The 128,820-nt window shown below is 45.1% G+C and overlaps 3 long non-coding RNA genes across 4 annotated transcripts; all 3 read left to right on the top strand.

Annotated features, from left to right (window-relative positions):
* Positions 1–20,495: 20,495 nt before the first annotated feature.
* LOC116797802 lies at positions 20,496–69,924 on the top strand. Its single transcript, XR_004360753.1, has 6 exons — positions 20,496–20,574; positions 20,798–20,902; positions 31,705–31,817; positions 52,374–52,434; positions 63,349–63,380; positions 69,445–69,924. It is a non-coding gene; the product is annotated as an uncharacterized LOC116797802 (long non-coding RNA).
* Positions 69,925–71,565: 1,641 nt separating this feature from the next.
* LOC116797724 lies at positions 71,566–95,612 on the top strand. Of its 2 annotated transcripts, none has more exons than XR_004360734.1 (5): positions 71,566–71,770; positions 91,667–91,814; positions 92,651–92,751; positions 92,855–92,947; positions 93,984–95,612. It is a non-coding gene; the product is annotated as an uncharacterized LOC116797724 (long non-coding RNA). The 2 variants fall into 2 exon arrangements; XR_004360733.1 differs by lacking the exon at positions 71,566–71,770 and adding an exon at positions 82,343–82,417.
* A 43-nt stretch (positions 95,613–95,655) lies between these two features.
* LOC116797723 lies at positions 95,656–108,218 on the top strand. The gene is made up of 2 exons (XR_004360732.1): positions 95,656–99,192; positions 106,746–108,218. It is a non-coding gene; the product is annotated as an uncharacterized LOC116797723 (long non-coding RNA).
* Positions 108,219–128,820: the final 20,602 nt, after the last annotated feature.

Below are 128,820 nucleotides of genomic sequence, written 5' to 3'. Positions count from 1 at the left end.
GGGGCTGGAGCAGCAGGAGCAGCTGGGGGAGCTGGGGGGGCTCATCCTGGAGAAAAGGAGGCTCAGGGGGGACCTTCTGGCTCTGCAACCCCCTGACAGGAGGGGGGAGCTGGTGGGGGGTCGGGCTCTGCTCCCAGGGAGCAAAGGACAGGAGGAGAGGGAACGGCCTCAAGCTGTGCCAGGGGAGGGTCAAGTTGGACATCAGCAGGAATTTCCTCATGGAAAGGGTTTTTGAGCGCTGGAAGGGGCTGCCCAGGGAGGTTTGGATTCCCCACCCCTGGAGGTGTCCAAGGAATGCCTGGACATGGCACTCAGAGCTCTGGGCTGGGGGATAAGGTGGGGATGGGTCCCAGGGGGGACTCGATGATCCCAGAGGGCTTTTCCATCCTTAATGATCCTATAATTCTCTTATGCACCACCTGAGTGCCCAAATCACAGAGGAATTGGATCTGTCTTGGCTCTTAGGCTTTGAACCTTCAGCTCAGGGTGTAAAGAACAGCTGGTTTAACTTTGCAGGTCCTGGGAGCAGCCCTGGCATAGCTGGACAAGGTAGCTGGGACAAACTGCCAGGTTAAAAAGCCCTGGGCTGCACACTTGCAGATAAAGAGCTTATAAACTATTAATATAATTTTATTTCTGTGACATTACAGCCTGATTTTAAGAGGAGGTGACTTTAGATGCCTTCATGAACTAACCCACCATAAAGGTGAGCAGTAATTGTGATGCTAACTGGTTTTATTACAAGAGAAGTAGAAGCAACAAACCTAATTCTCATCTCTCACTGCTTTGTCTCTCATTGTAACATCATTTCAATTCAGTGGGATGCTCCACTACAGGCTCTAAAACAAGGATATTAGAGTGGTTGCACAGAAATATATGATGTTATGGAAAATTATGGAACTACTGTAAGCTGTGGATCTGTCCTTGATGGATTTCAGTGAAGTCCCAAGCTTGGGGTGTTTGCTTGGATCTGATTTTGGCTTTAGGAAAAGTCTGACAGACACAGGCAACAAGTGCAAAGCAGAAACAAAGATTAGGAAATTTGTGTCAGGCTCTCTGTCAGGTACAATTTAAGCTGTGGTGTTTAAATAGAATTGAGTAGTTTGTGGCAAAAATTCCCCACTGGAATGCTGTGCTGGATCCTCAGCCAGGATGGCATAGCTGGAATTGTGGCTGAACAGGGCTGACCATGTGGCTTGTGGGGTCATTGCTGCCAACAGGACTGTTCAGAATAAAAGAACATGATTTAACATCTTTTATATCAGTCAAATCCAGGCAATATTTACTAAAAACATATTTCCCTCTTAAGACCCTTAGTTTCACTTCATGGAAGCTGATTGCAACAGGCTGGTGGGATTCTTTCAGGGAGCTCCAATGGATTTTGGATCAAACTCTTCCTAACATGTGGATCATCCTTTATTGACTTTTTTACAGTGGGGTTTTTCACCCCTCTAAACAAGAAGCTGCTGCAAATCAGCCCCCAAAGGGTACAGCAGACAAAAGTGAGCTCCCTGTGGCAGCCCCATTATTTTAAAATGCACTAAACTCTTTGGAATTCTTCTCGGTGAAGTGATCCTGCATTTTGCACTGCTCTTATTCTGTGAGCCTGGTTCAAGCTATGCCAGCAAAGTCACTGTCAGGTCAAAAACTTTCATTTCCTACTGGGTGTTCCTAGAGAGTTGAGTCACATTTTGGTGCAAGACTTCACAGGAGGAGACTCAGGAACACCTCATCCTGTCCCCTGAGTTCATCTGGTCCAGACAGATGGTGGTTAATTCACTTAACACTTCACTGAAATGATGAAGGACTTTCTTATGATTTTATTTCATTTACAGAGAGATCTCAGTGCAGACAATCCTCTGAGCTCTGGGATGGGGCTGATTTGAGCAAAAGCCTTTGAGTACCACAAATATCCTTCCTTCCCCTTTTACAGTTTCTTTTAATGCTCCTCAGGTCCCCTTTGGTTCAGTATCTTCCATATTCTTTAGAATTAAGAATTAGCCTGGCTGATGTGTTTCCCTGTTCCAGTGGCACTGGAGGCAGATTAGTGCAGCCTGTTGGAAAAGTTGGAGAAGGAACACAAAAGCAGAATTTGCTTTTCATCACCTTGCATATCTCCTCCTTTGGCTCTGATAAGCAAGTCATCTACAACCATAACAGCAGATAAGGATACAACCTAGAATATAATTTATATTCTCATTATAGTCCTTATTTAAAAAATGCAGATTATGACAAAGGGCCCTAACTAACTGAAAATTATGCTATTTTGCAATCACTTGATATTCTTGAATAGGATAGAAATGTGCTTGTTATTCCTTGACCATGGTCTCAGCATCAGTCCAGGACCTTTGCTCTTGTTGACAAGGGCTGGGATTGAAGCAGCTGAGATCTGGATGTGGTGGCACTGCTGTGGCTCTTCTTTGTGGCCACAGGTGAATTCCTGACAGCAGCAGTTTGAAAAAGAGATTTAGGAACCTACACCTGCTTCAGCTCAGGAGATGGCATTAATTTGAGGCAATTAATTCCCATGGCTTTCAAAGTTTTTTACTCTCTGTTGATACAGAGCTTAATAATTTACCACCCTGTTGTGCTTGGTGTCTTCTACCTGTGTAGTAATAGAAATAATAAGCCCTGGCTAGTTCTGGAGTGGGTCACAGGGACTGGGTGATAATTTTGCAGGTTGTATTCATTTCCTGGGCTGTGTTTTGTTCAGGCAGAGATGAAAGGTTTCCATGTCCCAGATCCTGGGTGTCTGCTCAGCCCTTCTGCCCTGTTGTCCTGTTTTAATTTGGCTTGCAGCTCCTCCTAATCAGCTCTTCTCCATCCCCAGTGGACTGGGCTGGCAATAAACTGAATTTTATGCCAGCCTCAGGTGCCCAGTGTTTGTAGGTTCATGGACAGTGGCTCAAAATGGCACAAGAAACTCCTGCTGGACCCAGTGATCACTGCAGGATCCCGGGGGTGCTTTAATTTTGACTTTGTTCCAGGAACAGAACTATCACTGGAGATTCTAAGGACAAAAAAAATCACAGAAATCCCCCTGCACAACGAGTCTGTGACAAGGGAAAGACCCATATCCCACTCACTGCCCATTTTGGGCTCAGGTACCTTCAGCTGCAGGAGGTGGAAAGAGCTGGGCAAACAAGCCCTGGAGTAATTTTTTCCTCTGCTTAAAAGGCAGAGAGAGGGGTTATTCATCCTGATATAACTCCAAGTTGTGTCTATTTGCACACATTAAGTGGCTTTGTTTGCTGTGGTTGTTATTTTGGGCTTTCTATACACACACAATGGTAATTTATATCTAAATGGGAGGCACAACAGTGTCTGTGGGAATGAGCAGACCGTGGATCCTGCAGGGTGAGAGCAGCCTCACCATTTGTAGCCCTGACTCCTGCCACATGAAGGGCCCTTACCAGCACTCCTGTGTGCTGGGGATGGTGGAATTGGGCCCACAATATTATGGCACAAAATAGAAAACACACGACCCTGCACCAGCTGTAATGGCATAATAGGATAAGTGCGAGGGAGAAGCAGCAGGATATAATAGGTACTCAGCTGCCTCCGAGATGGGGCCTCTGTATTTACCTGGATAGGAGAAAGCTGGAAAACTAGGGCAGCATAAGAACACAGTGACAGTGTAAGTGCTCCAGGAGGTGGCTTGTGGGTGAATTGAAAATGCAGCAATATGGGATGTTATATAATAAATAATAACAATAATATCTGTGCTCAGGTCCCGTTCAGCCTGAAATGCTTCACCAGCTGCTCTGCAGAGCTCACGGGAGTGTTGGGGCCTCTTTGGGGTTGGATTTCCTAATTCCTTCTCTTCTCCTGCTCTGTAAAAGCCTCTGGGTGGTGTTTTTGTGCTTTATTATGTCTGGAGTGTAGGGGAGCTTTCATCTCCCAGAAATGTGTATGAATGATCAACACCAGCCATCACTTGTGATGTTTCCCATCCCTGGAAGTGTCCAGGTTGGATGTTGGAGCTAGTGGAAGGTGTCCCTGCCTGGGGCAGTTGATGATCTTTAAGGTTCCTTCCAACCCAAACCATTGTGGGATTCTTTGAGTGGAACTGATGGGGAACCAGGAAATCAAACGGGGGAAATCCCAACACTCCTTTGAATCCCAACACTCCTTTGAATCCCAACACTCCTTTGAATCCCAATACTCCTTTCCTTCTCCTCCTGACAGCAGAGCTCCATCCCACGCACTCTGGCTCCCACAGGAGGGGCTTTTGCTGCAGGTTGCAGAAATCTGGATTATTTTGTGATGGTGGCAGGCTTTGGTGTTGAAGTGTATAATCTTTCAGGCCAAGACATGACTTTCTGGCACTCATTAACATATTTAAGCTGTGCTTTCTATGCCCCTCTTTGATGTAGGCTCACGGCTTTGTGGCTTATCTGTGTTCCTAATTTCACTTTTAACTTATTTGCTGACTTGGGTGAAGATCCTCCTGCTTAAGTGATGAGTCATTTTTTTTTTTTTTTTACTTGCAGGAAAAATTTGCATTTATTTTTTCCACAGAGGCACTTAGGAACAGGTTAAATGAACCATTTAGATGATTGAGAGAGAGAGATGCCAGGGAAAGTGGTAATGTGTGCCATGGTGCTATTCTGTTACTCTTTGATTCAGATTGCTGCTATTCAGTTAATTCCTTAGATGTGGATTGCTGAGTAGTGCCTCCCTCTACATTCCCTCCCTTCCCTGGATTTCTTGGGCTGAATTGGTTGGAATTCATTGATGTGTTTTAACTGCAGGTTTCCCCTACGGTGCTGTGCCATCTAACAATAAAATTCACATTATAGTTCCAGGAATTGTCAAGGTGGACTGAACTGTTGACAGTGTACAGAAAGATGCACGTAGGAATCCTTAGGAATAAAAGATGAGGTGTCAAAAAGTAGACAATGAAACTTTCAAATGTATTTTTTGTAATCTTTCTCAACTGGAGCAAGTGGGTTTAGAAGGAATAGTTAAAAAAACAACATAGTACGAAATACAATAAATTTTAGGATTTTTAGAACACTTTCAAGGGGCATTCAATCTTTCCACAGCTTTGTGAGATTTATTAAGGGAAAACCAATTTGGATTTCTTTTTTTTTTTTCAATATTCCAAGATGGAATCCTTGTGCTGAATTACAGGTGGTCACAACAGGTCACCAAGGGAGGAGCTGAGGGACGTAATCTGACTTGGAATACAAAGTAAGGAGGGGATATTTGCTTTTAGTGTTAGTTAGGACATCACCTGAGAATTTAGAATGACAAGCTGAAATAACTGAGCCATTTTGATGGTGTAAAATCATCTCCATGCCCAGGCTGATGTGGAGAGAGAGAGAAGGACCTGAGGTATCAGTTAACAGGAGTTTGATGCTTTCTTGAGCTGTAGGTAACTCCCAGCAAATGATGTGTCACTAATTGGGTTAAACCATATCATAATTCCTCTCACGTAAATGCAGGCTCTTGCCTGGCCTATATTACTGGAATATCAGGGTCTGTCCTATTTTCCTCATGGAAAAGCATCCCAAAGGTGGGATGCAGAGGTGCTGTCCTGCCTCACAAAGGGGAAACTGAGGCACGACCTCACCAAGGTGAAGCAGAGCATGGGGGCATTTTAGGGGCTTGAATGAGGACCCTTCCAAATTTAAGGCTCAGATTTTAGGCTCAGATTTTAGGCTCTGACCTTCCTGGGGGCACAGTTTGCAACACCTGTGCCGTGGCTGGTTACTGGTGGATGATGTGGGTGGGGATGTGTGGCTTGCCTGCGTGAGAACACGCGTCTGAATAAATGCACAGGCAGCGTTTGGGAGCAGCCAGGAATCCACTTGAACGAGAGGGGGTGGTTTGGAAGTGGGGCTTGTTATTAAACAGCCTCTTTTGCGTGGGCACCGTCTGTGTGTGTGTGTGTGTTTCTAAAAAACCCAGGGTCTCCTCGCTCTCCTGCCGTCCCAGGTCTCTAAAAAAAGCCGGGATAACAAACATCCCGATTCAAACCTGCCTTGAAAAGACGTCTCCCCGCACTGTGGGAACCTCAGCCTGCCGGGGCCGCCGTGTCACATGATGGGCTTCAATCAGCTTGAGCCCGTTTTAACTGCATTTGCACTGATTTGCTCCATCTCGAGTTATTTAGCATTATTGATTCCTCTTGACTTCCCGGGTGCATTAGTTGCCGTTGACCCTGGCATCTCGCTGCAGCAGACTGGCCCGTCATGTGATACCGTCTGGCTTTGTCCTTGTTCCCAGTCAATTCCTGTTTTACTCAGCAGATGTCTTTTGTTCCCGACAAAGATTGCTCATCCCATTGTCCCGGGGGTGCCCCGTCCAGCCCGGGGTCCAGCCCGGGCTCCCGGGTCCCAGCCCTTCCCAGCCAGACTCTCCCCCTCCTTCCCCCAGACTCTGAACACCAGAAGGAGCCTGGTTTGCTTTTCCTTTTTTTTTTTTTTTTTTTTTTCCTCCCCAGGGGTCTGGCTGGATTATTTCTGGAGCTGGTTTCTTTCTTCTGTGAAAGTAAACCAGGGAAAATAGGTTTAATTTTTCTTGGTAGGGTTTCTTGGGAAGCACCTGGGCCCCACCTTGACTAAATCAGCATCCATCCCTCCTTGGTTTTGATTTAAATCTGGCCCCCAATATCTAAAGAAATTGTTTGGGTTTGGTTCTTTTTTTTTTCTTTTTCATTGCATGGACCTACTAGAAGAGATGGGGGAAAAAGTTATGGATTATGATAGGGATTTGTGTAGCAACCTACAGGATTTGGGGGCCTGATCCACTCCTCTCTTGTGCCAGAATCTGATAAATTCACCATTCCTGCTCTTCAGATCCCAAAAGATAAATCCCTGTAAACCAAAGCAGAGCTCTCTCTGTCAGTAGGACTGCAGTGCTTCGGGGGCCTTTAGGGCATGGAGGTATCTTGTGGGTTCACTGCTCTAGGGAGCATTTTGGGATGCTGGAAAAGCAGGGATCTGGCAACTGCACAGTGTCCTGGAATGTCTGAGTGAGGAAAATGTGGATGGGGCAGGTGATGGGCAGCAGAGAGGGAGTGAGACCCATCCAGCTCACTGCCTAAAGGGTGTCTGGTGAGCAGGAAAAGCAGCAGGAAAAGCTGATAAACTCTCAGTGCTCTCCTGATGACTCCAGAGTTCAAGGTTTTCCCTTGTAATCCAAGATTTTAGCTCTAGTGGTTCAATTTTAAGTTTTCTCTTCTTGTGGGGTATGTGAAGTCTGGGCCAGTCCAGGGCTTGGGTTCTCCCCCACTTCAGGCAGGGCTGATAAACCCTCTGCTCAGTCTCTCTGTGTGCTGAACTGCATTTTCTCTCCCAAAAGTGAAGGAGAAGATGCCTGGATGTGCTCTGTGCCCCAGCTCCCTGCAGCCAGGCTGTTTGTCAGCATTGTGCCACTTCACTGCAACTTGATGTGTGGAACCTGACTCAGGTCCATAAAAGCTGCTCAGAGCCCCATTATTTTCCATTATTGTTCCTTTTTGTACCATTATTACTTTTTCTCAGGAACTAAATATTTTTCCTTTTTAATTTAGTGTGGTTTGACTTAAACCCACACTTTTCCTACTAAACCCACCATAAATTACTCTGTTACCACCTCACCTCACTGACTGCAGCTTTGTTCACATGGCTCAGGGATTCTTGGAAAGGGGGGGGGGGGATATTTTATTTCTGTCACCAGCGGGAATTAGAGTGGAGAAAGGGCAAATTTAAATTCATAAAAAGACCCGTGAAAGGAAAACTGCTTCTGGTGGCAAAACTCACCTTTTGGTCAGTCCTGTATGTGATCCCCCTCTTCTGGTTGTCTGTGGAATTGGATATGGAGGGAAGTGGAGAGTAGCACAGACAATGGGATTTGGGCAAATTGGATCGTTTTCCTTACGCTGGTGAAAGACCTTTGGAATTACAGATCAAAATGGAATTTTGCTGTGGATTGGGTTCACCCTGGAGTGACTCTTTTGCTGGTGTTGATGTGCTCCGGGTAGGAGCTGCCTGGGGTCTGGGTGGAGCTCAGCTCAGCTCTATTTGTCCTGATTATTTTTGGTGTGTCACACAGGAATGGCACTGGGGGAGACTGGTTTTCCCTTGTCTGGCACCTGGTGCCCGTGAGAGGTCAAGGTGTGAAATGCTGCCCTTGTGGTTTGGTGCTGCTTTCATTTTTTTTTTCTCTGTCTACATAAAAATCCTGGCGGGAAGGAGGCAGTTTGGAGCATCCTCAGGAGGGGTTGTGTGAGGCAGGGGTAGACAACAGGCAGAACAAAAATCACATCAGGTGCCTGATCTGTCTGCCATGGATGGTCCTGAGGGTTAACAGCAAATTCCTCATGGAATGTGGGGTGAGGAAGGGAAGTGGGAGACCAGGTTTGGAACCTCTGGGCTGGAAGCATTGCAGTGTTTTTCTGGGTATAGGTACCATGATTTTATTTGGCTCAAAGCAGAGGTAGGGGTAAGCAGCCACATTTACATCCACATCCCATTTTATATCCATATTCCAGCTTCATCTGCCAGAAACTGAATCAAATCATAAAGGTCATTGAGGTACAAACGTGTTCCCACCTAATTGTCCAACATCTGCCATCTTGCTCCGTGGTATCCCCCTTCCTTTCTGCAGCACTAATCACATTGGAGTTCATAACCTCTGCCCAGACACTTTAAAAGAGGCAGGAAAATATTCTGGGGAAGGTATTGAATTACAAACTGGGTTTGGATGGAAGGAGAGAGCTAAAAGGGAAGAGAGATGACACAGTGCTCCCCCTTCCCAGCTTAAGGAAGCAGCATTCCCTCACTGGTACCCATCCTTTCCAGGGAGAGCAATGAGCCGAACAGTTTTCTCTCTTCTTTTGTCCCTCCTGGGCTCAATTTGCTGTAATTCCTGGCTGCACATGGCACAAATGACTGAACGTGGATGTTGAACCCACTGTAGTGTATAAAACGAGTCAGAGAATCTTCCTGGAGCCTGGAATCTTCTAGAACTGAAAAATATCCTCTCTTTCCCAGGGCAGGAGAAAATCCTGACCCTGAAATGGAGCCTTATGATAGAAGGAGGTTTCTTCTGGCTCTGTCTGTGTGCTCCTGTCACATGTGGAAGTGTCAGACAGAAGTTGGTTTCACAGTTGTGTCAACTGGGGGAGACACATTTTCCTTAATGGAGCGGGAGATGATTTTTGAGAGATGTAAATGCCAAAGCATCCAGAACTCTGCAGGGTAACTTCGTCCCTTGTGTCCAACAAAAGTGCCCTGTTGGCCCTGGGTGGGAGGAATTGGCCGTGGGCTACAGGTTGATGAATGTTTTGGGCTCAGAGTGGGGAGATGATGTCATGAGCGGGTTTCAAGTCACCTCTGGGCTTCTCCTTCTCCCTTTCCTCTTGCTGCCTGCAATCTAAATATTGAAATCTGGGCAGTGCAGCGAGGCCTCTGGGCAATGCCACAATGCCAGGAGTGTTTATATTCAAAACATAATATTATCACAGAATCTCAGACTGATTTGGGTTGGGAGGGACCTTAAAGCCCATCCAGTCCCACCCTCTACCCTGGGCAGGGACACCTTGAGACCCTCAGTGCTGAACCTGCTGTTCTTAAACCAGGTGCCCCTTTACCTTGGGAAGGGGAGAGTCAAAAAGCTGCAGGAGCTGCCTGCTGGAAACCCTGGGCTCTGCCCTAATGGATCAGTCTCCCTCGCTGCCAGAAAGTTCCCAAGGAGTACTAAATCCCCTCTGGGTCTGCCCTGAGTGCAGAATTGATCCGGCTGCAGGAGCCAGGGGGAATCAATCCAGCTCGGTCTGGGTGTGCCCTGCACATCCATTGGCTCCCTGGCCCTGCCTCCTCCTGCTCTGGCCTGTGCATGCCACAGCAAAAATTGATTTTTGCATGAAACCAAAAGGTGGACCGTGGCATCAGGCAGCTCAGAGCCATCTGTCTTGTCAGGGCTCCTGTCGGAGGGACGGTTATTTGGAGTAATCCACTAATGAAGAGCAGCCAAAGATGTTTCCCTGTGTGCCAGAGAAACTGTCCTCTGTGTTTTTCCCCCCCAAAAAACCCTCTTTCCCCACAGGTTCTCTTCCCCTGAGGTCAGCACAGGCAGCACATCCAGTTGCACGTGTGTTTTCTTGCTGAATCATTCCCAAAAAAATCATTCCCAAGCACCTGCAACATCCCCCCCCCACACACACACAGGAGGAATTGCAGCTTCCCAGAGCCAGGGATGCCACCAGAGATGTCCTTTAAACTCACCCAGTCCAATAATCCACTGGAAGAAAGCAACAGATGCTGAGTCATCACCCAGCACTTTTGTACCACTGTGTCCACCCAAAAAATCTGGGAATGGGTTGGCTTTCCTTAGCTGGGGAAGGAGGGGAGGACAGGAGGGTATCCAAAATCCAGGGGCAGAGTTTAAGTAGTTTTGGTAACCTCTGCAGTGTGTTTTTCAGCACTGGTATGTCTTTGAGTGTGTGTATATATATATATATATATATATATATATATATATATATATATATATGTATATATTTAGTTTTATATTTTTCCCCTTGTATTTTTCGTGTTAATCTGACTCAGTTCCTGGTTTTTGCTTGTCTTGGGTTTTATTTTTACACCCTGCTGCAGTCTGCAGGCAGGTTCTCAGCTCAGAGGGCACGTCAGAATCGTGCCACATAAACTGCCCTGAAGTCAAAAGAAAAAAAGAGAGAAATTACATTATATCCTCCTTTACTTCACAAATGTTCGCTATACCTCGAAAAAATCAGGGGTTTTTTTTGGAAGAGATTCAACCCCCAGCCTGAAAACTGCATCTCCCCTTTTTTATTCCAATATTGCCTCACTGGAAGAGCCTCTGTTTGGAGCAGAGATTACAAAGCCCCACAAACCCTCTTCCACCCCCGAAGACTCACCCAACCCAAACTAATACTTTAATGACTCCTTTTCCTCCCAAGGAAGCAAATTCAGGCACACACACACACACACACACACACATGAACAACAACAAAAAAATGCTATTTTTTTTTCTTTTTTTTTTTTTTTAAAAAAAAAAAAAGCTGGAGGCTGAGGAGGGACCTCGTCTGGTCAATGAAAGAAAGAGACGGATGTCTGGTGCCATGGCAATGGAGCAGGGATTACTTTGCACTGGAAAATAGGTTCTTTTTTTTTTTTTTCCCCTCTTTTTTTTTTTTTCTATTCCAGTTTTTTTTTTTTTTTTCTCTCAGGCAGCTCAAGAGTTGTCACCGAGTCTGAGAGGCCCATTTAGAGGAAAACGAGCCTCTGAGGAGAATTGAATGCTTGCTTTTCAGCGGCTGCTGCTTGAACAGTCTGCTTTGCTTTTGGGGCAAGGCAGGATGCAAACACCCAGATTTGTTTACAGCTTTCCCAATCCCTGCGTGTGTGTGGATACACAGCCATAAAAATAAGAGGGGCTTGGGCTGCTAGGAACATAGATTAGTCACAAAACGAAGCAAATATTTAATTGATAAAGCTCTTTAACCTGAGCTGATGTATTGGATGTGATTCTGTGGGAATTTATCACTTCACTGTGTCTGTTTTGGGGTGTATTTTGCATTTTATTGCCATTAGGCTGGATTTTGACCGAGATTAATTAATTCAATTTAATGCAGGTCGAGACATTTTTGTGACAGAAGGTATTTTTTGTGGAAAAGGCTGATTTGTGGAGATTTTTTTGCTGTGAGCAGTTTGGGTTTTGTGCTTATTCCTTCCTACCCCCAATTCTGAATATTGGAGGCGAGGGGGGGTTTTTGTGTGTTTTTTTCTGTTTGGTTTTTTTTTTTCTTTTCTTTGTTTGTTTGGTTTGGTTTTGTTGGTTTTTTTGTTGGTTGGGTTGTTTTTTTGTTTTGGGGGGCAGGCTGTGTTTTGGTGTGGTTGTTTCATTTGGTTTTGTTTTGTTTTCAAAACAAGCTACAAAGTTTCAAACTGAAGCCAATATTTTGCTCAAGCCCACCTTGTTTTAAAAACTCATCTCATTTCTATAAATGTTTAACAGAGAAATTGGCCAATGGAAACATTCTGGAGCGATGCTCTTTTTCAAGTGATTTTGTTGGGGTTTTTTTAACTGCCTTTTGAATTTCTGACCTTTTTATGTATTTTGGATTATTTTATTTTATTTTATTTTTATTTTTGATGCCTCTTGGGCTGAAGGAAAGGCTTCTTGCAAATGTCTACCAGCCAAGGGGTGAAGGTGTTCTCTGATCTCTGAATCACCCACCCACCAGCCTCCAGACAAGGGGGTACCAAGCAGACTATTTAAAACAGGTAAAAGGGAATAAAAGACCTTTATGTGACTTTTCTGAGCTGCTTGAGGGGTTCCCAGGTCACACTTGGGATCCCCTTAATGGCTTTTGCCTCTCTGCTGAATTCCTCTCAATTTACCACCCCAGAGAAGGAGGATGTTCCTTCCCCATCCCATGGGAAACACAACCCTGGAGTTCATTCCACTGCAACCTGTTCTGAGCCTTCCCCCGTGGATTTTGAGGGATTTGGGTTGATTTCTACCATTTTAAGGCCTAGGCAATGTATTAATTCTGCAGTCTGGGTCATTCAGACACCCATTTCACTGCCACCAACAGTGGCACAAGTTGCAAAATATTTACTTTCTGCTGACATTCTTTTTTTACCACAGTAAAACTGCCTTAATATATGAGCCAAAATAGGGGTTTGAGACATGTTAATCTTATTCTACACATGCCCTGCCTTTTGCAAGCAGGGCCACACTGAAGCCTTGAAATGCCACTGGAATATTTTGTGCTCTCTGTCCTTTCTGGGCTGGGTAGATGTTATAAGCTCTGTTGTTGTAAATGTGTCTCCTTTCTCCTGTCTGGAATGAAAAATAGCTCCTCTCTTTGATCTTCCCCTCATTTGCTAAAAAGTAACCAAAAATAATCCCCCCCCCCCTTTTTTTTTTGTTGGGGGGAGGTGGGGAAATGTGCCAGGATTCAACAACAACAAAAAAAGAAAAATTGTGACCCTCCTTTTCAGTGCTTACTAACTGTGAAACATAAAATCCCTGTCCAGGTAAAAAATTTGAGTTGTCATAGCAACAGCAGGATGGCTATTTATTTTTGGATTTCCATTTTCACTGATTTATTTAACACATTGACAATCCATTTATAATGAAGAGGAATTCAAGAGGGTTTTTGTTTCTGGCTGGGTTTATACTGAGCCAAGCTTGGGTTACTTTTCACCAGAGAAAATAAGCAAAGATAAAAGAGGTAAATAAAAAGGAAACCTTGTGGCTTTCTGGGGGTTTTCTTGTAGGCAAATACGGGTGCTGGGTGGTGCAGGGGAGAGGGAAACTGTGACTGACTTGTTTATTTTATGTCTTTTAGAAGAACCTTAGGGCTGTAAAGCAGAACAAGGGTTTAAGTCCAGCTGTGAGGTGCAGGAGCCCCAGATGCTCACCTCCACCTGCCCTTGCCTGCATGCACACACTGCCAGGAACAGGGCAGCAGAGCCACTGCAAGGGGCTCCACTGCTCCATTTCCTTGCAGAAGTCAGGGAATGCCTCAAAGCCGTGGAAAAAAATCCGTATTTCTCATTTTGGCAGCGACCTCTCAGTGCTCAGTGCAGTTCTGAGGCTCAGGTTTGTCTGCTCTCCCCAGTGTTTGTGTCCAACCAACCTCTGATCCAGGGCTTGGAAGGACCCACAGAGCAGCCTGGAGTTTGGAGAGCCCAACTGGCCTTTAATTTTGGGGTGTTTGTGCTGAAATGGGCTGTGCTCTGTGCTCAGGAGTGGATTGTTTGCAAGCCCAGGGGTGGCAGGAGCCCCTCGACCACTCTGAAAGGTTTTGAGGGGGATGATTGAACCCATCCCTGGATGCACAGCCAGCTTTGGAGCCAAGCAAACAGGCACCCACAGAATCAGGGATTTTCAGAGCTTACAGCAGTGTCAGTGCACTTGGGCAACAGTGAAATGCCCCCAAATTCCTATAAATTATGAATTCCTCTGTATCTCCCTCCATGGAGATTTAATTCCAGTGGATGCCTTTGAAATCCCACCCATTTCACCTGCCAGAGGAGCGAAATCAAGCTACAACATTTGGTGACTCTTGAAAGCATCTGAAGACTGGGAAGTTTGGGGCAGGTTTTTGGAAGCAGAGCAGTGAAATCCGAGTGGAATCACCCGGGGAGAGCAAACCCAGCAGATTTTCTGCTGCAGAACCTGGCTGGGAGCACACAGTCCCTGCCTGGGTTTTCTCCCAGCCTGTCTCTCTCTCTCTCTCTCTCTGCATTTGCTCTGCAGGTTGGTTCCTCCCTGGGATTTGTTTCCTCTGATGGATTTGGGCGACTGAGATTGATGGCTTTAAAAAAAAGGGACTGGTATTGATGACACATTTGTAAAGCTCAGTGAAAATTGTGAGCCTGGCAAGAGACTGGGGGAGGGAAACCTTCAACCATTTTCTTCTGCTGTTGCTGTTTGGGGCATCAGTGTGGGCTGGTTCCAAGCCAGGAGGGGCAGCAGCTGAGCAGAGGAAGTGTTGCACTTTCTGGCCAAACCTGTGAATTTGTGAAGCCTGGGCTTGGTTTTGGATCAGGAAAAGGTAAGGTTTGACCTGTGTGTCAGGAAAAAAAAAAAATCAAGTGCTATTTCTGGCTGGGATCTGGAGCCTGCAGAGGGGAGAGTCGTGTCCAGCAGTCACTGGTGCTTCCCCCGTTTATCCTGGTGGAGCATCAGGCTGTCCTTGGGGCTGAGAGTGGGGGAAGGGTGGGAAAACCCAAGAAATCAACTTCCAGACATAAATACAATATGGACAAGTCATAAACATTATTAAAGCAAGTCTATCCCTGCAGGGCAGGTTTTTGCTCATAATGCTTTCCTGATTGCGCTTCCGCAGAGCTGGGGGAGTGAATAGTGGGCTGATTATCCATGGCCCAGGATCTACATGAGTGCAAAACTGTTCCCTTTGTATGTGAGCAGAGAACTTTGCATATTCACTGCCAGGGAATGGCCATCCTGCTTCTTATTCCCTCTTCAGATTCACAGTGGGCCTGATCCCAAACACGGCCACGTCAATGGGGTTCTTTGTCTGGGCCCTCCTTGTGTCCCACATTACCATTGCAAAACCTGCCCTGTTTGTCATCTTAAATATACAGGCCATAAATGGGCCTGGCAGTGACATGGGGTGTGATCACACCCCAGACTGATTCACCAAACCCTTTGGTAGGTCAAGGGATAGGCAAAGGCAGAATACAAGGGGGGAAAAAAAAACCCCAACAGTTAAAAAAATGACTCTGCGACTGATTAACGGAATTGTCTCTAATTGTTGTTGCTTAAAAAGATCAAAACCCTTGAGAGAAATCCAAGTCTTTTTCCATGGTGCTTTCTTGGAGCCTGACTCCAGTTGTCCAGCTCATCTGGAGCATCATGGAATGTCCTGAGTTGGAAGGGACCCCCAAGCATCCCAGTGGCTTTGTTACAGGGGAGAGCCCAAATGGGCTCCGTGGGCAAGAGTCAGAAGGAATCTCATGTTGTAGAAAGATTGATGTTGGCAAGAATATCCCATAAAAGGCCACTTATGCCCGACACAGTCAGAGTAGCAAAGACTTTTTAAGCAGATGCAAAAGGTGCAGCAGTTTCATTATTCAATTATGACAGAGCTTTTTCCCAACAACTTAACGAACGTTCATTTGCAATGTGTTAAACCACTTTTTCTGTTAAATGTAAAAGATCAGTGCTAGGAGCTATACATTGTGCAAGATAATTGCACCATGTAATTCTGGTGCTTCAACAATTTATACTGAAATATTGATGGATATGTTCCAACATTCTTCTTCTCTTTTTATTTTTTTTTTCCCCCACAAGCATATTTCATAATCTTTTAAATATCTCTCCCCTGAAAACTTTAATGTAAAGCACAAATCCCCTTATGTAATAGAAGTTTAATGCATCTGGATATTGCTAACCAAACAAAAGCTTTTCAGGCCCACTTCTACTTTCAGAAATAAAAGATGCTGTTAACAGAAGGTATTGTGAATATGAATTTATGAGGAATGTGCCATAGCAGAAGGGCATGACTAAGGAAAAGTTAAAGGCTCCCCTTTAATATTAGAAATATGAAGTATTTTTTTTTTCTGATTTCTTATGGGCATAGCTAAGAATAAAAAAAATTTTTCAAATTTTTCAAATAGGAATTTAATGTTAAGTGACACTTTGCATAATCTGCTTAGGAGAGGCACTCTGGAGTTGTACTGTCTGTGGTTCCAGCATTGACCCAAGACTTGTAAATTGAAATAGAAATGCAGGGAGGTTAAACAGAGCAATGAGGAGCATCTCAGAGAAGGAACCTTGCTCATAAACTGTGGTTGGAACAGTTGGTTCAAGGGGTTTGTATGTTTCCTGTAAAAATAGAGCTTGAATCAAGCAAGTAATAGTCATTAGTAAGTAGTCAGGATGAAGCATTTGGTTGTGAAATTATACAAACTGTGCAGAAATCTCTTGGGTTTGCTCTAGGAGGAAAGGCTTGGAAGGTTCCTGGGTGCTGAGAGCTCTGCCTCAGGCTGGGGGGAGAACTGGCACAGAAAAGCTGAGGGGGTTACCTGTGGCACTGCCCTTGGTTCCTGCATGTGAACAAAACATAAACTGCAGAGAAAGACCTGGGAATTCCAGTAAGTGATCCTGGAATTTGCTCCAGTGTCCTGTTTAATTGTGACCCTACCAGTTTGTGCTGCTGTGGGTTTGTTACTCCCCAGAGCACATCGTGCCACGGGCTTCTCTGTTTACCTGCAGAGTTCTCTCTCCTACCTTTGACAGTTTTATCTCTCTTTTGTTGCATCTTTCTTACTCTGTATCTCTGCCCTATCCCTGGAAATGTCCAAGGCCAGGCTGGATGGGGCTCTGAGCAACCTGGGCTAGTGGAAGGTGTCCCTGCCCATGGCAGGGGGTGGAACTGGATGGGCTTTAAGGTCCCTCCCAACCCAAACCACGCTGGATTCTATGAAAATGCCACATTTAAGCTCAGATCTGTTTTCTGACCCAGACTTGGACTGGAGCCTTTCCCATCCCAGGTGAGAACTTGCCCCCTTGGGCCAGCAGCTTCTCTGTTTGAGGAATATCACTTAAGGTCCCTTCCAACCCAAACCATTCTGTGATTCTGTGGTTCCTGCATCTTGCCCCATCTGCTGAAGATTTAAGCAAGGCTTGTACAGGCAACAATTCTGAACCCTGCCAGTTGTCCCCAGCCCTGTCCTGGGAAGTCCCCTGGCTGGCAATGAGCCATAGATCAGCCTTGCCTCCCCTCAGCCCTTGGCTCCCTCACCCAGCCCATGAGATGGATGCTCACTGTGAGAATGGTGTTGACATTGGCTCACCAGGGACTGGCATGGGACCATCATTTCATGTCCTATAGGTCCCCAGGAAGAACCAGATGCTAATGAGTGCCAGGCCATTAGAGGCCTGGCTTGCACTCCAGCTCCAGTGTCCTAAACTCCCTGTCCTGAGCCCATTCTCCATTGTAGCTGCTGGGGATTGCTGCAGCCTGCCCTGTCAGCAGAGATGTTGCACAACCAGCCAGTGACCACCCAGGGCTATTCTCTTTAGGCTGGATGCCATCTTTTCTGGGCAAGTGTACAGATCATGTCTTGAACTGTGCCAGACACGCTGTTTGTGGTTCCTTTCTGCTCATGAGCCTGGCTGAACAAAAAAGGATATATATATATATATATATATATATATATATATATTTATATCTGTCCCAGTGGTGTTCATGTCCAATCTGACACCCGGTAGATGGCCCTTGGGGATTCTAACGAGGCACCCACTGCTGTACAGCGTGTTTTGGCAACCAGGAGGGCTGGCAAATCCCATGCCTGTCTTTCTTCTGCAAGTCTTCATGTTTCTTTTTGGCACATCCGTGCAACGAAGATCAAGACGCAAGTACTGCCAAAGCTTCTTGTAGAATAGATGACATTTATATTGTTATGCAGTTTGCTGATCTAAACATACCATTGCCTTGCCTTGATAGCCCAGGGCAAGTGCTAATCAGCTTGTTTTGTGGGCACCATGCCATCTGAAAGGGGGGACACAAATAGAGACAGTATGTGCATCATCCACCAGCGTTGCAAGAACACGACTCCCAGCTGAGAGTATCGAAATGTGTCGGTCCCCTGAGCATGTTGGCATGGAAAAGAGAAGTGACAGCGTTAAATGGAAGGGATTTGGAACAAATCAAGGTTATATTCCTTAGCTGCCTCAAGTTTTCACTTATATAGGTCACGTTGTCAGCCGGTGTAAACAGGCAGGGCTGTGCTGAAAGCAGGGGGGTCACCAAATCTGAGCTGCTGAGCATCTGACCCCCTGTGGCTGCTCCCCACGAGGAGCTTCCCTTCTCATTTTGTGCTCTGGGGCATCATGAAAGGAGGTTTAGTCTCAAAGGTAACATGTAAGTTGAGTTTGGGCTCCTGTGTTGTCTTCACAGCTCCGTCGCTCACACTCGGTGCTGGGCAGTTTGCCCTCTGTGTGCCCAGTGTCGCCTCAGGTATGGAACAGGACTTTGATTTAATTACTATTTTAGTTCTAAGGGCTTTAATCAAGGTTTTCTGGAATGGCAGGCGTGGTGGAATAGTTCACTTGGAGCGCTGCAGTGGATGGAGGGATGGATGTGGCTCTTAGACAAAGATGTCCATGGGACACAAGGAGAGGGGCTCGTGTTTTGTGCCAAGGAGTTTATGTTAAAAAACAAGAAATGTTCTGGAGGAAAATTATTGTTTAGGGAATACTGATTTGCATGAATGAGTGTTTTCACTTCAGCTGATAGTTAAAAATGGATACTTAAGCCACAGTTTAGTGTCCCAAGGAGGAGCAGTCGGGGTTGGGATCAGGGTGGGAAGGCTCCCAAAGAGGGTGTTGTGGTGGGCACCTCCTCTGAACCACCTGGCTGAGAGGAAGAGCTGAATGAAGCTGCCTTCAACAACTGGAAAAAAAAAATCTTCTGTCACTACAACAAGGGAAATTGTGATTAGAGGAGAAACCCCAAAGTGGGAGAGTGGTGCAGCCCTGGAGCAGGTGCCCAGCGTGGCTGTGGGATCTCCATTCCTGAGGATTTCCAGAGCTCCTGTGGCCACCAGCAGATTCCACTTTGAGGTTGTGGCCATGTCTGGAGTAGAAGGATGACTCAGGTGACTTCCAGCCATCTTTGACACGCTCTCCACGAAATACTATTTTCCTACAAACCTCTATGACTCTCGTGAGTGTTCCCTGAATTAGCCCAGACGAGGTGCAGCCTCTCCATCCTCATCCTCACTCCCAGGGGCACCTGAAGTGCCCTCAGTGCCATCTCCCAACCTTTGGGTGTTTTATGCACGTCCCTTCCCCCTTTCTGTGCTTTATTTCTCCCTCAGAGTGGATTTTTATGGCCATGCTTTAGGAAAACACGCTCTGGGGGTATCACATACAAACAATTACACTTGAAAACCCCTGAAGATGGACTGAAAGTGGATACTTGCATGGAATAACAGGGGACTTTGGATGCACAAGTAGAACTCTAATAGCTGGCTTGAGTTCATTGGGTAATCTGGCCCTTATCCCAGCCTTTTTGAAAGATAATCATCGTTCCAAGAGAGGTTTTCATTGACTGTAGCATACACTTTATATTTCACTGTGTAATGGAACCTTCCATACACTCAAGGAAAACAATTTACAGAGCTAATTGCTGAACTCTGCAGATATAATCCTTTAAATGGGTTATGCTAGATAAGAGTTTATGTTAAAAAAGAAGAAATGTTCTAGAGGAAAATTATTGTTTAGGGAACATTGATTTGCATGAATTAATGTTTTCACTTCGGCTGATAGTTAAAAATGGATGCTTAAGCTAAGCCACATTTTAGTGTAACATAAATGCTTCATTAGTTATGGTGTGAGCTGAAATCCATTGTTTGTTTGCTTTTTTATGTCTCCAAACTTCAGCTGGCGTCGGGTCAAACCGTGCCAAAGATTCCATTTTTTTAATTAAAAAAAGAAAAAAAAAAGCCAAAAAGCCCTGCACGGACTCTGAGATGGGAGGATGCCTTGGAGTTCTCATTGTTCCTCACTGATTTAGTTTAGACAATCCTCTCCACCCTCCTGTCTCAGCCTACTTCTCAGGGAAATTAGGGGTGGTGTTAATGATCTCACCTGACACAGTTGTCTCTGGAATTAACTGATGAATATTTGCACAGTACAATATTTGTACAGAGGTGGTGCATCCCTCGTGCTGCAGGAGCAGCCATCTGTCACACACACACACATCTCTCACATTTAAGGGCTGCAATGAACATTTTTGGGGCTTGGCAAGTCAAGGAAGTTTTGCAGAACTCAGAGAATTAATTTTTTTGTTGTTGTTGCTGTTTTTATCACTTATATTTTAATTCAGATTATAACCCAGGTCTGTACCTGCTGATAGTTGCTGTGGCTTTATTGCCCACACACTCTGGGGTTATGGCACAAATACATAAGAGTTCAGCACTGTACAGAAGGTGTTAATAATGAACTGGACAGAATGTTTGAGTTTAATTTAAATCCATTTTCTCCCCTGTAGCTGAGTGTTGGTGACAGACTGGGAGAGAAGGAGTAAAGCACAGCATTGTGTTTTACAGCAGCCCAGTGGAACAAAGGGTATGTATGTTTGTTTTCCGTGGTCCTCTTTAATTATCCTGTAATTTCTGTGTTGTGTTACCTCGATTGTGTTTAGAGGAAGTTCATATACATCCAAAGAGGAAGGGATTAAGGAGGACACTCAAGTTGAGGCTTTCAGAGAGCTGGGCTCTCCAGCACTCCGTGACTCAGTAAAATGTGCAGGTCACATCTCATTCCACTGTGAATTTCCCTTTTTTTCCAGGATCTGTGGTGAAATTCCTCCTGTGAGCTGCACAACAAAAGCTGCCATCCCCATTCCAGGTGCTCCTTCCCACTGGCAAACAGCCTAAGGAGGAGTTGTTTATAGGTGAGATGTTCCCTCCAGTCAACTGGAGGAATGAGCTTTTTGTTCCTTTCTATTAGAAGAGTCTTGCCAGTTGTGAATCGAACAGATAATTAAGAGCTCAGAAACTTTTTAACCCGTGGATGTATTTGTACTATATTTATACAAAAGTACTGTAAAAGCACAATATTTATACAGAAGACTGGGATATATTGCACAAATCCATTGTTGTTATGTGCTTACAGCAACAGATTTTTAACATGGAATTGGGTGGGTGGAACTGGCTGATCTTTAAGGACCCTTCCAACCCAAATCATTCTGTGATTCTATGAAATTCCTGGGTGCAAAAATGCATATTAACCAGAAAACGAGTTTCACTGAGATCATTAAAAACTCTCTTTTTTTTCTCAATTTCTTTTTTTTCTTTTTTTCCCCCCACCCAGAAAATCGGCCTGATTTTTGAAGTCCTTAATTAAGGATGGAAATTTAGTGTTAGGCAGATGCTGTCATTTTTTTTTTTTCTTCCCCTACCCCTCCAGCAAAAACCCATGTGCAGTGTGCTGCCTGGGGCTCAGACACTGGAGGATGGGATGAGCAGCATCTGCAAAACCTGCAGGGTCCTGCAGTCAGATGAGTCATGTGTTGCACGGGCAAAGTTTAATCCCAGAGAAGAAGTTCCAACACAGGAAGAACCCCCTGAAAACAACAGGAATTGGTACAGTATTTGGGCAGTAAACACAGGTTAGAACAGTCTGGGTATTTGCTTTAATCCTCTCTGGTTCTATTTTGAATTGCTGTGTTCCTACTTGCTAAACCACTTTCCTTTTTCACTCTGTTTTACTGTGACAGAAGGAGGAGGGGATATTTTGGAAGCTGGAAAAGTGCCACTGATTTTTTTTTGCAGGTTTCTTGAGCTGAGCATTGCCACTCTGGAAGTGCTGGGAGCCCCTTCTTCCAGGGTTCCCCATAGAATTCCCCACCCTCCCACGAGGCAGGACGTGCCCCAGGGTACAGGACTCGCCTCCCTGAATGTTTGAGGGGATGAGGGAGTTTGGATTGATGGGCTCCCAGCAGCACAGAGCCAGGGAGCCCAAATATTGCCAAAAGATCAGGAGCTGAGTGTGAACAGGATGGAAAATTCCTCTGCAGTGTGGATTGATGGAGTTCAGCATCGGGGCAAGCAAAGGTCGAGCAGAAAGGTCCAACTTGGCACAAGGCCACTCCCCATGAAGGGCTTGGCTTTGTGTTTGGGCTGGGTTGGTGCTTGTGCCAGTCCTTGCCTTGAAAATGCCTGATAATCCACATTTTAGTGGGGGATGTTGCCCAGCAGCTCATGGTGGGGAAGAGCTGGAGGGGTGAGTTGGATGGAGCTTTGAGCGACCTGGTCTAGTGGAAGGTGTCCCTGCCCAGGGCAGGGGGGTTTAAACAAAATGCTCTTTAAACAAAATGCTCTCCCTTCCAACCCAACCCATTCTGGCACTCTTTGATTTATGAGGCTTTATTTTTTTATATATTTTTAATTATTTTTTTCTGTTTCCTCTCGGCATAATGAAATATTCCAGGGGTGTTGCTCATGTTCTGCCATAGGTTTGGGTGTGGTTTAGCAGACATTCCAGGTAGTCAACCTCAAACCATGTCCCATAGTGAAGCCTCTTTTAGAGAGCAATAAACAAATCTCACTTCTACTTCTTCATTTTTTTTTTTTTCCCCCCTTTTCCCTTGAGCCAAAATTTAGGAAAGTCATTTAGTGTCACCTAGGTGGCTTTTAATAGAGGCTTGGAACAAGAAGGAAAAAACCCCTCTTGTGCCCACTTGTTTCTTAGGTCACGTTGCCCACAGCTCGTCTCACCACTCCCTGAGAAAGTTTGTCTAAGTCCTAAAATAATTCCACGCTGCTGGCCCACAAATATTCCCATTTGGTCATCTTTATATAGAGTAATTACTGTTTAACATGGCACCACAGCTGGGCCAGGGCTTATTTTGGGTTAGGAGATATAAAAAGCTGTTTGTAATAAATAAATAAAATTACTGGGTTTGTTGCTCTGTCATTCTAAACAAATGAGTCCAGAGACTTGTTAGTTTGCTTATTCTTTTCTGCTTGTTTTGCTTTAAGAGTCAGCATTTGTGAGAGGCTTTGGTGCCAAAGGTATCCATCCTGGCTAATTCAGACAAGCCTGCACTTCAGTGACCAAAACTCTAATTTTTGGGTGTTGTGGTGACACTGAGGGAGCTCTGTGGGGTGGCACATGCCCAGGGAAGGGGGTCAAGGCTTAACCAGTGGATACAAATTCATTTTCCTGAGCAGGTGATGGGTGGGAAGAGGCACCTTGAGGGAAAGGTCTTGGCTCTGTGCTGTCCTCCAAACAGGTATTTGAATTTCTGTGCTGGGCACAGAGCAAGCAGCTCATTCCCACATGTCATTAGCATTTTTTTCAGGCCATGCTGACTCCAACATCAAAGTTCTTTCTAATTTTAATAACTTCAATATATATATATATATATATATTTATCCACATGTATTTTATATTTGTTCATATATGGATATATGTGTGTGTGCAGCCAGAGAAAAGGAAAACAGGGCCATGTATATCCATGTGGCATTTTTTATCTGCCCCTAAAATACAGGTGTCTCTGGGGGAAACAAGTTGTGAAGCTGTTTATTGTCCAAGGGTTCAGGAAGTTGAGGGGATTATATTCACTTACGCTGCTTCCCAGGCTGGGCTGATCATTTCACCTCAAAAATCAGCATCAAAGTCTATCTCACAGAAGACCCCAGTATTTTTAGTAGTCATAGGAAGGAATGTTGTCCACTGGGACAGAGGCTGTGGGTCAGGACTCAGGCTTTGGTTGTCTTCTGGTGCTTATTTTATGGTCTAGGACAATTCTTAACACTTTTCTGTGCCTCTGTTTAATAAGAAAATGGGACCAGTAACAGGGAGTTACCTTGCAGAGAACTATTTAAAGGGGAAATTGAAGTTTGGAGACTTTTACCAGCCTTTGGCATCAGAGAAATAGAGTAGTTATGTGATGTATTCCCGTGCTTTGGCTTTATTAATGATCTGAACACCTGGAGAATCATCATATTATCAATATCCATCCTATTATTCCTTGTATTCCTATATATCTTACTGCTGTTGCTCCAGGTGCTCCACAGCAGCTCTGACTTTCTGTGGGATATTTCCTACATGTTCCTGGTAAGGATCTAATTATTTCTTCCAAATCTTGTAGGTCCAGGTAAATCTCGTGGTGTAGGAACTAACAGGGAGGAGAAAAGTTTGATGCCAGGGATCAGACTTTGATCTTTCAGGGATTGGATCTTTCCCACTGCTGGTTGCTTCTTGAATAAGTCTGAAAGAGCTTTCATTTTATTTAAAAGGCTTTTATTGATCAAAAAGGCTCTGTCTTCTTGAGTGGCTGAAGCAGGTTTAACTCACGGTAGAAGTTCTTATTCGAGTTTGTTTTTATCATCTTGGTTGATGCACAATTTCATGGGTTTTTTTTTTAAAGGTAACTGGGAAAGATTCACATGGTTAGAGACAGAAAAAAAAATAAGTGTAGGTTTCCTTCCAGTCCATTAATTTTCTTTCATGGAGCTCTGTACCAGTTTGAGAGCACAATTGGGAGGAATCAAAACACAGACATCTAGACCGTTACGTCAGATCAAAAAGGGAACAGATTTGTTTTGAAACTGGGTCTGATGCATTTGTCCGAAGCCATGAACGTTTCTGAGACCTCAGAGCATTCTTGCTGTTCTGCCTCAGGATGAAACTTAGATCATGTGAACTGGGGAGAGAGATCCCAAAATATTTGAAGCCATTTAAGTGACTGTAGCCCTAATTCAAAGTCCTTTGCCGAGTGAGGCCAAGCAGGGATTTGAACCTGATTTTTATGCAGGCTCTTTTCATTCTCTTTCCTCCTTTTAACATCTTATATTAAAGAAACCATCCCCATGGATTCCATAAAAACGGATTTATCCAGGTCAGACACGAATTTTTTATAAGTGACCCACTGTTTTGTGTCCAACCAACCCCCAGCCCTGAAATAAATAAATAGATTAGGGGTAGGGAATTGGAAAGTCCCATAAAACAATTTTTTTTTCTGTGTTGCCTAATAATTTGTATTATTTTACAACAGTTTAAGTTGTTTAAGTTACAAGTCTTTCTAACTGAACCTCTGTGCAGTGTGAAGGACAGAGAGCAGGGTGGGAAGATGTAGAGTTTGGGGGATAGCATCCATCCAGTGGATGGCTTTGCTGGGTTCATTGACCTCTTGTAGCCTGTCCCCATGGCTTTTAGGACCAGGCTGCAAACTGGACTGAGCTCCTTGTGCTGCCAATCACTCACTGTCCTGGACAGAAAAGGAAACAGCAGCTCTGCTTCCGTGCTCCGGATGCTGAGTCACCTGCGTGGTGGCAGAAAATAGCCCAGGGGCTGCTGTTTGCCCAGAGTGCCTTGGGGAGGTTTCATCAGCTCTGCTGGGCTTGGGCAAGTCAAACTGCAGAGCTTTCAGCCCTGGGGCCAGTCTGTGGTTACTCACACCCCGCTCGGTGCCCCGGTGCCCGAGGTGCCCGTCAGCGATGAGTAACTTCTTGTTCACAGTTTGTTTGAAAGCCAGTGGCAATATTTGGATGGTTTGAGGTGCTGTTCCATTGGTGCACAGTGTCAGTTCAAGCCTGTTTTGCTGGAAATGTGTTCCAGCTCGTCTGTCTCTTCTCTGTGCCTGCTCCCAAAGCCTGAGCTGGTCCGTGGTGGGGGTGATGAGCTGTCCCACTGCTGTGTTCACTGCCCACTACCAGGGTTTCACCAGATGAAGGAACCACTGTTCCCAAATTTCTGTGACCACTGTCACCAGCCATCCTGGTTCAAGCCAGGGCCACTTTCTCTGGCTTTATGGAGCATTTCTGTGCTCTCTGCCTGCCCTAGAAGGTTCCAGGTGCCTTCAGACCAAGAAACCCTTTAGAGAGGCATCACTTCTGGTGCTGTGGTACTTCTTATTGTCAGAGCTGCCCTAGCGAGCACCGAGCTGGGGACACCAGTTCAAGCAGGCTACTGGAAAGGAGATTTCTCCATGCACCTGATAGCTCAGACAGGATGCTGCTGGTCCTTGGGTCGTGCTCCTGCAGCACTGTGTTACCAGCCTGCCATCCAACCTCCCCTCCACGGCTACAGCTCATCCCTGCTGCTCCGAACGCAGAGACAGAGGCAGCCAGGGACTGAATGCAAATGCAGCACCACACAGCCCTGCTCCTTCCCTCAAACTATTGATTACGTGTCTGGCTTGCTCTCCCCTGGTAATAGGCCATAGGCAGGAGGCAGCAGGGCGAGGAGGAGGAGGAGGAGGAAAACCTGTCGTGGTGGTTCGATGCGGCCGTTGAGCCAATGGGAGGAGAAAGGCTGTGGATTGGGCTGGCAGAGAGCACGGGTGGGGGGACTGGCTTAGCAACAGCAGGGAGCAGCTCTGCCCCCTCCCACCCTGCAACCAGGCTGGAAAGTTCCTGATGATGTCCCTTAATGTATTTGTCTCGCCCATGCCAAGCTCGTACGTGACCGGTGTGACTTTGCCGCGTGCGCCGGTTTATCCCTCCCCTCCGTGATCCTTTGGAAAGGGTAGAAGGGAACCTTTTCTTTATCTGTCCTACTAAAACCAACTAGTGAGCTCAAGGTAAAGGGATCAGCTGCTTGATTCAATGCTGTGCGAGCCCTGAGAACAAAAGTGAGGTTTGTGTTGTGTTTTCGTGGTTGGTATTTTCCTCTCGATGTCTTTCCAAGGCTGTCTGAGGTTCAAACAGAGAGTTTCTTGCCAGTCTGTTGTGGCAGTGGGAGCTGGGCACCTTGACTGTGTTCTCATCTCTGCCAGGTGAATCCCTACCCTTTAAAATCCGGATCACTTCGCTGGGCTCTCGGGTTTGGAGGAAAAGCTTTCTGAGTTGAGCTCTCCCTGCGACCCATGGGCTGAGAAAAGCCAGTCCAAGACACCCTTGTGCTTTGCACCTTATCTGCCTTACAGCAGGAAGTGCTCTTTCTGTCTCCCTGCCTCTCTCCTGCTCCATCCATCACTGCCTTAACCAACCAGAAATGAAAATGGCAGTTTAAATTCGTCCAAACCTTTCCAACATTTACTGGAACCGAACACCGGCTCTTCCAGCGCCTCCCTTGCAAACGACCTTCTCTGTCCTCCCCTCACCTGCTGCCTCCTCCTGCTCCTGAGCATCCCCATGTTTATCTCAGTGTTTGCATGCTGATAACAGACATAGATTTCTGTGAGTCCTGCACCTGCCCAGACGGCGGGGACAATAATAGCAGCACCGTCGGGACCAATATATATTGGTCTTAGGAGTGTGTCCAATAATGTCTGGGTCAGGGAGCCTTTAGCTGCAGTGTCAGGGAATTTAGTCAGCTGTCATCGCTTCTTAATTAAAAATAGCTGAGACTCACTTACATTCCTCTGCTGTGTGTTAGCTCATTTGTCATCTTGTCCTCTGCTCTCCTGCAAACCCCCTGGACACCTTCAGAACCAGGCAGAGGGTGGAAATTCCTGCAGCAGGTAAGAAGACGAGGAGCAGAGAGTGGATAAGCAGAGCCACAAGCTGCTCTTTGGGTCAGGAGTTCAGCAGGATCCTCATCCCCCTTTAGGATACATAATCCTTCAGTATGAAATGTTCTGTATGTATTTTATATATATATATATATATAAACCCAGGCTGTGCACAGGCATGAGTCAGGGAATAAATCAAACAGTAACTGTCCTGGGGTTACAGGCAACTTTCCTTGTGGACAAACCAACTTACATTTTTCCATCTTGAGTTTCCAGCATCTTCCTCTGGCCCCGGTGCTCCCAAAGGCAGAATGCTTTTTCAGTCAGACCTTCTCTATGTACATGAGTGATTGGATTCCTAATTCCATGCTAAATGGAATTTAGTGGTATCTGTGATTGCTATCACCTTCCAGTAGGTTTCACTAATTTATTTGTGCTATTCCTAAGGGGACAGGGAGATGGGAGGTTACACAGAGGTTCAGGAGCTGCAGAGGGAAATAAATCACATGCTGTAATATCATTGCTGAAAGAAAATGCACCCCCCTCCCCCTGCCAAAAAAAAAAAAAAAAAGGGATTTATTGTGATTCTCGCTAATGCTCAGAGTCAAGGGACAGTTTTGGCATAGTGAGAATTTTTCTGGCTTCCTTTTTGCAAGTAAATCAGAGGTGGAAGAGCATTAGACTGACTAACTTCCTGAAGTGGAAGTTGCATCCGGATTTCCATATTTAATTGGCTGGGCCTGACCTGTCTTCCATGAGTTTTGCTCGTCCATTTTCGAACCTGTTTATGTATTTAGTCTCCACAGCCTTGGGTGGTGATGAATCCCACCATTAAACCACATATTGTTTGAAAAGCTCCATCCAGGATGTCCTGTACAACACCGTGAACCTGTGCAGGGAGGGAAGGGATGGCTCTTGCCAGGGCTGTGGATCAGCTCAGCCCAAATTGGTGAGAATTCCTCCTGACACCACTCAGGAAGGGGAGCAGCACCAAAACTCCAGTGCTTCACCACCCAGCTTGGGCTGGGTGACCAACTGGGACCAGTGTGAGCTCCCACACAGGAGCACTCCCACTACTAAATGGGGATTTTTCTGGCCATACAGTTATTTCCCTCAGGAATGTGTTCCTGCTGACCTGACTGAAGATCCAGTGATACTTATTGAGGTTCTAAAAAATGTTTTATTTCCTGTAGAGGGAAAATTCACATGCAGCTCATGGGATAGACCTGCTTTAATCTCATATATTATCTTCAATCTGGTTATTTTTTTTTTTTCCTGAGTCCAGTTCAAGAAAGTTGTGGAACAGTTTAGAGGGATAAACAGGGAAGTGAACTGATTTGTCTCGATATTGTTGGGGGATTTTGTGTTATTCTGAGGTGTACTAGAACAGGAAATCAGAAGCAACAGATAAAAGTTCCTCTGAACCCCAAGGCATCAAACTAAGGACAGAGCCCCACGTTAGCTGAGACATTTTCACTGCAGAACTTTTTTTTTTTTAAACTAATTAAGCTCTGATGACTTCAGCTGTATTTTCAGCCTCTGATTAAGGCCATGATACTAATTAAACTCTTGAATTATTAAAAATGCAAATAGTCAGACCTGTGTGCAACAGCAGGCTTGCTTTTCCACGCTCCAGGACAGCAGTGGGAATATTTGACAGAGTCCCTTGTGGTCACAAGTTTTTCTTTTCCCTTTTTTTTTTTTTTTTTTTTTTTTAAATGGCTGCTCTCCACTTGATGAAGAACTGAAAAAAAAAAAGCCAGCTGCTGGGGTGTAAATGTCTCAGCTGCCTTGCAGCTACACGAGGCAGTTTGATTAGAACACAGCAAAGTTTTGGAAGGAGCTGAGGGTTTCTTGCCATCCCCCCAGTGGCATTTTGGCTGGCTGGGCTGTTGGGATTGAAATACCATCCAGTCCTTAGAGGGTGAGTTTGCTTTCAGCAGCCCAGCTCTCGGAGCTGCCTTTCAGCTCCCCACTTTGTTGTCACAGTTCAAGATGTGAGCCACGATGAATTATTTAACCCTCCAGTTGTCCTCTCAGATCCTGCCTCTGGCATCCCCTGTGACACACAGGCACTTCCAGAGAGGTGTCCCCCCCACCCCAGGAGGGCTGAGTGTGGCCTTTCCCTCAGCCCAGGTGAGTTTTGGTCGTGGCAAATTGATCAGGAGGGGATCTGAAGGACTTTTTGATCTCTTGGCTGTCGACATCTGAGCAGGCACCAAGCCCCTCTTCTGAGCAACAGCCACTCTTGTGCACAAACACATCTTCTGAGGGAGCAGTTTGCAAGCAGAAGCAGGGCTCATCCCCAGAAGTACAATTAGCTGGTCTGTACCTACACTGCAGTTCTGTGGGTTGGGTAAGAATTGCCCCCCCAGCCTCACCACTGTCCCCACGTGCTTGGATCAGGGCAGTTTCTGGGGTTATCATAAAGGGTTTGCACAGCTCCAGTGACACCCTGAGTGCCATTTCTGCACCTCTGCTCTCCCCTGGGCAGTGTTCTGGGTGCGCAGCCCTCCTGGTTGAGGCAGTGGCCCTTGGGGCTCGTGTCTGTCCCCCCTTGTAGCCCTTTTGCCATTCTGGAGGCTCTGCTGGATCTGGCAGCGTGTGCAGCCAGTGCCAGCTGGGACATTAGAGGGATGTGCCAGGAGGCAATCTAGTTATAACTCGCCCAGAGGGAAGTTTCTTCCTCGTGCTGAGTTAGTTCATCAGACAGACATAAATAAAAGAAGGTGCACGAGGCACTATTCAAATGCAGCAAGTGCACGTCCTATTTAATAACCTGGAACCCTCGCTGGTGTGAAGTGACAACAATTTATTGGAGTCACTTATCAGATAAAAACATGTCCCAGTCACTTATCAGATAAAAACATGACCCAGTGTGTGCAGTTGAGCCCAGGCAATGGCAGGTGTGATGGTAAAGATATGTCTTTTTTTTTTTTGCTTCCCCTCTCGACTGTCCTTCTGGTGTGTTACAACAAAGAAATAAGTGGGCATTACTTTACCTATGACAACTGATGTTTTTTTCATCCTCCTGCTCTAATGGGCTGCAGGTGTTTCACAGCCAGCCCAGACTAATCAGGACAGACACTCTGGCCACGAGCCAAAATTATAAAACTGTCCAGGGAGAGAAGAGAAGAAAAGAAAAGACAAGGGCTGGGGTGAGGGGGTGGGAAAGGAAAAAAAAAAAACCAGAAATAAGGGAGTCACTCCATGCTGAGACTTTGCACTTTTGTGTCTCCTGAAGTGAATGCATCAGTCAGGAATCAAAGGTTTGAAAAGTCATTCAGCCCCTCCAAGTGAGAAGGGGAACCATCTGCCCTCCAGGATGGAGCTTCTCCTCCCAGTGGCACCAGAGCAGACCTGGAGGATCTCCATCCACCAGAGTTACACCCAGCTCACCCAGGATCTCACATCCTGGCCTGGTGGGGGCATCTTCTGCCAGAATAATATTTGGGATCCAGCCCTGGAGTGTTGTGCCACCACAGTGACACAGGCTCCTCTGTTCCAAGAATCACTGGGGGGTTGTCCAGTGTTAATTAATTAATCCTTTCTCGGCAAAATTTGAGCTCGGTGGAAACTGCAAAGACAAGGCAACTCCTTCAGAGCTGCAGCCCCTCACCCTCTGAGATTTTACAGTGTGTGCTGCCCTCAAGTCCTGCCACAAACCCCTCATGTTTCCTGGAAGTTGGAGCAGCGATGGGAAGTCAGAGGGAAGGAAGGATGTGCCGTGTGAGAATGGAAGACATCCCCGTGTCCTCACGGCTTTGCAGATGGTGCTGCTTGGGCAGGCTGGGTTGGGCTGCAGGATTTTTGGGTGTGAGCCAAAGAGCAGCCAGGATAAGGGAGCACAAGGGAAAAGCTGGCTCTGAGCATTTGGCTTGACTTGCCCTGAGGCATTTTAGCTGATGGGCAGAGATGAACCCTCCCAGGTGCCTCTCAGGGGTGATTCTGTGAGTGCCTTGGGGATGTCCCTCACCTTGAGCTTCCCCAAGCAGGTACCTAAAGGTGAGATGTGTCCAAGCCTAAAGGCTTGTATGTCCATGGCAGCACTCTGGTTTTGGGCTCCAAATATCAGACTAATGAACACATTCTGAGGTAAATTTACTTCACTGGATTCAATATGACAGATCCCAACCACAAGCATCTTATCCAGATTTGTTTGGAGCCAGGATTTGTCCAGGCCAAATGTTTTGTTCTGTTTGTTTATCTAAGACATGAGTTTGGATGCTTAGCAAGGAAAAAAAAACCCTCAGCAAACTATAACTGATGGAAGTTAATTATTTTCATTTCAGATCTCCTTCTGGCAGCTGGATGAGAAGGGAATGCCACAGCAAAGGAGGGATTACCAAGTTGTATCCAGAGGGAACAGCAGTGCTGTTTGTTACACATATCACCACTGCAACAGGTCAGTGCCTTCTCCCTGGAGTCACTGTCAGGGCTCTGTGAGGAGCATCAGACCCTGCAGATGCTTTTAAAGGTGATCAAAATGGCACAATTGGAATTCAGAAAGGAATGACACAGTTGTAAGGCTTAAGTAATTTTAAAAAAAGTGGTATCAGATCAATTTTTTTCTTACAGGGAGATGAAAAGGAGTTTCAGAAAGTGCTTTGTAATCAGGCAGGCTGAGTCAGTTTGGAATTTTCTGGGTTTTTTGCATGGCCTTTGGGGTTTTGCATTTTACAGTTTGCTTGGAAAAGTCTGTGAGTTCTGGGTTGTTGTTTGCAAAGTGCTGAGAACGCCGTGACATCTCTGAAAATACAAACAGCAACAGTGGCAGTGAACAGCAGCTTATCAAAACGTTTTGTGATGGCTCAGAAATCCATGGATTGTTTTTCGCTCTGGTTCACCTCTTGAAGAGTCCTGTGCTTGGATTTCTGACTTGGGATGACAGTAAAGCACAGAAGGGTCTCTGTGTGGGATGTCCTGATTTAGGAGCTGTGGTGGAGACGGGACAGAAAACCACATGAATGTTGGGTGACAGGGACATGACTTCATTTTCTTTTCTCCTTAAGCTTATCTGAGGGGAGGAAACTGTAGAGCTTATCTTTTCCTGAGTGGAAGAACTGATCTCAAGTGCATGTGTTTAAAGCTGCAGCAGCATGAGCCAGGTTAACTTAACTAAACCACAAAATCTGACTGAGCCTAATTAGAACCCAGGATGACTCCCAGCACTTAAAGGTTTCTTTCAAGGTTATGATGAGCTGACAAAACATATTAGTGAGAGGTGGAATTGGTATGAGCCATGTTTGGCATTTTACTGCTTAGTGGCAGCAACAAGAGGTCCTGTGCAGGGGTCAGAACCCTGTGTGTGTGAGCCTGGGTTGATTCACTCACCTAATTTTGGTGTTAACACAAGAACCTGAGTCAGTGGCACTCAGAGTTGATGGAATGGATTGAATTTAGAGGGTGGGGAGGCTCTGGCACAGGTTGCCCAGAGAAGCTGTGGCTGCCCCATCCCTGGAAGTGTCCAAGGCCAGGATGGACAGGGCTTGGAGCAACCTGGGCTAGTGGAAGGTGTCCCTGCCCATGGCAGGGGGCTTGGAAAAAGATGATCTTTAAGGTTCCTACCAACCCAAACCCCTTTAGGATTCTGTGATCCTACATGATCTGCCATGGAGCCCAAGCAAACTGTGCTCTCAACAAGGGCTCTCAGTGAATTGCCTGCTCCTCTCTGAGAGGAATGCAAGCCCAGGGGAGGTGTCCACTCAGCCCTGTGAGACAATGCACGGCCTAAGTGCACTGCAAAGGAGATCAGCAGGTTCTCAGAAATGATTTGCAGAGGAGAGGCATTGCAGTCTGCCAGCTCTTCGGTGCTGCTGGGTCATTTGTGAGCACAGCTGAAGATTTAAAGAGCTGAAGGAGGGCACTGGAGTAGTTTTATACATTTATTTCCCAGGATTTGTTTTGCTTTGAGGCAGTGCTCTTATTACCACCAGCCTGGATCCCTGTGCTATCCATCCTGCACCAGCCTGGATCCCTCTTTTATCTACCCTGCACTATCCTGAATCCCTGTGCTATCTATCCTGCACCAGCCTGGATCCCTCTTTTATCTATCCTGCACTATCCTGAATCCCTGTGCTATCTATCCTGCACCAGCCTGGATCCCTGTGCTATCTGTCCTGCACTATCCTGGGTCCCTGTGATATCCATCCTGCACTGGTCTAGACCCCTCCTTTATCCATCCTGAACTGGTCTGGGTCCCTGTGCTGTCCATCCTGCACTATCCTGGATCCCTGTGCTGTCCATCCTGCACTATCCTGGATCCCTGTGCTGTCCATCCTGCACTATCCTGGATCCCTGTGCTGTCCGTCCCGCCCCAGGGCAGGCAGTGCACTGTGTGTTTGTGGGCTGGAGCCATCAGTGCTGGAGCAGGGCCGTGGAGCTGCTGTGCCTGAGCAGAGCCAGGCTGGTGAGGAGCAGAGCTGATTGCTGCTGGCTGGCAGTGGGACCCATTCCCTGCCAACTCCAGGCCTCTCCTTCCCGTGCCAGCAGGTGCTTTGCCGATCCGAGCGCTGCCAAGCTTCCTCCTGCTGTTCTCCTGAGTTCCAACATTTCATCTTTGCTCGTGCTGCTGTTTACAATCCCTCTGCCCTGTCTGTTCAGAGACTCATTTGCTGTTGTCCCGGTGCCAGGGTTTTCCATCCAGGGCGATGGAGCCGGGCTGACACTCGCTGGCTCCACCGCCTGGCCCCGAGCACTGGGCTCAGCCACCCCTAACAGGTCCCCTTGCTTTCCCTCCAAGAACATGATTAGAGGTTTGAGGCTGAGCAGACAGCTGGTACACGCTCTCCCAGGGCAGCCTCTGTGTCTGGGCCTCCGTTGTTTCTGTCCAAATCATGTCTGATTCCTTTCCAAAAGCGTTTCAGTCTGTGAAACCAGACCAGGTGCCTCTGGTCGTACTCATTCCTGAAATACCAGCTAGGAACAAAAAGCATTTTGGATTGGTCTTAAAATAGGTAGGAAGTTCATTTCAAACTGGCTTTTTTTTTTTTTTTTCTCACTTAAAGCATTTGATTCTTTCCTTATGCTTTCTGGATAGAAAAGTGACCTTGCTCAGATCAATCCCTGGTCTGAGACCTGAATTACTGCATCCCCTTTTACTGGAGCTTCAGAATTGCTCTGTGCCCCACTGCAGCCTCTGAAACCTCACCTCTGTACACATTCTTTGCACCTTGACCCCTCGGGTGCTTTACACAGAGTAAAACTCCCAGCAGGTCAGATGGGAGGTTTTGCTGCAATGTGCTTTCCCATTCCACTCAATTAATTTGCCAAAACAGTAGAAAAAAAAAGCAAAATAGACCTTACCAGCCAAGCCTGGTGGAAGTGTTTAAAAGCTCTGGTGTTCTCTGAGCTTTGGTTTCGTTCTGCATCTGTGGTGTTCCTGCATCCCTGTTCACTGCCAAGCCAAGTGCTTTGTCCTCCAGACTGTCCTTCATCCAAACAGCATGAGCAGTGCCCCTGGCACCAGGGCTGCTGCAGGGCTCCTGATGCTGCCAAGGAGCCCAGGCCTTGATTTTTGGAGGGGAGATCTGCCAACCTTCTGTGCCGGGGCCTTTGCAAACTTCCCCGGCGCATCTGTTTTATTTCTGCTCGTGGGTTGCACTGAATAGTCCTTTTGTGTGCTCCGTCTGACGACTCAAACTGGCTCTGAAGAAGCCAGAGATAAATATGACAGCTCCTGTTATGGAGTATCCCCTGGACACTGTGGCCTGACCTGTACCCAGTGTGTGTCAGTAATGATGTTTATATTGCTGTGTCAACTGCAGTTCTTATCGCGTAACCAGAGCCAGACCAAATGAACGGGGAAAGCTTTTCTGTCCCTCTGCTGCTGGGGTCAGCTGCAGGGACACAGATGGGACAAGCACTTTGCCACGGAGCTGTTTACCCCAGCGAGTGCCACGATGTTCCCTGATTCATTTGAGGGGAAAATAATGGTGTGTGAGTTGACAGGAGAGCAGCACGAGGGCGGGCTGACGAGCACTGCCGCGGGTGGGCGGTGGCCGTGTCGTTGCACCTCCGAGCAGCGGGTCTTTGATGCCTGAAAAAGGGTTCCCATCAGTCAGTCTTATCTCCAGAGCGCGGATATTTCGGAAAATGGGGACCCATTTCGTCTGTACTTAAGCACAGGCACCAGGAAGGAGTGTTTATGCCCCCAGGACTCGCAGTTCAGTTGCTGGAGTGTCACCAGTTCAAGGCGTCACCCCGTGAGAGGCACTGGGAGCTCGGCTCTGCCCGCGCTGGCTCTGGACAGTGTTTGACTAGACTGCTTTTATCTCTCCAGTCTGTCTGTGGGAGTTGAATCTCTGTGCAGAGACTGCATTGCTTGGCATCTAATCTGCACTGGTTGACTCAGTCAGGCTCAGAAGGCAAGGGGGGGAGGGAGATAAGTAGGAGGGAGAAAGGTGGGAGTGGAAAATAACATATTTGAGGGGACAGCAGGAAGCCTGGGCTCACTCGCATCTTGGGAATTGCTCAGGACGTGACCAAGTGAGTGTTTCCTGATCCCCTTTTTCATTTTTTCCCCTCCTTTTTTCCCTCCTCCCCCCACTGAAGACCAGGAAGAAAGGCTGCCTAGCAGGGCACAGCTGGGGGAATCCCAACAGGGTGATGCCCTTAGCAAGTGTCACTAGAAAGCCAAGTGTCCCAGCTGGGTGGAACCTGGATCCACCAAGATACCTCAGCTGCAAAGATTTCCTTTATATTCTTTTCTATGGTACCTGGATTTCCACTGACCATCACCTGTGCAATCCAGTCCTTGCCTACACCTTGAGAGGAGATCTCTGCACGGAGGATATTTTCATGTGCTTGCTGTGTGCTTTTTCTGTGGAAAAGTGAATCCAAATGGAGACTAAATGAGTCTCCTCAGTGAAGGAAAGAAAGCAAGGGAGATTTCTAACAGATAAAAGACATTATTGCTTTTGGATAAGAGGGATGGGAGTTGTTATTTGAGAGGAGAGGTGGAGCAGGACAGGAAGGAGAGGTTTACAGCCCTGTGTCCTTTCAAGTACTTCAGGACAGTCCAACATAAAAGTTGCCACGTGAACATCAGACACTGCTGTCTATTAAAGTTGGGGACCTGCTCCCACTTTTAAAGATCAATAATCCCACATTCTCTGTACAGTCAGAGCTGGGATCACAGGATGCTCCTGGCATGTTCCATGTACTTCAGGGATTGATGATGTCTCTTCTTTGTCTGCCCTAATTAAATCCATAAATGGCCTTCGTAGTCACCTGTGTAGCAGGTGACAAGTTGAGCTGCTTGAGGTCACTGGAGAGGGCACCCTGGCAGCCTTTGAAAAAGAAAAGGGTTTTGATCCAGAATAGTCATGGTGTCCCAGTTTCCTGGTCCCTCGGGCCAGCTTGTTCCTAGAACAGGGCTCTGAAAGCAGAGAGAAAAGAATTGTCTTCTCCCAGGGATGATCTAAGAAATCTGGTATTTCTGTTGTCTCAGAGCTTTGCTGTTTACTCCAGCTGCCACCTGTTTTGTTTCTTCAGTGCCTCTCATTAGCATATTAGTAATGCCATGACAATTAGGTGAGCAGATCATGTGTGAGTTATGATTTCTAGTTGTCCTGAAGCAGCTCTGGGTGCTGAGGCACTGATGGGAGCTGTTGGGGGAGGGTGCTTTGTTTGTCCAGGTGAAATCCTTTCCAGAGGAAAGAAATTTTTGATTCAGATCCTCCTGGCTCCTGTGGTGGTTTGAAATCCAGAGCAGCTCCAAAAGAATTCAAATTTCACATGCAATACGTGTTTCACATCAACTCAGCCTGAGCCTGAGAGTGACACAGCCTCATTCTCAGGGATGAAAACAAATGCAAATCCATGTGCTGTGGTTTGTTCTGCTGGATTAGCCCATTTTTTCCCCCCCCAAATTGTTGCAGGGGCATTTGCAGGTGTTTTCTCTGTGGTTGTCCTGGCATGCAGGTGTTTGGAAGAGCAGCAGAGGGAAGGGCACTGCCATTAACAGGGTTTTTTTCCCAAGGATAAAGGTGTCTGTGCAGAAACCTGACCCTTTGGAATACATGTCCTTCCTTCCCTGGGACCCTCCAAGACATCCTTCCTACAACCTTTTACCTTCTCATAGCACTTGAGGGTTATCAAAATAAAATAAAACAGCACTAGTAGGATGGGCTTTTTAATTTTACTTCATTTTATTTGCTCAGAGGTATAAAAATAGTATCTTTTAACCTGTCAGTGTGCATTTATAACACATCTGAGGTTTGAAAGAGGCTGTCCAAAATGAAACCCAAGAGTAATAAGAGTGTGTTAGCAGAGCCAGTAGGCATTGAATAGTCTCTGTGGTGGTAGAAAAGCCTTAGGCTTCAACTGATTGCTAATTATGTGGCTTTATTCCTTTTTAAGAAAATACCATGCAAGGTTTGTGAAGGAGGTGAAGTGTGTTAATCTGTGGAGAGTTACCAGTTTTGGGGTTGGTGGTTTGTTCTTTTTTTTGGTTTTTTTTTTTTTTTTCCCCCTCCCCTTGTTTTTTTTTTTATTCCCATGCCTCAATTTGTTTTTCCAGGCTGGGCTCTGGTTTGAAAACGAAGCCACATTCCCAAGTCCTGCCATCCATCTCTTAAGAGTGTGGAGGGCACGAGTTATTCCACCTTAAAAAGAAAAAGAGGGTGGGGAAAAAAAAAAAAGGAGAAAAAAAAGAAAAAGGGGGGGAAAAAGAAAAGGGGGAAAAAAAGAAAAGGGGGAAAAAAGAAAAGGGGGAAAAAATAGAAAAAGGGGGAAAAAAAGAAAAAGGGGGTGAAAAAAGGGCAAAAAGGGGAAAAAAAAAAGGCAAACCCCACGCTGTGCAGAGAGGGAGAGAGTTACAGCAAGTGGGCCCCCTGCTTTTCTCCGAGGGGGAATGTAAGCAGATCCTTGCAGAAACTGCTTCACTCAGCAGTTTTCAGCTTGTTTTAATTGGCCTGGCCTGAAAGAATTCTGAATGCTGTACCTGTGCCAAGGCAAATGCAAATGTTTCCCCGAGCCCAGGCGCTCGCAGGGCCTGTCCCCCCGCGCTGGGAGCAGCGGGGATGGGGTGGGAAGCAGGGGAGGCCTCGGTCTAACCCAGCTCAGGAAACAAAAGGGCTTTGGAAAAACGAAGTAGGAGCGAGGCAGAGCAGGGCAAAATGTACCTGCTGGAGCTCCTGCAAGCCCAGGAGCTTTCTGGGCTTTCTTTTTTTCTCCCGGCACTGGGCTCTGGGAGCCTTGGCCGCTCTCGTCCCGGCTGGTTTGAGCTGTGGAGTTGTTATTTCCTGCAGAAGGTTTCCCTGTGCTCCAAGGGCTGCCATGGATGTGCAGCCCCTGGGTGTTGGGCACCACAGGGTGTCCTTGGAAAACTGGGATTCCAGGCTGATCCCAGGGTGAGCTGGGAGGTACCGGTTCCCGTCTCACTGGATTTGGTTGTAACTCACCCCGGGTTGGTTTGTGGTGTGTTTGTAGGTGCCCAGGTCTGGATCCTCCCCATGGATCACCATATCCCATTTTTATGCAGTTCACTCCCTTGAGGTGCTGGACCTGCACAGAACTGTCCTTCATGAAATCATGGAATGGTTTGGGTTGGAAGGGACCTTAAGGATCATCTTGTTCCAAGTCCCCTGCCGTGGGCAGGGGCACCTTCCACTAGCCCAGGTTGCTCCAACCTGCCCTTGGACACTTCCAGGGATGGAGCAGCCACAGCTTCTCTGGGCAACCTGTGCCACCCCAAAACTCTTTTTTTTTTGTGTGTGTGCATCTCCCTGAAGTAGCTACAGGAACACAAAAAAAACCCCAACAAACACCAACCCAAACCAAAACAACAACTCCTTTGAAACTCCTGATTCTCCCGTGTTTCCTGTGTGTTTACACTCCCCACGTGGGCCTGGGTACCAACATTCCTCGTGGACTGAAGTTCCCCATGTGCTGGGCATCCCTCAGTGTGGCCATTCCAAGTGCAGATAACTCCACAGCGCACATATTGCAAATTATAACCCCACAAAAGCCTGTTCTTAGGCATCCATAAAACATACCTCCTCCTAAAGGACACATCTTAAAGTCCTGGAAAGAAAGAATAAGGAAAATTACCTGGCTCAGCTTATTTTTCTGCCTCATGTCAAATTACAGCCCAGCTGTGAATTGGGAAAAGAATTAATTTTCAATAACTGGTTGATCAATTCTTTTCTGTCTTTGCAACTCCCTATGCAGTAATGAATATGCATTCTCTGCATTTTCCAGATAAATATCCAGCATCTTAGGGTATTTAAAATTAGATCTGTATACATTTACCGAGCAATGATTATTCTGAATTTCATCCGAGGCAATTAAAAAAGCATCACGATGACATTTAAGGTGATATTTTTCTCCCCTATGTTAAATAATTATAAATAATAATAATGATTAAACAAATTATTCTGTTCCTCCCAGTCTGGATCAACCTTTAGGTTAATAATCTAAATCATTAAAATTCATCTGTCTCTCACAGGATTGAGTAGTTTAAAAAAAAAAAAATAAAAAAATTGGAGGAACCTTTCTGCATAAGGGTGATTGATAATTACCAAAGCAAAGATGTTTTGTGGGTGAAAAAATGTAAAGGCTCAGCAGATTGATTGGGTTAGATATTGGTCAGGTTGAGGCACAGTTTTATCAGCTGACATCCTGTTTGTAGGATGATGCAGAGGTCAAGTCCAAGCCTGGTTTTTACTAGGCTGGCTCTCAGGATTTCGTGGGTCACAGCTACAGACTCACTGTGTGACCTTGGGTCACTGATGGCCATTTTTTCAGATTATTATTTAATTACAGTGGGAGTTAGGCCCTTATATATATTTATATATAATTTTTATTTATTTTTCCATAAACTGCCTCTGTGAATGAGATTTCTCTTGACTCCTAAAATCCAGTTCTCTTGACCAAGGTGGTGTCTGTCATTTCCCTCTCATTTGAGGTTGGTGGATTTACCCCCAGAGCTGCCTGTATCTCTTTATTTATGACCTAAAGCACCAAAACAATTAGTTGAGAGTGGAAACCCAACTTTTAGAGGGTCACAGCTAAAAGATGAATAGGATTCAATTTGTCTCTCAGCCTCTTTTCCCATGGACATTGCAACGATAATGTGGAAAAACCCCCAGATCCTGTTTATCTTCCAGAGCAATCCAAGGTGACCACCTGAAAGGTATTTGGGCTCTTTTGGGCTTTACACCTTCCTGGATAATTAGAGACTTGCCTGGCCACAAGATGCCAAGGAAGAATGGATTTCCAATGTGGGAAGGAAGGATGAGGCTTTCCCTGTGGGCTTTATTGGATTGTGAATTGCTCCACCTATTTGCAGAGTTTCTCAGAAGTAATCTGTGTTCATCCATCTTCCCCCCTCCCTCTGGGCTATTAAATCTCTCCCCACTCTGCTCCAACCAAGCCTTCAGGTTGTCTTTATAAATTGCCTATTTTTTTTTGTTTGTTTGTTTGTTGAATGTGACTGTGGTTTGCAGGAAAACAACCCCTGCAAAGGGCTTGGGACCAAGTGGATTCCCTATATCCAGAATATAGATTAAGGATATAGAACAGGGATATATGAACACCCCCTTCGAAGGAATTTAGACCAAGAGATTCCCTTTATCCAGAATATAGACTAAGGACATGGAATAAGGGCATATAAACAGCCCCTTTGAAGGAACTGGGACCAAATAGGTTCCCTATATACAGAATATAGACTAAGGATATATAAACAACCCTTTCCAAGGAATGGGGACCAAATCCATTCCCTATATACAGAATATAGACTAAGGATATGGAACAGGGATATATAAACACCCCCTTCAAAGGAATTGGGACCAAGTGGATTCCCTATATCTGGAATATAGATTAAGGATATAGAATAAGGATATATGAACACCCCCTTTGAAGGAATTGGGACCAAATAGGTTCCCTATATACAGAATATAGGCTAAGGATATATAAGCAACCCTTTCCAAGGAATGGGGACCAAATCCATTGCCTATATAGAGAATATGGACTAAAGATATAGAATAAGAATATATGAGCACCCCCTTCATAGGAATTGGGACCAATGGATTCCCTATATACAGAATACAGACTAAGGATATGGAACAGGGATATATAAACACCCTCTTCAAAGGAATTGGGACCAATGTGTTCCCTATATACAGAATATGGACTAAAGATAGAAAATAAGGATATATGAGCACCCCCTTCCTAGGAATTGGGACCAAGTAGATTTCCTATATACAGAATATGGACTAAGGATATAGAATAAGGATATAGAGAATATAAAGCAGACCCCTTTAAAATGTGGAGCTGTGGGTTTACAGCTGACTTCCCTGAACACTCCGTGTCTCACAACAGGCTCTGCCTGCTGATAACTCCCCTCTGTCTCTCTCTCTCTCTCACTCTTTTCCTTTTTTCCCCCCTTTTAAATACATTTTTCTATTCTCACCTTACATCTCCTCCCACTTCCCCTGCCTCCCCTGTCTCCTCCTCATCCCGGGTGTCCTGAACACCGCAGCGCCGCTATTCCAGCTCCCCCTGGAAATCCAGGGAGCCGCCCCATTCCAGCCCCAGCCTCCAGCCCCTGCTGCTGCAGCCGGGCTGAGGTTCCCTTGAGAACAGCCTTGCTCAGGAAATGTAGCTATTTCCGCTCTGGCTGCAGCCAGGAAATGAGGAGGAGGCAGCAGGGAAGAGATTTTTTTCTTTCTTTTTTTTTTTCTTTTTTTTTTTTTTTTTTTTTTTTTTATTTGACAGGATTTTTTTTTTCCCCCTTACTTTGGAGCAAGGAATGCTCAGCCTGGCTGGTCCCGGTTTGTTGAAACCCAAGGGGGGTGGTGTCTGATTTTGGGGTTGTGTTAGACCCAGGCTGAGATCAAGATTTGGGATTTGAAAGGCAGGAGTGAATGATCCAAAGATTTGAAGCCAAAATGGCAAACCTGACCTCATAAAGGGTCTCTGCTTTCTGTTGCTGTCGTGCTCATTTGCCTGTTTGATTTTAGCTTGCTTGGGGTTTTTTTCGGTTGGTTTCTGTTTGGTTGTTTACTTTGACAGAAAATTAAATCATTTGAATTAAAATTAAATCATTCTAATTCCACTCAGAATCCAGAGAAATTCCCATGTAGAAATTCCCATCCTCTTCCCCTGCAATGAAAAGGGTTTCAGCTCCCACCCTCTGATATTGGCCCACTTTTACCTTAATTTTAAATAGACTTTCTTCAAGTTAATCTCATGGGATTGTAAAGCAGTCAAGGGTGCTTTAGTTTTAATGGAAGATGTGTGGCTAATCCCCCAGATTGTTTTAAAAATCTCATTCTTATTAGTGGGAATATCCTGTAAATTCCTACTACAAGTAGTGCTTAAAACACTGAAAGTATTTCCAATGAAAACAGAAAACAGTAATGGTAATAATATAGTGGCATTTTAGAAATATGTTGGTTTTAGAGTTAAACAGAAAATAATTTTTTTAAAGCATTTCAAATTTGGCTGTTTTAAGAAACAGACCCATACTTTGAAATTCTCTGGTGGAAGGTTTTCCTCTACCTGTCCCTCTCCTCCTTCAGAAAAAAAAATACATTTGAACAGAATTTGCCACTTCACCAAAATACTGTCTGTTTAAAAAAAGTGATATGTATTCACTAGAGAGGGATTTAAAGGTTTCTCTATCAATATTGGATTTTTCTTTAATACATGAAAACATAATAGTAAAGCTGTGGTCAAAGCTATATAGGAGTAAATCCTGCTGATAATAATGGAGTTATTCACTCAAAGCCAAAAAGTTATTTTTAATGAGAGAGAAAACACTTGTTCAGAAATTTTTGAATGCATAGTTTTACAGGACTTAAAGTATATGTATATATAATATATACAAATATGTATAATGCAGATATGTTGTCTGTGTAGCCCCTGGTGCCACAGCTGTGGTGTTTAGGGGGTAGAGATGTGTTTGAAACTCCAGCATTGGGATCCAAATGGGATTTGGTGCCTTTTTGTGCTGGGGAGGTGCAGATACTTGGTGTTTTTCCTGCATCCCAGGGAGTTTGCTCCACATCTGGGATGCTCTGGCATTGCCTGCCATGCTGGTGCTTCCCTGGAAGGGACCCCAAAGATCATCTTTGAGCAGCAAGTCCACATTTAGGTTGGCAAAGCAAGCTGGGTGTCCTCAAAGAGCAGCAAAGCCTGCGGGTTGTAGGTCTGGAACAGACAAAAAGGAGGGAGAAAAGAGGGAGGGGAGTGACTTGTAGTCATCCAGAAGAAAAAAAAACCAGGCAGAGATAAATGTTGTGATCCGTGGTGCAAATCCCTGAGCACCCTGTGCCTCCCAAGCCTCGTCCCAGCTCTGTGTGTGACTGTCCCACCGGGCTCAGTTGTGGCTAAGGAAACACAAATATTGTTCCTCGCACGTGGAGAGTTGCTCATGGACTAATCAGCTGAAGAGCAGCCACATCCATCTCAGCCCTATTAACTTCATCACACAATTCATCACTCAAGTGGGGGGACTGAAGGCTCAATTAGGCACTTGTGATTTTGGCTGGTGCCTGCACGAGAGTGTCCCGTTGCAGGGTTTTGTTTGGTTTTTGGTTTTATACAGTAAAGCCCAAATAACATTTGCTCATGAGACAGAGCAGGGACAGGCTGCCAGAAATAGAGGCTTCTGACAATTATACAGGATGTTGCTGTGGTGTTATCATATGATTCATCCACTATGAGCATGAACAATTGTTAACCTCAAGACACTCTCACTTTCACGCCCTCTGACACACATACCACTGAGGACAAATATCCTCAGAGATGAGTAAAACATTAGCACTGGGGTTTTTAACTCCTAAAAGGTCACTTTGTCTCGGCTCCATATGTTAAGTTTTAAGTTTGCTGTCCAGGCCTTGAGCGTGGGGAGTATCAGGAGGATTTTTTGTGAGCGAGATGACGTCTTTGCTCAGTAAATCCTGTCTTGGATGCTGATCACAGTAATGGCTGTGGACAGAGACCCAAGGCCCATGGTGGAAACCACTGCAATCCATTACAAAGAGAATAAATTTGGCCCAGATGTTCTGATACAACTGAGCTGAACGCAGGAGGGAGTTGCAGTGAGGAATGGATCCAGTAAAGCTGGGAGAAACATGGCCAGAGGTATTAAGGCCCTTGCAAGGGCACAGTTCTTGTGAAAAAACTTCTGTGCAGGCTTTGCTTGGCAGGAATAAATTGGCAGAGCAAGAGCAGCTTGGATCAGGTGGGCTTGGAGCCTTGTGGTGTCAAATTTGCACATCCTGAATGTCCCCTACCATGGAGAACAGCTGGATAATGGATGAGCTCCTGGGCAACCCCTTTTGTTATCCTGTGTCCCACCATCGGTGGTTGAGGGCCACCACTGGGCGTGCATTTTGCAATTCTATTCGTCGAATTGAATTTAATTTGCTTCTGGGCCCCCCTCCCCTTCCCTTTCAGGGCCGGGCTCGGGCACCCGCTGTTGGTCACCCATCCGACCCGTGGCGGCTCTTTTTGCCTTGCGAGCTCGCAGCACTAGATGGCAGTGTAATGGCAAAAAACCTGCCCTGCCGGGGAGGAAAAGGCAAATTTCACCTCCGAAAAAACGGGCGGATGAAATTTGAAATTTGAACGCAAACCAAGCAGACCTTCAAAACGCCTCTTCGGCCTCCCAAAATTCCCGCAGCGCTCTCTGCAAAGAACTAGGACAAGGTCTTCACTGATGACCCAATGGCACAGGAGCGACGCCAATTTATGCCACCCACAGATTTGGCCCACAGAGCATCCCAGTATCACTGCCATGCTTGTACATGATATTAGGTCAGGATATTTGGGCGAGGTTTAAAATGCAGAAGCAGCAAAAACAAACAAACATGATATTTTCCTTCAAAACTGAGCTCTCCTCCCTCTCTCAGTTTTTTCGCTTCCCTCGCAGGATCATGTCTTGAGTTGCTCTGCAGCCCCAGACTTTTGTGGTGCAATAAATTAAGCTCCGGGTCATCTCCTTCCAGATGTTTTGGAATAAAAAGGCTCTGCGGCCTCTGTGGGCCCAGAGGGGGGTTGAAGTGGTGCACAGGTCTGGGTTTCTGTAGGGAGAATTCCATCCTACGAGCCCATGGGATCGAAGCTCGCACAGGGGACGTGTGTTCATGTATGTTTTCTTAGGCCTGGACTAGTGCCCTCATTTATGACAAAGGCTTTAAAAAAGGAGGAAAATGTCACAGTATAGAAAAAATAAACAGGGTAAAAATAAATGGCAGAAAGACAGTCTTCACCACTCTAAACATGGTCCCTTTTGGACGTCACCAAGACAGCTGTTGGCCGAGAGTGAGATCTGAAGGTCTTTGTTAGGAAACGTTATTGCTGAGATTTTCACTGTTTGGATTTCCTGTTTTTCCTCACTTCTGAACCCTTTAACTTTTGTAATCTAAGCAGGGTCAGGTCTGGTCATCCGTGGGGAAACAGCCTGACTGTGAACAACAAGGCTTGTGCTGCGAGAGCAGCGCTGGGCAGGCGGGAGGGGAACTGGGCAGGCTGGGGAGGTGCTGGAGGCAGCCAGGACCCTCAGCAGGGTCTGCCCTGACCTCCTGGGCAATGCTGGTCAAAGGACTTCCCTGTCTGAACTGCATCTGTCTAGAGAAAAAAAATAGTCTAGCCTTGATTTGGAGACATTGAGTGATGGAAACCCACCCACTGTCCTTCAGAAGCGCTTCCAGGGGCTGATAAAAATGAGTGTCTTGCTTTTGGTCAAAAGCTGCTTAGTTTTAATTTCCTTGTCATTGTATGTGGTTATACCTCTCTCTGTAGGCAGAAAAGCCTCCCAGGAGAATTTTTACAGAAGTCTTTGATGCCTAGATATGCTATGCTCCAAAAGATGCTCCAAGAGCCATCATCTTTCAGATAAGATGGGAAAGTCAAGTTAGAACCATTTGATCTCTCTCAAAAAACATACTTTTTAAAAGAATGTGTCAAAATCCATTCTGGGTTGACTGTCCAGAAAGTCCCCTTTCAGTATCAGTGTCATAAATGTTTTTAGCAGGCCTGGTCTGGAGTGGGGATCTCCCTGCATGGGCCTTTGTGTGAATATTGGGATTCTTTTCCCAATAATCTTCATCCTAGAAGGGATGAAATGAAAGCAGTGTAAAGGTGCATGAATGAAAATAGAGAGAGAGAGAGGTTGAAAAGTCCCACCCACTTTATGGCAAGTCATGTAACTATACCAGCATAGCTGAAGGGATTATAATCCCATTGTGGAAGGTGCTGTTAATGTTGTTGTGTAATATTATTTGTCACTGTGTGGTATTTAAGAGTTATTCCAAAGTGATTAAGACTGTACAAGGTGGCTGTGTACCAGGTGAGCCTGGGAGTAAATCAGTGCTGTCTGTCACGGTGTGCTGAGCTCATTTTTCACTCTGCACATGTTTTTGGTGTAAATTAAAATTAGTTCTGTCACTCCATCCCTGGAGTATGACCAGGAATTCTGCTCAGCACCATCTCTGCCAGCATCCCTCTTTTCCTTCCCACCATTCAGTTTCTTACTCCAAGCACTGATTTTGACGAGGGAATAGGTTGGATCTGCTCTGCAAGGCAACCTTCCCCAGGCTAAAATGTTTCCTTCCCTTCCTAATTATTCATGGCTTTTCTCAGGGTTAACATGGCACAGATCTTGTGTGTGTTGTTGATTCTTTGGTGATAGCGAAATCTTTCCAGCTGCCACTGTAATGAAGTCCAACTCTTTGGAAGGACAGCTGGGAAGACTTTTACAGGGTTGGATTTATCCCAGAACCTCCACCAAATGTCTTGGGTTTCACCTTGAGATTCACAGCAATAAGTGATGCCATACAGGTGTGTTTAGGGCTTCCCTTCTCATTTATGGTGCTGCCTTGAAGGAAGGCAGAGAAACCACCGGGGTTGGATCAGTTCACGTGTTTGTAAGAGGAGAACTGGGTTGCTGGATGGAGAGTATGGAGCTCCAGGCATGTTGTCAGGTCTCTGAAGGTGCCAGGGCAAATCGAACTAAGATGTGGAGCAAGAGGACAGTGCCTGGGACAGCGGGAACTCCTCCAGAGCAGGTGGAACTGGGCAGCAGCTCCAGCTCAACCACTCGCTGACCTCCCAGCAGCGTTTGCTGCAGCAGGAAGTTGTGATTTACAAGGACAACGGGCCAGCAGGAAATTCCGACCTCCGCCCCCCGGAGAAAGGGGGAAGCGGGAGAAGCTCCGTGACTCAGAGCCCGGCTGAGTCACGGCAGAGGCGGTCCTGGGGTGATGCTCGGGTCCCACCAGCCCCGTCCTGACCCTCCCCTGCTCAGCATCCCCTCTCCTGCAGCGAGAATTAACTCGCCCCGCAGTTATTTGAGGGGGGGAAACGAGCAGCAAAAAGACCCGATTTGGTTAAAGCCATCCTTTAATACGCGAATAAACAACTTATGGCAGGTGCCTGGCAGCCCGTGATAATTAACGGAGTATTTATTGGGATCAGAAAAATACACTTAGTTGAACAAGTCTCATCTGTCTTTGGCTCACCGCAGACTCGGGGTCATTTGCTGTCTGGCTGCAGATAATAAATCAAAGGGCTGAAGAAACTGCAGGAGAGAGGGCATGAACTGCCCGAACATTTAGCTGATTGTCGCAAGCCCCGGCCCAGCCAGAGGGAAACTTTCCCAGCGCATTTTCACTTATCTGCGAGCCAGTTATTCCCTGTAGGCAGCCGAGTTGTCTGAGTAAATAGAGGTCACTTTACCTTGACTAAACAATGACTTTGCTATAGTCGGTGCCAGCTTTGTAGCAGCCACAGAATGTGCTTTAAAGGCTCGCTGGGGGCAGGCTGGCAGGGCGAGCGAACCAGCCAGTCTGGTCTACTTTGGGCAGGATTTAGGATGCTTAGTTGGATGATGCCGTGGTCGGATCAGCTGATCCCGTGCTTTGAGTGGGGATATAGTATGCAAACGACAGACGTGTCTAAGGAGGAAGCAGCCAGGAGCTGGGGGAGTGGAGAAGGGATGACTTTCCTCTGATGTCAAAAATCCCATCATTCAGTGCTCGCAGTGAAAAAGGCGAGAGGAGAAGAATGTGGAGACAGAGAGAGAGGGAGAAGAAATGAAGGGAAAGGACACGCTCATTTTTCTCCCGAATTCTGTAGGCTCACACTGCCCACCCCGATAGGATGGAGAAATAAGCCTGATCCTGAGTGCCAAGTTCTGCACAGCCTTCCAAGCCCCAGGGATTGTTCCCAACCCCATCCCGATCTGGACTTGGTTAGTACTGTCTTGATGTGAATAATCAGGTAGATAAAGATTGTCAAGAAACTTGCAGCAGTTTCCACAGGGCTCTCTTCGGCTTATCTTTTATTTCTGGCAGTTTTAATTTGCTGATCATTGTCTGCGTTTGTGTGAGGCTTTAGATAACTCAGCTCTCCCAGGATTTCTGCAGTGCTGGGATACGGGACCAGAGCTGGATGTAAGTGAATTAGCTGCCTGGAGCTCTGTCCAGGTTCCTAATTCTTCCTTTCCGAGGGGCTGATTTTTTCAAAAGGTGCCAGATTTTGTCCTTCATGCATTTTGCTGTGTGCCGTTGCCTGTAATTAGTTTCTCAACTGAAAAAAAGCTTTCTCAACTGGAAAAAAAAAAAAAAAAGAAAAGGGAAAAAAAAAAAGGCAAAAAAAAAAAGCCAAAAAACAACCCCCCACGTTTTTGGCAATGGGTTGTTTTTCTAAGCAATTAATTAAGCGCTGATTTTAAAAGAATTTGAATGAATCCTTCCACTCTGTGTCAAGCGTGGATTTGGTATTAATCACTTCACTACTTGCTGACTGAATAAGGGCTGAAAAAGATGCAGAGAGTAAAAATTTCCCCAGGAAATGAATCAGACAAGGAACCTATGCCTCATCTCGCCTCCTACAAACGAAGAAAGAGAGGATTTTGTCAATGGTGGGTCAGCTTACAAACGTGTCCTTTGCAGTGTGAGTCATAGCAGTGATACATTTCACAGCAATGCAGCCACAGATGCAGTTGAAATCCAGGACTGAATGCCAGCTAAAGATAAATAGAAATGAATCCTCATGCCCATAATAGTAATGAGAATGAAAATGCAACCTGTCAGATCTGCTGGTGTGGCAGCCAGCTCTCGCTGGCTTTTTCAACCAGTGTCAAAATTCTTGCTGGCTTTTAACGGGAGCAGAATAATCCCTGGGGGACGTGGGCTTGTGATTCCCGGTCGCTGATAAGCCAGGAAGAGAGGTGGATTTTTGGAAGGTGGTGCTGTGGGCACCTCCAGGACAGCATCCAGCCAAATGTGGATGCTCCCAGGTTGGCATCCCCCCTTTGTGATAAAGGAATCAGGAGCAGGTGGGAAGCAGTGCTGGCTCTGGAATTGGCTGCAGCGTGTTGCCGGTTTTGAGATTTCCAAAACGCTGGACAAATATTTATATTTTTTTTTTCCCCTCAAAGCACCAGCCTTTGTTAGCGTTAGAGCTGCTAAAGGATGTGTAAAAACTGTTGTTGTGAAACTGCCGTCAAGATTTGTTGTTGTTGTTGTTTGGGTTGTGGGCGAGAGAATGAGATTTAGCAGAAAATCTGAGTTGAAATACAAAACCATTTAATAGTTTTCGCTGCTGCCACTTTTCCCAGTGTTTCCTGAGACTGACCCTTGTTAAGTGTGTTAGTCCCTGGGGTTTTGTTTTTCCTCAGTGGGTTTTCTGCAGCCATCTCTAACTTGCCAGGCTGTAAAAGTCCAGAAGTCAGACATGGATCAAATACTTGGAGGGTCCACCAAAGCCAGTGGTGTGATCACAACTTATTGCTGGCCAAGATCCATCCGTTGGTGTCCTGAAGTGGGATAAGATGAATAGCTGGGATCCTGCAGGTCTTTTTTTTCGAGGTAATGGTCATTTTAAAGGAAAGATCTTTCTATTAAACAAGTTCATAGGCACGGATTGAATTTATGTTTATTTATTAGTGTGGTTTTTCAGTCTTTGGGCTCCAAGGCCATCACAGTTTGCTAAAATCGGCATGTTTTAGAGTGATAACCCGAAAAGTTGGAAAAGGGGTGGAGGATGGCAGACCTGGAGTCAGATTTAAATTTATCAAGTCCCTGGCCAGGGCATTACCATAAAATCAGTCCTCTTCCCTTTAGGGTTAAATGTTTCCTCTTGGAAGAAGAGCCAGAGACTCTTGATTATCCATCAAAACAGGCCAGGGCTTTGATTTGTGAGGTTTTGTCTGCCACACTTTTAAATGGACGAGGCCAAATTTAGGTTCCAAAAGAAAATCTGAATTCGATGGCTGAGGCAGAGCCCCACTTTCCACCCTCATCCCGAGGCTCCACTCCCCTTTCCCTCCTCGGAAAACGAAACCTCCTCGTGCTTTGAAGGCAGGGAGAGCCCATTTGGGGAGCAGCCGTGGAACAATTAACCTGACGAGCTGGGCGCTTCGAGGAGAGAAAGCTGAGCTGCAGTAGCTCTGCTTTGACAGGTCTTTGGAGGATTTCAAGGAAGTTACACCCACTTCATTCATGATAATCGGCTGTTTAACGCCGAGCAGCCTCGGTGTTATGAATGAAGAGGGAGCGTGTTTTGGCTTGCAGAACCACTCACAGATCTGAAGCTCGTCAAATAACCAGGAAAAAAAAAATAACAGAAAAAAAAAAAAAACCAGAAAAAGAAAATAACAGAAAAAAAAAAAAAAACAGAAAAAAAAATAACGGAAAAAAATAACAGAAAAAAAAATAACAGAAAAAAAAAAAAAGAGAGAAGGAAAAAAATCTGACTTGGTTCTTGAAATGAAAATAATGAGTAGAAGATTCAGGGGGGAGAAAAAAGAAAAACAACCACGAAACCACCCGACGTCTAAAAACGCGTCTTCTTTTTCTTCAGAGAGCCGGGGGTGTTTTACGTCCCTTTGCTGGTGATTTGTGAGTGGTCGTGGCTGGGCTTGTTGGGGGTAAAAACTGCAGCCTCTGGATGGACTTGGGTGCAGCTGAGACCAGGTGTTGGTGGCTTTTGTGTGCTCGGTGCCGAATTGTTGGGTTTCGTCTGGTTTTGGTGGCAGAAAGGCCTGTGGAAGGGTCAGGGTTTGCCTTTGGGTGGGTTGTAGGGGCTCTCTGAGAAGCTGTTGGGCTCTGTGCTGTGCCTGAAGAGGCTCATCGATTAGAAATACATTGATTTTTGGGGACTGAACCTGGTTTTGTGGAACACATTGATTTCTGGAGCTGCCCTGTGTCAGGTGCCTCCATCCCTTCTGCCAGCACTGGGTTTAGAGACTCCAGAGAGTCTTGGGTGATAAGAGAGACTCCTGGAAGGCTAATTCTAGTTAGAATATATTGAATTAAAGGCAGAAGCAAAGATAGTTCAAAGGAGTCTTTCTCCCTTCCCTGATTCCCAATTAATTTGGCAGTAAAATGGCTTTTTGGAGGAGCAAGGAGCACACCCATCCTCTGCCTCCTTTACCAGGCAGGGATCTGCCTGTGCCTGGGCAGGAAGGAATGCAGTTCCTTTGATCAAATAAACACCCACAGGTGGTTGCAAAACATTTGTCATGAAACTGAAGCAAATGTTTATTAATTGGAGTTTAGGAAGAAACGTGTGTAATCATTTCCCTTGCTGCCTCTCATCTGGATTTGGGGTAGAAGTGCCAGCTGTAATGGTTTTAATTTTAACTGTGTTTCACAAAGCATTAATTGGTGCATACATTGAGCATTATGCACGTGTTTGTGGAACTGGCCTCTCCCCGAAAAAGCGAGTTTTACTCAAAGGAAGCCAAAAAAACCAATTGGAGAGAAGGCAGTTCCATCTGAGGATCTTTCATCTCTGTTCAGCAGCTCTGGTGGAAGGTGGGAAATAATTTTTCTCATCCTTTTCACATGAAAAGAATTCCCAGAACGGTGTTCACCTAAAGGCAGGATCTCACCAGTGAGCTTTTACACTTGGTGTGCAAAAGGGCATTTGGGGCAAAAAGGGCTGAAGGCAAAGGTGGGTTGGAGGAATTAACACCCTTCTTTCTTCTTTTGCTCCATAGAACCGTGTCTGGGGAAATCAAGAACTGAGCAGATCCTTTTTTAGTCCCACTCATTTTCAGGGTGAGTGAATCCTCTTGTCTCCAGTGCTGCTGTCGTGTCCTGGGCAGCCCTGGAGTGTGGCTTCAGGTTCAGAGGGAAATCTCTCTTTTTTTAATCTTTGCACTGATAACACAGCTCTTAATTTAGCAGCAGTGAGGCAGAACATTTGGATTTTGTCATCCATTTCCAAAACTATTGTTGGCTTCTCATTCCTTTGTTTCCACACGCCACCCACCCCCTTACTCGTTTCAGATTTACATTTTGTTGTAGGTGCCAAAAGATAAGTTAATGCCAACTTGATGATTAATTAACTAATATTTTCCTCTGCTGGAAGATGGAAAGCCTTTATCTGAGTAACCTGTTAATTATTATTTTATTTATTGCTGCATGGGTACATCTGAATGGATTCAAGTTCCACCCCTCCTGAGAAATTTGGGCAGGAATTTATAGCAACAGGATGAGAGGAAGCCAAAGGAACCTTCAACTTGTTAATCAGAAATTATGTCTTAATGTTGGGATCAGGGGACTTGTTTACCCATGTTTTGCAAGCCCCAAGCAATAGCAGAGTCTTGTTGTCAAACCCACGGGTGTTCTGCAGTTCTGAGGCTTTCCCAAAATGCTCAGAAACGCAAAAGTCGATAAAAATCTTGATTTTTAAGGGGCTGTGAAGATGACTCAGCTGTTCCTGTTCCTAAGGTGTCTCAGCCTGGTTGCCTGAGCTTAGAAATAAAGGGTGGAAAAAGCACAGCTGGGAGACTTCAACCCCCCTGACCTATGTCAGGAAGGTGCCTTGTGGAGAAGTTTCCAGAAGTCTCTGCACTGCACACAGTGGGACATGTCCTTTCTTTTGGGAACTGGGAAGTGGCTGCAGGCACCTCATCTCGAGTTAGTGCTCTTTCCAGCAGGATATTTGGAATTCAAGGTGGAATTCAGACAGCCTCCCACCCAGGGCATCGTTATTCAAAGTGCCATAAATGCATTAACAGGAGAGCAGAGGTGGGAACAGGTTTAATTTAATAATGAAAAGAGAAAGAAAAAAGGAGGAAACTTGGGTTGGACAATGATGATAAATTTATTGGTGGTGAGCTTGGTTACCTCATTCTCTTGAAATTATGATTAGACAGCAGGAATGAGGTAAGTGCATATTTTATGGCACTTCTGAGGATCTTGCCTATGGGCAGAAATTAATGCTGTGGAAGTGAGAGGTGTTGCACATCCCAGGTAAAATTCCCACCGTGAAGATGTGGTAGGAGAGTGCTTAAGACTCTCAGGAGCTCTGTGCACAAAGGTGAAGGGCTTTACCTCTGGGGGTTTGAAACACCTCTGTGTATGTGGATATCCTTCATTTTCTCTCCTCCTCTGTGTTCTAAAAGATATAACACGTGTCTAATCGATGTCCCCAAGTGCCATTGCAAGATTAAATATTGAGTGCACATATGCAGCACAGGGAATAACACATATGGGTGGAGATAACAGGATAATATGGCTTGTGAACCAGTGAATAACGTGTGTGCTCATGGAATAACCATCCCAGCTTTGTTCTGCTCCTGCTGAAATCTGGACCCAAATGCCTTTTGCTTTGATTAAGCCCTGGGCATGAATATGTTGACACCTGTTAATCTGCTGAATTCATTGGTGCCTAAATTAGAAGTGAACCAAGTTTTCAGAAGTCTTAGAGCTACCCTTGACTTCAGTGGGATTAATCTGTTCCTGGGTGGTGTGAATAATGGGCTATTTTTAGGGGGGGAGGGAGTAAGGGAGATCAGTGGGAGAATCAGAAAGTTAATGGAGAGAAATCTTCCATTCCCCCCCCTCCAAAAGGAAATGTTTTACCCTCACAAAATGTTTTTCCTTGTGCTAAACATAATATATTTGCCTTGAGCTTTCTCAAAGCAAAATAGGGCAGGGATGGGGCAAGAGGGAATGGCTTCAAACTGAAAGAGAGTAGGTTTAGATGAGATATTAGGGTTTGATTTTAGATTATAGAATCACAGAATATTCTGAGTTGGGAGGGACCCACAAGGATCATCAAGTCCAGCTCTTAAGTGAATGAATACAGGGATAAACCCACAACCTTGCTGTTATCAGCACTCTAACCAGATGGGATATCAGGAATTAGATAATGGGAAGAAATTCTTCCCTGGGAGGGTGGGGAGGCCCTGGCACAGGTTGCCAGAGAAGCTGTGGCTGCCCCAACCCTGGAAGTGTCCAAGGCCAGGTTGGAGCAACCTGGGCTAGTGGAAGGTGTCCCTGCCCATGGCAGGGGTTGGAACAGGATGATCTTTAAGGTCCCTTCCAACCCAAACCATTCCCTGTGATTCTGTGAAAATGCAGAGCTTAAAAGGCTGGGATTAACCAGGGGAAGGAGGAGTGGGAGGCAGCAGCAGCAGCTTCTTTTCATGGTGTGTCTCAGAGGCTCCTGTGGTCACCTCAGATGTGGAACACCCCGGCTCGGTTACCTCCCTACCTCCAGGAAATTTGAACCCCATCCAGGCTGCAGGAATGTGTGCTGAATTCCAGCCTGCATTAGTGCTGTTCTGCTTTGCATGAATAGCTGAGTATTGACAGAGGCAAGGTCTTGGGGTGGGTATTCACCTCCCTGCCTCCTCCAGTGGTTGTAGGAATGATTTGACTGGTGAATTGTTTTATTTCAGTGACTATTTATAATGAGATTGCAGCTTTGAGGACTGGCTGTGCATTTTAATTGCTGGCTCTTTAATGCAGAATATATTGTCCTTGAAGCAGGGATCAGAGCCCAGGTTTCCCCTTTGCCACAGGCAGCACATCAGGGAGCTGTGCTCTGCACTGAATCCATCTTTTCCACTGAAAATGTGGGAATTCCACTCCAATATGAATTCCATCTTTCTTTCCCCACAACTTTAGCAGGAAGTTTAGTGAGGTGGTTGAAGCACTGACCTGCAAGGTTTGGAGAGCTCGGGTGGGTGACACATTCTTCTTTATTTCCTTGGTCCTTTCCCCACTGCTCTGCTGCAGAAATGGAGGCTGGTGGGACCTACTTTCAGGGCTTTGCCTGTAATTTACCATGGTCACTGCATTTTCTGCAGAGGGATGAGCAGGGTTTGTGTTCCAGCACACTGGGTACCCAAGACTTGAGTCTGATATTTTGAGAATTGCTCTCCTGGGCACCTCAGATCCCCAGATTTCTGTGTAAGGAACCCGAGCCATTTTGTGGAATGAGCCTGAAACCATTGGGGCACATTTATCACCCTGTGAATTTTACCTGCAAGAGTCGTAGCCCCTGTGAAGTTTTCCTGGAGAGGCAGAAATGGCGAGGGCAGTGCACTGACAGCAGCTATTCCCTCCCTTTCAAATCTAAAGGGAATTCCCAGTAGATGCAAAAGAGTTTTAGGGGTATCTGTGGAGCAGTTTCCTGATACAGAGCAGTTGCTGAATGTTTAAAAGTTATGCCAGTGGACCAACGTCCAGCTCTAAATTTGGAGGGTATTAAGCTGTGTGTCCTGATGGCTTGGCATAGGGGTGCTTCTCTTGGATTATGGAGCAGCTGGGAAAAGCAGGGAGATTAGAGCTGGTGGAGGTAACAAAAAGCAAATGTCATTTGAGGCTGAAGCTGGAGGGAAGTCCCAGTGATGCTTTGGATGAGCCTGTTTCTGGCCTGGTGCTCTCTGCCCGTGGATGTTCAGGTAACTCCAGAGAGGAGTGAAAATTAAGTGAAGGCTCCACTACACAGCAGGGAGGAGACAGGAACGAGGCATCCAGGAAGTTTGGAAGATGATATCCCATAGATAGATGGGGTTTATTCAATGTATTCTCCCCCAGAGAGGCTTTTATTTTTTGGAAGGGTCTTTGGCCAGGAGGAAGAGATGGAGATCATAGCCTTGGGTGCTGCTGAAGTCTGTCCTGGGGATTCACCTCCCTGTCTCTGGGTCTGTGCTCTTTCCAAGGCCCCTACCCTTTCTCCCTAAGCCTGTACTCTTTCCTAGAGATCCATGCTCTTTCTCCAGGCTGTTCTTTTGCTGAGGAGCAGCTGAGCATCATTATTAGTCGATTTACAACATCACAGGGCAGAGTTCTACTCAGCAGCAGCTATTGAGGCACACGGTTATTAGCACGCTTGGAGCATCTGAGAGAGGCTTGTGGCTGCAAGAGCTGGACAAGACTCACAATTATTAGCATCTTAATAGCATCAGAGAGGAGGTTTCAAGCTGCAGTGGCTTTGGAAGCTCATGATTATGAGCTGTTTGCAGCAGGAGTGAGGCAAAGCTCCTGATGTTTATTATGTTGCCCATCGGTCTGTGTCCTGACACTGCTCAGTCATGCGTGCTGGGAACAGCTTATCCATGGTGCTCAGGGAACAGGGTGCCAAAATCCTCTTGTGGCCCATCAGCAAGGCTGTCTGAGGACCTCACAAGGCTATAAAAGGAATGAAACTGTGTCAGTATCCGTGTCTCCTTTTTCTTTCCAAGAAGCAGGGATGTTCACCGGGATTAAATCGTTGGGGCTCTGGAGGAGGTTTTTGTTGCACAAGATGGGCTGTCAGGAGAGATTCCCCAGGGAAGTTCTTCCTCTGAGGGGTTCACATACCTGTGTTCTGGGTCACAAGGGCAGAACCACCCAACAGACCAAGACCTTGATGTTCTTAGCAAGTAGAATGTGGGATTTTTTTATCCCATTCCTTCCCTGTTCTTGAGGCTGTGAGTGCCACACGTGTGTTTTATGCTCCAGATTTCTGGTGGAATAGTCTGTCCTGGCTGTGGCTATGAACTGTCCATGTGCAGTGGGTGATGCATTAAACTTTGTGCCTTGCTTGTCTTATAGAATCACAGGATGGCTTGGGTTGGAAGGGACTTAAAGATCATCTTGTTCCACCCCCTGCCATGGGCAGGGACATCTTCCACTAGCCCAGGTTGCTCCAAGCCCCCTCCAGCCTGGCCTTGGACACTTCCAAGGATGGAGAGTTTGTTAGTGAGTTTTCCAGTAACCTTATAGGGAGAAAGGTATGAAGAGGATAAGCACCTTTAACACACAAGGGGTCAGGTATGAGTGTGGGACAACAAATGCCTTCACTGATAAAAGTCTCTGGTTCATCTGTCTTTTAAATGTAGCACAGATGTCCCGGGTTCCAGCCTATGCCTGAACCACAAGACCAAAGGGAGGAGAGAATATATGTTTATTTGAGCCCCTCATTGTGTTGCTGGCAGTGTATCCCTAGTTTCCATTCCTATTTTTTGTTCCCTTAGCAATCCCTTTGCCGTTGCCCTTTTCTCCCTGGCTCAGCCAGCAGTCACCACACTCCAGAACACAATGGATTCCTGTCTGCGGTGAATCCCCTGCTCCATGCAGCCGTTTGCTGGCCTCCTTTCTCTGGGAAGAAGAAGGGAAAGTATTCCTTGTTCCTGGTGAAAAACTGCACTGGCAGCCTGGGTTATTTTGTCGGCCATGTGGCTTTAAGTGACGCCTTTGCCATCTGTTCTGTCTGCTAATTATGAATGCAAAACAAACGTAGCCCACAATTGCTTCATTTAGAATAAGGGATATGGCAGTGACCAAAATAGTTTTATTTTGGTGTCAGATGCTCTTTTTATTTCTCCTGTCTCTTCCTAATCTAAAGCAGGTCTGAAGCTCTTCTCCCTCTTCCAGTTTGCAGCAGGGGATGTTGGCTGTGACAAACAAGAGTGTCTTCTACATGTTCCTGCTTTCAGGGGACAATTCCATATGAGCAAGGAAAGGGAAAAGACTGCATTTGTTGAATTGTGAGGGCTGGTTTCAGCTTTCATTTTTTCAGTTCAGTTGTGCTGATCTTAGATGTGCAAGTACCTCAAAGAGAGACACCAGGGTATCTCCGGGAACTGTGACAGCAGCGTGTGAACCACTTTCCCAGCCTGTTCCATCCCTGTTTCCTCTTACCAGAGACAAGTTTAGCAGCCAGACTGGAACAGCACGGTGGGAAGGAATGATGCATTCTGCTGTGGCTGTGTCCAGAGCTGGAAAGGTGAATTTTTTTGGCTTTTGGTTGTAAGTGAGCCATCACTGAAGGTGGGTGATCCATCCCCTTCTGTGACTGGGCCATAAGAAGCCTGTCTATTTGCTCATTAGGTGCTTGTCTGCTGTTTAATGCCCCCAAACTTACTTCAGGCAGGGCTGTGGCAAATCTTAGAGGTGTCACTGGCAGCACAGCCACGGGTTGAGGTGACCCAGATTTGGGAAGTGGAGATGAGATCAAACACTCTGTTCTGAGGGGATGTGCAGCCAGAAAAGCTGAAGTGGTGGAACAGTTTCACTCTGTGGTCTGAAAGAGGCAGGTGTTTCCCCATCAGTGATCTGTGGGATGTGCTCAGCTGTGACCCCACTGGTGTCACTTGGCCTTTCTCCACTCTCAGGCTGCAGAGGAGGTGGACAAGTGGCCCTGAGGGTCATGTCCTGCCCCAGTAAGACTGGCTGCTTTCAGTCTGCTGCACTTCAACCCTCCTTGCTTTTGTGGTGAGCATGTAGACACATGTCTCTTACTCCTCCTTCCTTCCCTCCCCAGCCATCACTCTTCCTATGATAATCAACACATTTCACTTTATTTTCTATCTGGATCTGTGTTGAGGGGAAATGGGGTGACAGTGTTTTTATACCTACTAAAAGCAGTGTTTTGGGCAGTAGAAGACCTCCCTCTTTCCTCCCCACAAACCTTCTCCAAGAAGACTCGTTGGTTTGTGCTTCAGCAGTCTCTTTCCAAATTATTTTGGAATTCTGCTCGCTGCTTTACAGTTTTCCTAAAGTTCTGATTGTTCCATTTTTTTTTTCCCTTTTGAGGTTGCAGAGGGAAGGAGTGGCAAGGGACACACTCTCAGTGAGATACTGAGTCTGGAGAAAATTCTCCCTCCCCGTTTTCAGAGCCCAGCAAACTGTCAGAGCACAGCTGAGGCAGAAATATGTGCAGTGTTGTGTCATGTCCGGGGTGTGAGATGCCCAAATCAGAGATTAAAACCAGCGTGGGCTGTCCCCCAACAGACAGGTCCCAAACTTGGGCTTGTCTTTGAACACTGGGCAGCCAGATCAGGATCCTGCCTTGGGGCTGGAGGCCACCTCTGCTTCAAAACCTGTTAGAAACGCTTCAGGCTGTTACAATACGAGGGTTAAAGGTTTAGTTGGTGTCCCAGGCCTGAAGGATGATGTTGTGGTTTAAGCATTTGGACTGGAACCAAGAGATGTGAGATAAATTCCAGGCTCGGTTGTGCACTTCCTCTGTGAGCTCCTGAAAATCGCTGCCTCTCCCTGTGCTCCATCCCCTGCCTGGAAAACCTCGTGCTCTGCTCTCACCATTTCAGCAGTGAACTTGGCAATCCTGAAAGCTCCTCGTTGGTGGTGCAAGCAACTTTCTGAGAGTCTTAACTCTGGGGTTAAAATAATGCTTTGGCCCCGTGTGCCCACGAGAGAGAAACCCTTTGAAGTTTGAAAGTAAGGGCACAAAAGCTCAGACAAGTTTGAAGGACATGATGATTAATGCTGTTTACTCAGCCTGGTGACAGTGAGGAACAGCTTGGAGCAGAGGGACTGAGGGGTAACAGCACCAGGAAACGAAGGTAGAGGGTACATTTTTCTCTGGGTTTGGTTGGAAGCCCAAGGAATGAAGCAGTGCTAAAAGGAAGGTGAAGAATCTTATTTTATTAAGTTCTGATCATTGGAATCCACTTATTTGAAGAAGTTCTTTGCAAAGGAGAGTCACAATCTGATGGAGAAGACTGGGATGAAGGTTTGTCTCCCTGGTACCTGACATGGGCACTTGCCAGCTTCGTGTTAGGAGGGAAGGGGAGAGGGAAGGACAGTTACTGGGGGCTTTCATTAGTTGTGCCAATATCCATTTTCTCCTAAATTCATTTGCACCTACTCATGGCTTTGCACGTCTAGAATAGTTTACTAAATCAGTTGTCCTGTTTTGGGTCGTTGTGTTCCCTGTTTGAAGGTTGGACTCACAGGAACATGGCAGCAAAACACCTTTCCCACATGATTTATACCTGATGAGATGCCAGTCAAGCATTTTTGTCTTTGCCTTGGCTCTCAGAGGGCTGCTTAGCTCGGAGCTCAGCGCACCAGTGGCCAAGGGAAGGAGCCTTCCATGGAATAATGCAGCAGGAATGTGTAGGTGTGTGCACATGTTCTCCCCAGAGGGCACACGGCAGGCAGGGGCAGCTCTGGGGAGGGATGGGCAGCCTGGGGGAGAGAAATGTGCACCCTTGGTGTTCCCCAGGAGATGCTGAGTCCTGATGAACATGGTTGTCCAGGGGCTGACACACCTCCCCACCCACTGAGGTCGTTCCCACTCCCACTGATCCCTTGCTGTTCTGGCTAAAATTTGCCTTTGCTCAGCTTGGTCTCTTTGTTGCAGCTTTGGTTTCAAGGTGGAAGAGGGCAGACTTTTTTTCTCTGTAGGATTTCATGTGGATGCCCACGTAGAGGAGAAAATTTCTTGCTGGAAAGCCTTGACAGGTGTGAAAAATGTAACCCAGCCCATTCCTAATGTGTGACTCTGTTCCCCACTTGATGCACTTGACCTGCTCTTGGACAGTGTAGCAGCTTTGACTCCAAGTACAACATCAAGCCCAGCACAATCTTAGGTCAGATTTGGGCTGTTGCTTGTCAGGAACTGAAATTCTACATATCTTGTGTCTGGTTTCATTGCTCCCCTCGAGGTGCAGTTCCAAACACCACTCCTGCCTGGGTCTGGCTCTCACATTGGACCCAGAGCTTGAGGCTTTTGGTCCCTTTTGGACTTTTAGTGAGACTTTGTCCATGCTGTGGTAGCATCCCACTGCTGGTGCCTGGAACATGACGTCCCTGGCCTGTCAGGTAGCAGGGAGGTGTGTTCTGCCTGCTCTAGGAGGAGATTGGAGTAGTTTTCATTTACTTTCCTGTCACTTGGGGCCAGCAGTGGTGAGGCAATAAAAAACCCCCACAGCCATTAGTAGGTGCAAGGTGGGTCTGTCAGAGAAACTGCAGAATGGAAGTGGCCTCCTGAATTAAATGACCTGAGCTGCATTTACAACACATTAGATGAACCCTTAAGTGGTCCAAAACTGCTGTTGTCTCAGACCTGCTGCAATTGTGACTCTGTGTAGCTCATTAAATAAGACACAGTGTCTTCTGCCTTGCAGTCCAACCATGGAACAGTTTGATATATTCCCATTTTTTACTCCTTGGAAGAAACAGAATTTGCTGTGAATACAGTTTCCAGTGAAAGCAAACGATGTTTTTGCACAGGTTTTTCTAGATGGTTGTGCCTTGGCTAGAAGTTAGAAACAAGTGGGGTATCTCTTTTTCTGCTGGTGATTCAACCTATTCTGAATGGATGCTCCCAAACAGTTCCTTTCTCTAGATGACTTTAAAAGCAGGAAGGGTTTGCTTGTACCAGGTTGGAGGAATTATCCCAAAATATTTGCTCGAGGGGAAGCAGCTCTCAGACCCCCTGCAAGGATTTTATCTCCTCGTCTTCAAATTACCCAGTTCAAATGCACAGATAATGACAGTGTCAGGATGATAAAAAAGTGTGACTGCAAAGAGTAACGTTTAAAAATAATGATACACCTCTAACTAGGTCTTATAAAAGGAAATCTTAAATAGCTAGAGAGAAACAGATGCTTTGGGGGACTTGTGGATAAAAATAGTGGCTTCCAATTTGCAACCAAAACAAAAAATGTGGCCCCACTTAGTCAACCTCAGCACCAGAAATTCCTCTGAGAATGTCAGGACCCAAAACTGGGAATGCATGAAAAAGTACCTGGTGCTGCATCTGCAGGGGTTTTTAGTGTATTTTTGCCTCTTCAGCTTTTCATTGTGGAATCCCTCAGTGGTTTGGGTTGGAAAGGACCTCAGAGCTCATCTTATTACACCTCCCTGCCATGGGCAGGGACACCTCCCACTATCCCAAATTTCTCTCACCTGCCCTTGGACACTTCCAGGGTTGGGGCAGCCACAGCTTCTCTGGGCAACCTGTGCCAGGGCCTCCCCACCCTCCCAGGGAAGATTCCTCCATATCTCCAATCTAAACCTATTCTCTTTCATTTTAAAGCGATTTTTCTTGCTACTTCTCAGCTTTCTCTCCACATTGCTGCCTTGCAAATGCCCTGCCTTACTGATGGCTTAGTGGTCTGAGACCTGTGGATTCTGTTTTCCTTGGAAAGACGCTCAGGCTGTGTCCAGGCTGTGTCCAGGCTGTGCAGACACGAGCGTGTCCCCGCGGTCAGGATGGATTTTGAGAGCAGAGGTGCAGATCTTTGCTGGTATTGAGCTGTTCCTTTCAGTGGGGTTGCTCAGGGCTCGCTCCTCTCCTTGCTGGTGAAGGGCTGGAGCAGCCTCAGCAGAGCTGGGGAGGATCTGCTGTGCAGGAGGAGATTTTTCAAAGGAGAACTACAGATGGCTCGCTGGAGGCAAAGAACATCTTCCCAGCTCACCTGGACGGGCTGAAGGTCTGAATGTCTGCAGGCAGCTCACCCAGGGGGCAGGAGGGTGTGAGCAGCCCTGAGCCAGCTCAGTGGTTGCTTAGGTCTGTACCATTTTCACTAGTTTTAAGGTAAAATGACTGTTTTTTCACTGGCATGAGGAGCTGTGGCACGATCCCATCTCCTGGCCCTGCTGTAGAAGTGAAAACCTCCTTCAGAAGCTGCAACAACACCTTAAACCTCATTTCAGCTGTTTGTAAGTGTGTGGACCTGAACCTTTGGGGTGCTCAGACTCCTTCTTTTTGGGCTTGGAGCATCACTCTGTAGAAAGGAACTGAGCAAGCAAGGGAAAAAGGGAATGTTTATTTTGTGTGCTTTTGTTTAACTTAAAAACCCCCTAGAACGTGAGAAAAAATGTTTTTGGTATTTTTTTTTTTTGATGATGATTTCTACTTTTTCCTTACTTGTGCAGGACAACCCCCAAATCTTAAATGAATGATTTTAACTTGTTGATTTGGTATTTTTGTTTTAGGTGGCCCTTCCCAAACAAAGACAAGCAGTCAGGTGAGTCAAATTTTCCACTTTCCAGTAGATCTGTGGAAGAGAAATGAGAAATCATGAGGGGAGGCAACACTAGACTCCTCTGAATTTCAGGGAGTGAGGTTCAGGGGGGCTTAGTATCCACTCAGTAGCCACTTGAGCACTAACACCCCAAGGGGCGTTTTTAAAATACACATTTCATTCTCTAACTCGTGCAGTGGCACAAATTCACTTGCTTTGGAGCTGGAATTTAGCAATTAGAGCTTTCTGGTTTTCTCCTATGTCCGTAATGTGTCGTTTGGAGCTGAAAGGAAGGGACTCTGCCAGAACTGGCTGTGATAAAAGTCTGATGAGCGAGACTGTCATTAGATTAAGTGGAGGAAACCAGTGGAGTTGTTCCTGCTGCCCAGTCTCTCCTTTCTCCACATGATGCTCAGAGTCCAACTCTTAACTTTTTTTTTTTTTTTTTTCCAGAATTCTTACATTGTCCCCTCTTTATGCCCTGTCAAGACCATTAGTCACAGTTCCCCATTTGCATCTTGGGTTTCAGCTGAGACAAAAAGCCCGTGGGACGTGTGGCTGCTCAGCACCCTCACCCCTTCCTGAGCACAGGGCTCCAGCCCCTCACAGGAATACGAGTGCTGGGGCAGGGAATGAGGGTTTGGTGCATTCCCAGCACATGGGAATGCTCCTCCTGGATGGGGTGGCACCGTGGCCTGGCAGTGACAGGGACAAGGAGTCGCTTCTCCTGCACTTTTGTTGGGTGTAAAGCAGAGATGATGCTCTTTGGGGCACTTTGGGTTCCCCTTCTGGAATATGCTGAGCAAAAACCCCGCAGTCACAAGATCCTGGAATGGTTTGGGTTTGAAAGGACCTTGAAGACCATCTCCATCCGACCCCTTGCCATGGGTAGGGCCACCTTCCACCAGCCCAGGTTGCTGAGTGGGAGCTGAAAGCAGGGGAATGCTCTGGGAGCAGCTCCAAGGCACAGCCCATGAAATTGGCTTTTCCTGTAGATTACTGGATTCCTCATGTGAGGATGGAAATCCCCCTCTCGTGAAATGCAGGGCACAAAAGGAGCAAAAAAGCAGGTGTTGAGTGATCACACTGAGCTGTCCATCAGCAGGAGAGGATTTGGGGTTGTGAGAGATGGGAAGAGGGCTTAAAGAAAGAAATGGATTTCCTGCACCCAAATCAAGAGACAGGAAAAAAACAAACCAAACCCACCAAATTTAATTGTGTCTTGGACAAGGTCAACAGGCACCGTGCACAAATAGTTCAGGCTTTGATTTAATCTCCCTATAGGCACAAGGTGAAAATATTATATCTAAATACAGGTGAAAATATTATATCTAAATGTCTGGGTTGGGAACATGCCCACCAGGGACTGAAGAGGGGAGGGGGGGAAGAAAAAAGGTCGTTTAATATGTATATATGACCCCACTGTGCTGAGAGAATGAGCCCCGAGCGTGTGGTGGCAGCGAGTGGGTCCCACATTGTTGGATCTGGCAGGGATTCAGACATCTGCCAGGGGCTGGGGATTTTGTCAGGAGAAGTGGGAGAGGGAGACTCAGCAAGAGCTCGGGGAGCCTTTCAGCTCTGCTATCTCAGCCCGGATCACACTTCCTCTTTAAAATTCCCTTACTAAGCTCGGCTCCTATATTTTATATTCAGCAGCAAGGTTCCCGCCCTCCCCCCCCCCCCATTCCTCCCCAGCCCTCCCCACCCACCACCACCCTCTCTGCCTTTAACTTGTTAAGTTTGAAAGATGATCCATACACACAGTTTGCTTTGCCAGTCAGCCCGTTTAAGGCCAAGATTAATGCAGTGCATTGGTGCAATCGTGCCGCAGTGGTGCGTGATCGGAATACGAGATGGAATATGGGGGGAAAGGCCAGAAATGTGCCTCTATTCCGAGTTTACACAAGTCTCCTTAGCAACTTGTCTGGTTATTTTATTTTTTTTCCTCATTTTTTCATTCGGGGGGGGTTGTGTGTGTGTGTGTGTGTGTGTGTGCAGGAGCGTTGTCCCAAATCGCCAGCGAATAAAACATTCCCCGAGTTTTTAAACAGCTTCTCTTGATGGTCTTGTTGTTGTTTTTTCCTTCCCCTTTTTCCTTTTGTTAAATTAGTGGCTTAATTTTTTTTTTTTTTCCTTCTTTCCCCCCTCCCTGGAGAGAGGAGGGTACAGGGGGAGACTCAGGCTGGGGGTGGGGGCACCGTGATAGTTTTCATTGTGACTTCCAGAGAGTTGGTTTCTTTCCAGTTGCTCACATCTCAGCATGTGGAATTATTGTGCTTTCTCCCGACTTGCCACAGAATTGGCAGTAGCCTGACATTGTTAGTCATTTGAATTGTATTTGGAGCTGGGCTGATTTTTTTATTTATTTATTTAATTTCTATTTATTTTTAAATAGTGATCACCGTAATCCGCCTCTCTACTTATTTCGAAACGGCTCCTTTTATTTTGCAAATATGCACCGTGTATCTTCTAGTCTGTAAAATGGAGGAGAGGGGGAAAAAAACCCCAAACCACCAGGGTGAGAGGACTGTGGCAAGACTGTCCCTGAATCCCATATTCCCCTCCCCGTGCCATTTTTTTTTAGTTGCCTCTTGAAGAACCCCCTCCCTCCCCGTAGGAGGGAGTGGCCTTTTAGGGATCAAGGTACGTTGGATTCTGGTTTTTTTTCCCCCAGTTTGTGTGATTCTTTATTAATGGCATGGGGCAAGAGAGAGGCTGTAGGGTGGGGAGAGCAGGGGAGGAGGGTGGAGAGAAGCAAAGAGTTCTCCTCGAGTCCTGTACCTTGAAATAACTCAAGGGGAAAAAGAGTTGCTGCCTCACTTGAGTCGCTTCAAAACCTTGCTGGGTGCTTTTGACTTTTTCTTTTACTTCTATTTTTTTTTTCTTTTACCCTTTTCCAAGCTTTCCAGGGGGAGGGGGTAGAAAAAGAAAAATAAAAAAAGAAACTGAGCCAAAAAAATTTTGAAGGCTCTCTCTTGGCTTCTGTACAAACAGATGTTGCCTGTCATTCCGTTGTTAAGCAGGCAGCAGATTGGAGCAAGCAGCAGCAGTTTAGGGGGAACTGCAGCAGAACTGGAAAGAGGGAGGTATATAGATATATAAATACATTTTTCTTCTTTTCTTTTTTTTGTTTGTTTTATTCTACACACAAATATTTTTTTCCCCCTGGAATGATCTCTAATTACGACACGTCCGTTTTTATTCGTTTGTTTTTTTTTTAAGTGGGCAAAACCAAACCCCAAACCAAAAACGGCAAAGCACTAGGAACTTTCACCCAAATTTCACCAAAGCAGCTCTATTTTGGGTTGGTTTTGAAAGCTTTTCAGTTTGCTCTTTTTTTTTTTAAATTATTATTTTTTTTGGTGTCCTTTTTCACACGTGCAGGGAAGGGGGTTCTGTTGGAAATGCTTAAGGCATTCTCGGTAAGTGGAATATTTGCACTGAATGAGGTCAGGGAGCCGGTGGTTTTCCTTGCTGGTAGCCCTGCTTTTGGTGGGATTGCCCCGGAGTTCTTGCTGGAGGTGGAATTGGGAAGGTTGGAGGCCTTTCTGTCTCCTTTCCAAGTTTTTAGCAACGTTGTGAGAGCCAGAACCACGTTGTTTGTACAGTAGAAGTTCTCCCGAAGCACCGCAACGCTCCAGACCGGGGCTCTTTTGTGCTCTGCTCGTGCTCGTGGGTTTAATTCCAGGTTTAATTCCCCCATCCTTTTCATCCTCTCCTATTTTTTTTTTTTACTTCCCCACTTCCTTTTTAATTTCTCCTTTCTCATTTAATTCTTGGGAGGAGAGAGAGAGAGAGAGAAAACCAGCAAAACACGGGGGGCGTTTTGAGCCGAAAGAGTTAAAAGTTTTCTTGGCACCAGAGCAGCAGTTTAGCAACAGATCAATTCATTGAAATGAAAGAAATCACAGCCCGAGCCATCTGATTTTGAAATTTCACATCTTATGCTTCCACTTTAGAACAAAGCTTCTGTTTTTCTTCTCCCCCCCCCCCCTCCCCTTATTAATTCACGCTGCTTTTGTTCGAGGCTGTTGGTTTTCATAGAAACTTCGTCTGCAGTCGGGGTTTGTTGTTTTTTTTTTTTCTCCTCAAATATGAAACTGGGGGGTTTTGGGAGGGGGGGGGGGTGGAGACTGTGGATTCATCTCCTGCTGTAAAGTCAGCAGTGAACCTCTGCACATACAACAGCTGGTGCCAGGGCTGTTTTCACCCCTTGGTTACTGTATGTTTGAAACAGCTTCCATTTGCTGGCTCGCGGGGCTGGATAAACAGTCACCTATGGATTGGGAAATATAGTTGTGCCCGGCCATTCCTGCTGCCCCCTGGGCATTCCTGGCTGCAAGGAGCCGTGTCCCAGTGGGAATTTTCTTTACATGCATATGAAGTATAAAGTGCCTCCAACATCTGCATCAAGAAGTAGTTGTTCGGGCTGACTCGGCGTGTGTCTGGCAGAGGAGTTGTATTATTCTATATATGGAGCATAAGCCCCCCTGTAATGCTTTTAATAGTTAAAGCCTGAGAAGGATCACAAACAACTTTTTGTTGCTGTTTTGTTCGTTTTAAATGCATTTGAGCCTTGGCGCCGGTCCCAGCTCCGTCAAGTAAAAATAAAATAAATCGACTCCCGGACAGAGAAGTTGGGGAGTTTTTAATAATAATTAAAAAAAAAAAAAGATAATAATAATAATAATAAAAATAATCTATTCCTGCTTTTTATGCTATAAAAAAGTAAAATGGGTGGCTTACGAGGAAGGGACGTGTTTGATGGATGGAGGAGCAGCTGAACTGGGCTGGTGCCGAGTCTCTTCCCGTGGCGTCGCGTCAAAGAAAGGCCGTGGTGTCTGGGCATGGGTGAATCCTGCCGGAGGGTGGGGTGGCAGGACGTGGGCAGGGGGGGGAATCCTTTTGTTAGCAGGGCTGCTCCCCAACCTCTGCACCCCCCCTGGAAGGAATCCTCCACGAGGAAGAATGGTCTTAAGTGGATTAAAAAAAAATTAAAAAAAAATAAAAAAAAAAAAATGAGGTGGTGGTGGTGGGGTGGCGGGGAGGGGGGGGGGGGGGAGAAGTCTCAACCTCCACCTCTAACGTGGTTGCTCGTGGCTCTGGCTGTGGGTTTATTATTCCCTTCTCTCATCCCAGATCCCACCCGTGCCGTAGGGAGACGCCAGGATTCCGAGCGCCAGCCCGTCCCCCCCAATATTGGGAATATTTCTGTGGGTGTCGTTGTGGTTACATCACAGCGCTCTCTCCTTGCCTCCCTCATCTCCATTCTTGTGCAAAATTCAAATAATTCCCCCCCCCCCTCCCCGATAGCAGCTGTGCATGGTTTTTTAAGTCGGTCTTTAACGTTGCGAAAGGAACAATAAAATGAAAGGCAAAACCGGCATCTTAAAACTTGGCAAGTGAAAGCAGCTTGGACTGGCAGCCAAGAATCCTGCTGTGGTGCAAAAAGAATAGCATCCACGAAGCCACCACAATCCGGGGTTTCTCTTCTTTTAACAATCGCGTCGGCAGAGAGAAATAATTATTCCTTGTATCAGTGTTAAAAGAGTCAAAAAGCTTAAAAAGCTTGCTTGGTGAACCCTCTCCAAAGCAGGTAACGATGCTCCTATTTGATTCTGTTTTATCAAACTTTAATTGGGGAAGGATCTGGATGTGATAGCTGATCAGTTGGAGGAGTTGGTGTGTGTTACTAACTGCTGTTACAACCTCCACGGTGCTTTTATTTCTCTTGGTGGGAATAGGACTGGCAAACTTCTGAAATGTTTGTGTTGCAAGGAATGTTTTATTTCCACGGATTTCGCTCGTCGTTGCCGGAGGAATGGGGGGGGGGGGGAGGGCGGGAGCGGGTTGATCCAAAGGTGTAACGTGGAAAAAAAATATCATTAAACCAAAAAAAAAAAAAAATTAACTGAAAAACGAAGATATTGGGAGGGGGGAAGTAATTTCTCTCTTAGGACGTTGCCTGTTCCTTTCGCTCCTGAAGCTTCTGTCGTTCCTGTAGAAAGACAGAACCCATTTGTTGAAAATATGCCATGGAAATATCCATAAATATTTTGTCTTCCAGGATACATTCCTTGAAGAGTTGGGCCTAACAAACAATATGGCAGCGCACGGGCGAGAAGAAATCTTGCAGAATGCTGCTGCTGCTGCTGCTGAGGTAATTTGGTTTCTCATCCATTCCCCAGTCAGTATCTCCCTTTTCCTTCTAATTTCCTAAAATTATTTGAAGCACAGAAATCCTTAAAGAATTGGGAGTACAGGTCTTTAAACCTAAGCTAGAGTGCATGTGTGTTTATATGTATATATATATATATTTATGGGCCTGATTAGACTGCGGGGAAGAGGTGAGGGGAAAGAATGGGAATTATTTAGCAGTGGTGTTTCTTATTTGTCTTATTTTTGTGGCAGAAGTATGAAATGGCTGCAAACAGCTTTTTGCTCAGGCACACAATGCATTCCATAATGATCGATTTTCCTGGACAGGGCATTTATGCTTTGTGGTTTGCAAGAATACCACCCACAGACCAGCCCCAGTGTTGGGTCTTTAGAGACTTGATTTCTGCAATATTTCCTTCTGTATTCCTTTGGCTATAAATCTCTAACATGCCAGTTTTCAACTGAGTTATTACTGACAAAAGTATGTATTACTTTTTGGGGGCTGTCCCATGTTGTGGTACCTTGTTGATCCTGGGATCATTAATATATTATAAAATGAAGAGTGAAGCAAATTATGTAAGGACATCACAAGCCTTAATATTAATCCCGTGCTCCTTAATGTACAGGTTGAAACTTTTTGTTTGCAATTTTAGCATTTGAGGCAAATCCAGTGTGGTGGTGATTGATTTGTTTGCCTCTCATGGATTTTCTGCCACTGTGTGTATGTCCATCAGGTTTTCAGAAGGTACAATAGCTGTGTGATTAATCAGTGGAGGGAAACGTTGCAAACCCCAGATCTTGTATAATCTATGGCTCTCTGAATATATTGGCTATAAGTGGAATTCATGTTTAAAAACCAGGGCTCACACAGGAAAAAAAATAAATTAAAAATCTGTGTCTTTCAACAAACAAAAAGATTCATTTGCTGCTGCCTTTGTCAAATCGCTCAAGAATTTATCAAATGGCTCAAGAACTGTCCAGGACTTTGTTTCCCAGAGTGTATGGGTAGGAGCAGGTTGGTTCCAGGGTAATTTATAACATACAGGTGCCACTGAGTGCCACCCCCGTGCCAGCGACCCGCCCTCGCCCGGGGCAGGAATGCAGGAGGGCTCACTCAGATTTATGGTGGGACCTGCTGCAGGGATTTATTTGGCATACCTGGAGCTTTTCTAGGCACAGCTAGTGCTGCTTTCCCCTTTTTCTCCCCCTTTTTCCCCTAGTGGAGCTCTGCTGGTGGATCCCAACACTCCTTTTGTTTTGGAAAAGCCAATCAGGTGGCGAAGGGGGTGGGAGATGTGGCAGAGATCAACCCTCCTTTAGGCAAGGAATTAAAGGAGGGGGGTTTGCTGGGTGGGTCAGCACCTCCCAGCTGCCCTCAAACGTGTGCTGGGCTCTTCCAAGGTCTGGTTTTGGGTGCCTGGAGCTTCCCTGCAGCCCAGGCAGGACTGAGGACACGTGTCTTGGACCACAAGGAGGGATGGACAGGCCACCCAAATGTTGCAGCTTGGTTTCCTTCACGGGCTTGAGCTGTCCCAGTGGTTAGAAAATGGGATTAAAGGGTAAAAAAAACCCCAAACAACAGGTTTTGGAACTAGAAACACTGAGTAAACCCATAACCTCCCCCCAGCATTGCAGTGGGATCATGACTTTTTTCCTGTCTTATATGAAGAAAAATAAAGTATTTCTTTGCCAGCAGAGAGACATGGAAATTAGTTTATATACCTATAAAAATAAGCAAAATATACATACCTTAATGTAAAGGATATTAGGGTCAAAATGAATGTAGTGAATATAAGGGAAAATACACTGTCTTATGCAGTTTTGCCTAAAGAAAAATTCCTTGCCACTGTAAAAAATCCTGGTACCTGCAGCAGCAGAATTCCTGGCTCCTGACAGTTGTGCCCATTAAACAGGGCAAAGGACAACCTGCATTTTAACCTCAGGTTCCCGGGAATAAATGAGCTTTGTAGATGGAGTTCCTGGGTTATTTTTGGTAGGGTCACATTTGTTGTGTTCCCTTTGCAGCTCCCGGGGCACAATACGTGTGGTTGTGCAGGATGTGGCTGTTCCTGCAGGACCACGTGCTCCCTGCCCCACTGCCTCCAGAGCTTCCCTGACTTCTGGGGGGCTCCTGAATCCCGTTTTGCCTCCAACAAGGAAGTTATCCTGGTCTTTCAAAGATGCTCGTCCCCTGCAACATGAATTTTGAGGGCTGAGAGCTGGACACTTTTAAGGTAAGTATCATAGGAATCTAAACTTAGGGGATCAATTTAGGCAACCTTTGGACAGATGGTGGAAGTTTAACATCCACTGCTGGGAGTTCCTTGTAGCCCAGCCCAAGCAGTAATTCCAAATAAAGGAAAATTGTATTTTAGAGTTGCATGTTTGCCAGGCTGGAAAGGTTGAAGTGATTTATTTTAAGAACCTCCACGAGAAGTGGGGGAATTTTCTAAAAGCCTCCAAATAACAAAATTCTTTTCCAAGTGTGGACTGTTTAATTTTGTAGAGAACAACATTGACTTGCATTAATACAGTTTGTCTCCTGAAGAAAGAGAAGAGGTAGAATGTGAAAAGTTTGTGACACTTTAAGCAACAGTTGATCTCACTGATTTTCTCTATGAGGAGCTCACAGCCAGGCTGCTTTTCAGCCTAATTCCCCACCAATAAAATGGGAAATATTAGTTACACAGGAAAGAAGACTTGGAAACTTCAGGGGAAGGAGGGGACACTTCTTACCTGCACTGATGAAACTTTGTTCCACCACTATTTTTCAAGACTTGAGAAATCCTAAAGAAGTTTTACATTTGTCTGTGTCATTTTAGGAAGAAATGCAGAGAGCTGGAGCGAGGGGAAATTCATACAGAGTGAAGGGGTTTTTTTTTTTCTCTTTAAAAATAGAATTAAAATAGAACCTCAGACCAGTAATGACTTCTCTGAAAGTTAAACCAACTCTTAGGCAGTTGTTTCTTCTTTCTGCTTCAACCAGGCAGCCAGAATGGAAACAAGACAACTTTTTTTGCAGGGTTGGGGGGGTGGCTGTGCATTGTCACTCTGTTTACATACAAAAACTTTGCTGTTTTATAACTTGCTACACTGTCAGGGATGTCCCTCCAACGTTGGCTGTTGATTCCTCACTTCTGTGTAACTCTGTCCAGCAAAGCACTTACGAGGAAGGACCACTCATCTGCTTGATTTTGTTTGGTTTGAAATTCATTTTTGTTCTGCTGATTTTTTTTTTCTTTCAAAAGGTTCCAGGGGAGTGCAGGAAACCGTAGCTTGTGCTGTAGCAAAGTCAATAAGTGACTGTGCCCCCTCTGTCCTCCAGCGGAGGGGTTTGAAGGTGCTGAGGGAATGAAGGCTCCTCCTCACTAACAGCTGAGATATTTCCTTTTGCAGGAGTGGCTTTTCCTCCAAAAAATCAAGCCCCAAACCTTGCAAATGACAGCAGAGAAACCCTGCCTGGGGCCACAAACCCGTAGATCCGAACTTGTGGTCATATTCCACACAAGCTTGTATCTATAGGTATGTGTCTGTCTGGCAAGTGCACAGGGTTGTGTCACTGCATTTAACCTGACAATGTTCTGCTTTGCTGTTTCTGCCTTTCCTCTAATGCCTTTTTTTTTCCCCTCCTCCCTTGTTTGTTTGTTTTGTTGTTGTGGTTTTTTTTTTAATTAATTTTTTTATTTAAGGAATATAAAACTGGAGCTGCGCCCCTCGCTCTGCAATCACCATCTCAGCTTTGGGTGGTGTTTAAAATCCACTTGTGCAAAAAAAAAACCAACACCAACCAGCAGCTCATTTGTACCTGTGTGTAATAGGATGGGGGACTTAAATTTGACATCAGGCTGAAGAAATTAAACCTCAGCTTCCTTCTGCCTCGGTCTGGCAATGGGAGGGAACGTTCCTGGATGGTGAATTCCGAGCTCGTTGGGAAGCAGATAAGGTTGTTTCATTCATAAAGTAACATGGGTCTGTTCTTTCTTTGCTGAGTGGCAGCAATTTGTTTGGGACAGGAACAGTCACTTCTGTTCCTTTATACCCAGGAATCCCTGGGCACACTGCAGCTCTAGGACACAGGAGGGGATTGGCCCTGCAACTCCTATTCTCTGTCAAAAATGAGTTTATTGTAGAATCCCATTCCTTCCAATTTCATGGTATTTATGTCTTATTTAAAATAGCTTTTAAGGGAAAAAAAAAAAAATCATGCTGTAAACTCCAAAAGAAGTCACAGAGCAGGAAAAAACCCCACCATGGAAGCAGGCAGTATAAAACCTTCTGCACAAAACTAACCTTTAAAGCTGTGAAAGTGGGACAATTATTTTCGAAGGAGTCATTTTTTTTTTAAAAAACCCAACATACAGTTTCTATATGAAAATAATTAGGCTGTAAACTCAAAATAAAGTCTGACTGTTTCTTTCCAGCAGCTTTTCAGTGTTAATTCTCCCAAAGATTTGCTCTGCATTTCCACTTTTAAATTTCTCTGGGTTTGAACTTGGCTGCTTTGACGCACGTTGCTGCCGTCCAAAAAAGAGGGTTTTTTTTTTCCTCCTTGCTGAATTTCCAGGGTTTTCTATGTGTTTTCTATTTACTATAGAAGCATAAAATGATGTCAGAGAAGTCTTAATTACTCTTCTTTCTCCCTATGATTGAAAGTGGCTTTAAAAAAGGGAACAAATCCCACGGTTTGGCGTCTGTGTGACTGTAAATTGGGGTATAGAGGCTGGTGGTCAATATTCCCCTCCTATATGTATATATAGGATAAATATCTTTCAGGTTTGGGTGCTGAGGGGCCCCATGGAAACCTGATTGTGGGATATTACCCAGAATAGGGGCCTGGAGTCCAGATCTGCTCTGGGATCTCCACTTGGGCTTTGCTGGTGGACTTTGTTTCATCCACAGTGGGATGAAGAGGGAATTACTGGGCTGGGATAGAAGCAGGATGAGATTGCATCTAGTTTTGAGTGTAAAAAATTTGTGGTTTTTTTTTTTTCCTGAGGGTCTGTTAATATTCTGTGTTGTTTTTTGGGTTTTTGATTTAAATATCTAATTTGCTGTGTTAGATATTCACTATATTAGATATACAGTGAATATTAGATTCCTGTGTTCTGGCTCTGAAGGAAGAATGGGCTCAATTAGTCTGCCCTCCAAGGAGAAATGAGGTGGCCAAACCCAGGTCCCAATATAATCCATATTTCTGTATGGTGGTCTCTTCTCTGTAAAGCCATTTGGAGACATGGCAGACTATGCTGAGAACAGCCTGGAAGTTGTCACAGATATTCCCAGAGGATGGCACTTCAGGTGGCATTGCATGGAGAGTGCCAAGAGCCCATGGCAGGGAAACTGGGCACAATTCTCCCAAAATGAGGTACCACAGTTTGGTTTGAAAGCATGTTTTTTTGGATTAGAAAATCAATACTTATTTCTTTTTCTCTCTGTAAGATGTTTTAGTGCAGTTTCTCACTGAATATGTTGGGACTTGCTAATAAATACCCATTTTTTTTTTCCTCTCTGGTGAGAGATCTAAACATGAAACTTCAGAGAGGTGCCATCAGAAATGGGGTGAGATGCAGGGCCTGTGCTGCTCTGAGGAGAACCACTGAGTTGTATCCTGAGCCTGAGCTTTATGGGACAGGTTAAACATGCCCAGGGAAGCCTCTTGAAGGCTGTTGTCCTCTGCAGCAAGAGGTGCTGCAGGGAGGATGCCAAAGAGGGCACAGCACCACCAGCACAGCGTAGGGAATTCAATAAATTCAATAAAACGTGTTCGATGCGTTTTACTGAATTTTTAAAATTTATTTTAGCTCATCTCTCTCGCTAAACTGCCCCCCTGTTCTTTTGAACTGCAGCCTCCAATATTCTCCCCCCCTCCCTTTTGTTTTTCAGCTCAGCCTTTTGAAAAGGGACTGGGTTGTGTTTTTTCAGCCTTAATTTGTGTTTCTTTTCTGTTGGTTGTGTTTCGCTGCACTTCGTTACGTTTTCGAGTGAAACCGGAGTCTTGACAAAATGATGTGAAGAACCTTGAAATGTGTCTTCCTTTTAGGGTGGAAAAAACTAATTGGAGCCTGTGGAGCTTCTAGCTGTTTGTTTCTTATGATGTTTGGGGGTTTTTTTGCCCTCTCACTTTGTGGATAAGGAGCTTTACATTTATAGAATCATAGAATCACAGAATCCCAGAATCAGCTGGGTTGGAAGGGACCTCCCAGATCATCCAGTCCAACCCTTGATCCAACCCCGCTGTGGTTCCCAGCCCATGGCACTGATGCCACATCCAGTCTGATCTTAAACACCTCCAGGGATGGAGAATCCACCACTTCCCTGGGCAGCCCATTCCAATGGCTGAGCACCCTCTCTGCAAAGAAATTCTTCCCAATATCCAACCTAAACCTCCCCTGGCACAGCTGAAGACTGAGCCCTCTTGTCTTGCTGATGGTTGCAGCAGCTTTGATCCAGGTGCCATCCAGGGTGCACAGAGATGTCCTGGTGTGTCACTGATGCACAGTGACTGCAGAGCAGGGCACAGACTCTGCAGAATTGCTGAGAACAGGACTCCTGGAACACTTCACCCAGTCTGATGGGCAGCTTAAAGGTGTAGAAGGCAGTTAACGTGGCTGGAAGCAAACCAGAGCACCTGGAAATTACCAGGAGGGCCTTGGGGACACCAGAAAGTCCCAATATCCTCTCCAAAAATTGGGGCCTCAATTAATGCAGCCCCTTTCTCTGGCAATAGGCAGAGTTGTTGTTTTGGTACCTCCTTGGAGGTAAAAAAACCAAAACAAAACAACCTCCTGGCTGAATCTGCATCTGGGGAGGCTTTTGCTGCAGTTGTGTTTCATTTGGCCAAAGCCAGAGTTTAAACCAGCAGCTCTTCCCTGAGGAAGCAAACCAAAGCTTTCCCAAAGCAGACTCTTTTTTTTTTTTTTTTCCCCCCCAGATTTTGTAAATCATCCCTTTCCCCCTCCAAATAATAAGACCTGTTGCTGACAGCTCTCACTGAAAGCAGCTGGGGGGTTCTTGCAGGCCAGGATGTTGTGTGGGGTATGAAAATGAATGTATTTTGTGTGCTCCCCCTTTTCCCAGCCTGGTGTGGAGCACAGTGAGCCCTTGTCAGCAGAGGAGCACACAATAGCATTCTGGTAATTAGAATAACCATATGCAGTGGCAAATGGGATTCATGATAAGCAGAATGTAATTGTGTACCCTGGAATTTGAACCGTATCCAAATACTCTTATTCAGATAATCAAATCTGGTTAAACTCTTAAAAGGCAGATAAATTTCAGTATTCTGGTTATTTCAGTAATCTGATTTTTTTTCTCTCCCCCCCTGTTTTGTTTATTTGCTTCTAATCAGCAAGGGAGAAAATGAGGAGAGGATGTTCTTAGGGGAGGAATCCAAGACTAAGTAAGATACCTGCCCTTGGGCCAGGGAGTCTCCACAATTTAGGAGCATTACATGAGTAACCACAGCAATCTGAAGGTGGAGGGATGTGCTGCAGGTGGACTGTGGGAACCTTTGGTTGTACATGTGCAGTATCATGATGAAATCCAGCCTCACCAGTCCACCCTGGAAGTGGCACCAACTTGGAAATCACCTGTGAGTTCCTTTACTTTTAAAGTGTGCAGGTGAAACCACCTTTGGCTTCAGGTCCTGCAGGATCTCAAACAAGAGCATTCAACCTGGGCTCACTGAGCTTCACTCCAAAAGCATTTCTCACTACACAGCAGGCCCAGACTAAGCTAAAAAATAGGTTTTGGGGTTATTTAGAGTCATCAGCACTTAATCCTTGTGCCACCTTGCCCACCAGCATCCCTGATGCCCCCTCAGATCCAGCACAGGGCATCTGTGTCCTGTTGTCTCACCCCGAGCTGATCCTGGGCTCCAGCTGCTCCCAAAAGCTCCTTTTGGTTCAGGGGTGAGAGGGTGGCCACCCTTCCCCTAGAAAGCACCAGACACTGAAATGTAATATTGAGTAAATCTTCAGATTGCTGTAATTCTTGCTAAAAGTTGGGGCAGGGAGGGTTTTTGTGATGTGATGAAAAACTTTGGATAGCTTTCAAAATATTTGCTCGCTCTCGGTTTCGGCTGAGCCCAGAGGAGGCTTCTTGCCCTGTTTTGCAGACTCCTGAAGTTCCAGCCCTGTTTAGTGTGCTTGCCAGACTTCTAGGAGAGCTCTCTGAGCTGCAGTAAACCTTTGAACCTCTTGAGGTTCCTCATCACAACCAAGTTCTAATAAAAAAGTTCCTTCAAGCGAAGGTGAACGGGTGAGGTGACCAGAAGGAATCGTGTCAGCGTTTCCAGTGTAAAATCCCTTCTGTCTGAGTTTTAGGAAAATCAGCTGTAAAAAAAAAAAAAAAAAAGAAAAAAAAGATCACTCCAGGCTGAAATTTGGCAAACAAGATTTCAGACCTCAAACTGGAACAGTATCATTTGTGGATTTTGGTATTTATTTTTTACTCAATGGCTTAAGGAAACACATTTGCTTCATGAGTATTTTCTGCTTCCCACCCCCTTCCTTGGCAAGCCCTGCCTGGGGTCTGAGAGTGAAGGTGGGTTCTTCCTTCTTCTGCATCGTTCACAGCCCTAAAGATTCAGAAGCAAAGCTCAGTTGAATATAATAACAAAAATTCAGCTTCCTGAACACATCTGTAGTGAGTGACCATTGCTGGAATCCTTGTGGTCTTGTTCATATCTTGTTCATATCAATAGGAGGTCTGAAAATGCATATAAAGTGTGATATAGGGGATTAATACATTGAGGCACTGTTTTGTGTGTCATTATTTGGGAATATTCTGCCCTCTCAAACCCTGTTTTTCTGTGTATTGTGACTAAAATGGTGTGAAATATGTTCGAAAAGAGTGGGATGTTCCAGCCAGTCAATCCTCAAAATCAGTTCTGGATTGGAATTCTCTCCTTGTTCTTGGGGAAATGAAATAGCAACTTTGGGTTTACACCAAAGTGAGGTGGGGAAAGCAGGTTTGGGAATTCTTCTCTCGGCTGAAGGGAACAAGCAGTAAAACAAGTGATGCTGCTGCATAACTTCCTAGCCCAGAGTAAAGGTTACACCTGGATCTCAGGGTGTCCCCTGAGGGCAGTGGCATGGGCTGGTGCCTGGATCTGTCTGGGGAGAGCTGCTCCAATGGCATTTCCTCTCCATTTGAAAATAAGTATCCAATGAAGTTGTCTTCACCTTTACTTCAGCATTTCGGGAATCAGAATAACCGGACAGGATTTTTTTTAATTACACTGTTGCTTTCAAGTAAGCCTGGCTGGGCTGGGACTGAGGTTTCCTTCTGTCCACAGAAGTGGGAAATCATTTCTGGGATTCTGAAAAAGCAAGAGGCCTAAAAGGGTTCCCAGACGAGAGGCTGATGCAGGAGCACGTGCTCTGCTCTTCTCCCTGTCCCACCATTCCACAGGAACTTCCATGCCATCGATACGTATCGTGATGGAACATTGTCATTAGATCACTGCTTTACCCTAATTACCCAATTAGGTGTGATTGTGCTAATTGGGTAAAGGCATAATTGGCAAAAATCACCGGAAACCAAACATGGAGCTTCGTGCCACCAAAGGGAAGTGTCTCACCAGCCACTGGGACTGTGCCCTGCTCTGCTCCCAGGAGGGTGTTTGCTGTGGACACAGGGAGTTACCACAGGCCCAGGCACTGAGGAATGACATGAAGGCACGGCAGGAGTGGCAGTTAGAAACTTCTTTTTTCATATTTGATCTCAGTTCTTAAACTCAACACTTCCCATCAGTAACAGCAGCAGATACTCTGACTGAAGGGTGCGTGACACTTTTTGCTGCTTGAAGTTCCAGTTCCTCTGGGATGCAAAGACATTTTCAGCTGTCCAAGCCTGGGGACAAAATACCTGTAAATTCTGAAGCCAGGCTGTCATAAAGAGGGAAGTTTTGCCAGGATAATCACAGAATCAACTAAGCTGGAGAAGACCTCTGAGATCATCGAGTCCAAATCTGTGCAGCAGGATGGGGAGGTGTCTAAAAGTTGACCAGAGGGTGAGTTAGGGGTTGGGATAGAAACTGCTTGGGTGGATAGAAAGTACTTTTGAGTCCATAGGTTACATCCAGGTGCCTTATTTCTGCCACATTTGTGCTGAGTGGCGTTGGCACGTGTGGGAACTTGGAGGAGAAGTGTTGTCCAAGCAACAATTCCCTGGCACCTCGGAGCAGGGCTCAGTGCTGGGGCAGGACTCGTGTGCCAGGCAGGGCACAGCTCCCCTGCTCAATACAGAGCTGGGGGAGGGAGTGAGAAGGCTCCTTGAGCGGGTGCCAGCTCAGAGCTGACAGCTCAGGGGTTGGGGAACGTGCTGAGGAAGAGATGGAAGAGCAGCAAGTCATGGACAAAACAGCCACAGTGGCCTTTGCCAGCCTGAGAAGAATTCAGGTTGTTTAGGTGCAAGCTGAGAGTAAAGGAATTTTTTTCAAAGGGAATTTATTATTGTAGTGTGTGTATGAAAAGACCTTTGCTGAACTGAGGGTACAGAACTCTTTACCTTCTATTTTGGAGCAAATTATGGGACAAGTTTTCTTGCTCAGCTCTGCTTAGAAATACCTGGTCTGCAAAGTGTGCTAATCTCAATGCAATGGTGATGTTAAGAGCACCTTCCTCATCTATAGCTGATCAATTTATATATCTATATGCAAATTGTCTAAATATATATAATATAAATAATATTATGTAAATAACAAGGTGGTGTTAGGTCATGGGTTGGACTCGATGATCTCAGAGGGCTTTTCCAACCTAGTTGATTCTGTGATATAATATTACCTCAATTTATATTTATATTATAAAATAATATATATGTACAATATATATTATATAATATATATTATATCTATTATATATAATATAATAGATATAATATATACTATATATTATGTAATTATACAATATATTATATATATTATATACATAATATATATTATATATATTATATAATTATATAATATATTATATGTATTATATATAATTATATATAACATATAAGTCTATCTGAATACATCTATACATCTCTATCTGATCAGTTTAATCAATAATTTTACAATGCTTTGAATGGTGTAATGTTAGATATTACAAGACTGAGGTGCAGAAAAATACTTGCAAGAATAAGTTGTGGAAAACGTGAGAGGTTTAGCCATGTGATGCTGAAAGGGTTCAGTTTATAGGTGCAAAATGTGAAACAGGATGGTTTTTAAAGTCTGAAGGGGAGTTTGTCTCCTGTGTCACGTAGGGATTGGGTGGGATTTGGGATCTTCCATCACCCCAAGTGAGCACACAGGTTCCATAGAGCTGCTTTAGTTGCATCATTGGATCTCATGTCAGAGAACAAATGTTCAGTGCACAAAAATGATGGTGCTGCATCAAGGATTTGGATGGTTTTAGACAACGGTAAAGCTCCTGCTCAGAGTACAGGGCCAGAGAGCCATGGTTTCCTTATCCAGAGTTGTGCTTGGATCACTGTTCTAACTAATAAAATAGTTCACAGTGACTCTGCTGTTAACTAAAATAATATGTTGTATTTCCACTATTAGGTCAAAGTAAACTTTACCAAGTATGGAGTCGTTAGAAATTTGGATCCTGTCAACATCATGGACATTTAAACCTCGCAGAAAGATTGTTTTGTGGGTTTTTTCCCAAATATCCTTCTGCTGTTGCGAGCTGAATTCTGGAGAGTGATGCTATTTCTCATCTTCCTCCTTTATTTCTGGAATGTAGAGGTGCCTTTTTCACAAGCAGCAGTGCTCCTTTATCCTGAGAAAACAGGACCAAGCTCAGCACCCTTTCCTGGGGTTTGATTCCCGTGGAATCCCCTTCCAGCCCGGAGCTGCTGTGCCTGAGGGTGCACTCACCTGAGAGGCAGCACCTCAGCACTCAACCAGTTCCAGCAGCGTATTTTAGGATGCTAAGCCCTGTTTGGGAGCCTTTTAATCCCTGTTTGGGAGCCATAATAAAAAGGCAGCACACAGGCTTTAAGTAGCACCTGGGTGGGTGATGGGAGTGAGTCACAAGGATAACATCCTGCTTGTTTGACTGTGCACTAATGCAAGTTAAAAACATGTTCCTTGCTGAGGGAACACTGTCTGGCTGCTGGCAGAGGCTCGGGGTTGAGTTTTCTAAAATGGTTAATTTTAAAAAGGGTAAAATTCGCTCAAAACTTTCTACCCCCTTTTTGCAGTTCTTCTCCTAATCCCACTCCTGCAAATCATCCTTTAAACATCCGGGAGCCCAGGCGCCTGTTCCAAGGTCAACGTTATGTGTGCTCAAAAAGGAAGAGACATGTCAGGACAGATTTCATCCTGAGCCTTCTTAAGTGCTTTAAAAAAAAAAAACCAGCCCAAAAAATAAATGTATGTATATGCTCTGTGCTGTAGTGCAGATGCATCTGCTGCGGAAGGGGGGAAAACTGCTTTTTTTTTTTTATGTCCAGGGACAAAATTCCTTCTTGTGTGAAAATTGATCTGTACCTAGCAGGAATAACCCTGCCTTGCTGTGTCTTATCTAATCACACACGTAGGGGAGCTGCTGGTTGTCCAAACAAAGCATATTTTTTTTTACTTCTAAATCAGCACGCTGAGAATCCGGAGGCCCTTTTTTTTTTTTTTTAATTTTTTTTTTTTTTTTAATTTTTTTTTTTTTTTTAAGTGGAAACCCCCTGGCACAATGTGTCTGCCGTGGAGTGGTGGGTAGAACTCAGCATTTTTGACTGCATGCATCCAGGTTGAGGTAGTAGGTTGTATAGTTTAGAATTACACCAAGGGAGATAACTGTACAACCTCCTAGCTTTCCTTGGGTCTTGCACATGACGGCGTGAGGAGCGACCCTCATTCCTCAGCTCTGGACACGTGGAACAGCAAAGAGCAGGTAAGACAAGCTGGAAACTCCTTTTATTTTCTTCTGCCTCTCTAGAACTCCAGGAATGTTGGTTTTCTCGGCGTTTTTTCACTTGTTGGTGCAGTATTACTGAATTTTTAGCAAATCCAGCGGACTAGTAGTGCTTGTGTGACTTTAATTAGCCTTCCACCTAATGTGTAACACCCCCAAAAACATATCAGTGTTACTGCCTCCATGGTCAGCAGTCAGGAATCTCCAAAGGTAAAAACATCCTGTGTTGTATCTGTTCCCTTTCCATTAGTCTCTGGCTCAGTTAATTCCACACTGGGAGTTAAACCCCGTGGTGCTGATGGGGTTTTGTGAAAGTACCTGAATCTCCACAGCCCTCAGGAGAGCTGTTCTTAGGGATACCCACAGGTGATTACACTCAGCTAAAATGGTGATTCTTGAGGGTTTTTCCCTAGGTTTGTACAGTTATATTGGGGGTTTCAAAGGTTGATGCTTCTGGGTGCCTCCAGCAGAGCTGGTTTGCTTCTCCCTCCCAGCAGGTCAGGTTCAGGAGCTGTGGGACCACCCCAAGTGTTGTGGAGAAACTGTAGGACAAAAGACCCCCCCTGTCTAAAATGCAGGGAATATACCAGCTGTGCCTAAATGCTGTTAAAATCTGTGTGTTTATTTGTCTAAATATTTGTGACCTAAAAAAACCCTCTGAAGCTCTGGGGTTTTATCTCATAAAGTTGGAAGACAAAAGTGAACATCTTAATGTTGGGGGTGTTCAGGGTTCAGGTCCCTTGGCAGCCTGAAAGTGGTGACAAGAAGACCTGATCAGGGTCCAGAACCTGAACCTTAGATCTTTTGACTCCGTATATGACTAATTCTGGCAAGAGTTTCTGAGTTCCCAGAAATAAGAGGCACTGTCTGCTTGTGGGTAAACTTTCTAAGTCAGTGAATAAAAGTGAAGAGTTGTCACAGGCTTAATTTCATTAGGCTAACCTAAAAGTGTGAACATGATAATGATATTTCAAGGTATCTAAGTAACCCAGAAAAACGTTGTGTTTTGGGTTTTTTTTCTGGTAAAATGGTACTTAAAAACTTGAATATCTGCAGATCCTTGTTTACTGAATGCAAAGAGAAGCTGGAGGGTTCTCGAGCGTTGCACAGGGCTCACTTCTTATCCAAAGAGTGGACTAGTGGGATTTTATTTCATCTTGTTTTCAAAGAGGTTATAGATGTCACTGCCATGGTTTATAACTCTGCAGTTCCTTAGGACAAGGAAAGTTTCTGGGCTAACACAACCCTGCTTCTGTGTTTCATGCATTAAGGACAGGCAGGTAGTTAAAAACAAGGAATCTTTTTGGCATGTTTTAGGCAGTACTTTATTTCCTCCCCCCCATAAATCTTTTTGCAGATGGAAGTGTGCAAATTTTCAGCTGTAAATCCACAAGCTGCACTGACTCCCATCCAGAGCAGAGCTGTTCCATAAGGGTTGGGTTTGTTACCCTGTTTGGTGCTTCTCTGGGAGCACCTTTACGAAGGACTGTTGATAATCCCAGATAAGAACAGTCTCTTCTTGTTTTGGTGGGAGCACTTTAGATTTGCTTTGCACAGCTATAAGCTTCAAAAATAGTGCTGATTTGTCCTAATGCAGTTTGTGGCCATTAAACATAACTTCATGCTAAGTGTGTCGATGGTATGATATGTAAATGAAATGATCTATCTTGCCCCAAAGAACAATAATTAAAGAAGAGAATGGTCAGTGGGAAACATAACTCAATGTGCACATTTTTCTTCTGAACAAAATAGCATTCCAGCTCTCCCCCTGATGAGAGGAATGTATTGTCAATTAATTAGACTCCCATCATATGTCCTCGGATGCCCTTCTATCATATGCCTTCCATATGTCCTTATGTCATATGCCTTCCATATGCCCTCTGTGTAATTAAGCTCCTATCATATGGCTTCTATCATATGCCATTTAAGTGGATTTCCAGGAGAATGTGGCAGTGTTACAGTTATGGACCTTTTGCAACGAGGAAAGGAACAACTCATGAGCTGTAAATTGGAAGAGGGGGAAGCAAAAGGAAGGTGGCTCGCCCTGAGCAGTGTCTTTAATTGCCAGTTTTGTTTCTCTCAGCTCGAGCAGTGAATGGGAAAAAGTGTCCTGTTTTCCTCCTTTCCCATTTGTGTGCCATGGCCAGTTTTTATTCAGTTGAGCCTGTGAATAGCCAGAGAGATAGTGACTGTTTTTCGGGGAACATTTCCACCGGAATGTGAAATGCAAAAGAAACAATCCCCCTCCCAGAAAAGTGTTTGTCCTGCCATGGCAAAATGTGTCAACTTGGGTCTTGTTTTTGTCCCTTCACATGAAGTGGAGTTTAAGAACAGCGTGGAGAGGGAATTAATGAGAAGGGGATGGTACAATTCCCTTCAGCACACATCCCTGTTCTCCCTCATGGACCAGGGGTGTGGAGAGCACTGTGCTTTTCTTGGCCTGGGGATTGCTTGGGAGATGGGGTTCTGATGTACAGGCAGATGCAGTGAGATGGAGTCCAAATTTACTGTGACTTATTAAGGATAAAGACAAAAACCAGGCCCTGATGTTTATATGCATACTGAAGAAAACTGGAGACATCCAAGGAGTGATGAGATCTTGGGGTGGTTTCCAAGGCAAGGGCACATAATGTGCTCGATTGCCTTATGTACAGCTGTGGGTCTGTGCATCCTCTCATCCCAACAACTGCTGAGACTCTTTTCTAATCCCAATCAGATTTGGTGGAAGAGCTGTGACTTCCAAGACTATTCTGCTCCATCCAGCTTTACAGGAACTCCAGAAATCCCAGCCATGTACCCAGCAGTCAGGAAGGAGGTTGAAAGGACAAGGAGAAGGTAAAATAGTCACATGTGCCGAGGTGTCCAAGCTATAAAATACAGAGCAGTTTGTAGCATATCCCAGTTTACCTGGATGGAATGAGAACAGTTCAGATTCCCCCTGCCTGGTAACCAGTGTGTCCCTAAAGATTTTATATTCCAGCTGTTAGAAAAGGCTAAACCCCACAGCATCATGATTTCACTGCTATTCTGATGTGCTCTGCCTGGATTCAGTCAGTATTGACCAAAAAAAGGTCCTGTATTGGCTGTGCATTATGCTACCCACTGTTTGGGATGGAGGTGCATTCCTGAGGGACAGCTGACAGGTCTTACTTTAATTTTCAGCTTTAATTTTCAACTCAATCCTCATTTAAATCACACACACACACACACACACAAAATACAGCCAGTCCATCTGAAAGGTCTGTGTCATTAGGGAAATTATTCGGGAAAAATTCATGTTGTGGTCCTGCCCCATCATTAGTTTGCTGGTGCCACAGTTGTAAACTGCAAATTAAGGGAAGCCTTTAAGCCTCTTGTAGTGTACCACTGAAATTATCTGCCAGGAATTATTACCAAAGTGCTGTATTCCAAAATACTTTGGTTTGCTGGGCAGCAAGAAAATACTTGCAATGGTGCCCATGGCAGATTTTCTTTTGCTTCTGTGTTTTCACATGATTGTGATACTTGTGGAAGATGAAACTTTCACTGTTAGAGGCATTTTTTTTCTTCTATTTTTTTCTGTTTTGTTTTTTTTTTTAAACAGTGCCTGCCATCTATTTCCACACCCAGCTGAAACTATGCTGCAGCACTTCAAAATCAGATGCTTGAAGTACAGTCGAATTTGTACATAAAAGTTTTGTAAGAACTGGGATGGAATAGAGTGGAATGCCAGAATGACTCATTGTTTAATGAATAAGGCCCTAAGTGTTCTATTGATGCCATTTATAAATCCCTATAAAATGTATAGAATTCATGTCATAACTGGAATTCCAAGCACAGCAACCTTGTGAGCTAAATTGTGATGATGATGGGGTGCTGCACAAATTAATAAGGATTCTAACACAATTCTGCTTGAAAGCTGCTCAGACAGTTAAAAATAAGACAATTTCATTACACAGATTCGAAGCCCCGAGCTCAGAAATGCTGCTTGTGGAAATTCCTGAGGAAGGAGGATGTTTCTGTGTGTGTGAGGGTTAAAAAGCATAACCTGTAAGGGAAGCAGATGTCCTTCCAATGAGGGGGAGGTATCGATTGCAATGCACAGTGCAATTGGAAAATAAAAGTATTAGCTGGTATAGGGCAGCTCAATATTTGGAACTCTTCTGTTGGAAATGAGCAGTCTGAGGCTGGAGCAGAGACCTGAGCACACATCCCTCTTTTTGACTTTTTCCTTCTCGTTCTTGCTTTTCCCTTTTCAAAGCTTGGCAGTTTAGGTGTGAAACCAGGTGAAGTTCAGCATTTCCAGGGGGAGTTTTCGAGCTGAGTTCTGTATCCCCTCAGACTTCAGCCAGAGACAAACTCATATAATGTGTGGGGTTGGACTAGCAGGATTTAACCTGGTGAGAAAAGCTTCCAGTCTAAACTGGAACAAGGGAAATCTGATGTTTGGAAATCTCCCATAGCAGAGGAAGATCTGAAATGCTTTATTTGGGAACAATCCCCCCCTTCTTTTTTATTTTTTTTCTTTTGTTCTTTAAAGAATACAAAACTTTCGGTTGCCCTGACTCCTCTGATGCTCCAGGCAGCCCCACTTGCATATATTTAGATTTATATATTCAAAATATAAAACGTTTTCTCCCCGAGCAAATAATTTGTACAGGCTATAGGGTGAAATTAGCCTCTTTGTGCAATGTCATGGCCCTGTTTCTTGGTTAAATAAGTTGGAGAATCAGGTTTCTGGGGCAGATATGGAAAGAAATTGAAATTCTTCTGTGTTTTATGCAGTGGCTCCTCCTTTCCCACCACCTGCACTCGAGACCCCTTGGAAGAGTCCTGTTGGGGAGCAGTGTGGGCATAGCTAATACTGAGTCTATAATTTCTGGTTTCCACCTGTGTTCTTACAGAATCACAGAGTGGTTTGGCTTGGAAGGGACCTTAAAGATCATCTGGAAGGTTCCCGTGTCGGGGCAGCCTCATGTTGGGGTTGGGGGCTCTCTGTTGGGTCAGTGAGGAGGGATTTGCATCAGCTTTGGCTCACCCTGCTGCCACTTTCCCTTCCTGGTGATTTCCCTCATCTTGTCCCTGTTCCAGGTGTGACACACAGCTCACAGATTTCATTATGGCTCTCATGATGTATTAACCAAATGTCAGGCTCAAGTCATTTATAATTAACAGTGATGCATTAATGTCGTGCCCAGCGATTGTAGTGTGAGAGTATTTTTGTGAATGGGGCATTTTTTTTTTTAATTCTTGCAACTGCTGGTGTCCAGAATAGCCACAACCAGGCTGGCAAACGGTCAGGAAAGACAGATTTATTCTTTTTATTTTGTTTACTCATTGACTTCTTGATGGGTGAGTGGACCTTGTTATTCCTAGATGGAGTGGAGATATAACTCAAGCCATGAATGCAAGTTTTCATGAACATTTAAGGTCTTGCTCCTGTTATAAAATTGGAGTGGATAAACCCCTGCTCAGCACTAATGTGAAAATCCTCTGAGTACTGTCTATATTTTTTTGGGCCCAAAGACAGAGCACAGCAGCTGTTCTACCCAATCTGAGAAGACAAAGAGTGGCTCAAAAAAGTGCCAGCAAAAAGGGTCCAAAGCAGGGAGAAATCTGAAACTGCTACAGGGAAATGTTCCCATTAGAAAGGAAAACCAAATCAATGTTAAAATGAAAGGGAAGACTGAGAATCTCATAGTTCCACAAAGTGAGTGCAAGGAGACGTGTAGTGAAATTAAATGGTGACAAATGGAAAATGTTTCATAAAGCAATTCTTTCCCACCAGTATTTAATTAGGAAAGGAGCCTAATTGCTTTTAGAAGTTAATGGGAAGTTTGCAAGTCTAGAACAGATTAGATACTTGTGTTTTTAATAACCATCCATAGAATTATGGTAATTCATTATGCAAACTTCAGAACAGAGTTCAGAGTTGATGTTTCAAGGTTTAGGATTGAGGTGCAGCACTGCAAGCCCAGGGAAAAACCAGTGGGAAGGACAGCTCTGGCCTGTCCCAAGCTGCTAATACTTGTCACTATTAGAGGAGGTATGTTGGAGAAGGCTGGATTCTGGCCCAGTCTATATATGTCCCCTGCACAGGATTAAGCACATAGTTTGCCACTGGCAAAGAAAAGGGAAGGGTTGATAGATGTTTGTCCTTCACTTGGGTTCATCTATTGAAAAACTGCAATACTGCAGTGTTAATAATAGTTATGCAAAAGCATGGCCCCCTGAATAACTCCTTTCCAGTGGGAAAGGATTGAGTGTCCCCTGTCCAGAAAGGAAAGCAGAGGAAGGTGAGTGATTTACCCCAGTGTGTTATTGGAGGGCTGGGTACAAAAGCCAGGTCAGTTGGATTGAGGGCTGCATCTAAACATATGCTGTGACCTTTTCCCTCCCCATTTCTTGGAACCCTGGTATTGCCAGGAGTAATAAAAGTCCCAGAAGCAGGGAGGGGGGTCACACCTGGCTCTGCCTTCACACCCACTGTCCAGTGTGAGGTCAGAGCTGATCTTCACTCCCAGATGATCCCGGCTGGAGATCTGTGCTTGGTGCTGGATCTGGGGTCACTGCAGCCCCTGCAGAGTGTAGGCAGGCCCTTTGTATTCCTTGGCTTAAGTGAGATTTAAGGAATTGCTGTAAACAGCAGGTCAAACCCATTCTGGGATTAATGGCACTGGGGTGGGTTTATTGAAAAGTTTGTTTTTCTTGTGTTTGAAGTGGCCTCTCATCTCCTCTGACAACAAATAGCAGTTGTGGCATCAGAGAGTGGTTTGCAATAGTGGTGTTTGCAGCCTGTCAGCTGCCACAGCTTCCCCTTGGCTTCCCATTTCCTTTCATAAAGGAGGTTGTTGGATTTGGAGGGTGGGATTTTAAAAAAAGAAAGAGGAAGAGAAGGAAAAACAGGGAAGGAAATGGGAAGGGAAGAAGGCAAGACTCGATTGCTGTCTGCTACAGATCTTGTGGTTTGAGTTGATTTTAGAAAGTGCCCTTCCAATGGCTTCTGAAATGTGAAAAAAGAACTTATTTTATAAGAGCCCTAAGATAGTTCAGTCACGTGCTTCCCCTCATTTGAATGTGGGAATAATTAGTGAATGAGAAGTTAAACTAGAGGAGGTGTTAGTGGACAAAATACAATCAGTGTTCACTACTTACTGTGTTGGTAATGATGTAGTTAGACTGTGAATCGGGTCTGTTTGTAGGTTTTAGGGTGGAAGTTACTGATCAGCAATATTATACTTATTTTTACTTTTAGGAATATATAATGTAATAATATATTGTTCATGGTGTGTGATATTATAAATATATTTAAAATTCCCCATTGATTTTGATATTTAGTTTATTACAGCATCTAATAAATCCACAAGGGCCCTCTACCCAACCTGTGCCAGGGCTTCCCCACCCTCCCAGGGGAGAATTTCTTCCCAATATCCCATCTAAACCTCCCCTCTGTCCATTGGAAGCCATTGCTGGAGTAACAACAAGGACAACACGAGTCTCTCCTTTGCCTGGGTGTCTGAGGGAGGTTTAGAAGCTCCAAGAAGGACGGAATTCCCTCGGGAAGCTCCAGGTTTGTAAAGCAGCTCCCTCACTGCCTGGTGCCACATTGCATCACATCTGAAGGAGGGTTTTGCATTATATATTAGCCCAGATCTGTCCTCAGATACCCTGCTCTGGAGAAGACCACTTTTAAATCTTTAATAGGGCATTAGAGCAATCTGCCTGTGATTTGGTTTTAAGTGGGCAAGGAGAGTGGTGACAAACGAAGCCGGGAGGCCCCGAAATTCTTTGAATATCCCATGTTTTCCTGGAACTGTTGGGAAAAGGCTGCCAGAAAGGTTCTTGGCAGGTTTTCTAGGTGGCTGGCCAAGTCTGAAGCAAACGTGGATGGTTACCAGGCTAATGCAGCTCTGGCCCCGAGTTCATACGTATATAACATACGTTTTTATTTAAGAAATCCCACCACATGGAGGAGCAAATGTAGTGCTGATGTATCTTCCTGAAAGAAAACCAGCGAGGGGGAAAAACGCTGTCATCTTGTAACAATAAAATGAAGGATCTTTTGCCCTTGCTTTTTAGGGACTTGGGTTGTCAGCTGAAGGAGGGAAGTCGTAGGAAATGAAACCAGGAGACAGGCAGTGGCTTTCCCACGAGGGCCCCACGTTAATCAGGAATGGCTTATGGAGCAGTAGTTGGTGTCTGAGGAAAGAGGCAGAAGTTGTTCAAGGAATGGATTTCCGTTGCTAGACTGGCTTTTTGTTGTTGCCAGGCAAGTAATTAAAAATGGCAATTAAGCAAGAAAGTGATCAAATGGTCACTTGGGACCTGCTGCTGCACTTGGGTCCGTGTGGACAATCGGTTGGAGAGGGAAGCAGGAGACCACCTGTGTGGGTCAGATAATGAGAATTAGGGGCTGTTACTGAACCATCCCAGGTGTAGGTTGGGTTGGGAGGGGTTTCTCTGGGCACCAGGGTTGGGATCATGGTTCTGTTTGGTCCCAGGGAATTGGTGTTTACTCCGGTGGCTGGTGGAAGTTGTTCCTGGGAAACACGAGGTGGGATTTCTTAGAGACACCAGGTGAATTAGCTTTGCCAGTTTAATATTGTCTCCACTGCCAGGGATTCTGGTTTGTGTACAGCTCCTGGGGCTTGTCCTGTTTTATTATTAATGGGGCAAAGCCTCTACCCTTAGAGTGAAACAATTTATTTTCTCTTTATTAAACCATTGGTGCAGACCCTGAAGTTGTGCCCTGGACTCCCTGTGGGGTCTTGGATGAGTCACTTATTTTTCTTTGGTTTTGTTCCCTGCCTACAAAATAGAGGTCCTTGTTCCTCAGAAGGAGTGTTGTAAAGACAGAGGAACTGATCTTGTGTGAGTTGTTCGAGGACAGTCATGTTGGAATTGCAAGTGAAGAAATCTCTGTGAAGAAATATTTCTGATGGACTGCCTTTGTGCTGACAGCCATTCACTGGTTCTACAGAGCTAAAATTGACAATGTCTATAATCTGACAGTATTTTTATAAGTAAAATCAACTTGAAAAGGTCATTATTGCACTTGAAAAATCCTAATTAATGTTATTTATTATCACAGCAAGTTAGGTAACCTGTTAGTGTTTTATATTATCACGGCAAGTTAAGTAACCTGTTAATGTTATTTATTATCACAGTGAGTAGGATATTCAGATTTTTCTGTTTGTTTTCACCATTTTCTATCTCATGAAAGTGTTCTGCTGTCCTTTTGCATTATAGAAACCAGCAGCTGTGGGTTTAGGGTGCAGCAGAGCCTGCAGTGCAGCGTGAAGTGATGCAGAAGTGTGGATGGCACCGGGAGCTGCTGCGCCTGCTCCTGCTGCTATTCCTGGCACGCAGGGACTGAGCAGCGTCTGATGGGCCAAATGTGAGTCCTCGGAGGCTGCTGTGCCTTCCTCGCCTCCTGGCACTCATTCTGTCTGTCACATCCCCCTGGATGCCTGGCTCTGTGCTGTTTAGTCTGCTCTCAGCACCAGTGGAGCAGCTGAGCAGGAGCTGCTGTGACGGGCTCGGGTCGAGGTGCCCAGGCCTGTTACTGCTTTGACAGCAACACCTAAATAAATGTCTTTGGCATCCTGGAGTCACCCTGCGAGGAGAGACTCCCTGTCCCCAGTCTGAGTGCATCAGGCAGGCAGGAGAGGGAGCAGGGATGGACAGGTTTGCCCAAGCCAGGGAGCACGTGGAGCAGCAGGGCTGGAACAGGGGCAGGGCTGTTGGATCCTCCCCGCTGTCAGCAGGGCTGATCTGGGATTCCTCTGCCTGCTGCTGAGCCAGCTCCTGCCTCTCCCTGGGCAGGGAACAGTGCCTTGCACCCACCAGCCAGCTGGAGGAAATATTTCAGTGTCCTACCTTTGCAGTGCCTGAGACATGTATTTATTTAATGCGAGAAATAAGCCTTCATGTGTTAATTTATTTTTTTTCTTTTTAAATTGTGTCAACTGTAGTACTAGAAAACCAAGGAAACGTGTCTTTGTTTTATCTTTTAAATAATTCCACCCTCTCTTTAAAAAGAAATAAGTGCTGGTGAGAAGGGTGAAGTCTGACAAGAGATCAGGGGATGTTTAGGAATTACTGTGCTTTGAGGTTCTTCAGGTCCCTGTAGTCTCTCAGGGCTCTTTACAAACATTAATTAAGGCTCAGAGGCCCAACTCCTTTCTTAGGTACCATAGTTATGTTATCAATTTGTGTTGTTTTTTTCTGTAGGGAAAGAACTGAAAATAGTCCACAGTGAATTCCTGGAGGAGATGGGAAAAGATCTGTGGACTGCAGGCCCCCAATCTGTGATTTACATCTCTCCTTTACAGGTGACCCCAGCACTCCTTTCCTATCGAAATACAGTTCATTCTAGTGCTGCTTTTAGTCTCATGGCTATCTAACTTTAATTTAATTTTCTACTTTTCCCGCCAGCTCAGAGTCCCAAAATGTCCCCAACCTTTCTGCGTGTCTCTGAAGTTGAATTTGGGTTCAGCAGTTTGGGCTCTAATTGAACAGCCTCAACAGGTATTATTTTCACTGGCTTTTTCAGAAAAGAGAAGAAAGAGTTCATTGAGAGACACTATATTTTTCGTGCAATGATTCTATTGATGTTCCAAGTGAAGTTTAAAGAAAACATTAAATGTTGACCAGACAGGGGTTTTTTTTGTAGCAGCCTTTTAGGTTAATGTGTTCATAGAACTCCATCTCTTAATAACTGATATATTTCAAAATATCAGATCTTAAGAAGTTACATCACCAAAACAGGTCAGATTTATCTGAAATCAGAGTGAGGTTCTTGGAGCTTTCATTGTGCTCTGCGTGAATCGAGTCTTCTTTAAAGCTTTGGGTGGACCTGAAACCGTGTGAAATATGAGGGGTTTTCAGGTGCTTTCCATGCTGTGGAATTGGAAGATCATTCAGGAGGAGATGTAGTGCTTTTTTGCATGACTTCAGGCACATAACTCGGAGTTTCACCTCGGGTTTTAGTTCGCTTAAATCCGTTGTGTTTGGGAGAACTCACGGACAGATTGGTGACTCCCCACAGACAAAACACACAGAACTCCAGGTACAGTGTTCCCACTTCTCGTGCTTTGATAGGGGATGAATTAATCTCTGTAACCTTTCTTTTGGAATTCCTCTGGGATACTGGCTGACCCTTTGTTGAACTTCTCCCTTTTCCCCAGACTTGGGTTTCAGTGAGGGGGCAGTGTCCCAGAGCCTTTTCCAGGAGGGGAACAGCACAGCCTCACTTTGCTTTTTCCCTTGGAAATCAACTGGTTTATGGCTTTTTCACCTTATTATTTCAATTGTTCTCCATTATCCAGGGACTGATAGAGTTGGAGCTCAAAGAGAACCTGTTTTCAGAGCTGGGGGATGGGGAGAAAAGACAACCACCACTTTTTAAGCTGTGTTGTTGTCAGGATAGTGCTTGGGTGAGGCAATACCCTGTTGGGTTGGGAGGTGAAAGCTGGTGGGTGAGTCAGGATAAAAGGAATTGGTGGTGGTGAAATGGAATTTACACAGTCTTCAACCACACTCCATCCTCTCTGTTGACTGACAGGGCATCAGATGGGGATGACAAAAGCACTCTGGACACAGCAGCTTTTTTCCAAGGCCCTCAATCCCTCCCAGGACACGGTGAGCATTGTTGTGATGGTTCTGTATTATGGGCAAGCAAGGTAAGAAGTGATTTTATCACTGACTTGATGTGGAATTGCCCAGTGGTCTACAAAACAGTCAAGTTCAAATTAGAAGCTTTTGGTTGTCACTTTACAGAGTGATGTTCTGGAAATATCCAAGTCATGATGCCTTTGCCCAGTTTTGCTTTCCATGCCTGTGCCCCACACTGTGAATTTGTGCCATTCCTCACATCATTAGAGTCCTCTGTTTGTATTAGTAAATGCTTTTTACTCCTCTGAAGACATTTTATGAATTTGTAAACTATTCCCATGCATTCTGTCCCTATAACTGAGCTATAAGTGTTATTTTGGAGATATTTCCTAAGTAATCTCTGTGTAGTTTGCCTAGAGTGAAGTTATTGACTTGTCTCAGAAAGGCCTTAAGGTTTTATAGTTAATGCTTAAGTGCCTAAAGCTTCCTCCCTGGCTGAACATTCCTTCTCCTATGAATTGCTAATTCCAATTGATCTGAGAAAAAAAAGAAAGAAATAGTTTGTATTTTCTCTACTTTTTGCTCTGACTGTGCACCTACCAAGGTCTCTTCTTGCTTTGATCCCATCTCTGTGATTAAATTCATTCTTCCTTTCTGTTTTCCAGCTTCTCTCTGCAAACTTCCTCTCACTCCATTTCTGCAAGAACTTTTGCTGCAAACCAGGTCCCTGAGAGGATCACTGAGGGGGAGGCCAATTTATTTCTATTTATTTATAAATGAGCTGCAGAGACTTGGCCCCTTTTTAAACATAAGAACAATTTTCGGGCCTCTTTCAGTTGTGGTTATTTCACTCAAAAGAAAAAAAAAACAAAACCAACCCCAAGCACAGAACAATAGAGAAATATGAGGAGTTGTGGAAACCCCTCAAACTTTCTCTGTTTAGATTTTACATTCCTGGTGGTCACAGGGCCAGGTGATGCTGCCAGTTGTGTTTTCTTCTGGAGTGCCTGGCTTGGATGATCCCAAAGCACCAAGCTGAGTTCATTGCTGTGATCAAACCAGAATGACACCTCTGGGGTTTTTTTGGGGTTTTTTTTTTTTGCCCTTAAGGTTTTGGAATTTGAGCCTTTGAAAAACAGGGTTACTGGACTCTAGTAAATGAAGTGTCTGGATGTCAGTGATGATTCATAAAAGCAATTACAAAAAAGGAAAGTGCTTTTCCTCTGAGCGTAATGTCTTGGTTTGAAGATGCCCTAAAAGTGAGTGTTGTGCTGCTCTGTTTCCAGCACAACACTTCTTATCCTGTGGTTCTGCTGATCTAAACCAAATTTTTTTCACCCAGTCACAGAACAGTTGGGGTTGGAAGGGACCTCTGGGGTCACTCAGTCCAACCCCCCTGCCCAGGCAGGGTCACCTGGAGCAGGTGACCCAGGAACGTGTCCAGGTGGGGTCGGGATGTCTCCAGAGAGGGAGACTCCACACCCTCCCTGGGCAGCTGTTCCAGTGCTCTGCCACCCTAAATTCTTCCCCATGTTGGGCTGGAACTTGTTGTGTTTTCCTTTATGGCCGTTGCTCCTCGTCCTGTTGTTGGGAACCCCCAAAGAGAGTCTGGCACCATCCTCTTGGCACCCACCTTGGAGAGATTCATATGTATTTGACAGCTGAATCTTTCTTATTTGGTTTCTATTTCAATATAGTTCACATTTCTTCCTTCTTAAATTTGAGGAAAAAACTAAGGATGTAATATTTTCCATGGGAGAAATGTGGTTGTTGCAACATAAATGCTGGAGACGACAGAGAATTAAAATTCATCAAATAGGATTTTTTTTTTTTTTTTTCCCCACCAGTGCTGCCCTCTGGCATTTCTGAGCTGCCCCAAACACCAGACACCTCATTTGTACAGCTTTAAATTGATTTTCAGGGAGCAAGAGTGAACTCTGGTAAAACAGGATGAAGGTTATGGTTGTACACAAAGATCCATCAGCGTGGCCACGTTACCTAAGCAGGAAGCAGCCCCTGAGCCATGCCCTACAAGCTTCCTACATGGCTTTTCAAGCCATCCCAACCAACCTGTTACCTATTAGGGATGGTTATTAGGCTGGTTTAGAGCAGGCACTTCCAGTCTTACTTCCTTCTCCAAGTGGATGCCTCGTGCTTCTCTTGAACATATTGAAGTCAGGGTTTCCATTTGCTTTGCCCTCCCATCCTGGTCATCCCTTGGATACATGCTAAGGGAAGCAAAATAGTTTACTGATTTATCATGGATCATTAGATGGAGTAACTATTCTTAAAACATCACCAGTATGGATACAATAATTAGAGATGTGCTTTTGTTAACACTGCCAGCCTCTACCCTCTTGTACAGTACCCTTGGGTACTAAATAATTACCCACTTTGTGTGGTTATCTAGCTCACTAATTACCCACAAAAATTGGGGTCAGGTGTTAACTGCTTGAAATAAGTATCCTCCGAAGGCTTGGTAAAATTGTATAGAGAAATTATGTGTTTGCTACAAAACTTTAAAAAAAAAAATCAAACATTTTTTTGAGGGGAAGGAAGATAAGGGAAGTGGAAGGAGACAATGGATGCAGAACGTTCTGTGTGATGGCAAAATCTTGCTGTGATGGTGAGGGAATCTAGAGGGAGTGAAAGGATGGTTGGCAGATATAGTCTCTAATCCAGTCTACTTTTCCCAAAGATTAGATCCTTCAGTACACAGGGTTGGATTCTTCCCCTATCTAGGCTGATGCCAATCAGGATTATGCTGGTATAAATAAGAAAATTTGTATCTGTGGATTCCCAGACTGACTTTGCTGCATAATCCCACCTCTTCCATCACCCAGGGACTTCTGCATTGCACCCAATAATTTAATTATGTATTGTATATTTATTTCCACGTGTTTATTTTAGCTGTGTGCATGCAGAATTTCACTCTGAGGCTGCTGCTCATAAAATGCAGTTTGCTTTGAGCAATAATTTGATTCCTGTGCTCAGGGAGTTACCCCAGTGAGTCAAAGATTTTCTAGATAGCCCCACCCTCCCCAACTTCCCGAACACTTACACTGCAGCCACTTTCCCTTTGCCAGACCCACACAAGATGTCTAACTAGCCAAAATCCCAAGAGGCATTCCCAGTCTCCTGCCTCCCCTGTTTCAGCCCCAGAAAACTAGGAAATAAAGCCACAGAAGCCCTAAAGCCCTTGAAACACCCGGCACGTGCAGCAGAGGGATGTTTAATAGCCCGTCTTCCTAACCTGGTTTCTTGCATAGGTGCTCTCTGTCTTCAGTACAAAGGAAACAGGTTTCAGTGGGAGCTGAGGTGGTGTTTATAAAAATCCTTTGGACCCATCCCAGGGTCTTTGGATGCCCGGATACCTTTAATTCCTCGGCGGCTCTGCGGTGCACAGCGGAACAAAGAAACTGCCTTTATTTATTGCTGTATTTTGTGGTAGGTGCTTCGTAGCCAGAAGCACCTTCTGCTCCTACACAAGCACCTTTCGGAGCCTGTGTGGATTCGGGGATTAGAAATCACCAGCCTGAACGCTTGGGCAAACAGGGGGGGGGTCTCAGGAGGGCCCCCAGGACGAGGTGTGTGCTCGCCCTCGGGGGTACCTGCGCCCCGCATTGTGTGGAGCATCCCTGGAAAACGCCGGGATCAGCCTCCTAAGGCACAATGCAGATTTAGTCGTCATCTTTGTCTCTCCCCCCCCTCTGCCTCCCCGCTCTGCTCCCCGCTGATGTTAACTGTCTGTATTATTATTTATTGTTATCAGGGGATTTGGTTTGATCAATGAAGTGTATATGCGTCTGACGGACATTGGGAGAGGAAATGCTTGGAGAATGAGTAACATGTCTGCAGTGGAGGGTGTGTGTGAGGGAGAGGGAGAGCGAGCATCGCTACTAGAAACATTGACTGATGAGTTCATTTTAAAATCCAAGGGCATATAGCTGGTAAATTAGCACATATTGCAAATATAGTCTGGTGCGAGAGGCAGCAGTGCTGCCATTGAGCGGAGGGGTGGGTGTGGAGGGGAAGGGGGGGGTCGAGGAGAGGAGGTTGTCAGCTCTAAAGTCATCACGGGCATGAGCCAGGCAGTCTGCCCTGCCTCACTGCAGACGTGGGGCGTGCGATTTCCACGGGCGGCTGCGGCGCGGCGGAGGGGGGGAGCGGGGGGCACCCGGGAGAGCAGCAGCAGCAGCAGCGCTGGATTTTATTGTTTTAAAATCCAGAGCCAGCCGGAGGGATGCAAGGCGAAGGGCTGCAGCCCCTCCGCTTCCCCCTCTCCTTCCCCCCTCCGGCCCCCCGGCACCCCCTTAGGAAGGCGGCGTGGGGCGGGAGCGGCTGCCCGGAGGGTCCCGGGGCTGGTACCCGGCGGGGATGCGGCGGGGACGGGGATGCGCCGGCGGGTTTCTCCCGGGAGCTTAAGAGATTATTGGGGAGGGGTGACCGGGAATGGTGTGTGTGTGAGCGTGTGAGTGAGAGTGTGTGTGTGCGGGGCTGGCGGCGGGGGGAGCCGAGTCCTTATTCTGTTAAAGATTTAAGTAGGCATGCAAGGAATCTCTAGGATAGTTGGCAAAGGGCGAGGGTGGGGAGGGGGGGGGGAAGGATCCAAAAGAGTCTGTAACCAGACACTGAAGCTTTCCAGGAGTGAGAGTGTGTGAGAGAGACGGAGACAGAGCGAGAGGAAGAGAGGGGGCAGTGTGGTCTAGTACATTTTCATCTGGTCGTTGATTTGAGCCTGATGCTTGCTGTCCCTCAACAGCCTCCCTTGCCTGGATTTTTTCTTTCCCCCTCTCCTCTCCTTTCCCTTCTACTTCATCGAAGCCTAGGGGAGCCAGGAAAGATTAAATGTGCTTTCGAAAAGGCAGCCACTTCATGCAGCTATGTCTGCTCCCCCCCCACTCCCAGCCACCCCCCCCTACTCCCCCTTTTTGAAATAAAAAAAAAAAAGAGAGGGGGAGACAGAGAGGGGGAGAAGGAAGGAGGAGGAAGAGGAGGACTATAGTTTAATGATGTCGGGACTGGCTGATCCAGAAGGAGAAAAAAAAAGGAAAAAAAAACTAAAAAAAAAAAAAGAAAAAAAAAAAAGAAAAAAAAAAAGAAAATATTTGAGCTCCTGGACGAGGAAGGACTTTGGTGAATGGGCTCAGACTCCTGAGGTGAGAAAAGGACGGAGTGAATGATGATGATGATGATGATGGTTCCGTAATGGTGCCTGTTACCGCTGCCCCCGGCCGGGCGGCGGCGGGGCCGGGGCCGGGGGGGACCTGCCTTCGGCAGCGCCGGATATTTTGCATTTTTAACCTCGGGCCCTCCGGTACGTTTCGGCTTCTTCTCCCCGCTTATGCCGCTGGGCCTAAAGCGGTTGCAGAGCTGGGTGGAGGGTGCGGATCCGTATTATTTATTTGGGCGGGGGGGGGTGGGGGGGGAAAGAGAGGGAGGAATGGGAGGGAGGGAAGGGGAGAGAAGAGCGGAGGGAAGGAGGTGGCAAGCTGGGGACGAAATCCTGCTCTGGGTTATGGCCGGCGTAAATTTCCATTGGCTGGGGGTGCACAAGGTGCTCGGAGAGAGGAGTCGGTGCAGGATGGAGTCCCTTTGTGTGTGTGTGTGTTGTGTGTGTGCGGGGCTGCGGACCCTCCTCTCCCGGCGAAGCGGGTTTTTCTCCAGGTTTTCCTTTGAAGCCCCGGCCGGCGGCTGGCAGGGGAGGGCGGCCGGGGCTGCGGCGCTGCTGCCCGCGCCCTTCCTCCCTCCCTCCCTCCCTCCTCCTCCTCCTCCTCCCCGCTGACAGTCTGGGGCTCGCTCCGGCACCGGGCTGGCCCCGGCTCCCGCAGCCCCCCAGCCCCCGTCTCTTCATCATAATAATAATAACAACAGCGGCAGCGGCAGCAGCAGCGTTGGTGGGAGCGCGGAGGGCGGCAGGCGAGAGAGAGGAGAGAGCTGCGGAGGAATTTGGTTCCTTTTCCTTTCCCCCCCCCCCCAACCTCCCACCCCGCCACCCGCTTTTTTTTTATTATTATTTTTCCCCCCTCTTTTCCTTGATATATCCTCCCCCCTCCTTTTTTTCTTTTTTTTTCCCCCATATATATATATATATAAAAAAAAAAAGAAAGAGAGAGATGTTTTAAAAATGCCAGCGGCTCTCCCAGCTGCGCACAGCCGCCCTCCCTCGCTCCCTCCCCCGGCCGCGCACACCCCGCACGCTCCGCACCCGCTCGGGTGTCAAACCCCGCCGGGCACCGACCCCGGTGCGGGCACTGCCCCGTTCCCACCTTCCCACCCCCCCTTCCCCGCCCCGCACCGCCGGGCCGGGGTCCCCCCTTTTGCTCTTCGGCGCTGGAGATCGGAGCCTCTCCCCCAGCTTCCAAATGGTGAGTTTTTCTACCTGATTTTTGTGGCGACTCTCGGGTTCTCTTTTTTTTTTTTTTTTTTTTCCCTTTTTTTTTTTCTATTTTTTTTTTTTCCTCCTCTCCATCCCCGGGGCTGGCGGAGGGGGCGGGGAGGCAGCGCCTTTGCTGCTGCTTTGCACGCTTTGTGCCAGGGGCCGGGAGCGAGCCTGCAGATTCCTGCTCTTATTTCTGCATTCCTTCTCGTTGAAACAATGAAAATAATTCCGTCACTGCCCCAAACTTCCTCTTCGTTATTTAAATGCGGAGGCTTTTTCGTGTATTTGTCGCAAGCGACCTTGTTGGGAGCTGTAAGGAACCTGCCGCGCCATGTCATGTTTTGGTTTTTTTTTCGTATAAACGATTAAAACCGGAATGTATTCTCTCAACAGAGGGTCCTTAGAGAAGCTCTTTCCTTCCACCTGTGTGTCCTGTTTTGTAATCTTGAGCCATGAATTGAACTTGCCTGCTGTTCTTTTCCTCTTTCTCCTTTTTATCCTTTATTTTTAAAAATTACTATTATTTTTTTTTTGATCCCCGCTTTTCTTTTTTTATTACCTTTCAAATTTTATTTTTGCAAGGAGTAGTTTGTTGCGCCCCTCTCAATCCCTGAGACCCTAACTTGTGATGTTTAGCTTTTAAATCCACGGGTTAGGCTCTTGGGAGCTGTGAGTTGTGCTTTGACATCTTTATTTTATTTTATAAATATGCCCTCTCTCTCTGTGTATATGTGCGTGCGCGCGTGTGTATATATAGAGTCGTATACACACACATACAATAGTGTTTAGAGACCTTTTAAGGGAAAAATAAGTGTATCTCTCCTCCTTAGGCTCGATCGGCTGATAGCAGGGCGGTGGTTATGGCCATTTACTGTAAAAAAAAAAAATCAAATTAAAACCAGCGTTTGTATGACAGAGATTTTGTGTGTGTGTGTGTGTGTGTGTGTGTGTGTGTATTCACGAGATAATTTTCCAGCTGATACAGATATGGGGATGTGTGTGTGTGTGTACACATACAGTGATTATTATATATGCGTGTGTAGATAAGATAGACATGATATGGATCATGTAAATACAGCTATTGAGGTGTGGGGAGAGATACACATATGGATGCTACGTGTGTATGAATATGTATGTAGGTAAATAAACCTCTCTCTCTATATATATTTACATATGTAGGTATATTAATACTGTGTTTTCATGTGGAGGGAGAACTGCAGGCCACTGCATAGAGCATCTCATTTTTTTTTTTTTTGACTTCCCCCCCCTTCTTGAGAGCAACACAGAGTACCCTGAGAGCGTAACAGTAACAGCTCGGTACATTGGTGCTTGACCTCAGCTGAAATCCCAGCATGCCTCATGCTTCCAAGTTTAAAACTGAACGATTAATCTTGGAAATGTGCTCTATGGACACACGGGGGAGAAAAAAAAATTAAAGGAGAAAAAAAAAACCATAAAAAGCGAAAAATAATAATAATAGTAATAATAATAATAATAGTAATAATAATAATAAATAAAGCCAGGAGGCGGGTTGGGTCTTAGAGGTGAAGAATAAACTACAAGAATAAAATGGTTGCATGTCCTAATGATTGGTTACTGCTGAAAAGAAATGCTGAAGTTTTGTTTGAGTCCTTTTCTAGAACTTCGAGCTCTCCTCCTTTTCCAGGCAAAATGATGTGTAAATGACGAATCAGAAATGTTCAAAATGTTTCCTGCTGCTGTTTCTCTTTATTAGATTTTTTTTTTATGTTGCTGTAAAATTAATCATGGTTGGAACTGTATTTCTTATCTCTGTTCTGCAAGGCAGTTTATAATGAAGTTACTGTACCTTGTTATGGCACCGAATTACTGTTTGATATTTGAATGCAAATGCTTTAACTTAAAACACGATGCACCAAAAATTAATTGACGGTGTAACATTTGGGTATTTAAGAGCTTTAGGATACGTTTGCTGGTTCTTCCCGGTGTTTAATAGTTATTGAACTGGAAAAGGTTGCCTGTTCGATTTTTTGACTTCTTTTCAAATTTTAGCTGCTTTTTATTGCCACTGTAATTTCACTGTTTTACCTCCGTGAGGGAAAAAAAAAAAAAAACCACGCCAAGAAAGCGTTGTGGGTTCGAATTTATATATTATCCCGAAGGTTCTTGAATTGAAAAGAGACATTCCGAGCTGCCTTTATTTTCTGTTACCTGCTTGGCGTTCTAAATCGGATCACGGTGCGCCAGAGCCCCGCACCTTTGTCCTGCCTTTACCGCCCGCAAAAAAAAAAAAAAAAAAAAAAAAAAAAAAAAAAAGTGGTTTTTTTGGGTTTTGTTGGGTTTTTTTTTCTTTTTCTTTCTTTCTTTCCTTCTGAAGGTTTTTAACCGCCCGAGGAGGGAAGGGGGGCGAGCGCTTTGTCTGCCCGGGGGGCGATGGGGACGGGTCGCCCCGCGTGTCCTCCCGCATCCCGCGGGCGCTTTTTGGGGTTTTTTTTTTTTGGGGGGAGGGTGGTAGAGGTTTTTTTTTGGGGGGGGAGGGGGTGTGTGTTCTTTTGGGGGCGCCCCCGTTCTCCCCTGGGCGAGGGTGGCTTTGTGTGCGCGGGGCGGGGCGGGGGTTTTGCGGCAAAAAAAAAAAAACCAAGCCACAATGGGCGGGGGGCGGCGGGGAAGGAGGGAGCCCCGCGCAGCTCCGCGCCCCTGCGCGCAGCCTTAATTGGGAGCCGCTCCGCTCGCTCCCAGTCTAGACTGGCCCAGACACATCAATTAGAGGCGATGGAGCTTTAAAGGGACAGAGGGAGGCTCGGAGGGAGCGGGGGCGCTGGGAGAAGGGGGAGTGGGGGGCACCCCAAACGCCCCCCCCCCAAAAAAAAAATAAATAAAAAAAAAATAAAAAGAACACCCGCAGTTGGCGGGGATTAAAATAAGGAGGGAGAGCGGATTCTGAATTCTGCTTTTTCCAGCGGGAAAGGCGAGGTTCTTGCGGGAAGAAAAGCGGCTGGAATAGAATGCAGCCCCCCCCTTCCCCCCTCCCACCCCCTTCCCTTTCCCAGCCTTCCAACTCCATAATTCCATGCACAGGGCAGGCAGGTTCAGGGGGGATTCTCAGCTGAAGAAATGTCAGCGGTATTAAAGCTCAATTTCATTATAAATATCCAGCTGGAATAATTTCTTTTTAAGCGAACGGGAATCAATCCAGAAAGATTCCTGCAGCGTTTTTTTTGGTTTTTTTTTTTTTACCTCCTGCAGACAAAAGGGGGGATGTTGCAGTTTGGATTTATTTTTGCATTATACCTATAGCTCTAAGGCTTCTCTTCTCTTAGTGTTGCATAGTTCCTCCAATAATTATTTCATCTGTAATTGTACTTTTTAACTGGAATGAAAGGAATCTGTGGGCTAAAAGAGGTTTTTTAATCTTATGATGAAAATGGAAGAGCAAATAAATGTTAGGCAATAATTTAATCAATAAATAGAATGAGTAAGCCAGGCTTAGTAAAGATTGAAGATCTTATTCAGCTCTAAAATAAAAACCACCAGGCTGGGACTAATTTCAGTTAGAAGTATATTTAATATGCTACCATGATATTTAATATAACACATTCCCAAGTATTCTGTGCACTATGTGCTGCAAATAATTAAGAAGGAGAAAGATAAACAGATGAGACTTTCTTTTATTTTTTAATATGGGGGGTTTTAATATTAAAAAAATCCCTTAAAATTTGCAAAACTCTGGCATCCAGGAGTTATGTCTGAGCAGCAACTGTAGCTTGGTGACTTTGACCTCGTTGTAGCTGAGTTGGAACTTGCCTTCCCAAGTTGAAAGGCACGGGCTTTGGTGGCAGTAAAAGGTAAAAGAGGTCCGAGGCATTCTGCAGTTTTCCATTGTTGCTCTTTTATTCCAAGGGTTTTAACAGGACCTAAAGTTGCATAGTACTGCAGCTGAGGAAAAAAAAAAAAAAAAAAAACACATAAAAAAAGGAGAATACTTTTCTTGCCTTTCTTCCCTGAATCGTTTCCAAGGTACTTAAGGATTTATTGGGCCAGAAACCAAATTACAGTTGAGATGCTGTGTAGTGGCTCGTGCTGATTAGATGATTGATTAATTTCTAATCGATTTCTAATTCAGAACTTGATTCCCACTATAAATGCTCCATATTAAAATGCAGTTTACGATGGAATCTGATTGCAGCCTCTTCACAGAGTCGTATCAAACTCGATCGAAATGCCAGTTGAAAATAACATAATAGACCTATTTTTTTTAATCGAATTTGTTAACCCTTGGATTTCTCTGCGAGGAAGGATTTGGCCGTGCTGCTTCAAAGCAGTGAAATGCTTATTCACAGCACGTTTGGGCACAATCCCTGCAATAATAGAAGGCACTGTAATACCCCGAGCATTAACTCGGTGTTAATCTGCGCCTCCGAGCGCTGCCAAGTGATTTTGAGGACTTTTAATGGCCACTTTTCCTTTTCGTGCCACCCTCCCTGATTTTTTTCTCCGGGAGGGAGGTGGGAGGAGAGGCAGAGTTGAGGAGTTCAGGACGTGGGTTTCCCCAAAGGTACAGTCGCAGCTCCTCACGAGGCTGGAGCTGGGAAGAGGAGCCTCTCTCTGCCAACTGTGCCGCATTCCTGCTGCCCTGCCTTTTTCCCAGGGCTCAGAAGGAAAGAGCATCCCAGTTCCTCTTCACTCTTGGGAACACACACATTGTTCCAATAATCCAGGCAATAAATGCTAATTAGCAATGCTTAAGGACCCTACCAGTCAGAGTAATTATCATAATTTACCTCTTCCTTGTTAAAAAACGTTCCTTGCTGATTTTAAATTTTTATTATTATTTTTTTTTCCCCAAAAAAGTGATGGTTTCTCCCTTTTTTTTTTTTTTGCTTCTGGAAAGCATTCCTGGTTGGATTAGCCAGAGCTATCTGGGTCCGCTGTAGCTTTGAAACCCGCTTCGTGCATTTTATAGGGAAGTGGAGCTAAAGATTTTCCCACACATAAAAATCCATTTAAAACCTGATATATTTTTGCCTTTTCCTCCCCTCTCCGCTCCCCCCTCCGTTCCCCAGCACCACCAAAAGCCACTTGCAGAGGGAGAACAAAGGAAATCACTAACTATAAAGGCATCATTAAGTATGAGGAGCAACAGCAAGATAGAGTGTGTGATATGACAACATATTTTATTGCACAAAAGTAGAGATAATTAAATAATTCAGTGGTATTCTTAGCTAATTAGCACAAAGATCTTTCAGAAGCCATCAAGAAAATGGATCTCATCAAGTCTAATAATATGCTACGTTTCCCGAAGATCCTGCATTTCCCAGTGTTGCTGCTGCTTCCCCACCTGATGCAGCAACACCAAAGGTTCCAGATAGTTGTACATTTAATTGGGCTGTTCCCCAAGAGAATATTTTCCATGTAAGGGGATCAGGTATTCAGAGGAAATGAATATGCAGAGCTGGAATTTTCAATATTGGTGGATAGCAGAGAGAAAAAGATCAGAGCTTCAGGAAAGGCAGATTGAATTATCAGCCAGGAGCGTTTCCTGGGATGATTGTGGTGGGGCTGAATCCTTGGGATTTGGAGCTGCTGAATGAATGCTGGGGTCCCAGATCTTTTTATGGAGTTAATTGAGGACCTGGATTGCCTGTTTTCACATTTGAGAAATGTGTGGCAGAGTCCAGGGGAGGTTTTGGACCTCTGATGTGATGTGGGCTCTCATTTCAAGGCCAAAGCCTTGTCCCACTTGTGAGTGGATCAAACTGGGAAGAGCTCCATTCCCACCAGTGGAGTTGTTTTAGGTCTTCAGTGGGACAGCTACAACTCTTGTGCCATGCACATCTTTTTTTTCCTCTGGGTTCTTGAGTTTTTTTACCTGGAATGAGTGACTGATTATGTTCCTGGGCTCAATCCAGGTTGGCAACCTACAGATCCCATACAGGGGAACAGGGACAGGTACCTGCAGGGCATTGAAGCTGCATCTGGAAAACTCTATGAGGCACATTCCCAGTAATGAGGTGCATCAAATATTACTCAGAATATCTCCTTGTATTATTCAGAATGTCTCATTATGCTCCTTTGATGTAAATGTATCCACAAGTTCACGAGGTGCATTTGCAAACTAATTTACTGCCTCTGTACTGGATATATTTTGGGTTACTTTTTCCTCTGCCAAACAAAGGAATTTGTCTGAAAATTTGACCTTGCCAGTCAGTTAAAAATCTCCTGTTTTAAGCAAAATGCCAGCATGCTGCCTTACCCTTTAAATAATGGAAGGGGATGTGCATCAGTCTTAGATTCAGCACTAGTTGTTGCTTTTCCTGTGGCCCCAAACTGAACTTTGCTCCTGTGTTACAGTTATGGTGCATTTGACTCCTTGGACTACCCAGACAAGTAAAGCTGTGGGGTAAGATGTTCCAGTTTGTGATTTTTTTTTTTTGTTGTGAATGAAAGGGAGAACTTACAGGCTCACCCTGAAATTGCAGTGTCCCAGTACGTGGAGAGAGACTTCTCCCTGCTCAGAAAGAGATGGAGACTCATTTATTCGAGGTAGATGGAAGGAATAGGAGGGGAAAAGGCATTTGCCTAAAAGTGATTTGCCCAAGGATGCACATTATTAGCAAAGCAGTAATTCGTGTCTCCTGGTTTACAGGGCTGTACTTAATGGCATATATTCTTCCTCTGTGGAACTTTCCTGCTTGGGCATAAGGTTAATAACCTGAATATGGCTCCTGATATGCCAGGAGACCCTCTCATGTACCCCAGATGGAACCATGAAAGAATATGTTATTTCTGTGAGCGAGTCATGCCTTTTTGCCCTTCTGTTTTTCTGTCACTCACCCAATGCTCTGGCAACTGTATTTGATATGAGAGGGCATTAAAACCAATTAAAAGATGAAAGATGAGCCTCTGATTTACATGGTGACTGTGGAAGGCTGAGACTGCTGCAATTGTTTTTATTTAACAGCTCTTCCCACACTGCAGTCAGTGAATCTCTAATCTCCTGGACTGAAATGTCTGACACTTTCAGAATCATTTATTTGCTGGCTCTTGTGTCTGTGTTGTGCTCACAGAGCTCCACCCACAGCAGTGTCTCAGCAGTGGGCTGATGGTATATTGGATATAAATGTATGTTCTTTAAGGGGGTGGGGGGGATAAAAGGCTGAACATGGGCTTTGCTGTGCAATATGTGCCATCCTTTAAATAAGGGGTAACTGCAGCAGCAAGTGTTGGAGGATGGCTTGGGCTTCTGAGACACAAGGAGTAGATTAACCCTGGCAGAGTTTATTCCTTGCTGCTGACCCTCAACCAGCACCACTGACCACAGCCTGGTGCTATTTGCTGTTGTGTTCCCTCTGGAAGATGGACAGAAGGGATGCCCTTTGGTGTCCTGTGTGCCAAAGAGGAGGATAAGCTCAGTCAGCTCCTGAGAGAAGTCTCCAAACTGCTCCCTCTGGCTACTCCAAGAAGCTGAACCTCTGGCTTCTGTTCCCTGGAAGCTGTGTCTGGTGATCACAGGCCATTATGCACTTCTCACTTGACTGCCCTGCTGGTAACTTCACTTTTAAGATGAATTATGCAAGAAATGCTGTGAAGCATCAGAAATGCTGAGGGTTGAGAAGAGTCCTCCCAGTGCATGAACTCGTTTCTGAATCAAGTCCGAGACTCACCTGGATTCCAGCTCCTCCAGAAAGGACAAAAAAAGGGGAAAAAAGGATCAAAAATCAGTCGGTGGACTTTGGTTTTGCTGTGTTTGTATCATGTCTGAACCTGCAAAGAGTATCCTTGGTTTTTCCCAAGGAATCCAGTAAATGGTGACTCTGTCAATCAGTTACTTGCAGTGTGTTTGTCTCATTTGCTCCCCTCCTTCTCCCCTTTCCACCTTTCCTTTTAGAGCTCCTCATTCCCTGCGAGGAGAGGATGGAGTGGTTGGGACTGGGCTCTTCCTGGGGCTTGGAGGGAGTGGCAAAAAAAATGCCAGCTTGGGAAGAGGGTTGGTGGGCTCACGGAGCACCTCACACACAAAATTTGCCTCCAAATTTAATTGTGTTTTCACTCCACTAATACCTGCCAGGGAAAGCTGATTTTAAAGATGTGTTGCCTCTCACTGTTGGTGGCCCAAATGGGCTAAAATCCCATGAAATCTGGATTTTTCTCTCCCTTGTTTCCTAGATAATTTAGAAGTAACAGTGCAGCTTTTTAATTCCTCCTCTTCTTCACCCCCTTTTGCTCTTTTTCACATGACCCAACGTCCCACATGTAGTTTTGGGGTGAAATGTGGATTTTGAAAGATGCTGCAACATAATTGGAGCAGGAGGGAAGCCCTGGGTTTGAATTAGTGGTGTTCTGCTTGCTGTCTTTACGTCAGCATTCAGTTCCTTTTGGAATATATGAATAGGAAATTTAAAAATAGTGATCAAAACCCAGCAAAACCACGACATTTTGGTTCAATTGCCAAAAGGATTCAATAAGGAACTGAAGTCCCCAAATTCCTCAGGCAGCCAAATGCTTTTTTTTTTTTTCTTACAGTCGTGGCATAAAAACTGATATTGAGAAGGAAAATGGAATTGCTGCAGTTTTCTTTCCTCCCTGTCTATTTTAGGAACATTTTAGGAAGAGTTTTCCCCAAATTCCAGCCCCCCCCCAAAGCACAACCTCTGTCTGTTGTACTTGCACAGAGGACATGGGGAGTTGGTGGGAATTCCCTGGCAGCTGGAGAAAGGCAAGAGGAGACTCCAGTGGCAGCCCCAAAGCTGCCAGCAGTTATTCCTCCTGAGGGATCTCTCCCAAGCCCAAACATGAAGCTGCAGTGGGACAGTGGGGGAGGTGTGTTTCCACATTTATCTTTTCAGTTGAGATAGAAAACCCAAGGTCTCCTCTGGTGTTCAGGGACAGATGTCCAGGGAGAAGTTTTGTTCACACTCTGTGTGAAACCTTCCCTGCTTTTTTTTTTCCCCCACTCTTTCAAAAAAAAAAAAATTAAAAAAATATCCTATTTTTGGTTTCAATACCCCCTCAAAAAAAAAAAAAGACAACAATGTTGTTGGAACCATCTCCTCACCTCCTAAATAAAGAGACAAAATATTCTGGGATGTGTTTGCTCCTTTCCAGGTTGGAATGTCTGACTCTGTTGGAAAACAACACAGGGCTCGCTGTTATAAAACATATGGAGCAATATCTGAGTGTGTTTTGTTCACATATGATGGTACCTCATTATTTAGTAATGCATCACTTCTACAGCAACTTCCATCTGTGGATCTCAAGGCACTTTCTGCAGAGGCCTGAATTAACTCCCACAAGTCCCTTGGTGAGGTGGGTATGGAAACATTCCTGGTCCTTGTTCACAGGAGGGGAAACCACAGGCAGAGAACCATCATTTTCAAGATGTTTAACCTCTGTGTCCTCCTTTGCACACTTGGGTTTTCCTGCTGACACAGGGTGAGACTGTTCCTTTTCAACCCAGCTATTGAAAATGTATATCAAGCACAGTGGTATCAAATATAATCTGATTTGGAGGGGTTTTTTCTTTGTTTTTAATTAGTTTATTTTCTCCTCTAGGACAGGGGAGGGGGGGCTGGCTTTCCATCCTGAGGCTTTGCTCAGCAGAAGGCCAGGGATGTGTTATTCTCGTGGGGTGGGGAGGTGCCTCAGCACCTCTGGAAAAGCACCCCAGCCTAAAAGCACTGATTAGAAAGTTTGGCTCAGGCATTTTGCCTGAGATGGCAGGGCTGATAATTGGATTTCAGCTTTCTGAGACTCCAGTCCATTACTGCAGCTATAAATCACAGGGCTGCAATCACTCCTCTAATGCACCCTTCCTTTGGAAATGTTTCCTCCACGACCCTTTTCCATCTGTGCCTATGGAGACACCTCCAATGTAGGGAATTCAGCAGTGGGGGGATAAAGCTGTGCCTTCAGCAGCTCTTAGTGCACTTGTTGACTCCCAGCCAGCATTACCTCTCCCCATGAAGCAGTTTGGGATGTTTGGAGTGTGCTCAGTGTGGCAGCTTGAGCAGCTTTTACTCCTGTAAAGATTTTCCTGTGTTAATTCAAGTCAGCCCCAAGAAGGAAAGTCACACAGAAAAGTTGCACAGGCAAATCTTTGCTTAATCAAGGCTTTAACTTCTTGGAGATGCTCAGTTCGTTTTGACCTCAGGACTAAAGAGCTGCTTTTTTAAAGCCCTGATTTTTAATTTATTTTTTTATTTTTTTTTTAACTAGGTCAGGATAAACCCCTCAGTGACTCTGCACATATTCTCTGCTGTCATTAAATTCTGCCTCACAGGGTAGACTGACAGCCAGCCCTTTCTTCAGATAAATATAACAACAAGATTAATCTGGGAGAAGTAATGCAGTGCCAGGGGATACCCCAGCTGAGAAATAAAACATGGGGTTTGCTGTGTGAGGCAGAGTTACCTTAATTTAAATCTTCCCTCCTGCTCCAGGATTGCCCAGCCCAGAGAGCCTTGGAAGCTGCACTTGGGGGTTAATCAGGAGGGATGTTCCATGAGGGAACTTTTCTGATTTTTGGACCAGCCTACCCCCTGTTTTTACATCTCACTAGCCAGAATATCCCTTCATGTGGACTTCAACCTGTCCCTGCTTGCTGCTAAAACAGAAGACAAAGGTAACAGGAGCAGTTAATCCTTGTAATCTTCAGCATTGTTGGAGCCTCCATGGTTTTTTTCCTATAAACCCAAACATCTTTACTGCTGGCGGAGCCGCAGAAGTAAAGATGTTTAAAAGAACGAGCGCATAAAGATGCTCTTTTCTCTTTTTCATGAGTTAATTTCTGAGCTTTGGTTTTTTTCTCTCCCTGCTGCCTTCAGAGCTTTGCCTCTTTCCTGAGAGCTGGGCTTGGCTTGATGCAAAAACCACACGTGCAATGGGAGAAATTCTTTCTTAAACTGACCCGAATGTCATTGTCAGAATTGCACCAGGCATCATTTTGACCCAGAGACAGTGAGATCAGATGTTAAAACACTGAACCAGGAGCTCATCAGCAGGAGGTCTCATTCCTGCTGAGTTTAGTCAAGCCTGTTCTCCTAGACATTTTTTATCCATATCAAGAGGAAGTTTGGAACTGAATTTAATCTATTTCCCAGAAGCTGCTGATGCTTTCATGTAAAATGAGGAGTTTGTTGTCAAGGCAGGAACAAATTTTTGGAACCATCACAAGCTTTTCTCTGATTAGTGTACCAAAGACATGAACTAATTTGATATATGGTGGCCATAACAGTTAAAACTGTCTTTCCAAACACACATATCAAATTCCTTTCCTACCTTCACACACCCACAGCCCCTGTCCCATGCTTAGGAACACAAGAAATGGAGAATTAGGCCACACCTGACCACTCAGTGTTCCTGAAGTGACCCAGCTGAGCAAACCAAAGGGATTGCAACAAGCCTTTCATCTACTGATGGTCTAATGGGATCCCTTTGTGTTGATTTTAGCACTTTCTCTTCTTGGCTGAATTAAAGAATCCACTGCACTGATGCCCAGCCTTTTATTGTTGTGCCGTGTTATTCGTGAATTATTCCAGTTTCATGCTTATTTTGGTTTTGGCACTGTAGCCTCTCCTAAAATATTTGTACAACAAAAGACAGGAACATGGGTTTTTTCCACTTCCTGTCTGTCTGTCTGGAACTGTGGATCCAAACACTTTCCAGCTCTGAGGATCCACCTGGTGATTTATGAGAATGGGACGGTGTGAATCAAGAACTTGGCATCCATGTGTTCTAGGCAAGTTCTAGCCCTGTTCCTGCTCCTCAGAAATTATCATTATTGACTCATCCCTAGAAAATGTAGGAACACCAGACCCCATGTCCTGAGTCCCCTCAAACTTAAAATTTGGATTTGGGGTTGATTTTTCCCACCAGTCAGTCTTTATTTCTTTCAGAATAAGACCCAGTGAAGTGTTTTGAGAACTTGGTCCCACCTTTGATGTATAAAATCCTGTCACCTCCAGATCTGCACAACCCACTTGAAAAGAGCAGAGCACAGAGGGAACATCCTGCAATATTATGGGATAAGGGAATTTTCCCCTGCCCTCCCTCAGTAAAAATGGATCAGGCCATCTAATATTGCACAAACTGACATCTCTTTTCTAAAAATAGCTGTCTGAACATTCAGTCAATGGAGTAATCCAATTGCCTGAACATTCTTGGGTGCTTTATCATTTAAATTGTAATAAATCACAGTGTGCCACAAGCTGTATTGAGCTGCATCAAGTTACACTCCCACCAATAACATGCGGTGACCAGATGAAATCAGTGTGACATGATGGAATTGAGCTGAAAATTCAATGCATGCCCTGGTTTGTCTTAAAAAGTTGGCTTAGACTGGCCTCAAAAATTAGGGGGATTTTCTAAAAATCACCGCCCCCGTCACATTTCCACTCACCATTTCTCCCCTTCATTTACTTTAAATAATGAGCACACAGGGCCTGCCCTCAAGTCCATTGAACTCTATTGAAAAATTGCTATTGACTCCAGGCTTTGGACTTGGTTGTTTGGGAGTTTTGCAGTAAAATATGGAAGGACCACTATTGTGCATATTTTAGGACAGCTGAACTAACACACTAGTGCTCCCAGGAATATGCTGCCACAAACTAATACCTACCATTGTTTGGAAAAAGTTCATTATGTTTAGGTTTCCCCCCAGGTTTCTTTCTTAAGTAAAAGTAATGGGATAAAGTAATTTTAACTCTCCTAAGCAGCTCCTTATTTCTCAGAGCGATATTCCCCTGGACCACCTTAATAAATTCCCTCCTCTACCCAGTTTTATACATGTTTCAGATATTTATACAAGATGTATGAACATAAAAGGATTATTCATAACATTATTGTTTCTAAAACAGGGGACTAAAGCTAAACATAATCTGGTTCAGTCCCCAGCTGATGTAAATCATTCCTGCTCCCCTGGAAGTCGCTGGTGAAATCTTTCTGTGCTCCCAGTTAAGAACTGCTTTCTGCAGGAATGGATAAAACTGATGGCAACAAGCTCAGGCCACCTGGGAATGGTCAGTGGGCTGGAAATTCATCCCAGAGTTTGGCTGTGCTGCCAGAGGGGAAGATGTGATGGGATTATGGCTCGGGCTGTGTCACTGCTAACAGGTAACTGGGGGGTGGAAATGCAGCAGCACAAAAATTAGACTGGCCCAGTTCCCTGGATAAGAACACGGAGCCCTCACTCAGCCACATCCCAGGGAAGTGCATTCCATGTAATCCATTGCTCTGGCACTTCAGCCCTGTCTAATTCTGCTCAGTTTATTGCTGCAGAGCTACAATGGCCAAAGGGAAACCCCTGAGGCTGAGGTTGGTTCCAGCTTGTGATGGACAGAGCTGGGGTGTGAGGATGGGGAATGTCACACCTGACTCGTTTCCCTCAGTGTAAAAGTGGTGTAGTGAGATCAAGAGGGGCAGTGACTTGATCACAAAAATGAGGATGGGATGAGAAACCAGAGGAGAAAAAGGTGGGAAAGGGAGAAAATAAACCAGCAAGGGATCTGTCTCCTGGTATCAACTCTGAGCCCAGCTGAAGAAGGGAAGGTGCTGCACAGCATCAGCCACTCTGTGGAGCTCACCCAGTGCAGGGTCACTGCCCAGGCACTCCAAGTGCCCCTCCAGGAGGTGTCCATGGGGATGGAAGTCCCTGCAGTGCAACTACAGCGGAGGGCAGAGTTTCCTTCCTCACCTCCAGCTGCCCAGCCCTGGTGCAGGTTGCAGTTGTGCTTCCCCTTAGGCTGCTCAACGTGCTCCACTGCACATGAAACTGTCCCTTTTAACCCCAAATTTAGAAGTGACAGTGCATGCAGTAGTGCTGGCATGTTTAGTGGGAGATCCCTCCCCTGTTCCCCCTCCTCTGAAAGCTGCAATGAGCAGCAGCTGCTGGAAATAGCCTTGCAGAGAAGCTCTGCTGCAGTCAGAGCAGATGAGCCCCCATGAGCAGAGCTTAATATTCCACCCTTCTTTCCTCTCGTACTTTAGAGAAGTTAATTAAAGGAGGCTGAGATCTGAAAAGTGAGAAGTACTGTTGCCAAACCAGCCCCTCAGTGTTCCTTTTATTGCTCCCTCTGACCAGAACATGAGCACAGACCTCACTCCTACTCCTTGCATACCATATTTCCACAAACTTAATGGTTACAATGTGGGAAAGAGTAATAGATTATCAGATGCTCAGATAAGATGGATCTAATGGCTGAGTTGCAGCTTGCAGGGTAAGTACAATTATTATTAAACTCCTCTTTTACAGGTGCAGGGAAATTGGATTATTTACCCCCAATCTCACAGTAAGTCATTCACAGAGTGAGGGAAGTGGCTGAGGGAACAACATGGCAATATTAAAAGCAGTGAAAAAAGGGTTTCATCAGGCAGCTGTAGGCTCTGACAGTGGGGTGGTGAGTGTGCAGAGCTGCTGCAATAAAGAGGAATATGGAACTCAGACTGGTGCACCTTCTGCTGCACCAGCTGACAGTGCATGACTTTGCTGAGGAAGAGCTCTCCAATACCTCTCACATCCTGTGAAGTCCCAGCCAGCTGTGATGCACTGAAGCAGCAGAGGCAAAAATCTTTCACAAATGGGGCCAGGAAGGAAACAGCTTCAATTCTTTGGCCAGAAGGACTCTGATGAGCAGTGGTTTACACGACTACAAACAGACAAGAACCCTCCGGGCTTTTTACAAAGCCTTGTGGTCTTCATATTTATAAGAGAAAAATGCCAGGAAATATCAAAGCTGTATCTTGTCTTGGTTTGTTAGCACGATTCCCCAGCCTGCAAAGTTGGTTCTTTTTATTGGCCATGCAGAAACCCCTCTTTTCCTCTCTGTTTTCAGTGAGGGCTATCTAAGCTTGGCACAGAGAGCCTCCAACCGCTTTCAGTAAGGTCTTCAGCCTCTGGCCTTGAAGCTGGAAGCTACCATGGCCCTTTCATGCTTCAATTCCTGGTAGGAAGTTTGGTTTTCATGCTTTACTATGGTTTTCCTACCAACTTTGATCTTCCCTCTTGGGAGTCTCATTTACACTCAGCTGCATCCGCATCCCTGGCCTTAATCTTTCATAATGGAGTGCCCTACTTATCAAAGTGTGACAGATATTTTAACCCCCCTCCCACTTGCCAGTGGAGATGCAGGAGACTCTCCAACTGTTATGAAAACAGATAAGTTAATTGACTAAACTGCTTCTTGTCACCCTGCAAATATTTGGTGTCCTTTGTCACCGCGGCTCGAGGTCCTCAGTTCTCCATCACTGCATCTCCAGAGCATCTGAGGGGTGATTTTCAGAGTAGTGTCATTTCCATGGATAACTGATTGATTTTGGCTCACATTTTGCTGGGCATTGCTTTGCTCTTGAATCATAGAATACCCTGAGCTGGAAGGACCCACAGGGATCATCCAGTCCAACTCCTGGCCCTGCACAGACACCCCAACAATCCCACCCTGTCCTTGGGAGTGTTGTCCAAATCCTCCTGAGCTCTGGTAGGTTTGGGGTCATCACCACTGCCCTGGGGAGCCTGTTCAGTGCCCAACCACCCTCTGGGGGAAGAACCTTCCTTAATATCCAACCTAAACTTCCCTGACACAGCTCCAGCCATTCCCTGGGTCCTGTCACTGCTCACAGAGAGAGAAGAGATTTTAGAACCACTTTATCATGTGTAAAAGCCTAATAATGACTATATTCTTACCCTGCATATGTGGTGGCAGCTATCTCAGCATGAGTCAGCAATGCCATCATTGGGGATGTGCATGACTAATAAACTTGCCCCTCCACCATCCAGAGCCTCTGGTGCAGGACAACATCTCCTCTTGGGTCTGTGCTTCTGTAAGGACATGAAGAATCACTCTGCAGGAAAAACAGCAACAGTGGTTAGAGATTTATGAGTAATGACTTTTTTTTTGGGGGGGGGGGGGGGGCTGGAAAAAAATCCCAGAGAACTGTTTATTCTTTTGTTCAAGAGAAGAGAAGGCTGAAAGTGAATCTTGAAAATTGCCTTCAGACACATCAAAGGAAGAAGCAGAGCTGGGAGTACATTGTTCTCCATGTCCACTGGAGATGGGGCCCACCAGACAGCTCTGTGATTCTTCCCAAAGGAAAAAACTGCATTGTGCCAATCCAATCTCTCTGACAGAGAGAGGATCTGCTGGACTGCAGGGTGTAATACATTTTGCCTGCATTTGTTGGCCTGCTGTGGGTTGGTGACAGGTTTTTTTCCCCAGCTTCCTCCTCTGCAGTCCATTTAAAAGTGGCTCATATTTTGTTATTGCCTCTGATGGGTTTGCAAACGACCATATCTACGAGTTAACTCTCATTTATGATCTTCTCATAATGATAAAGTGGTTCTTTTAAGAGTCCTGTTGCTTGCCAAAAACCTATTATTGCAAAAGTCCAAAGCCATTTCCGAAATAATTTATTGGACAACTGCACTCGGAGTAAGAAGCTCTCATTTAATACCAGTATTTAAATACATTTTAATGTCCCCAGAACCTGAGGATCCAGATGCCATGTATATAAGCTTAGTGTTGTCTTTCTCTTCAAAAGGACCATTTTCCCTAATAAAAGTTCCATTTGTCCCAGGGAGAGTTTTCAGGAAGGACAGTTGGAGTTGTTTGCTGAGCTAAGGGGATGTACCTGACTCTCCACAAACAGATTTACCAACACAGGCAGGTGCAAAGAGACCAAAGCTTCTCTTGCCTGTGCACAGAACTGGCCAAACAGAGCTGGCTGTGCTCTGGAAGCCACTCTTAAATGCTGAGATCAATAAACTAGGGCTGGAACTGCTTCAGATCCTCAGCACAGGAATGCAGGACCATCAAATTCCATGGAAATCCAAGGAAGGTGTGCACCTTCCCACCAGCAGGTAGTTCTCCCAGGTGTTGTCCACAAGGTCAGACCGTGAAAGGTGGTTTTGGGTCCAGATAGAAACCTCATTTATTATATAAAGATGTGTTCTTTGGGTTATTTCACATTTATAAATCATTCTCTTTCCTTTGAACACCAAGTCATTCGCAAATTGCTGAATTATTTCCCTTTTTTGAGTCTCCCATATTAAGGATTAGTTGGAGCTTTCTTTTTTTTTTTTTTAATTTATTTATTTTTTTAAATCACATGAGTTCTGTGACTCACAGGGGTTGTAGGTGGTATTATTTGTTTTGGTGTCTCCAATCCCAACGTCAAACTTGTCTTTGCCAGGAGATTGATACAACACTGGGTTTGGCCAGGAGCAGGGGAGGAGAAAGGACATCACTTAGCAGATACTTAAAATGTGGTCAGGCTCTGAAAAGTGACTCTCAGCAATGACATTGTGGTTTTCCATATTTATTTTCTCTCCACGACTTCCAGGAACAATCTGCTGAGCTCACAAATCTGAAGGTGATTAGTGGGGCTGTCACCTCTCCCGTGCTCAGCCGAGGGGTTTGAAAACCCCGCTCTTTTCCACGGGACCTCTTCCATCATCCCTGCTAACGAGGATTCCACGACTGGAAGAGCTGCCTGACACATGATGGATGCAGGAGGCTGATGGATGCAGGAGGCTGAGCAAACTCCAGCTCCCTCTGCCCCAGCTCCCTGGGTTTATCGGGGGTAAGGGGAGCCATAATTCAGCTTCAGCTTGAGCGAACCCAGAGGTGCACAGAAGGAAGATTAAAAAGCAGGAGGGTGGGTTAGGACACAGCTCCGAGGGCCTTAATTCAATTCCCATCTTTAAAATAACACCCAGGCATGATGGCTGCACTCTGTGCTGCCTCACCCAACTGTGGGCTTAGGGAAAGCAGTTTAGAATTAGTCAAAATGAGTGATATGTGGATGTTTTCTTTTAACGTGATTGCTTTTTTGGCCAGAGCAGGTAGAGGGACTGCCCAAGGTTTAAAGGAGCATTTCTCAAATGGTGTGCAAAGTTCTGCCATTCAGTTGTGGGACCCCACATATGACAAAAGGCACATGTGGTGTGTGATAAGGTGAAAGCAGAATTGATGTGTAGTAGCTGGAGAAGGGCTGTGTTTTACCGTGAATTAGCAGGTCAGATAAAGTAAAACATTTGCATCCTTTCTCACAGTGCAGAAATAGGAGAATGCAGAAAGGATGGGAAAAGCAGGAAATTAAAAAGACCCTAAATACTGCTTTTTACATTGGACAAAACCGATTTGGGAGTTACAACATCCCATCATCAGGAGTAACACCTTCACATTTCCTAAACGTGGTTGGTTACAGACAAATTTTAACGAAGGTTCCCGCTACCTCTTGAAAACTGAATGGAAAAGACATGCAGGAGGAACATTCCAGCTCTCAAATGAAGGGCTTGGAAAGCAACTTGCAATAAAGACAAGCTTGTAATTGCCCCAGTGACCACTTGGAGACTGGAGAAGCAGCCAGATTACTCCTTTGGCCCCAAAAGTTGTTGGCTTCCCTGTACCTGTGCATGTAACGTGGAGATCACACTGACCTGGCTCCAAAACGTCTCCCAAGTGTGTGAAATGCAATTTTCTCTCCCAAAAACCAGAGCTAATTAGTCCATGTGGAACGAAGCTGCTGATGCAACTAGACTGGTGCTGATGCCAGAGCTAGCAGGGGTTCCTCTGCTCGGTGCCACGTAGACACAGTCACGGGATCCCAGTCAAGGAAAAATAAATCAGGGCAACTGGAACGTCCTGGACTTGTCATGGCAAAAAAGTCAATCATGCAAGTGATGATATTGAGAAAAATCACTTCATTTTTCCACGGAATATGTTCCAAGCCGGTCAAGATGCCAAAAAAATTAAGTCGTTCCTCTATAACCCATTATACTGGGTGTCCATGGAGAAACATTAGGGATGATCACTTCCCTCAGACACCTTAAAAATCAGGTAACTGGTTTTCCCTTGTAAAGACATGCACAGGTTATGAATTTTTATTTCAAGAACATGACATCTTTATGGCTGACGTGCTCAAGAGTGTAATTTTCCCGTGCAAAGGTGGAGTAATTTTGGTTAGGCAACATTTATTGCTTGGCATTCTTGTTTAATTGAATGAACTGCATTTTGAATGGGGATGCTGGGAGGAAGCTGGTGGGGAAGAAATTTGGCTTATTGAGGCCTGGAGCTGTGAGCCCAGGAGTGCAAGGTCCTGTTTCAAGAGCTGTTAAAGCCTGGTCTAAACCCAGCTGAAGTACAAGGAAAGAGCCCCTTGGACTCTTCAAGGGTCTGACTCAGGCAGCTTTTCTCTGCGTTTCCTCCTCTTTAAACTTGGCAGAAATGCCAGTTCCTGAGGTGTGGGAGCCTAATGATTCACCCACACTGTGCAAGGATCACGGGGAGTTTTGCCTGAGGGGCTGCAGAGAAATTACAGAGGGTTTATTTTATCAACAGTTCTTCCACAAAATTGCAGGAGCGGGGTTTAATCTGCTATAACCCAAGAGGTTGGGAAGGGAAGATGCCTGTAAAAGTCTGGGGAGGGTATGGAAGGGAGAGAAACAGGAATATTGAGGTTTTAGGTTACGTGGCTGAGGAAGTGTGCTACAGGTTTAGTTAATTGGGCTTGAGCAGGCAGAGTTTTTGCCCCAGCTATGAATATTATTGTGTGTTTGTGGAGGCCAGTGCTTGTGTTACACTGTGCACCTACAGTTTGGGCTTTGCAGGTTCTATGTTTTATATAAACCCATGATTTATAAGTGATTTGATTCTATTTATTTGAATTTTGGGGGTATAAAGGGGAAGATAGTTTTAGCTCATCTCCACGAGGTCCAAGCTGAACTAAGCCCAGATCTTGAAATAAAAATTCATAACCCATGCCTGTCTTTACATGGGAAAGCTGATGTTTAAATTATGGTCACAGGTGGGATAATTGTGAACTGGCTGCTTTCAACTTTTTGCTGAATTGTCCCCCAACTTTGCACCTGTGAAACAAAACCAGTTCCCCTTTGGATGGGTCTGATACCTGAAGACTTCACAGGGACCAAAGCAGAGACTTTCCCAGCCCAACTGGACAAACCCTGGGGAACCCTTGGGTTCAGGGTGTCATTACTTAGCCATGGGTTGAACAACTCCAGGGCTGGTAAAGCCCCACAGCACCCTCAGCTCTCAGGTGCAGCTTTTTAGGGGCTGAGTGGGACTGGGAGGAATTTGGAGCAGCTGGGTGAGGAGTGTGGAGAGCAAGGTTGCAGAGCCACCTCTTGGAAAGGTGTGTGTGAGCTGGAGAGCCCGTCCTGAAAGGTACTTTTTAAAGCTTTCTCTGTATTTCTGGAACAAAGAGACTGGTGGTGGAGGGGGAAAAAAAAGGCCTAAAAGCTTATTGACAAATGCTCTCAGAAATTGCAGCCCAGCTACTGGAGTGTGTGGTATATGTGTAATTTTAATTGCTCATAATGCAGCCTCCTCTCCCCCTCCTTGCTCTCTCCTTCCTCCTCCTCCTCCTCCTCCTGCTCTCTCTCTCCCCCTGCCAGTCCCCCCCTCCCCTGCCCTCCCCTTCCACGAGTTAATCTGTCGCTCGATTCTCAGCTTTTCTTTTGCTTCTGGTTTCATTTTCAGATGACAAAATTCAAGGCACACAGCTCTGCTGTCTGGTTGCCCTGGTAACGGCAGCCTATTATCGTACCTTGTCATTCATCAAGAAAGAATTGCACTTGACAGAGATAGACCAAAATGCCTGCAGTCTGCAGCATGGAAAAAAAAAAAAAAAGGGAAAGAAAAAAAAAAAAAGAGGAAAAAAACTGTTTTCTTTTCTTCCAAGTATGTAAAAGGCCTTTAATGCCTATTTAGCTACATGTTTTATTTAAGGTTGCTTATTATCCGCTAAAGTGATTGTCGATACTCGTAGAAATAGATATTTCCTCCTCCAAAAAAAAAAAAATAGCTCCAAGTCGAATTTGTCATTCTGCCCAGCTTTCAAACCCTTCCACCCTGGTGCACAATATAGAGGAAATGGTTAAATGATAAACGTTTTGCATGTTGAATTGGCCAAGTGACCACACAAATGCTGCCTTTCTGCTTAATGATGGCTTGTGTTGGTTAGCTTTCCTGCTCCCTTTATAGGGCTTCAAAAATAATTAGCAGGGTATGTGATAAATAATTGAATTTTATCTTTAATTAATCCTTCAAGTGCAGGGTGTTATGGAATACAGAGAAGTGTATGTACATAAAAAGTACATATGTGGTGTGTGTGCGTGGACACACGTGTTGTATGTGTTAAGGAGGCAGAGGTTTCTCTGAGCAGGAAAATCTGTAATCACTCTTTCTGAAGTTGGACCAGTCCCAAATTCATTGTTCTTCAAAGGCAGGAAAAGGTAATTGCTTGTTATTTTGCCTACCTCATCTTTGCCATTTGAATTAACCCAAATTAATTCCTGAAATCTGTGGCCTCATACCTTTTGGTTAGTGAGCACTGAGACTCCCAGTACTGTGGTATTTGAAAATCTAGGTATTTTTCTCATAATTGCTTTAAATAGCTCTAATTGAGGGTTTGGGTGTTTGGGGGCTGTTTTATAAAAGGATTTTGGGTCAGTTTTTTTGCTTACAGTGGTCAGTTTGCTTGTTAAAGGTGAGATATGTTGTAAAATAGGTTTTATTGGCCATGTGGCATTTTAAGTACGTATCCTCCTTGCTTTGGGGTTTGAATCTCTGATTGTTGAATCTTTTGTCCAGGGAGATCAGAGAGAAGAAAAAAAAAAAAGGAGAAAGGGAGATAGTGGAGGAGAGAAAGATAGAGAGCACTTAAAAAAGGGGGGAAAAAGAATTCCTCCCATAGATTGTAAGGCCAGCTCTGTTTATTTTCATGGAGCGTGTCCTGGGTGTTGGACCAGCCCTGAACTTTGGGAGCTCACTTTGCATTCCCCCACTGAAAATAGAAACCTGGGTGTTGTTCCTGAGCTTTCTGTCCACACAAACTCCCACGTGGGAAGGGATCCACGGGGGGAAAAACCCGTGGGGTTGAGGTGGCACCAAAGCAACTGCAGGTTTTGTCCTGTTTTTGTCATCCTTGGGAAAGGCTCCCGGGACACATCCAGACCCTTCCAGAGCCACGGGGCTGCTCACCCCGTGAATTTTGGGTTTCTTCAGAGCCAACAAAAAGGGCAGGGCAGGGAGAGAGGGAGATGGCCCCAAAATGTGGATAAATACACCCATTCTTAGAGCCACTTGTGAACTTTCTCCTTTAATAACGCCGCGACACCAGCGTTCATTTCCTGTCCAACCTCCGTCCTTACCTTTTGATTTTTTTTTTAAATCTCCCTTAGGGCGAGTGGTTTGGGCAGACAAAGAAATGAACAGGCAGAAACAATTAAACCAGCAGATACAGTGAAAACCAACACCACAGCACTCTGGCAGAATTCGTTCGTGCACTGCAATTTCTGCCTCGTATTTGATGTTTCAACAGTGGGTTCTTATTCCTGCAGTTCCTTCCAGCCTTCCCCTCGGCTCAAGGAACTCTGCTGTCCCCCAGGACCTCATAAATACATAGAGGCACTGGAAATATTTTCTTCTCTGTATTAATATTACATGATAATCTCGCCGAAGAAAAAATAAAACGCTAGATCTGGATCTTCGTAGCCACTGCAAAATGGCTCTTTTTTAAATCCCTTTTAAAGGCTGGCGTGTGTCTTTATGAAAAATTGGAATTTGGAATGTTTATACAGCCCCGAATAGTGCAAGTGAATATCCTTAAATTAGCTTTTCAAGTTGATTTACAGCCTGAAAATTCTGTAACAAGACACGAGTGTTATCTGGGAAGAAGGGAATAGGTTTTTCTGTTGTTGTCTGTCTGTGTGTCTTTGCTGTGGAACAAAATGGGAGCCAAAATGCCAGCCAGAAAATGAACTTTGGGGAGGAGAAAAGGCTACATGGGAACTAACAAAGAAGGAATTAACTTCCTCAAAAATTAAAGTGCTGATTGATTTTCTTAAAAAAGGTATTTTAACCAAGATGAATTGATCAAATCTTACAATACAGGGGAAAAAAACCCAAATCCCTGAGAGTTGATATTTGTTTTACTTGGGAAAGGGCTGAACATCTATCAGCTATATCTAATTAATTGGTTCTGTCTGTTGATGTGTGTATCCTTTATCTCTCTGGCTTTCCAGGCTCTTATTTTATGCTTATATTCCTGGTACCTGAGTAGGTGATAGATCAGAAAATAAGGGCAGCAGGGCTGAGTTTTTTGTATCTCTGAGCGTTTTTAACCCTGTGCTCTGGTTCAACCACCAGAAAAGGCATCACTTGGGTGGATGGGAATGTGTTTGTGGATGGTCAGGCTATAAGAGAAGCCCCATAAGAGCTTGTCTGGCCCTGTCTCTAAGAGGAACCAGGAGAACCTCTCTCAGTGAACTCTCCAGGAGGTGTTTCAGCTTTGTTTGCCCTCTGGCACTCGGGGAATCGCTGATTCTCCAGCGCCAAGGTGTCCAAGAGCACTTGGCACATCCTCTGGGTTCGGAGTCACTTCACCCCCCAGAGGAGGTGTAAGTCCAAGGGGTGCTCTCTGTGGGGCCTGACCCAGCAAAACCCCCTGTCCTGCTGTGGTGGGAGGGAAGCCCAGGCAGAGGTTCCCAAAAATCCTCCCAAAACTGCCTGTGGAGGTGCTGCGAGGTCTGAGAGGAGGTAGCTCTATGTGAGAGCCAGATGGGGATTTTATTGAATCCAGCCTTTGGGGATTGACACAATAAAACACCTCCTGTAAACCAAACTCTTTTTTTTCCTCTCTGCCCCTTTCTTCCCCTTATTTTCTTTTTTTTTTTTTCATTTCCCTTCTCTCTCTTTCCTCCTACTGCAGTGAAAATTCGAGGAATGCTGCGAGTAGACCGAAATCATGGCACAGCGTGTGCTTATCCAAAGTTCAGTCAGAACACAGTGACTCTCCTACCTTGGAATACGTCTGAAATTAAAATGTCACGGCTCAGATTCCCACTTTAGCTCACGATGAGTTATATCCTGGGCTGCAAATCTTTCCTTGCAGTGACCGATGCTTTTCTGCAAGTGGGGTTGGAGTTGTGGAACAGCTTGAGGAGGGCTCATGGCACTTGTCTCCTTGCTCCACATGTGTATAAAATAGACATTTCTGTACTCTTTTTGCATGTAGAATGGCTTTTTCTGGGGCTGCACTGAAGGTTAGGGTCTAGATCTGAGGGAGGGTCTCAAATGCCACCTTTTCTACATCCTATTTCGGAGGTGACAGCTGTGATCTTCCTCTGGAGGCCATGAAACCTTTCACAGTTATTTTGAATTTATTTTAATTATTTTATTCTTTATTATTTTATTTTTAATTATTTTATTTTTAATTATTTTATTTTTAATTATTTCATTTTTAATTATTTCATTTTTAATTATTTTTGTTTTCAATTATTTTATTTTCAATTATTTTATTTTTAATTATTTTATTTTAATTATTTTATTTTTAATTATTTTATTTTAATTATTTTATTTTCAATTATTTTATTTTTAATTATTTTTATTTTCAATTATTTTATTTTCAATTATTTTATTTTTAATTATTTTATTTTCAATTATTTTATTTTCAATTATTTTATTTTCAATTATTTTATTTTCAATTATTTTATTTTTAATTATTTTAATTTTAATTATTTTATTTTTAATTATTTTAATTTTAATTATTTTATTTTTAATTATTTTATTTTCAATTATTTTATTTTCATTTATTTTATTTTTTATTATTTCATTTTCAATTATTTCATTTTCAATTATTTCATTTTCAATTATTTCATTTTGAATTAGTTAAAATGGGGTGAAAGCACTTGAAAGATGTAGCTGGAGAGTTGAAAGGCATATACAAAGGATGCTATGGTGACAGTGGCTTTTTCTGTTGAATGCTGTGGAAACAGCCCAGTGGTACCACCCTGGAAATCCAGGAGCTTGTTGGGATCATTTGCACCAAGAAACACGGATTTTTGTCTGTTTTCAGTGTTTCTCTCTGATGTGCAGCTCCATCATTTCAGTCACTGATGTCATGACCTCTGGATTTTAGGGCTGATTTTCAGCTACTGCCACAGGGTGGGTGTTCCACAGAGGGATGTGGAACCATGAGGGATTTATATCCAGTATGGAATAGAGTTTTCCATCAGGGAAAGGGACATTGTCCGTGTCCCCAAGGGCTGTGCTGCTTTCTGCTCACTTCACACCAACACATTGACTCTGGCTCTGACTTTCCTTAATTCCTCCTGGTTTGGAGCTGTGTTTTTGATCTGCCAGGCTGCTGGGTTTGAGCCTCCCTTTCTTCCTGGCCAAGCCCCTTCTTTGTGCCCTTTGTGGCAGCGAGATCCTGGTGCAATATTGGGAACTGAAGCAATTCCAGACTCGGGTGACAGGTGCCCCACACCACGAGCCTTAAAATGATGAGATGAGCAAAGTAGTACCTAAAACTTCTCTCTGCCTTCTAGCCTTGGAAATTCTTGGTTCTCTTTGGGTTCTATTGACAAGATTTTCCTCCTCAACCACGAGTGTTAAAAGCATTTTGGGTTTTTTTAGCCCCGCTCTTAACGAAAAGTGCTCTTGTCACAGGTTTCCTTGTTTTCAGGGGCTGGTTTTCATGGCAGACACCATAAAAATGTTGTTAAATCGGTGGTAAGAACCCTCTTACCAGCAAGTTAGAGCTGCAAAAGGCATTTACAGATGGTGGTTGAGGGACAAGAGGTCAAATATTACAATTCTTACCTCAGCTGAGTCCTGGCTGACATGGGTGGGAGTGAGGAGATGAAGATTTGTCCTACTTAAAGTTGAGCCCCCGTCCTGCTGGCAGGGGATTGTTTTGTTTAGTTGTTTTGATTTGGGAAGCCACAAAACAAAGGCAGCTATAACCAGGCTGTGCTCATTAAAAAAAAAAATCCAACACATTTGTAAAGATATTTACTGATAGGGATTAAACAGAGCAGAAAATACATTGTTTGTTTGTTTGTTTGTTTGTTCTTCTGGTGGTTCAGGTGCTTTTTTTTCCCCACTGCCTTTGCTGCACGTGAGTCTGTGAGAAGCATTTAGATGCATCCAATCTAGGATTTTAGGGCAGGAGAATTTCTGCTTCAGTTTTAAAAAAGAAGGGATCCAATCTTGTGTGGCAGCAAACAGGTTCAGATCTCACTGTTCTGGTGGATATAAAATCTCCTGCCTTGAGCCTTTCTGGCAGGACTTGGGGAAAATGAGGGGGAAAACCAAAAAGATGCAAAGGCAATTTCAAAAATGGCATTTTAAAATGCCTTTTAATGAGCAACTCTGCTAAAAAGCACCTGTCATTTACTTCCAAAGAAGTTTTCCTGAAGGTGTGGTGGATGCTTAGTGATGGTTATTTGTGGTGGGCTGTGTTATATGTAGTTCTGGGCACAGTTTCCAGCAAAAACCCTAATGAGACTCCTTGTGTAAATGCAGGTTCCTCACAGGAGCAGTGGGTTTGTCCATCTGTGGGGGTAAATCACACCCCAAAGCTTTTGCTCCCTGTAGGGGTTGAACCAGGTCCCTCTTTGGCTCAGTTCTGACAACTCTTTGACCAGCCACACATCACTGTTGGCTACAAATGATGAGCAATTCCAAAAAAAAAAAACAAACCAGACCTTGCAGCTTCTTTGTTGGACAGAGAAACTGGTTCCTTCTATGTGAAACAACAGGAAAAAAAGGGGCAGACTCTAATCTTTGTTATTTTTAATAATTTAGCTGCGAATAAGCAATTATTTCCAGAATTAAGGCATCAGGGAAGGTACATGAAACCTTTGTTTTTCCAAATGATTTGATCTATAGTGTAGGGAAAGGGCTGAATACGTGGAGAATTATTGTGAAGAATTTTGGGAAACATTCCTTGTGCAAGTCTTGTCTCTAATAACCTGTAACTGAGGTTATTGCACTTGTATCTGTATTCTGCTGTGGAATAAATATATTCTGCTTAGTTGAAGCCCAGTGAAAGACTCAGCATAGAGAGATTTTTGGTCTTCTTTGAGCATATCCAGAGAAAAAAAATAAATGTTTTTCTCTGTCTTTTTAGCATCTTCATTTAAAATAAACTGCCTCAAAACTATGATGCTGAAAAACAAAGGGGAAAGGACAGCTCTTAAAGGAAATGCTCTTAAACATAAGGATATGAGATAATGAAACAGGCTACTGGGATAAGCATATTTATTGGGTTTGTTATGTATCAAATGTAACAAAAGTAAAGTGTCTGAAGAACTCCATGTGTGGTTCCTTCACACTCTTTGATCACACAATTCCCCCTTTAATTCAGATGCAGTAGAGCTTAAGTGGCTTCATTGATGTGTTAAGTGTGGAATGATTTTTGTATAAAATAAAAAAAAAAAAAAAAAGTGGGGGGGGGAAAAAAAAAGAAAGAAAAAAAAAAAAAAGGACCCCATTATCTGTCCAGAAAAGCCTTGTGTGCACTTGTTTATTGAGACAGGAAGTCGGTTTCCCACACCGAACAACGGTGCTGAAACACTGAAAAATTGTGTGGGGAAGAAAAGTAAAGGAAACTTAATTTTCTACCTGGCAGAAATCGGCCTCCGGAGGAAGAAGGAGACAATGAGATTGGGCTTAAACCGAATAATGGAGCCTGATTGATTCGAGGAAAAGGCTCCACACCATTTATACAGGGGGGGGGTTCATGTGCTGCTTTTGTTAGTGAAATGGGAGGCTTTGGAACGAGCTCTTTGTAGTGAGGCTGCTGCTGCTCCAGGGTTGCTTCAGCCCAGAGGAGCAAACACCCAGCACCACGGCTGGCAGGTAGAAGCACGGCATTTGAATATATATTAAAAACCAAAAGGAGCAGCAGAACTGCTTTTAGGTCATCCCTTCCCGGTTTATCACTGGCAGAAATCTCCGGGAGGCTCTTTGCAGCGAAGCCTTGGACGCTGCAGTGGTGGAAAACCAGGAGAGTTCCTTTCATCCCAGACAAAGGAGCTCCTGCACCTGATGCCCTGGGCCAGCCCCTCTGGCACAGCCAACCTGAATTTTAGTACTGAAACGAGGAAAAAAATATCAATAAATCAAATGGGGAGGTTTTTAGGCTGGTGGTTAACGTGTATGTCCTCACACCCAGGAATCTGAACAGGATTAATATCAGGCTCCAGCACTTGGGTGTATCTCAACCTCCCCTTTGGCCAGCGAGCTGGAAGTGAAATATCGAATTCAGGCATTTTTTGGTGTTTCAGAAGCAGCTGTGAGTGCCCAGGAAGGTCAGAAGTGCAGTAGGCCCAGTGCTGTGGGCTCAGAGCCCGGAGTTTTAATGGGAGGAAGCAAACCCAAGGTCTGAGGAGCAAGACTGGCACAAAGACATCGAGTGACTCGCCAAAGGTCACAGCACAGGTAGCAGAGAGCAGATTGGAGATCAGAATTATCAGGTTCTGTGTTTTGCTGTGATTTCATGTATCCTGGCTTTTTTCCCCCTGGTTTTATTCAGCAAATAAGGATGTTTTCTCCCTCTGACACAGTCCTGTGCTTTTGTGCTCCGAGCGCTGAGGTCTCTTTTTGCTTCGGGAGCTCGTAAAAAC

Source organism: Chiroxiphia lanceolata, chromosome 23 (genome assembly GCF_009829145.1).
Source record: "Chiroxiphia lanceolata isolate bChiLan1 chromosome 23, bChiLan1.pri, whole genome shotgun sequence".
Classification (NCBI taxonomy): domain Eukaryota; kingdom Metazoa; phylum Chordata; class Aves; order Passeriformes; family Pipridae; genus Chiroxiphia; species Chiroxiphia lanceolata.
This window is presented reverse-complemented; position numbering and strand designations above follow the sequence as displayed.